Raw genomic sequence first — 112999 nt, 5'->3', positions numbered from 1 at the left:
TCACTAGCCCCCTCACCCGGAGTTAAAGGCTCTTGGTTAACCTGCATGGCCAGCTCGTCCGGTACTAACCTAATCGATAGAGTACCGAAATCGAAGTTGTGATGTAGGACTAGAGGAAGCGGCGACGTAGCTTGAATCCTCTCTTCATAGAAGGAAGAGCGAAATCAATCTTTTCCTACTCATACTCTGGCGACCGGCAGAAACATTCAACTACTTGGATCTCAACCCAACGAATATCTTCAGTATATTTAGTTCGTCACTCTTCTAGCTGACGATCCCTAATCTGCACTTTGTCGGTCAGAGTGGCAATGGTCCCTTTGGCCTCCTCCAATTCGCGCTGCATGCCGGCACTAAGCCCAGAAGTGTTTGTGATCATCCTTTGCACTGTGATGGGCCGCTTCAACACTCAGGCAAGCTCCCTCTAGTTGGGCCTACAAGGCCTCTATGTTCGCCTACATCTCCTGCTTTTCACGTCTCACAGATCAATGTTCATTGAAAATATCTCCCGTGGAGGTGGTTGTTTGTAAAACACACTCTGGGCTGTTTTGGGAATGACATCTCGTAATGAGTGTGGGTAAAATAGTAATCACACAATATTCTTTTTAGTTGAAAAGACAAAGAGGACCTGAATTAGCTAAGGTATCATGTGTAGAGGCTCCCAAAATAGCCCAAGCTGTTTTTTCCAAACAGCCAAAGTGATCTCGGGCTACATGGTATCGTGGAAATAAGTGGGATGTAGGAATGGCAATGGGGCGGGGGTCATATTCCCCATCCCTATCCCTGATTCTTGTCAAGGATAAAATTTGTCCTCTATCTCTGATCCCCAATGGGGATGGGTTCCTCGCGGGGACCCAAATCCCCAATTTTTTTTTATAATAATAATTTTTAAAAAAATAATTTTACTTAAAATAAATAAAATTTTTAAATTTTAAATAATTTTTTAAATATGTTTTGATATATATATATATAATATAAATAATATAATAATATATATTTAACATATGTATATAATTGGGGTTAGGGTAGGGCAAGGACCTCAATCCCCATCCCCAACCCTGATCAGGGATTCCTATTAATCCTCATTCCCATCCCCGCCCCACCAAAACAATCCCATCCTCGACCCCATTGGGTCAAGGAAGTCGGGTCCCTATGGGGATGGGGAAAATTGTCATCCCTAGTGGGATGTGCTTTGGGGTGCCCATGGGGCGCCCATGCCAATTCCATTAGTAGACAATGAAAATAAACAAGGCCTAAGTGCTCATGACTTCGGGTGCACTCATCGTATCAATGCTCTAGGAATGGCTAGAGGTGTAAATCGGGCCATGTTGGGCCGACACAACATGACTCGCGTGTGGCCCATGCAAAGTGTGGTCCATGCTATGCCGACCCACAAGACGAGTCAGGCTGTGCTTCTCTCCCCTATGATACTTTGGGGGGTCGGCCCGAGACAGCCCATGGCCTAAGCCCGTGTAGGCCCATGTCGTGCTGCGATACAGGCCAGCCCGAGCCATGAACCAAGCCAAGCCATGTTTTTTAAAAATTTTGAAAAAAGTAATGATAATTTTAACATAAATTAAAAAAAAGACAAAAATTAAAAAAAATCTTAAAATTTTATTTTATATGAATTCTGATGTATACAATTATTTATGTATGCAATAATAAAATGAAATAATATAATAAAATCAAAAGTAAAATTATATATATATTAATATATTATATAATTATTATATTATATAATATAATATAACATAATGTACATATTATATTATAATATAATATATAAATATATATATGAGTCGTGTTGGGTCGTGCTGGCACGTAGGTCGCAGGCGGCACGACCCAACTGGTCATGTCATGTTGTATCGGCCCATGAACCTAGAACCCCATATCCAATACAACCCATACGATCGTGTTGTGCCCGGCACAACCCGCATTTTGTTGTGCTGGGTCTTGCCAGGCCGCAGGCTCCACGACCCTGTTTACAACTCTAGGAATGGCAATGGGGTAGGGGGCTGGGTTTTGTTTGCCCCATCTTCGAACCCCAAAGTTTTGGATTCCCCGAACCCCGATCTATAGTCAAAAAACCCAATCAAGGCGGGGTGGGGCCCCATAGGACCAATCAAATTGCCATCTCTACAATGCTCCCATCAAATCTGAGACAAAAATTGGTGGGGATCTACTACCAACCAAACATTCCCTACCAATATTGACAAGGGAGATGTTCACAATGTGCAATTGCAATGGCCAGTTGGGATTCTTGGGAGCATTTGGTTGGTAATAGATCTAAACTCGGTAAAAAAACATGAGTTCAAATCTTCTCTCAACGAAATATGTTCCAACATTATCCACCACCTCACATCTCATACATGGTGGTCCCAATCTCATGGTGATGTGCGGTGTAAGATCATGTTGTAAGTGTGTTGAAATGGGTTTTATTAGAGCAGATCCAACTCCAAAAACATTCATTACGTAACCTATTCCCAACCCAAACAAAAAGAGTAGAGTTCGGGTTAAAAATGCAGTAAATAGGTCCTTGAAAGGATCACCCTCTAACGCTCCAATTCCCAAAAGTATAAATTTTTTGTTTTTTGTTTTTTGTTTTTTTTTTTAATTACGTAACCTATTCTAACTTATCCTCAACAAAACTTCAGGCTCCTCACTGCATTAAGACTAGGGTATAGTCCACGTGGATAATAAGAAGTTTCCCCTGTTGCTAATGGAAGCCTGGAAGGGCCGATGGGAGGTATAGACTCTGGATGATTAGCATTAGCAGTGTCATCTCTCTACGTGGCAGGAAAACGTAGATTGGGAGGAAAACGAAGGCCAAAACAGTAAATTTGACTGTTCAGTTGTTAATTCTAGTTGTGGGCCAGTTTTATATTTTTACTTGAAGGCTTAGAAACAAAAATAGGACTCTATTATCCTTTAATATTCACCTGAGCTCAGAATGTTGACTCCGTGGCAACTAAAAACCCGTTTCGCAGATTTACAAGAATTTGGAACCACAAAATATTTGAAACCGTGTGGAATATAGAGGAAAAATAAACAAGAAATACTCTGCTTTTATCTGAAACAGAATTGAAGCGAAAGTGAGGAGTGAGTGAGTGAGACGGTTTCGCTGTTACTACCTACCGTCTCTCTTTTCTCTTTCCCTCGTTTTTTTGTTTCAATGTGCATTTGAGATCGCGGCAGGGGTTTCGCTCACATTTCCTGTTTCCCGTTCTCTGATTTACTCTTTTTTCTTTCTCTGTTCTACTGCTCTTCGTTTTCCACTTTTTCTCTCTCTCATTTTTCTTTATTCGATCCTTCCGCATTAGTTGAGTAAAGGCCCTCCATTCTTTTGTTTTCCTCTGATTAGTTCGGATAGATTCGTTGCAGCTTTTGAAGTTTATCTATCTTTATGGTGAGATCTAACCTACAGAGATGATAGAAGATGTGTATCCGAGAAATTGTTTCTGCTTGGTGGTATTAGGGCTTTGGAGATACATACACGTTAAGAATATCTGCAACAGCTCTAGCTTTGAAGAATGGTGCGGGATCTATAATTTGAAGTTGAAATTACAGTGTCTGGGTAGAAAATCGTGACGCATTTTAATAGCGTTTCTGTTGAATGTGCGGGATCTGAGGTGTCGAAGAAGATTTTCGAGTTTTGAGGTAAATTATTTCGAATTTGGAGGGCATGATCAATAGATTAGGTCCGCGAAAATCCTGTTAGGCTTTACATGGATTGCTACACTACGGGTGCAAGTAACAGCTCAGAGTATTAATGTTGTAGTGGATTCGTGAATTCTTTTAACGGAATTATCCGTTGGACTTGGTTATTAAATAAATATACGTTAGATGCAGAATAACCGGAGTTTTAGTAAATGTCCAGAAACTCCACATTTCATGTATTTCGAATTCTTCACGGTGGAGTTTCTAATTAGTGTTGCAAATTTTTGAACTCTGCTTTGGATTTTCATGTTACAGGCGAAATCATAGGAACATCCTTGAAGCGGGCACGGCGAAATGGCAGAAAAGACGAATTCAGTCAGAAATTCTACCAGCTTTTCTGACGGTACAATTGGAACTCCAACTGAACTACATTGCTGAAAAAGTTGGCGCGGATCTTAATATCTGACGTTCCTTGAAAACGAGAACTCAAGCTGAACTTCTGACGCTTATAACTTCTCCAGGAACGTTCTATGATATAACTGGTGAAGTTTTCAGTGTCTGGGTAAAAATAAAAGGAAAAATAGTAGGAAGAAGACTGAAATTGTCTGAAATGGATGCGGGGACCATCTCCGAGAAATCCAAATCATGGGCTATTAAAATACATAAAACAGCGTGACTTCGTCTCAAAGCATAAGAGGTCGCGCTTTCGGGAAGTTATCTTTTTTGACATTCAAACCGACAATGGCGAGTTAATCAACAGGGCTTAATTAGAACTGAGTCATCATTAGGTAGCTGTTGTAGACAATTGAGGTTATAATGGGGGTTGGGTCTGATGTTGTATACGAGTACAACCTCCTTTGTAACATCTGAACCATCTTGCATTTCTGTGGAGCAGGGGAAAAGCTGTGAGTACCGTTGCTTTTATATTTTATCTCTTTTTTCATTTTTTTTTTCCTGCGTTCTTGATTTCAGTTATATGTCCGACCATATACTCCATTTCATTCTGGCTCTAGGAGACGATAGCCGGTAGGGGTGTAGATATGGGGGCAATCGGTGGGGAGGAGCTTATGCGTTGGGAGAAGGCGCAGGAGAAAGGTACCCGCGAAGAAAAGATTTTTGTTTCTGTAAGATTGAGGCCTCTGAATGCAAAGGAGATTGCGAGGAACGAGGTATCAGATTGGGAATGCATCAATGATAACACCATTATATTCAGGAACAGTCTTCCGGAGCGATCCATGTATCCAACTGCATATACATTTGGTAAGGAACTATTTATTTTCTTTAGTTTGGTGTAACTGATTCGCTTTTGGTATGTTTGTATAATACTGAATTTGGGGATGCAAATTTGCTAAAAAGCTTAGGTTATGAGAGTCACTGATCGGGTGGGGGAGGGGTGGTCGTGAGGAGGATCCATAGCGTTCCGCGAATCAGAAACTAGATATTTCTGCTCTTTTAAGCTGTTGGATATCTTTGTCTCTACCCATTTCTTCGCAAGGATGTTACCTCAGCTTTTCATTCCTTTACTTATTTTCCTTGTTTAGGATTCCTTTTACCAATTAATGTTAACGATCCTGAAGTCCGCTTTGTGCGATTAAGATATTACAATCTAACTGGTTTTCTGAATTGATCCAAATATATCATAAGGATTGAATTTGAAGTAATTTGTACAAACAAGTTATTTTTCTTCGTTTTTTTTTTTTTGTAATTCTTTATGTTGTTCTTCTGAGATATACGGAAATTTATCTGATTGCCGGCGTCTGGATCTGTATTTTTCTTGGATAGACAGGGTATTTCGGTGTGATTGCTCCACAAAGCAGGTTTACGAAGAAGGAGCCAAGGAAGTTGCTCTTTCAGTTGTTAGTGGTATTAATTGTAAGTATAATTTTCATGGTCTTCGCTTCTTGTTTGCTGAATGCCTCTTGAGTTACTCCATTTACATTTTTTTGTACAAAATATTATGTCTTCAGCAAGCATTTTTGCATATGGGCAAACGAGCAGTGGGAAGACACACACCATGAGTGGAATTACAGAATATACAGTAGCAGATATATATGACTATATACAGAGGGTAATGGAATCCTCAACCCCAAGTTAAACTAGCCTTTTGCGCTTTCCATTTCAATTTACTTCTTGGCTCTTACTTTTGTAATAAGGGTGTCTCTTTCTTCTTGTAGCATGAGGAAAGAGCATTTGTTCTGAAGTTCTCTGCAATGGAAATCTACAATGAAGCTGTCAGAGACCTCCTCAGTGTAGATAGCACTCCACTTAGGCTTCTAGATGATCCAGAGGTGAATATTATTCTTGATGTTAATTTCATCTATGAGAGAGCCTAATCATACTAACAATAATATACTCCAATAGAGAGGAACTGTTGTAGAGAAATTGACAGAGGAAATTCTGAGAGATTGGAACCATCTAAAGGAGCTTCTTTCCATTTGTGAAGGTAAGGGCATTTCTAAAGTCAGTCCTGCTTCTATTTGATGATTATGTATCTTTATATGTGATATTTAAAACTTGCAGCTCAAAGAAAGATAGGAGAGACCTCTCTGAATGAAACAAGCTCCAGATCTCATCAAATTCTCAGATTGGTTTGCCTCTCTCTTGTTAGAGAATATGTTTTAGAGAGATTTAAATGAAGTCTAGGAGATTATTGGTCTGACTTGTTTCTTTTGATCAAATGATGGATTTCTTAGACAATAGAAAGTTCTGCACGTGAGTTTCTGGGCAAGGACAATTCAAGTACTCTTGCAGCTAGCGTGGTAAGATTACTTTTTTTTTTTATTACTGATACATACAGCTATTTGCCTTCAAATATTCTCTGATGATCGCTGAATACATCCACAAATAATAAACTGCATAATCACATGAACATAGATACAGGAAGCAATGGTAAATTGAGTTGCCTTTCTTGTACAGAACTTTGTTGATCTGGCTGGGAGTGAACGTGCATCTCAGGCATTATCAGCTGGGACAAGGTTGAAAGAAGGTTGCCACATAAATCGCAGTTTACTTACCCTGGGAACTGTTATTCGCAAACTGAGGTTGGCCAATATTTTCCATTGAATGTTTATCCTTTCTAGCCATCTTTCAGTTGGCATCTCGACCACTTTAACATGGTTTTAGAAACTTGTGTCTTCTGTTTTACAATGCCATATTGAGAACTAAAAGGATTGGATTAAAGTAGCTGTTGGTACTGTCCAAAGTTGGTTACTACTTCTCAACTATGAGCAAAACTGGAGTTTAAAATTAAAACTGAGCTTCTAATACTATGATCTTTGAGTCCATAGACTAGACCAGCATTGGGTAGTGCTTTTTATTTGGATAGACTAGACCAGCATTTGGTTATAGTTCTTTTTTTTTTCTGGAGAATACTATGTTCCTCGTTCTCATTTCATCATGAGTTTCTAGATATCAGGCTTTGTATTGGAGTTAAGAGTAATTATACTGCTACTCATTTAATGCTTTTGGTGGCTCCAGCAAGGGAAGAAATGGACATATTCCCTACAGAGACTCCAAGTTAACACGCATATTGCAACCCTCCTTAGGAGGCAATGCTAGAACTGCCATTATTTGTACAATGTGCCCTGCACGAAGCCATCTTGAGCAGTCCAGAAATACCCTTCTGTTTGCAAGCTGTGCAAAAGAAGTGGCCACCAATGCACAGGTTAATATAGTCATGTCTGATAAGGCATTGGTAAAGCATTTGCAGAGAGAATTGGCCAGGCTGGAGAGTGAGTTGAGAGGTCCAGGACCAACTTCTGCAACATGTGATTTTTCAGCACTGTTGAAAGAGAAAGATCTTCAGATTGAAAAGGTAAAAGTTTCTAAATTTAGTTGTAGGATACACCTAGACACAGTGACATGCTTGCACACATGTAAAGTTAGAGCATCTCCAAAAAATTACTACTTAGTTTCTGAATAAACTCAAAACATCAAAATAATGCAGTTGAACTAGTTTAATCCAATAGTCATGCCTTTGGCAAGCAACAAATTTCTGCTTTTAGTTGGCTAAGGAGTCATATGACCTTCTTATGTAGATGGAGAGAGAGATAAAAGAGTTGACCCAGCAACGGGATCTTGCTCAGTCTCGACTTGAGGACTTGCTGCGAGTGGTTGGAGATGATCGAGCTTCAAGACTATGGGTATTTGGTGTTAATCAAATGAACGAGTACTTTTACACATTGACTAATGTGCTAAACTACTAACACAATTTTTGTCCCTTTTTCAGGAAGCACTTGATCATCAATCTAAATTCCAAGTGCAGAATGCATGGGAAGATGAATCTGACTCATCAAGTGTTGCAGATCCTCGCTGTTCTGATGTAGGTGTTGCAGGATTTGGCACATCTCAATATTCTGACAGACAAAGTAACACTAATTCCAATGTCCGCTACCGTCATCTCCCTGGGAACCCACAAGATCGTTTTCTGTCTGATTATACCTCTCCACAACTATCAAATGGTAGTTCTGAGTTTGTTGGACCTGGTCCATTTCAGAATTGGGAAGGAATTGCTCAAGAAACAGGTGAAGATAATGAAGACCTTTGCAAGGAAGTTAGATGCATTGAGATGGAAGCATCAAGCACAAACAGGAATTTGAAATCAAATGTTTTGCCCCCTGAAGAAAATGAAGAACTATTACCTTTGACAATGAATGAAAGCAGAGATGCAATGGAGCAAGAATTGGCATCATTTCCACCAAAAGGAGATGGAGAGTTGAGGCATATCAATACTGATTTTACATATGATGCACTGGAACATAAACTCCATGGCATGCAAAAAACAATTGCTTGTCTTGTCAATCCCTACACTGACGAACCATCTCCGTGGCCACCTTCAGTAGAACTGTCAAGCTCTAGAAGTTTGAGGCTAACTAGAAGCCAGAGTTGTAGGGCAACTCTAATGACTAGCTCATCTTCTCCCTGGTTTGACAACCAAAACACACCACCCAGTGGCTTTGAGAAAGACTTCCCTGGAAGGCCATGTGGTTTCCAAAAGAAGCCTTCTGCGTTAAACTTCAGTGCTAACATTCAAAGGTTATCAAGAAAAAATTCTCAGAACTCTGAGGGGAGTGTTTGCACAGATGAACTAAAAGCACAAAATATCAAGACTTCAGCTGAAGATGATATTACTAGTATCCATACTTTTGTTACAGGACTGAAGGAAATGGCTAAACTTCAGTATGAGAAGCAGATAGATGATGGCCTGGTGAGAATCTGTTATCGTTAAGAAACATTAGATTACATGATGAAAGTATCTTGATATTTGCAATGTCACTTCTTTTTCTTTCTTTTGTTGCTTTTTGTTATGTTTTTAAATACTGAGTTTGTCACAATCATTATATTGTTTAACCACCATATGATTGCAAAACAAGAAAAAGAAAATAAACTAACCCAGGATTCAGCACCTAATAGCTTTTCGAAGGAACCAGATTTGGCATTGTCAAGAAAATTTCCATCAAAAAATAAAAAATAAATTTTATTTTCAATCCTCGTCCTTGTATTTTACAACAATAATATGGACCTTATATAGACTTATTTCTCCAATCTAAAGTTTTTTATCACTCTCCAACTCATACGAATAGTTGGAAACAATTTAAAACTTACTAGAAATCCTAAAAATTGACCTTTTTGACCCATTAGAAGTTTGACACAAATTTATGATAGGAATACGACTTCTAAAACTAATACCTATATAATTAAATCCTAAAACTAGTAAAACTCTAATTCAAAACTTTAAAATAAAAAAAAAAAAACTCATTATAAACTTGTTGACTACCTGTAACTCAGTCGAAGCTTTCTCAGTACAAATCCAAATTGTGTTATCTCAGACTTGTTGAATAGATTAAAAAAAAGGTTTTTAACAAAACTTAAATTGGGTCAATCAAGCAAGCTTTTGGCACTTCAAATTTTGGCTATGAAGGACAGGTTTAAGATGTTTTCTCTCTGGATTTCCATTTGAAGCTTAAGTAATTAATTTTCAACTTTGAATTTGTGATCCTTTGTCTCCTGCATCACTTACTTTCTCCTGTTGATATGAAGGATTGGGGTGTGGTTAGCCTTATCATCATTTCTTAACAAACCAAGGGGACCAAGTCCCTTTGTTATGTTTTTACATGTCAACAAAATAAGGGGATCAAATCATGTATCACATTGTAGAAATATCCAATGCTCTTAATGTTTCATATATGTCACATGAGTGATGGTCAACCATTGCTTGGTTCTCCATTCCAGATCTGAAACTTTCTAGTACTTCTCCCTACCCCATTGCATCAATTGGTATTGGAATTGTCAGTCTTATATCAGTAATGTACCATATGCAAGAGTGCATGCACATAAACAGACTTTGTAATCATATGGTAGCCATTTTGTAGTCTTATGTGCACACTTTTATCATAGACATACTTCCTCATGTTGCATGCCAATCTTTCTGAATCAAAGTCCATATGGCTCCATCCGTTCGTCTGATATATTAGGTAATGTAGGAGCCATATATATTTTTTTTTAAATTGTATTGTAGGAGCCATATTCATTGATATTTTCCACCAAAAAAAATACATTATTGATATTGATCAGTAGCAGAATACATTTGTCAAGGGTGACCAGATACAGACTTGGAACATGTAGAAGTTTTAGTTTTAGTTAGAAACACAGGATCAAGATATGGAAACAACATCTGAAGCCATGTCTTCTTGGTTTGCACAATGTTTGGCTCCCCAGATATGCAAATCTAAGTTTCTATTAACGAATTCTGTTTAGCTTTTAGTGAAAGATTTGTTACTTTCTGGAAAATATAAGATGCACAGTTATATGGCATTCTAACATGGGTTCTTTTCATCGGATTTCAGGAGACAGAACCAAAGGCTGATAAATCTGGGACGACTGTAAAAAATGTAGGGGTGGACCCGATGCAAGATCCATCAGACTCTCCTTTAAGTTGGCCCTTAGAATTTGAGAGGCAGCAGAGAGAGATAATTGAACTTTGGCACACTTGCAATGTATCATTGATCCACAGAACCTACTTCCTCCTGCTCTTTGGAGGAGATCCAGCAGATTCCATTTATATGAAGGTAGAACTCAGGAGGCTTTCCTTTATCAGGGATACATTCTCTCAAGGAAATCTTGCTAAGCATGCTATGATAGATGACTGGGCTCTCACACCAGCTTCAAGGTACTACCTTGCTTTCTTTCATATATTTATGTTTTCATATTTTTTTATCAGTAACTGAGATTATATTAATGAGAAAAAAACAGATATAATATAATACATGGGAGAGGTAAACACTCTTAACTCTCCCCATGATAAGGGTCAATTACAACAAAGCCCAAAACAGACTTTCTCTTCCCATCCCTTGTTTTACAAGTATTTCCGCAAAGGAATTAGCAGTCCTCTTTACCCGCAGTAGATTTATCTCCATGTCCCTAGTCAACCACCTATATTTCTTTTTTTTTCATTAGCAAATTTCCATATCTCATTCTCCTCCTTTAACAGCCAGCCTATAACCAATTTAGATTTAGAATCACCCTCAGCAATCAACTTTTTGATGTTCAACTCCTTTGCTCTTTTAATCCCTTCCATTACCACCAAAACCTGGTGCTCTAAGCGAATCACCTACTCTAATGGGGCCTGAAAAGATATTTGTGTTTTCTTTTCTTAACCTGGGAACTACAAAAGAAAGAAGCTAAGCTACATGAATAATGTGTTGTCTTCCAAGGAAGCTTTGTTTCGGTGGGACTGTTAGCCTTTATGTTCAAACACTAACAGCCCAAGATTCAGGGCAAGATCTATCAAAGATGAGAGGAAAAACTTGCAGAGAAGTTTGTTGAGATTTTCCCAATACTACACACCCATCCGATGCACCACTCAAATGAAAGTTCTACATATTAAGAGATTTTCTTTGTCATAATTGGATAGGCATGTCGTTAGAAGGGATTTGGAGCATCCATCTGAATGACTGCTATTCCAGATCCACTCCATCCATCTGACAAAGGGGCACCTCCAAGTTAGCTATCTTATATTGCTTAAACTATACATGTAGGGGTATGTGTTAGTGTATCAAGACTATTTCACCATTCCCCTAGCTTGATTAGGAACCTCAACATTCATGTTAATCACTCATTACTACTGCAGTAGGTTGTCTTCATCCAAATGCCCACAACAATCTCAATTTGCAGCCTCATTTTCTCATTTATTGTATCCACTAATTTGTAGTTACATTTCTGCTACATTCATTTTATGGATATATTTCTTCTTGATTACCCAATACTATATTTTAAATAGTATTGCTGACCACATGGCATCTTATAAGATTTTTCCTTCAGGCTTATTACATTCGTCATTCCATAAAACCTTGTTCATACACCCCACTATAGATTTTCTCTTCAGGCATATCCTCTTCATTCTCTAGCTATGAATTGTTGAACCAAGATAGTGGAAATGATCACTTAGAAGAATCTATTGGCCACTCAATTGTAATTAGGTTACTTTTGCAAACTCTCATACTAAAAGGGGAGAATTTATGCTCAAGCCTTCAACCATAGTTAAATAAATTTCTAGTAGATCAAAACTAACCATTTAATTGACCCTGCATTAATGGTTTACCTGTACCAAAATCAGAATTGTTGGACCTTTAGCCACTTGATTTGCTGAAGATATTTAAAATTGCAATAGATTGTTTTTTCCTACTGTTGAAAGTTGTAATCTTCAACTTTTTTTGCTAACTAGTTGTTATCTGCATTTACTCTATTAAATTTGCTGAAGCATCTTTTCACAGTACTGACTTGGCATTTGACTCCGCTGTAGCACCTCATCAGTCAATGCCTTTTAGTCAGCAAACAACATATACTTTGTACCCTTGTACAACATATTCACTATGATTTGAAATTTTCATCTCCCTTCTCACACTAATCACCTCACCATCATTTATTTCATTAGATTAATATACTTGGTTGGGGTTCCTTTCTTTTCCAAAACCCACCGTAGGGCTCTCTTGGGCACCTACCATGTCGGATCAATAAATATTGTGCGCTTCACTAGATAAAATCACCACCCTATAAATCTTATGTATCATAATAACGCCCTAGCTTACTCAAGATAAAGAGTAAAATGCAAATAAGAAGTTCAAGTTTCAAATTGATTGTTCCCCCCAAGTTTTTCAGGGTCCGGTTATAATTATCATTAAGTTCAAGTACATTCCGAAACTCAGTATTTTTATGTCATAGAGATCTAAGCTGTAATTAGCCCCATATAGTGAATAGTATGAACCTTTGAGTCTTTGACAGAAGAAATTTTACACTGCCTGTGCCTTTAAGATGCAATGATAAAGATGACAACAACCTGCAAGTTAATAATTTTCCTCCTTTTATTATTTAAGTTCAACTTGGCAAACAAGAAAAATAAAAAACCCCTATTGTAAGATAAAAATGCCACTGTGAGACAATGGGGTGATGAAAATTGAAAATTGAAATCTTTCTCATCAACAATGGTCATGATTTTTTTTTTTAATTTCTCTTTTGGCATTTTGTATTTTGTTCTTAATCAAGAGAATGCTAATTACTCCTCTGGAGTCACACAGCATGAGGGCACTCCGTCGAGAGAGGGAGATGTTAAGCAAACGAATGCCTAAGAGATTCTCGGAAGGAGAGAGAGAACAACTATATAAGAAGTGGGGTATTGGATTGGATACAAAGCAGAGAAGGCTACAGCTGGCCCGCCGACTGTGGACAGACACCAAAGACATGGACCACGTAATGGAGAGTGCTACAATTGTCGCAAAACTAATCGGATTCCAAGAGCCAGGGCAGGCCCTCAAGGAGATGTTTGGCCTCAGCTTTACTCCTCAACGGACAAGCCGGAGATCCTACAGCTGGAGACGCAGCATGTTGGCTCTCCTTTAAGCTTGTATTCGGCACTCTGTATCGGGAAAAGTATGGTGATAATTTGAGGACTTTGGATGAGATGAGCTACATTCCACTTACATAAATGAAATTTTGACTGACACATTGCCCCTTTTCAGATTCAGAATGTAGAGGAAGGCTTGTAAATTTGCTCAGCTCAGTGGTGTATTTTGTTTGTCTGTAGTGTTCTTCCCGTTGATGATCGATGGATAGTATGGCTCTTTCTTGATTTTATTATCATCTGCAGTAGTGGAGTTCATTGTCAGATGACACATAATATCAGAGATTATTTTAACGAAAAGTTTCAAGAGCTGCTTTTTTTTTTTTTTGCACCCTGAAGGACTTGGTCACCTAGAAAACCAACCCGATGACAGTATTGGATGGAGCTCGCATCGTCTGTCCCACCCAATAGAATTTGAACACGTCCCTCCTTCCCTTGGTTGGCTTGTCGTTTGTGTTGTTGTGTATCCGGTATATTCACTGCACCTGCCTAGAGCTGCAAATTGGGCTGGATTGATGATTTGGTTAGGGTTAGAGATGACTTTTGTTAACTTGGTTGGGTTAGGGTCGTCCCATTGGCAGCCCGACCCAACCTTGAACCTGAACCCAACTCTACTATTGATAATGTACTAACAGAATCTATTTGTCTTAACTCTTATGCCCTAACCCTAATGACAAGTTGCCATTAGTGATTTTTCATTCTATAATTTTGTCTCATTATCATTGATCTCATGATTTTAGATTTTCAATAGGACATCCATCACAATTCATAATAGACTAATTATTTGTAACTTTTTTATTTTTCCACTTTTTACTAAAGGCCCTAAATGTTCTGTGCAAATACAAAATGCAAGTTTCCTGAAAATGACAGCATGTGTATTCCACCTGAAGAGCCAAAAGAATTAATAAAATTATCAAACAAGTAAATGCCAATAAAAGTATGGTCCATACATAATCATAAAAGTTAAGTTTAGGTCTCTTAATCAAATATTAAGAGGATTTGAGAGATTTTATGAGATTTTAAGAGGATGAGAAAAGGTAGAGCTTGGCCCAACCTGAGCCCTAATTGGGTCAGGTTGGGGTAGGGATTCAAAACCTCAGGTTGGGCTAGGGTTGATCTCAACCTGACATAACACGGCCTGATTTGCACCCTTCTATTTATCGGAATTCAAGTTCAACCCAGTTAAGGGTTATCCAATCTTTATTACTTGTATCGAATATGAATCAATTTATATACAATAGTCCAATTTATATTATATTCAATCTATTAGTAAGGTTGGTTAAATAGTTGTGTTTTTACTAAAGAGTCCTTGGTTCAAGTTTCATAAAATCTGTTTTCAAAAAATTTGATTCATAATATACAATATCAAACTCAGTTTTAGTTTATTTTATTAATAATAGATAATATTTTACCATTTTTAGTTTAATTTGCTAATGCTATTCAACATCTTGTTACAATCCAAATTCAATTTGAATCATCTATAAATGTGATGGATAAGATTTGATCCAAATCCAAATATAAATGAATCAAATCCTGATCTACCTCAATATCCAGTTTGATCTGATTCATTTGCATCCCTAAAACTGAATGAATCATCCTGATCCTGAGAAAATTGGATTCTTTGGCCCATTTCATCCAAAAGGAAAAGGTATTTTTTTCCTCAATTTGCAACATTGAATTGAGCATTATTTTGAAACCAATGTTTTTATAAGTTTTCAAATCGTTGTTTATCCATGCAGTTTTTTATGACAAAATCCCTAAGGCAAATCCATTCGTCAATCTCTTTCGGTTACATCATATAGTAAAGGTGGAGATAGAAACCCTGGTACAGTGGACCAGGTGTGAGTAATGGTACGTGAAAGCATGGTTTTAAAAAAACGACCTGGAAATGGAATCGTTATAGTCACTGATTTTTGGGTTGATGGTTCGACTGTTCAGTTCGAACGAACTGTTCATTTTGACAATAAAAATTAAAAATAAAAAATGGCCAAAAAGCGTTGAATGAATCAACAGTTTGACAGTCTGGGTCAACGGATCGTTGATTGATTCAACGTTTTTTTTGCCAAGAACTGAATTTAGGGTAAAACAGAACCAACTACTTAAACAGTTCCCGAGCCGAATGATCCGACCATCCAGGTCAACAGCGGTTTGAAAACCACGAAAGTGCAAATTTAGCCACTTGATGAGCAGCATGATTACAGGTCCACGTACATAAGCAACTAAAAGATTTGGGAGGCAAGAAATAATACTCTTACAAGTATGAATAAGCATGTGTATGCTCCATGATGGTTGTGAAGAATCAGACTAATCAGAATCTGAGCATCACTTCTATAATAACATCTGAAAGACTGAAATGCCCAGAGTCTTCTCGACATGAACTTTAAACTGCCAAACCCACCACCAGCCAGATGTCACTTGCCTACACACCCTGCTTCGGATTATTAAAATATTTTGTACTATAATATTTTATCATAGCCTTTGATCCATAGATCATCATAATGAAATATTGAGCATAAACACCCTTGTTCCTTTTACCGGAGAAAAAAAATTTGTTTAGAGATGATTTTGAACAACCGTATGGTTACCTATTCTTAATTATATGGGGGGCGAGATTGATGTTTCCCATCTCATTTAAAAAAGGTATAAATGTACAATGGAAAAAAGAACCACACAACCTCCATAATTAGGTGAAGTCGTGAAGACAAAAAGTTCAAAATGTTGGTAGTTTGGTACGGATTAGATTGGTAATGCCTAATACTGTGACATGCTTTGATAGACCAAAAGTGACACACTATATAGATTTTTCACAAATTACTATACATATAAATTTATTAATATGTTATTATGTATTTAAGTTAAATTACTAATTAATAGCTTGCGAAAATATATAATATTAATTTAAAAATATCGGATCATTATAATTTCTAAAATACATATTATATCAATTAATAAGTTTTAATTACTAAAATAACTATTCCATTTTACTATTTTTATTTCTGTAAATTATCAAAAAATTAAAAAAAAAAGGTTTAGATGGATTGATCATTCATAGATCCATCTTATACCATCAGAACTCAGAACCATTTAAAATATTTTTTATGATTTTTAAAGTTTCCCGATTTTTGAAAAAAAAAAACCATGGATCTGGTCATGCAAGCAAAAACGTAACAAATCCAATTACAAAATCAACATCGTATTTCGAATACAAAATTATTTAAATGTACCATTTAAGAATTAAATGAAAAAATTGCATTTCTTTTTTATTTCAATAAGTTTTCCTTTTTACTTTTTTTAATACAAGATTTTAATGGAAGTAGAGAGGATCCGGGCCCTAATGAAATATCCAAACTTCAAACGTTCACGACTGAGAAATTGCTGTTGCCATATAAACCTTGTTTTTTTTGAGATTTATGAACTTGGTTATAGATATTAGAACCGGAAAAAGGATTCAACTGAAAGATCACCAATAGAACAAAAATAATTGAATAAGATTAAGGAATGCATATATGTAGTATTTACAAAGCAGGGGTGACAGATAAGATGATAGGAGATTCTCATGGCCACCATCACTTACTTACGCTTTTAGGACAGCTCCTTCTGTAATCTTCCACCCTGACCTGGAACAGGACATCTCATACCTCGTGGTGTAGGTTGTATTGTAGGAGTCGTTGTGCTCTGGATGGACCATATCTGTCAGCCGAGCTTCCTCTTCAAGTGTTGCCTCCACTAAGGCTCGCCGCCCATCCAATGACACAGTGACACTATCAATTGTCAAGCCCAACAATGTGTACTCCCAAAACCAACCATGTTGTGCAATTTCTGCTGCACGGTCTGTCCATATCTTCAGCATCTGACCATCCAGTATCTGTCCAGTATATATCAAATTGTCAAGGACATGTTCCAGCAAGAACCTCAAAAAATCAAAAAACAAGAAAATTCCTGGCTTGAGATGGCGGCAAATGTATGGGCATCAGTCCTCCCTGTGTTATATGGTTAATAAGGCTTTGACTTGGGTGAAGGATAAATTTTCCCATTAAATCGAGATGTTTTAATTTTCCAAGCTAACAAATTAGGACATACAAAGAAAAACTGCAGGTGTCAGAGTGCAGATATCCTGATATTTTTGTTTGCTAGCATAATATTGACAGGTGATGAAACTGAAGAGCCGAATACAAAGGTAGAATGATTAAGAGATGCTTTAGAGTCAAAAGGTTACAAAATAAGTCAGACTAAAATAGAATAGACATATTACAACTTTAGTAAAACATTTTTTGATAAATGGAGAATTTATTAGAAGAAGAAATCAAGAGCAACTATTACAGAAGACACTTGGAGAGGCACGAGCTGCAACCTCTCCAATCCATCAAACACTAAAAAGGTATACAGCTGAGCCCAATACAAATGTTCCCTCGTTGCCCCTTGCTTGGCTAAGCAGTCAGCCATAGCATTGGCAGATCTCCCTACCCATTGTATTCTAAGTTCTAACATACAAGTTTCTCATCAAGCATTTGAATCTTTTAAGTTCATTTCTGAAGCACCAAACTGCAATCTTTGGATTCTGTAACCACCCACAACAAACTTAGAATCACCTTCTATTAGTAGCTGCTCCACTCCTATCTGTACAGCAAGCTGTACCCCTTGTAGTGCAGCTAATAGTTCTTCCCTTGTGGAGTCCCCCTCACCTAATGGGCCTGAAAATAGAAGAGCCACAGAACCACTTTCATTCCTTATAACCCCTCCCATCCCAGAAGGACCTGGGTTGCCCAAGCTACTCCCATCAAAATTTAATTTCAAGAAGCCTTCAGGTTGGGGTACCCAGCTCATGTGCATCTTTGTCTTCAATGAAGAACTACTTGCCACTTCTGCCCAATGCCTCCACGGGTCATTAAAGAAAACTACTGAAATAACTCTGAAGATTTCACCCACACTATAGCCTTGCACAGGATACACTCCAACTCTTGTTGGCTTCGCACCTTCTCTTGGAATATTTTGGTGTTCCTTTCTTCCCACACTGTCCAAAGCAGTGCTGCTCTTGCAACCCTCCACATTATTCTTCCTCTTCGATGGTGCCGAGCAAAGGTAGAAGGGTCCAAAAGCAAGCTTACATCTGCTGGCCTATTCCACGTTCCACCTACATCCAAAAATCAAGAAGAGCCAATCCCACAAATTTGCTGTAACAATACAGGAAATTAGTAAATGGTTGCAGTCCTCACCATGGGATCTGCAAAGGTACACCAATTGAGTGAGATGCAGAGATAGGGCCTTCTCCTTTGTAGATTATCCAAGGTGTTTTACTTTCTCATAAAACACTTCCCAACAGAAAGCCAAGACCTTGGGGGGAACAGGCTTGCACCAGACCTCCTTAAAAGAGAGGAGAAGCAGACACTAAACAACAAAGGGACTTAAAGAAAGAGGCACAAGAAAACCTACCCAAGGGCACGAGAGTCCAAAACCTTTTATTTGATTCCATGGGATCCAAACAAACTTTTTCAAGGGTACTCAAAAGGCAAGTAAGACTCACAATCTCATCCCTTAGACCTCGTCGGAACCCAAAGTCCCAAACTGGAGTCAACAGAGATTCCAAAGGAGAGCAAAAGGAAGAAACAGGCTCTTTCTTGTACCGGGAGATAGTGTATAAAGACGGAAAGAGGTCCTTCAAAGGAGCCTCTTCGACCCAAATATCTTCCCAAAGGAGAACCCAATTACCAGTACACACATCATACCTAAGAAAATTGTTGAGTTGAGGGAGGACACTATGGATTGCCTTCCATGGTGTTGCCAAAGTTGCTTGCCAAGAGATCCCAGCATCCCATCCATTCTCTGAGTGGCCATGAATACTTCCTATCACCTTAAACCACAATCTTTTGCATCAAGCTCCCTATTCCTAGACCTCCCTCTTCTTTACTTCTGCACGCCACCTCCCACTTCACCAGATGATCCTTCCTACTTTCCCCTAGTTCCCAAAGGAAGTCCCTCATCAACTTTTCTAGCTTCTTAACTTCTCTAGAGGGAATCCTGAAGACTGACAAGAAATAAGTTGGAAGGTTAGACAGGGTGGCTCTAATTAGGGTAATCCTACCCCCCAAAGAAATATAAGTCTTCTTCCAAATAAACAATCTCTTCTCAAACTTCTCTAATACTAGACACCAGAAACTGCTCTCCCTAGGGTTTGCCCCTAAAGGAAGTCCTAGGTAGGTCATGGGCCATGTAGCTACAGAACACTCTAAACACCCTGCAATCACCTCCACCTCTCTATTATCCAAATTTATCCCTACCACACTACTCTTTTCAAGGTTAACTCTCATATTGGGCATACTTTGAAACATTTTCACCAACATCTTTAGATTCCTTATCTTCTCCAAGTCCCCTCCTTCACCAAAAACTAAAATATCATCTGCAAATTGAAGATGGGAGACTGACACTCCAATCCTGCCTATTTTCCAACCATTTACTAAATTCTCCCTATCAGCCTTTGAGATCATTCTACTTAGCACATCAGCTAACAAGGTGAAAAGGAAGGGCAAGAGAGGGTCCCCTTGCCTTAGACCCCTAGAAGCTAGGAAAAAATCCTTTACCACTCCATTAATCAGGGTAGAGAAGTGACTAGAGCTCACACAGCCAAAAATCCACTAACACCACCTTTCTCCAAAACCACACTTCCTTAAAGCTTGTAAAAGGAATTACCAACCCACCAAATCATAGGCCTTTCCAGAGCAAGCTTGCAAACAAATCCCTTCTTTTTGGATCTTCTCATTTCTTCCAGGCATTCATTAGCTACTAAGATTTGGTCTATAATTTGCCTCCCTTGTACAAAAGCCCCTTGGTATTTGCTGATTAGGGAAGGAAGAACCTCTTTAATTCTCAAGGACAACACCTTAGCTAAGATTTTGTAGATACTAATAAGTCACCAAGCTTATTGGTCTAAAATCCTTAGGGAGGATAGCATCAACCTTCTTAGGGACTAAAAGCCAAGAAAGTAGCATTGACTCTTGGACTTACTATATGATTGTCTACAAACTCTCTAAACACCTCACAAAGATCTTTCAAAATCTCCCAGCAGTCTTGATAAAAGGCCATTGTAAAACCATCTGGGCCCGGCGCCTTACCTATCCATCAAAAACACTACCCTTATAATCTCATCTTCTTCAAAGCTTCTTTCCAACCAACAAGCTTTTTCGTTTTCCAAACTTGGCCAATCTAATCCTTCTAGGGGTAGCCTCTCAGCCAAAGGTCTTCCATACAATTTTTTGAAATGGTTAACAAAGGTTCTAGCTATTTCCTCTTGTTTTGCAATTACCTCCCCTTCTACTTCTAATTTGGCTATAAAGTCTCTCCTTCGATGTCCACTTGCCAAGTCATGGAAAAATCTGGTATTTCCATCTCCTTGCTTTAAACATTGATGCCTTGATTTTCTATCTCCAACAAATCTCTTCCCTTAGCAGCACATCTACTAGATCCTTCTTCAGTTGTCTTCTCTGCACTCTATCCTGTTCAATCAAGATCCCTTGGGATTCCTTCTCATCTAAAGCCTCAACCTGAGTGATAATATTCAACTTTTGTTCCTCCACTCTACCAAAATGATTTCTATTCCACTCTTTCAGTTTGAATCTTAACCTTCGCAACTTCTTGTGGAATCTCACGCCCTTCCACCTTACCCTGGTTAGCTCTTCATCCCACCATTCCTTCACTTTAGCCTTAAACTATGGATGTGTTAACCATATATTTTCAAATCTGAAAGGTATAGGGCCATTGTTAAAGGATTCTACACCTATCTTAATTGGCCAATGGTCAGAAGTGACTCTAGGTAGAGCTCTAGAGACCAAATTACCCCAATAATTCTCCCAAGAACCTATCCAATTTTGAGCTCAAAGGGTTTTCCTAGAGGTTAGACCAAGTGAACCTGTGTTGCAATAGTGGGATCTCCTTCAACTCACATTCTTCTATAAGCTCATTATCTCATAATTGTTGTGATTGATTGACGGGGGTTATTAGTTTCATCCGAAAATCTTATTACATTAAAGTCCCCTCCCACACACCATGGGACACCCCATAAACCTTTCATTGCAAACAACTCCTCCCACGTTTCATTCCTCTCTCTGTAGGAATTAGGACCATACACATTAGTTACTACCCATGTGAAGCCATCCTCCACATTCCTAATTTTGATAGAAACAGAGAATCTCCCTATCAATTCCCTCACAGGTTCCATTGTATCATCCTTCCAAACCGTCACAATTCCCCCCTAAGGCTCCACAGGACAGAGCTGATGACCAACTCACTCCCTTAGACCTCCAAAAGCTTCTGACCCATGTTGCATTTATCTCAGACAATTTTGTCTCTTGTAGCATCACGACGTCAGGATTTTTCCTCCTAAGAAGATTCCTTTTTTTTATCAATCTAAGAAGATCCTTTATTACTCTTCTCTTCCTTGTGCCTCCCAGGCCTCTCATGTTCCAACTTAATATTTTCATCAATACTTTTTTCCAGAATCCTTCTTTCGCCAACCTCCACTCCTTACCTAGATTTCTTCCTCCTATCTCCCCTTCCACTAAACTCTAGATCCCCCTCAATATCCGAAAGTATTCCACCTCGGATCTTTTTTTCCTTTTATTTTAGTAAAAACATTAGTAACAATAGAAGTGCAGTTGTGATTAATAATCAGGAAACACCCCAACCTAACCACTTCAGCACTTCTGGTATCTTGGAACAATTATCTATAATAAGAAATTGAAAAAGGATGTTGCCCATAGCATTAGATCAAAGTGGTTGAAGGCAGAGATTGTGCATCTAGCGTGTTGCATGACCAACATATACCAATGAAAAGAGGAAATTCAAGTGGCTCACCAAGGATATTGAAATCTGTTGTACATGGATAGCGAGAAGCGCTAATACACTGGCAGATGGTCAAGCTAGGCAAGGGGTGAACAGAAGCTCAATGTTTTGGGCTGTTTTGTAATTGTTTCATGAATTCGAGTTTATGGGGTATTCGGGAGTTAAGATTTTTTAGCTCCTTCTTTGTAATTCAGCTTTTCCATCTTATGAATAAAATTCACTGTTATTGATAAAAAAAAATGACTCGTATGACTAAGAAGAAAACTCTGTAAGACCATAGTTTCTATATAGAACGATTTTCATCAAAAAAAAAAATGCTATACAGGCTAGAGTTAGGTAATCAAGAAACATCTCCAAAAAAATGAGTGTAGCTGAGATAAGGATATTAAGATAGATAACTGGCAAGACTAGAAAGGAGTGCATTAAAGACTTAGGAGTAGTTCCTATAGTGACAAGATAAGGGAAAGTCAACTAATAGTTTTTGTTATGTGCATAGACACCAATGACTGAACTAGTGAGGAGTTGTGCAAGTAGAAAGCTCTAAAAGAGAGATCAAAGAAAGCTTGGTCTGAAGTCATAAGAAATGACCTAAGAGCTTACAATTTGACAGAAAACATTGCTCCTGATAGAGGATAATGGCAAGATAGGATTTACTTAGCCAACTCCAAATAGTTGGGAATAAGGCTGGGTTGAGTTAAGAGAGTTGAGAATGTGGATAACATAAACATGATCACAAAAACAAAACAGCAAGAAAGAATAAGAAAAAAGAGCAACAAAATATCCTTACTGCAAAGCTGGGCCCGGAGGCCCCCAGTGTAATTCAGACCTCCATACCTTACTCTTGCAAGTTAGTCTTTAGAAGTCAAATCCTCTAGACATTACCTTAAAGCATGTTCATTATCTTCACTTACAATGCTTATGGTCAGGTATCTTGCTGACCTGATTTTGCTTTGTAACCTCAAGTTTTCATCTTAATAAAATGTTTAAGTTACCTAACAAAAAATGTTTATTATCTCCACACGTGTAATAAATGTTTTGACTTTTCTATTTTCAGCAAGCCAACTTTTGCCAAATAGGTTTGAATATGAGAAACTGTACTCTAATTCAGCATTTCATGGGTACTGTTGTCAAACTGAAGTGAGAAAATGGGCCAACTCCAGAGGATTTACCACCTGCCCAAGGGACAGCTTACCTAGTGACCTAGTCGCTGTATGGACTAGTGAGTTACCTCATTTTTTATGTGTATGCAAAAATAACAACAAAATCCCCCTCTTCTAGTTCCTTTTAAAATCAGTCTTTCATTTTTTTTTCCATCAGTGCATGTCCATTTACGTACTGTGGATGGGAACATTGTATTTTAACTTCAAAACATGAAAGTTTACTGCTAGCAAACCCCACAAGAAGGCAGTACAGCAACTTCTATTTCCTTAATAAATAAAATCCTACAGTTATTGATCATAAAAATTCTCTAATCAGCTTCAAATGGAAAAGCACAATATCATAGGATTGAATATAGAAATATAAGTACCTCAAAAAAAAAAAAGAATATAGAAACATAAGATGGGCTTTCCTCACCTCTGGCAATTTGCTGAGACGATGATCAGGTCCAAGAGCCTGTGATTTAATATTCTGCCACTGACGAACTAGACTTTCTGCAAACCTTGCATCCATTCTGGGCATGTCCTCCACAGCTTTTTCATCTGCAGGGAGTGAAGTATCAAATAATTAGATGTAACTTTCACAGAAAACAATCAGCACAAGTAGAAGCCAAACCATATCCAACAACATAGTGGGAATCCATGAACATAAAAAAGAACAACAAACCATAACCACAACAAGAAAAAAGAAGCAAGAACCCATATTTACATGGTCTAGCATGACATTTTTTAGGTAATAAACTAATGATTTACACAGTCTAGCATGATAACCTACATCCACGGGAGACAGCAGCATAAAGACATAATCAGAAAATAGAAGAATGCAAACAGACCTGAAAACAAATTTATACCGTTGTACACCCAGTGTCTCAAAGTTCACACCTCTTCTCTCTTGCGATAACCAAAGAACAACAAATGGCTTAAATAAGCCCATACCAGATGGCTTGTTGGACAATCCATACACTGGATGGCTTGTTGGACAAGCCACATAAAATGACAGGAATTATAGCCCCAGCAAACTGGAAATTAGAATAAAACCCAGGATGGAATGAAAGAATACCTAATATCCTCCAATAGATGTGCATTAGAAGTTGAGTGGAAGTTCCCTACCAAGAAAAGATAAAAAATAGAAATGGAAAAAGGAAAAGAAAACATAAAAGAGAAAAAAAAAAAAGAAAGAAAGAATTAACTGCCTATGCCTCTATTCCCAGGAGAATCTTGTAGCCCTGCATAGTTAAGTAGTCAACAAAAAAAAAAAAAAACCTTCTCTTTTTATTAGAAACATTGAGACACATGCGAACCCCACAGAAACTCCAATTTGGTGACACCATACCTGGCTAGATTGTCTGTTGCAGAGTTGGTAGACTTTTTTGAGAAAAGGTAAAAGTATATTGTATTGAAAAGTAATTAGAAGAGTGGATAAAGATGCCACTCCATACAGTGTACTGTACAGTAAGCGAATTGTCCCCTGATGAATACTTACAAAAAGTGCTTAAATCAAGATATGATTTGGATTAAAAAAAAAGAGTAAGGGGCTGTTTGGCAAGTCTTTCTAAGTAAATCTTTCAACAGCCCAATAGACAAGAAGATGCACTGAGCTTTTGGGGTCTTGTCTTTAAAGACCAAGACAGTCTGGTTAGCGTCATGGTCTACCGCGCTGTTAAAAATAGCTGGGAAGGCCATTTTCAGTGCGGAAAGACCAAAAGCTTCATTTGAAGCTTTCCTGATTTTCAGCTTTTAAAGTCTTTCCGTGCACTCGCCTTTGGGTCTTTCAGTCTCAATACTAAATGGAAAAGACCATTTTTTGGTCTTTTGAGCTTTCTGCTACCGCGCTGTTAAAAATAGCTGGGAAGGCCATTTTCAGTGCGGAAAGACCAAAAGCTTCATTTGAAGCTTTCCTGATTTTCAGCTTTTAAAGTCTTTCCGTGCACTCGCCTTTGGGTCTTTCAGTCTCAATACTAAATGGAAAAGACCATTTTTTGGTCTTTTGAGCTTTCTGCAGACCGATAGATGCGCCAAACACCATCTAAGTTGGTATGCTGTGATATTCCTTGCAGAAAAAGCCATGAATGACACTAAACCAAAGTATTCTTCAAATTTTCATCCACCCATACCATAATGCCAACTAGTGAGGACACCAATCATAGTTTTAGGAAGTACCCATCTTAAATTGAAAATTTATGGACCAATATTTTAAAACATGGAAGCCTGACACAAGGTGTTCCACAACTTGGAGGCGCGAGGTGTAAGTCCCCTGAGCACAAGAAGGAAGAAGGAGAAAGAGGAGCTCTTGCTTTTCTTCTTTCTTTCTTTCTTTCTTTCTTTTGATAAAGTTTATTCTTCCTTCCTTCCTTCCTTCCTTGCTTGCTTTCTTTCCTTCTTTCTGTATGAAGCATGCATGCCTCATGCAAAAGGTGTTTGAGGCATACGCCTTAGATACATCAACGCCTCCAGTACACGCCTTAGGGTGTTTTGAGGGCACCTCACCCAGAGATATGCCTCCAAGCATATGCCTCCCACATCTTTTAAAACATTGCCAGGGACAACATCTTGGTGCTAATTGGGCAACATATAGAAAAGCAATTCTTCCACATAAAAATTACTGAGGGACCACAGCCTGGTGCAGGTATCTAGGAATGGTTTTTGTCTCTCCAAATCCCTCTTTCTTTAGGCCTCCAAAGAGAAGAGGGAGAGTGTTACAGAGATGCACAAGGGGCAGCCATAGTTTGGCCTATTTAGGAGGAAAGAAATGACAGGATTTTCAAGGAAAAGAAAAGATCTAGAAGTAACATCATTGACAGCATAATCATCAAGGTGATCCATTGGGTAAAAACATTAGAATTCTGATAATTTTTCAACGGAGGGCTTTGTTTGAGAGTGGTATTGGATTACTAACTCTGCAGTGCCAAGACAAGCAATAGAAGCTCATTGGAGACCACCAGAAGCACATCAAATCAAATGGAATTTTAGCAGCAGGAGAAGCAGCATAGGTAGCTTGTAACCTTTGGGTTTTGGAGTGGTCTTTAAGGACCATCATGACACAGTTTTAGTAATGTACTCAGGCCCAGGAGGCCACAGTGATTCCACCAGAACAGAGCTGAGTAGCTGACAGCTGTAGTTCAAGATCTAAGAATAGCATGATCTTTGGATCTTAAGAACCTAACTGTGGAAGGTAATTCAAGAATGGTTATAGGCTAGATAAAAGCAGAAATCAAGTTCCTTGGAAGCACCAGAACATGATGAAGGTTGAAGGAAATACAAAGCTTGGGAAGGGGCAGAATCAAGGTTCAAAATATCGCAACATATAGGTGCATATTGACCAATACGTATTGGTTTTCAGGGTCACCAATACTCTAAATAGGTAGAGTTAGGTGCTTTTAATCATTTTAGTCATTATTTTAGTTTTTTTTATCAATATTTTTTTTAATTGATATGCCCTGTCCCCTGTCAGGTTATCATGTCAAAAGAGTAAGAAGAGAATCAAAAGATAAGTGTTTCAATTGAAATAACCTCTCAATACACAAATTTTGCATATCAAGAGTATTGATACCTTGAACCTTGGGCAGAACTATAGGAATTGTATGAGTATGTAGATCAGCTAACAGCATGGCTGAAGTTTTGGCTAGAAAGGGTGTGAATAGAGATGTCTTTGGGAATTTATAATGAGGTTAGGAGGTGAAAAGTAAGCAAAAGGATGAGGTTAGGTGGCTTGGCCAGCCTAAATTGTAGAGCACTTGTCCTTGTACATTTGCTACTGATTCATTTTTCTTAATAAAAATGTAAGTTATTAATCAAAAAAATTACTATATTTTCATCATATCACCAAACATAAAGAGATCCACATAGAGAACCTTGATAAATATAGTGGGTTAAGGAAGTGGAGAAGATAAGGTTGTCAAAGGAAGTTTAAATATTGGAACATGATAGAATTTTAAGAATAGGAATGGTATGAAAGGAATTCCCCCAAAAGTTCCAGGCCATTGGAGAGGTAAATTGTAATAAAATTTCTTATGCCTCTTCAACAGCACAAAATGGAAAAGTAAAGGCTACAAATACAAATACAAAAATAGGCTAACATATCTATCAGTGATTTTTAATTAATTGTTTTCTTTTCACTTTTTTTTTCTGCTCAACAACATGGTAAAGTACAAAACCACAAGTGGTGCCTGATCAGATCAACTTCCATTATCTGTCTAAATTGGACTATTGGCCCTCCAAGCATGGTAGCTCCAGCAAGTGGGGAAGAGGAAGAAGTCACAACTATTGACAACTTTCTGGATATGGAGATTCATTTATAAAGGTCCACTAAACCTCCAACAGGCAGGGCAAGGAAGACAGCTGAGCCTTGTACCCCAAAATGCAGAGAAGGGTGGGGGAAGGGGGGCAAGAGAGAAGGGTCAACTAAATGGCACAAAAAATCAAGGAGAAAAGTAGAAAACAAAAGAAACCCCATTCCCTTATAAGGGAATAACAACTGAACATGTAACCAAAACTAACCCCCCCATAAACCCATGGTGAACCAGCAACAGGCCCCATGTTCCAAGTATGCATTTCTAAGAGGAAAGAAGAGCAACATGATGATGACTGAGGGATGGGCAAGCAGTTCAGGCCACAATAATATCATGGTTTCTTTAGAAGTTGAAAGTGTAATATCGTCAACTTTTGCAACAAGAATGAGAAATAAAAGTTTTGTCATCATACCCAAGCTGATTGCATCAGCAGCCATAACTGAAGTATCTCTTTGTAGAACCAATGACCCATTTCTAGTTGGTAAATACTTCAAACCTGCCAGAGTCACCAGTCCGACAACCACACCAGCACACATAATCTTCACACTGGCATCTTTTATTTTTTCAGTCATCCACTGTTTGTCAGTATTATAACTCATTTTCTCATACACTTCCTCTGAACTGCCAGAATTTTCTCCATTAGGTTTGTCATCAGGCTCCACACTCTCTATGGCAGAAACAAAAGCGCTGTTATCATAATCCTCCTCTTTTCTCATCCTTCCTTCCTTGTTACCCACTGGAAACACCTTCTGCAATGCAAGCATTGCACTTGCCTTCACATTATCAAGCACTGCTGTTGTGGCTTCAGCCCCTATTCTTGCTATGGCTGCTGCAGCAGCTAATGGTGAACCACCAACTCCCTCCATCCTTTCTAGATATCTCAGGACAGTTGGGTCATCATAGTAATCACCAAGTTTGAACTGTATTCTTTCAGTATCTCTAAACCTGGGAAAAACCACCTCCATCAGCCAAGTTTCCAACAGTTTGCAAAGCCCATAAAGACCACTATCGTTATCATCCTTAGAATTTTCCAGAACAAATTCAACAATGGATGGGTCTCTATAAGGTGAATTTTCATTGTTTAAGCCCAACCATGAGCGGCACTCATCAATGTCTCCCACAAGAAGTGAACAGAGGCCCCGTTCCAATGCAAAATCTACCTCACGATCTACTCTTGCCACATACTCAGAGACAGCAGTTCCTAGAGTCGTCACCTTTGTCTGCTGAAGTTGTTGGAATAGGTTGCCAGCATCTCGGATCAGATGAGGCTTTTTACCCACAAAGGCCTGGGCAACAAGGGCAAGTGCCACCCCATAAACTTCAAAACTTTCTGCTGGAATATTACTCGGTGTTGCAGCAAATAGATCCACCTTCACAGCACAAAAAGGAGAACAAGATTATCCTTGGGAGAAAAAGCACAAACAAAGAGTTGGGAAGCTTTTAAGACAAATTCTAGCAAACAATACAAGGGTGCACCACTCAACCCCAAGTAAAGGACAAAACTGATAAGCATAGGAGCCCTCAGAAAATAGGTCAACTTTGTCTTTATTCTGCCTTTTCGCAGTGCTGAAGTCAGCTCATGCAGCACGGTGCTGCTTGCTAGCATTATCCAAAAAAATAATGTAATGAACACACCTGCTCCACTGCTGTCATACGAGAAAAGGCTTCGTTCATAAAATCTTCACGAGTGAATCCCCCTGCAATAGCAGCTGCGCCCCCTCCTCCAACAGCCCATAAAATGTTGCGGACACCATGAAGACCCTCCTCTCGTCTTGTCTTGTGTTCTTCATCAAGAGGTAAAGCTAAAAGCTCCAGAACACAACGTGGTGTGATCTCTTCCAGTGTCTCATCAATTTGTGCCTGTAGATCTGGTGCAAGGCCACTTGCACCTTCTTCCTGAGATTTCACAACTGAAAGCATTTTATATACAAATAAACTGTACCATCTTAAAGGGATGATTATTAAATTAGTGCCCATCATTTCTGTTGATTCTTTACAGCTAAGAACTCGTTTCAATATCTCACACAAGACTTTTGATCCCTAGGATGCATGATCCAGTGTTTCAGGCTAGCTGCACCAGCATTTAATGTCCATTATGTCACTTCTATCACTGTTTATTATGAAACCACAGGAATAGCAAAAATGTTACCTTCAAACACTACGACAGATAATAGAAAGTGAAGTTTAACAACTCTTTCTTACATTCAACTTAGATCCAAGAAGCCATCAAACTCTCATAGAAATAAAGAGAATCAGCGAAATTGACACACAAACTTTAACACCAAACAAATAACACTGTGCATTACTAAAATAGAAAGTGTTAACAATGTCATGATTTCCAGTGATCAAAAAAGGTAACAAACCACACTCACCAACCACTCCATCATGTCCACTTGACAAATGCATAGTGGGCAACTGCAATTTGTAAGCACCAAGGAGAAAATAATGCTACCATGTTAATTACTACTAAAGCCTTGTTACATAGCAATACATCTATTCCAAAGAATGGCAGAGTCAAGGGAATGGACAAATGGCAAAGATAAGTAGCAAGAAAACTTTTCTTTTTATCATCATTCAAAGTCCAATCCTGTCAAGGATAATAAATCACTTAATTTGACCCTTCCAAAGTTTGCAATTTCAATTATTCAAAAAATGAAAACATTCTTGCAGGACTTCAGAATGATGTGTAGTTTTCAGTTTGAGGTAATAGAGTAAATAGATTTGTCTGTGTATGTGAGTGTTTGTGTGTGTGCATGGAAACTAAAAGATTGTTAATTTTTTTGAAAAGGAAAGATTGTTAATGTAGACATCATTAATGCTTAAAAACCAAAATAACAGCACTAACCATATATATCGAGTATGTCAGTATGACAAGTAAAATAAAACAAACTCCTATCGATGGCTATATTTCATTGACATTCAAAATAATATCTAGTTAAATGTGATATTGACCTAAATGCATCTCAACTTTGCTGAAAAATCAAGTTTATAATGCAATTTTTTATTTTTTGTGATGTTGCCCCAAAATATTGCCAATATCCCTTTCTAATAATGTAATTCTAGGATTTCCTTTGATATATATTTGAAAGACCCCCTTAAATGGGAAATTTTGTGGGGATACATTCCAAAATTTTAGGGAATTTTCAAACCATGGTACAGTTATCCTAATCCCCCCCCCAATATGTTAATACCTGACAGGCAAAGGCCATCAGGTATTACCAATCTGTGCCTTCTGGGAAGAATCCCTTTCTGACAGAAAGTAGACTATCAAGTTTTCCAATTGGCCTGTTAACATGATTTAGGCAAATTTTCTCTAAAGGCCCCATAGCTCTTTGTATTTTAACGTGATTTGTGATTTCAATTCAAGATCATAGAATTACAACATGGTATCATGATTTTTATGTATTTCACTTTCTGATATGATATTCATTGTCCATAACCAACTAGCTGAACCAAACTTAATGTCACTGCACATTGTTAGGGAAATCCTGGTTTTGCTCCATCAAAGGCATATCTAAGCTTTGATTTCAAGATAGGTTTCAACCTACACCAGAAGCAAAAATGTGCAATATATATATATATATGAAATTCCAAAAATTTTGCTTTTTTCTTGCCCTTTTCTTCTTATTTTCTCTCCATTATTTATCCAAACTTCCTATTTATCATCTTCTTGCGCACTTCAAACTCTCTCACACAGTCCTTCATGTTGGCCGCTTAATATCCTTTAATTCAACTTTTTAATTAGTGATTCAATCCATATTTCGTTACAGTAATTGCCAAACCCAGGCAAAACGTTGAAATTTTGAACATCTCTGATTCTCTATGAAATTTAAGAAACCCATGGTATACTACTAGTCAAGGTTGTCTATGTTATCATGCATGTCTTGATTATATGATTAACTATGCAGCTGAATGTTGGGTCTTCAAAAGTAGACAATTACAAGTTAGATGCATGGGTTTTATCCATATCATTATTACATTTGATTTTGTGAATACCATCTACCAGTGGCACCAGCAAAGATGACAACTGATAGAGCCTCCCATGCAGGCTGCACTCTATTGCTTTCGATAAGGCCAATTAGATGTTGATGGCAGTCAAAAGCAAAGGTATATGTCCATTCCTCTCGCAATGTTGAGGAATGATTTCTCGTTAGCTAATAAGAAGCAATTTTCACCGAGTATCTTCTCTATACTAGAACTAGAAGATAAAGACAAATTACACCGGGCAAAGTCAACTTCATAATGAAAATAAAATTACCTTCAATTAACACATACATTATTAATTAAGAAAATAGTAAGATAAGACAAGACAAAGTGATTATCAAAAGATTCACCTGTAACAGATTTAAAGCCCTTTCAAGCATTTCACAGCTTTTAATAAAATCTGGAGGAGACAATGCCATGGCATCCCTAGAGAGGTCTACATAGGCCAGAGCCATTGCCAGCACAACATCTTGCTTGAACGACTTTGGCAGCCTTTCTCTCAGCAAACCCTCGCCTATGCGAAGTACAACCTCAGTCTCCCCTGCTTCTTGCAACACACAAAGAGCTCCAGGGACCTACAGAGATGAAAAGGAAAATCCACAAAAGCAATCAGCTTACCTTCAGATGAAATTAAAATGGGGGCGGGGGAGTATTGTCAACAAAATGTACCTTATCCCAAGGGACTTGTGTGATAAGAGTGCCATCTTGGTCTTCAAGAAGACCTTGGTTGTAGTCTCCTCTTGTCCTAGGGTTTGCTAGGGTTTCACAAGCGGCTTGAAGAATCTGCCTTCGACTGATTAAGGCGTCTTGACTGAAGCCATATTGGGGTGGTTTGGAAATCCTAGAATCGTAAGCTCTTCTTATACCGTCTCCCAGGTAGTGAGTTTCAGCTCCTAATATCTGTAATTGATTACAAAAAGCATCTATGTATTACATGTATTTAATAAATGCTTTCAGAATATAAAATAAGAAAAATGCAAATTAAGAAGTGATAGTGCAAGTGAACTTCGTCGAAAACCTGATAGAAGTCGAGAGGGAGGGGAATGTGCCTCTCTGGAACGGCGGGTGGAGGAGGGAGGAGTGAAGTCAGAGCGACGTTTGAAGTGGAAGAAGAGGAGTAGTAGTCGGAGGGATCTGAAGTGGTGGTGCTGGTGGTTGAGGGAATGAATTGGAAGTCGCCGAGGAGACGGTCGGCCCATTTGCTCGTGTAGCAGGTGATTGGGGATGAATTAGTAGTATTCGGACCACTACCCCCAATGGTGCAGAGCTTCTTAAGTCTCCTCTTTGGAACCAACCTTGGGCTGCATAGACCCAGACCCAAATGATTCAAGGTTTCCATTGAAATGACAACTCTCGGAGTCTCTCTCTCCCTCTCTCACTCTCGGAGGCTTCACGTTGGCTTTGTTGTTCAGCTGGGTTCTGTCAGGCGTCAGCGGCGAAAAAATCCTGTTTCAATTAACAAGTTATTGATGAAAAAACGCAGTGAATCTTCATACACATGGCAACTCCGTAAGAGATCTTCTGATGCCTCTTTGGCTGCCATGGATGAGGAGGCAATGTCAGGTGGATAATTTCCCGTTCTCTTTCCGAAATCCGGGTTTCGACTTTCGAGCCGGGTTGGCGAGAAAATATCATCAAAAGAGCTGCAAATGGATACAAAAGAAAAAATTTCTGCACTCACGAATAACAAATGGCCACGTCGATTTTTATAGATAATTGCAACTTAACGGAATCCAGATTATTGACGGAAGTCCGGACTAAAAAAACTTGAATTTTCTTAAGGCTCTGTTTGGAAAAAGTATAAATATATATATTATATATTTATATTTGTACTCCTTTTAAATTAATTCTAAAGGATAAATCTAAGATTTAGAAAATTGACTAACTCTACCTTTATTTTATCGTTAATTTTTGGTCACATGTAACACCATGTAATTGATATATTTTTCAAAATTTTGTAAAATACCCTTGTACCTCTATTCAGACGATATCCGTACTCCCTCATTTTTTACCTGTACCTATACCTATACAGGTACAACAATAATCTGTTCCTCATCGAAGGCTCAGGCAAAATAACCCAACGGGCTTCTTCTTCGTTGCCTACTTCCTCCACCGTTGGTGAATGTCCTCCCTTTAATTATCAGTACGAACATGAACAGTTCCTCATCGAAGAGGACCATCAATGTAGTCCATGCACCTCCATCGTTGTGGGTGAATGCCCTTCCATTCCTCTTCACAAATCTCCACTTCCTTCGTCTTCACCTAATGTTCTTCTGCCCAATATGGTGGATATTGTCCCCATCGTCACCCCTTCAGAAGAACAAGACAATGAGAACATCAAATCTGTTGTCGTCGGTACTATTCCCTCCTACTCGTTCGAATCCAAGTTAGGAGATTGAGGTCTCTTGTTGGTTTACCTTTGGAGGGTTTCAACTACGATTTTATATATTTTGGGAGTTTGATTGAGCAAAACAAAATAACTAGATCCGTAGCAATTAGGGGTGAGCATTCAGTTTATTTAGTTAAAAACTAAATTGAATAAATTAAAATTTTTAAAAATAAAATAAAAAGATGAAAATTGAATCGAAACCGGATTACAAGAAAATCGAAACCAAAAAATTCGATTCGGTTTTTGGTTATTTCGGTTAAAAACCAAATTTAATTAATATATAAAATATTATATATTATAACATATAATATTATATATATATATATGAAATTGAATTCTATTATAATATATTAATATATAAATATATAGCATATTATATACTATATGTTATATATTGTATATTATATATTACATATTATATAATGAATTTCAGTTAATTCGATTTTTTTTGTTAACCGAATTTTTAAGTATGAAAACCGAAACCAAAAACCAAACTAGTCGAACTGAATTACCCAAAAACTAAAAAAACAAAAATTTTAATTCAATATTTTGGTTTTAACCAAATAATGCTCACCCCTCGTAAAAGCCAAAAAGGTACAGTGACTTCACGAAGAAAAATTGGCATGCAAAATTATAGAAAAGAAATGAATCAAAAATGACCCATATGGAGAGAGAAAGGGAAGGGCAATATTCTAGGCTCTCTTCCTTCTCCTCATATTAAACCACGTGTTCTCTCTTTCCGAAATGAATTCAAAATAAACATTCAGCTTCCAAGCTCCAACAACATCATCCCCAACCTTCAATCGAATCCTCAACACGTCTGCTCTTAAATTGCGGCCATACCAGATTTTGGGCGTTATTACGGGTTTTCTCTGATTGAAGCATTTTTCAGTAAGATTTTCCATCTTATCTCTTAAGATCCTGCGTTTGAATTTTCTTTTTGGGTTTCCTTGAATTTGGAATTTGGTATCTAGGTATTGACGAATGGATCAAATTGATGTTTCACCTTTTTTTTTTGCCAGAAATCATGAGAGATCTTAATGGTCTCGGCAAGGTTAACGTATGATCTGGAGTGCATAGAGAAATGGGTATTTTCCGGCAAGAATAACGTATGTATTTGGTATAATTTTTGTTTATTAAATAAATATTTGTACTTGATTTGTCTTCAAAACCAAAAAAAGTACTTGATAAATCATTTATTGACAATTAGGAGCCATTAGGCGCCACATTAACAGAACATTGAATAAATGCTCAGTCGTTGGGGGAAGCATTAAAATGAAGCTTCCCCCAACGGTTGGTGCGCACATAGATCAAGACCTACTTTTGTGGATACCTATGCGTACGAATAAGCATGACGGGATAAATGTTGATTTGGTAATGACATGGCACCATTTATCAAAATAATATTTATATTTTTTTATGTATAATAGTAAATAATTTTTATAATTCTTAACTTTTGTATGTAAAATAAAATAATTTTTATTTTTCATATGTATAATAATAAATTATTTTTATAATTCTTATTTTTTGTATGTAAAATAAAATATATTTTTATATGTATAATTTTTATTTTTTAGATAAAACTTGGCTTGTAGTCAAGCTCGAGCCAAGATGATTTCGAACTTGCGAGCTTTGAACCGAGCCGAGTTCGAAATCAAGTCTCTAGCTCGAATCGAGTTCAAGCTCAAGCCTAAGATTATTTTAGAGAGTCAAACTCGAAAGCAAAGTATTCAGCTAAGCTCGGCTCAAATCCACCCTAGATGTTGGTCCCTAAAGACAAATATTTCCCTATCCTTTGCTAACAACTTTCCATTGTGAGGGTACCTCTGAAATTGCTAAATACCCCCAAGCAATGTTTTTGAACCTTCGTTGACCCAAACGGTCAGATCGTTTGGCCCGAAAACTGTCCAAACAATCAGTTTCGTTTCACCCCTAACCCGTTCTTGACTCAAAAACCGTTGGTTTTGTTAGAAAACCGCTGACCTGGGTGGTCGAACCATTGACTCGTTTGACCCGGACAGTAGTAGTTCACAATTTAAGAAAATTGCAAAGAGGGGAGAAACTGAGAGTTTGAGACATGAGCTCAGATCTAAGATCCAGCACACACACACACACAGAAGAAGAAGAAGAAGAAGAAGAAGAAATTGTAGAGAAATTACCTCATATCTAAGATCCGAGGAAAATCGACCTCAGGTCTGAGATCCAATAACTCATATCTCAAATCTGTCATCTGTGCCTATTACTGCCGCCTCGCCATCGCCGTTGCCATTATTGTCACCAATGAGTGTTGAATCATCTTCCTCCTCTTCCTTCTTCTTCCCTCCTTCCCTCCTCCTCCTTTTTCTTCTCTCCCTCCCTTTTTCCTTCATTCCTTTCCTTTCTCTCCTTTTCCCTTTTTCTTTTCTCCTTCCTTTCTTTATTTCCTTCTTTTCTTCTTTCTCAACCAATAACAATCTATTGACTCTCTTCTCCAATTCTCCTTTCTCATATAAATATTTGCCCTAATGCAAACCGTTCGACCCAGACAGTTGAACCGTTGACCTGAAAATTGGTAGCTAGAATGATTTCATTTATAGGTTGGTTTTTAAAACCTTGCCCCCAAAAATCATACTCCTAGACAAATCTACTTGTGTTGAGAATGGCTATCCATCAGTTCCCAGCTAAAAGTCGTTGAGTCTTGTGGGTTCCGAGGTATATCTCCATTGAATAAGGGCAAGTTGTGTGATGCTCTAAAAACTATTGCTTAGTCTGATCATATATTGTCAATAAACTAAATAGAATAATAATTAGAGTGATGAAGATGAACATTATGTTTTGATCAATTGGTTGTGGTGGTTAAAAGAGAGGAAAGAAGAAGGAGATAGATAGATAGATAGAGAGAGAGAAATGATGATGATGATAGTTCTATTGTCTTGATTCAATGGGGAAATAGGTGGGGGAAGAAGAAATGGTGACGGATGAGGGAAAGAGAAGAGTTGGAGAGGCATGGGCTAAGGGAGAGGAAATGGTAAAGGGAGTCTAAAGAGCGGGTAATAAAATTAAACTTTTTAAAGTTCATACTCCCATTAAGTTAGGACTTTGTTAAGTTGGAATTCCAAAAGCTAAGTTAACGTGGCAATTTTCTATTTGTTGTTGCAAAAAGTTTTTTGCAACGTGGGTGCAGACAATGTGAGTTTGATACAAAGTGATTCATTCTTTTTCTTATATATGCATACAGGAATGAAAATCAAGAAAACCTAAGAAAATTGGGCAAATGATAAGAGCATAAGAAGTACAAGATATCATGTGAACCGAACATTTTTTCCTCCTTGCTCATTCTTTCAATAACAAGGTCCCATTTGGTTCGCACAAATAGGGGTCTAGAATTGGAATTGGAATGGGTGATTTCATATCCAACTGTTTGGTTGGGCAGAATTGGAATTTCATTCTCATTCATGGTGAAATGGCACTCCCCCATTTAAGGGAATGGTCATTCCCTCTTCTTCCCTTGGGAATGAAATCCCATTCCAATTTATTTCAATTTCCATTTTGATTCTTGTCTGAACCAAACAAGTTATGGAAATAGACCATTCTGATTCCAATTCTAAAGAATTTTGATTTCCATTCCGATATTCTGACTATAAACCAAATAAACCCTAGAAATGATTCCAAAATTGTTACTAATACTTTTATGATTGTACTCCTTCTATTTGGACTATTTTGGATAACAACAGGTTATGCGGAAGCTCTATCTCCTTTCATTTTGTTAAAAGAGAGGCAAATGCGTTGACTCATCTTTTGGCTTCTCGGGGTCTATATGGCCAAGTTTCTACCTATTGGAAACCCCCCCCCCCCTACTAATTTCCTTCAAGATGATCCGAACTTTGATATGCAAGATGGAAGTCTCCATCCCCCATAGTGTATTTTACTTGTTTAGTTCCTCCGTTGTTTGTTTATTTATGTGCTTTTTTAACTTTTCTTGGTTTGGTTGGGTTTGTTTGTTGTTTGGTGTTTATTTTTCGTAATACAAGTTCTTCTTACAAAAAATGAGTAAAATGAGAAAATGTCACTACCAACTAAATGCTTCTTTTTCAAAAAAAAAAAGATTTTTTATGACAATAATGAAAATAAATTTTGAACCCATTTGGTTACAATTTTCATTTTCGTTCATTTTTTAAGCAATTAGCACTAGACATGTTCACATGTCAGGTTTAGAGCTTGACTTTACACTATGTTGGGTTCAGATTTTGGGCTAGGACTATTCAAATTTTGACAAAATCCAAGCTCAAGCTTGACCCATGAACAAGTCTAATTAGTACCTATTTAAATCTAGTTAAAAAAAAATTATTTTGTTGAATTGAATAGGCAGCTTTGCAAATGAAGAAAAGAAGCTTGGAGCTTCAATATAGACATAGAGTCTAAAATTTGTGAAATTAAAAATAAAATTAATAACATGAAAGAAATACAAAATATCTAACTATTTCTTCAAATTGATAAGAGTATATTCAATAAGGATAATATATTAATAAAGTCAAAATATAGTAAAACATCATAAAATTGTGCCCCATATCATTTATTCTTTTTTCAAAGAAACTTTGTTCTAGTGATCATAGATTGTCAGCCTATGTCTCAAAAACCACCGGCATATATTTTTACTAACGATTAATAACTATTAACATATGCTTACACAACTGAGCCAACATTGAGTTTTTTTTATTTTAATATTGAAAATGAACAGTATGAGGCACCCTTATATTTCATGCTACAAGTTAGCCTAATTCTTATGCCATGAACCCATTTTTCGTTCTAAATTGAATGAAGCCCGTGGCAATAATTTTGTAACCAAATTATCTCACATGACTTGTTCTTGCTCTTGCCCATAATGAATAAGAATTGAAAGAATGAGACTCGCATCAATAAACCAAACATTGCTTAAGACTTTCAAGAAGATGGCAAGATGGTCACTTGTGAAACGTTTTTCTTGTACTACATAAATACCATAAACATGAAATATTATGTTACTTTTTTATTATATAGAAAAGGTTCGATTATGATACCAAAATACATCATATATAAAAAATTTGTGACAAACCAACTAGTATCATAAACTCATTAACCAATCAAATGGTATTTACCAAAATTCATGGGTGGGCTTTGATTGATTAAAGCTCTTCCAATACCATATCTTTCCGGCATCATAAATTTTCCTTGGTAAAGGAAGAGAAACCTAGCATAGTAAAGCTCTACCCCATGAGTCCATAGCATAAATAAAGTCTAAATCGCAAGGAAGCCCATAAATAAACTCGAAAAAAGAAACCCAATTGACTGAAATTTGCCATCCAATCCAACACTTGGTTGCCTTCTCTCCACATTTGCGAATAGGCCACACACAATAACGTACTTTATCCAATTCCTTTGCACCTACTTTATCAATTAGAACTCAACTTGTATAATCCCTTGCTATACATCCAAATGAATTCAGTCCATTTTCTTTCCTAGATTCTATTTGACCCATTGATTTGGCCTTCTTAGGTTCTCCCTTTGGGCGTCTAGAATTTTTTGTGATATTATTTGTCAAATGCCATAGCGGCAATTTCTACAATCTTCCCCAAATTCACATGCTTATTTTGGTAAACTTTGTTGCGCCTATTTTTTATAAGTACCAACACATGGTAGCTTAATTTTTCCTATGACCTAGGCCTAACTGTATGTATTTTCTTTTCCTATGCTCTACATCATCGTCAGTAGATAGTCTCTTCATTGTCCATCGGGATATAAGTAGTTTCCTTAATTAGGCCCCAAACTTGTATTGTGGATTGTTTATAGATAAAAGATCTATATTAACCACTAGAAAAATGTAACAAAGTCTTTTACATCTAGTATCCCTGGGGAATAATCACCAAGAGAAAAGTAGTCATGCGAAGAGCTTTTTGGCCCAATTGGCCACTAAATGTGCTATGACATTATATTGTCTATTTACAAAACAAAAAGGACATCGAGCTGAACTTTGATAATAGAAGTTTGGTCTTGGACAAAAGCTAGAGGCAAGACCAAGGTAAAGAACTTTTAGACTGGAAAGCTTGAACCACCGATAGGGATATGAAGAAATCAAGATATGTTGTTTCTGCAATTGAAGCACATAATAGATTCCTTGATTGATGGCAAACAATTCAGTTTCTTCAATAGATCCCAATAGGGGTGCAACTTGGGCAGGCCCAATCTAAGCCCGAACCGGCCCAACCTAAAATTTTGCATGAGCTAGGTTTGGATTTTTTATCTTCAAGCTGGATTTGGGCCCAAGAAGTTGGGCTTTTTCTTTTTCAAGCCAGGCTTGGGCCTACCCCAATTGTACATATGTATATGTATGTATGTATGTATGTATATATATATAGAGAGAGAGAGAGATAGAGAAAGAGAGAGAGAGGGTTCATTGACCAACCTGAGTGCATCAAATTATAGTGTGGGTTGGGGTCCGATTGGGAAGATCAGGCTTGGCCTCGGGCTCGAACCTTAAGTCCAAATTTTAAGGTCGTGCCTGGGTTGACCATAAGCCCAACCCAATCTGCCCGACTTGCATCCCCTAGATCCCAAATTTGTAGCTTTACCCCTAACAATACCTAAACAAGATAAGTTAACTAAAAGACAAATTATTTCAAAAATAAATAAAGATGATCCTAGACTACCATCATAAAAATGATAAAAATAGTAAGATTGTTCATCTCTAGGGGAAATTTCTGTCATAAAATAACAAGACTCATAGAAACATTTAAAGGTAGTGAAATTTGTGCAAAAGAGAATGTTTTCATTAATAACTAATGTGAGGAGAGAAGTTTACCCTTAAAGCATTTCTCATTTTTTGGAAAACCAAATATAATAAAGAGCAAGAGTATACCAACTTAGGACTGCCCAAGTCATATTTTTTGTGAAGCAAAGAAGAAATTAAAGCATTATAGCAATCCAACCATTAATTCTGAAAAAAAAAAAGCCTCGTCAGATTAATATTCCAAGGAGTAGCAAGCAAAATGGCTTAAGAAATAGGGCATTCAAAAAATAATGGGAAACCAGAAACAAACTCCTCACTTTGATTACATAAGCAACATTGACGATCTTGTGGGGAGGAAAAAAGATTATGTTTCATAGGAACAAAATTGTTTGCAATGCTCCATATAAAAAGTTGATATCTAGGGGTATAGGACGCTTCTAAATCCATTTAAAACATATTTTTTGGGTACCAAAAATGGGAGCTACCAAGTTCCTTTGGTGTCAGGAATAAGCTGCCTTGGTAGAGAATTTTCCTGAGGAATGCGGCAACCAGATCCAAGAGATACAAGAATCCTCATGATAGATGGGGTATTTAGGATTTAAGACACTTTCGCTAGATCCAAAGCATTATTGAGGAAGTATTGGTCCCAATTGTCATTAGAGATGATAGCCTAAATAGAAAGATCTTTGAGACTATAAGACATCGGTTGGGTTAAAAGTTTGAACCCATTATCACATTTGATCCAAAGGGACCTGGTCCATTGGATAATTAGAGTTTTTGTTAACCAAATAACCCACTTCCTTGAAAATATCATGCAATTTGGGTGCATTCAATTTCTAGAAAAAAGAACTTGAAGCACCGACAGAATAAGGCTTTGAGGTTATCTAGAATATAGTTAAGGTTATGATGTTTATTTCTAACCCAGCTAAGTGGGAATTCTAGATTTATCAAAATTGATCTTCTGTCCAAGGAGATTTTGAAACTAGGACAATGTCTTTCGAATTGTCCAACTCCTCCCTATGAGAGGAAATTTGGATTCCTTTTAATTTATTCTCTTTCTTAGCTTTATAAAGCATACATGACAGACCTTGCATATCTAAAATAAAAAGACAGGGAGACAAAGGATCTCCTGTCTCAGCCGTTTAGTGAGAGAAAAATGGCCTTTTTAAAATATCATTAATAGGGACTAAAAAGAAAACCATGGAGATACATTCATAAATGATTTGATGAAAGTCTAAAAAAACTATAGTCTAAAGAACCTTCAATAAATAGGACTACTATAGGCACATAGCCAGTTCCCCTACGGTATTGTTTAAGAAAATGGAGCATCTCATGAGTGATAATAGTATTATCCATCATTTGACGGCTAGAGACAAAAGTTGCCTGGGTTGGTCCTATACAATTATCCAAAATAGTATGGAGAGATGATTCATAATTATTTTGGCTAGGATCTTATACAACACATTCAGTAACTCTTTTGCATGAGTCATGAGATAACCACATTTCATAAAACTTAAAAGGTTTTGGATGATGAAACTTTCAAGGATTAAGACCAAGAATGATCAGATGATGATATAATCCCCAATGAGACACTAGACTAAGAGTAGCATTCAGGAAAGTGGGAATCCAATTAGGGGAAGCAAGAGCTCTATTTAAAGTTTGATTCAAACAATGCCCACTTCTTCTCTTATTTAACTAGCACAAACCCCACCTTGAATACCAATTTCTAAAAGATTAAGATCAAGAATAAGGTTCTTATATTGGCAAGAGGTTGTCCTATGAGAGGAATAAGAGGAGCTCGAGTCTAGAACTTCAACCGAGGTAGCCTCATTGAAATCACCTATTAAAACAAAAGGTAAGTTTATAGTTTCCAACCATTGTTTTCAAAGTAGATCAAAATTTACTTCTATAGACCTTAATGGATGGACCGTAAATAAAACCCAAGACCCATTGATCCAAAATAAGAGACAAAAATTTTTAGGAAAACATATCTTGTACTTACCACAAAAGAGTCACTTGGAGCTTAGTTTTCCAAATCACAATTAATCCTCTGATCCGACCTTCAGGGGGAATTAAATAAGAATTAGAATACTTGATGTCAGTGAAGCAAATCCCCAAGTCCTTGAACTGCCTTAGTACGAGCAACCCTATGGCAATTCTAACTCAATAACAACATTAGTGGTGGTGTGGCTGTTAAGGACTAGCCACCACAGCCCTTTTGAATAAAAAGTGCAGGGAAAACAAGAAAAAGGCACATATCGGCTTTGTTTGCCCAATATATTGAAAATCTATGTCATCCATATTTTGAGCAGGAATCTCTATCAGTTTAGTGGATTCAGTCTCTATACGGTTAAACAAAATAACCCTATCTATAGGAGAATGGTCCATTGAGGATTTTGGACGATCGAAAATAGGCAAGTCTGGCTTGTTAGAAAACTTCAAGTCCAAGAAGAAAATCTAAGCGAGCTCTTTTTTGTCGATAGGATAAGTAAGTACCCAGAGTGTTCTAGAAAAGGAGATGATAAAGCATACACTGGGTCTGTAATGCAAACCAATAAGTCTCATGGGAGATTTTGATAAGAGGATTCACATTACCAAACTCTAAAGTTGAATTTGGTTAGTTAGATGGCAAAAGAGCTAGACCATTATCAAAACTATCTGGAGGCTGGTTTGGTTGGTTAGTCGGTTCAAGGATAAGCAAATTAGAGGCTAGATTAGGATGGTTCTCTAGTGGAGTTGGGATATGAACAAAATCCCTGAAACTTAAGTGCTTCCAATTTCAACGCATGTTAAGCTCAACCCTTAGCTAAGTCCCTAGATTGCTCATGACTCTACGGTTGAAAAACTTATCAAACAAATGACCATTTGTGTAGGGAAGAGGTTGGGAGCACTGATGAAAAACATAGCCTACCCTTCCACACAGATAACAAACCCAAGGCAAGTCTTCATAACAAAAAATAACATGATTTTGTGTGCTAAAAAAACACCCAATTTTAAGGCGCTCCTCAATAGAAATACACACATTTACTTGAATATAATTTTGGATCACATAGAAAGGGTGGGCTGGTCCTATTCTTTCTATGATTGATCTCCCTATATCTTCTGATAGGATTTCAAATGGGAGATCATGAAGTTGGATCCAAACTTAATGCAAGTTCCAGTCATATTGAGGTACCTAGGATCCACGGTTTTAATATTATCCTTTGGCCATTCAACAACCAAGTGCCATGATGGCAAATCCTAAAAAAGTCATCTTCATATCTAAACCTAAGGCAAAAATGACTTCGTTGAAAGGGAGCTATTAAAAGTATGTTAGGGCTGAGGTTCCATAAGTTATATAGACCTTGCTTGAAATCCGCAAATTGATCAATTAGGCGAGGAAAAAGTGTGCATATAAAAGAGAACTGCCATTGTTCATGCAGATTGGGAGGAATATGGGGTTGAAGATCAACTACGTCAACAAAAGCTTGATTAACCCCTTGGAGCATGTAATAGAAAGCTTCGTTAAGAGCATTAATATCATCCATGGATAGGGGAAGAGAAAAGAGCAGGACACAAAAGAAGAAAGGAAATGAGTAGAGAGGTTTTGTATATCATTGATATCTTCATTTCTTTTTACTAGTAAACATGTACGTGCATTTGCACATGACAATATCCTTAAGACAAAACTATTTATAATTTATGGACAGTTTCTGAATAGTTATAAGTGGGCAGTTTCTAAAGTGAGAGTAAAGGACATACGTACCCTCTTTATGCCCGTTGTATGCTTAGGCAAAGGGATAGAAAGCGTCCAATGAAAATTCCATAAAAAAGGGGCATTTGCTCCTTTATAGGTAGTATAAATGGATAATCGGACCCAAGTCCAACCATAAATCATGGAGGAGGAATTTTCTCCATTTCCTAGCTCCTAACACATTCTTTTCATTTTTTGTATGTCCTTTGCGCCAAATATTCCTTTCCACACCCACGAGGCATTACTCGTGGGTCTAATATTCCAATAATTCTTATTTTTGACATATTGCTTTACTTTTTTAGGTCACTTACCAACCAATAGTTGTTTTACATATGTGGCATTTTGGAAGTCTTTCCATGTGTTGTTTTGGGCTTCGATGGAAGACTGTAAATTGGTCATTTTCTATTTAGTAGCAAAAAAAAGGGAAGACACCCAAAAAGACTTTAAAAGACTGAAATTCATGAAGGAAGCTTTAAATAAAGCTTTTGAGTTTTTTCACATGATAAATAGCCTTTAGATGTATTTTTTGGAACCCACTATATCAAACCACTTACCAAATTATCTTTATCTTTAAAATCAATACCCCACAACTCGGTAAGTCTTTGGTTGGAAGATCTTTCTAAAAAGATTTGACAAATGCTACCATGATTATTTAGGCATACCTTTTAGTTTCTATCTACTAAGGTTATCAATGGGTCAGAACTGTCCCACTAAACCGAATTAACCAAACTAATTTTTGTCAGGTTTGGATCTACGATTTTATCACAAATAATAATTCGGTTCAGACCACTTATTTTTATTTATTACCAAGTTAAGGCCTAAACTGATTATATAATTAATAGTATATACATGTGTCTTGGTCTTCTTTAATATTTGTTATACTTTATGTCTAAAATGGCAAATTTTATGAACAACATATAAGATCATTTTGGTTGAAACATTTATTTTATGGCCATATAAGATTCTTGGTATTTTAATTTTATTTTTATTAAAGCTTATCTATACCATATAAAGTTAATACTTATCTAGTTTTTGTGCATGTCAAAGTTAAATTTAACCATATAACATTAACTTAGGGTTCGCTTGGTTCATAGTCAAAATTGGAATTGGGATTAGAATTTGAATCTTTCGGAATCAGAATTTGAATGGTATATTCCCCTTACTTGTTTGGTTCATATTGGAATCAGAAAATGGGATCAGAATTAGATGGAATATGGATTCTCATTCCCATGGGAAGGGAGATGGCCCATTCCCTCAAATAGGGGAATGCCATTCCACTAGTATCCAATAATGGAAATGAGATTCCGATTCCGCCCAACGAAAAGTTGAAATCAAAATGAATCAGTCTGATTCCAATTCTAGACCCCTATTCCCTCACTAGCCAAATGGACCCTTATATCTTCATCCTTTACTTGTACACATGCATGGCATGTGACCTTACACTAGTATTATCAAAAGGAAAATTACAACAAAAAAAGAAAAAGAGAAGATACCGTGTATTTACACTTTCATAAATCAACACTCAAGTATAGTGTCACTAACCAATGTTATAATGAGTGGTAAAATTACCAAAATGCCTATTCACAATTTAGTAGGTTGATATATGTTTTTCAATGCAGAAAGGTTGATGCACATTACTTAAATGCTTAATTCAATTTTGAAAATGAAAATATGAATGTAAGGGTTGACAACTAGGGTTTTAGGCACTCAATAGTGGAGAGGGCAAAACATTCTCATAAAATATGTGAAGGCTAACTTTGGAAGTTTGAAATGCTTCAAGGCATACATGACATTACATGCTCTAGAAAAATGATGAAATGCCAATGGCTGGTCTTGAGTGTTGATTTTCGAAAGTACAGGACACCTAATTGTTGTAATCGAAATTTGAGGCCTTTAAGTGTTACTACTCCGAAGTACAAGGTAGGGGTGCAAGTCTGACGGGTTGGTTTGGGTTTTAGCTTAACCCAAGCCCAACCCCAAAAAATTGGACCTAAAGCCCAAGTTTGGCCCAAACCCAAGGTCAAGCCCGAACTATTCAGCCCCAAGCCTAGCCTGCAATAAAATTTGGTGCATTTGGGTTGGGCTCAAACATGGGCTAAGCTTGAGTTGGGCTTGGGTTGGTCAATTAACCCACACTAAATATTGATATACATTCGTGTGTATATGTATACATGCATTCATATATGTATAATTTATTAAAAAATATGCATATGTGCATAGGGGTGGCAATTTTTCAACCCAACCCAACCATTAATTGGTGGGTTGGGTTGTATCCATTTAGTCCCGGGTCTGGTGGGTTGGGCAACCCAACAAGGGAGAGGCTTAATGGTTTGGGTGGGTTGGGTCATGGTTATCCAACAGATAACCCATTAGCCTCTTCATATTTCCATGGCACTCTCTTTATCGGTCACCTCATTCGTCTTTTCTAGTAGACAAATACCAACGTTTTAAAAAACAACCCGGAAATAGAACCGTTCTGGCCACCGGTTTCCGGTTTGAACGGACAGCCCATTCTATCAAACAAATTAAAAAATAAAAAATAATTAAAAATAAAAAACGGTCAAAAAACATTGAATGGGTTGATGAGTTGATGGTTCAACCATTCGGGTCAATGGGTTGTTGACTTTTTCAACGGCTTTTGGCCAAAAACCGGGTTTGGGGTAAAACGAAACTGCTTGCTTGGACGGTTCCCAAGCCAAACGGTCCAACCGTCTGAGTCAATGACGGTTTGAAATGGGAGAAAAGAAATCATCAATGTTTTTCGAACCGCCGTTAACCTGGACAATCAGATCGTTCAGCCTGGGAACTATCCAGGCAAACGGTTTTGTTTTACCCCAAACCCAGTTTTGGCCAAAAACTATTGAAAAAGTCAACAACTTGTTGACCCGAGCGATCGAACTGCCGACCTGTTCAATGGTTTTGACCATTTTTTATTTTTTATTTTTAACTATTTATTTATTTATTTATTTATTTTTTTTTATTTATTTGTCAAAACGAACCGTCTGTTTAAACCGAATAATCGGATTGTTGACCCAAAAATCAGTGACCAAAACGATTCCATTTCCAAATTATTTTTTAAAACATTGTTTTCTCCTATTATTTATAATTATAAATGGTGATCAAATCGATTAAGGAATCAATAGCTCTCTCGAAGTGGTAGGAAACAACATCAAAAGTTCTTAGTGGATGCTCAACAAATCGAAAAATCACATTCACTTCTTAGTAAGATGCTCAACAAACCAAAAAATTAGAGGGCGCAGAGATGAATTCAAGGGGTTGGGCTGGGTGTTGTAATTGTATGCATTGGGAATGATGAGGTACATGAGCTCCCACTCCAACGTCATTGCCAATTGCGATGAAATACTCAATGTGAGCCCCTTCACCTATATAAATCTGTTTCTCCATATTCATGTTTTTGTTTTTTGTGTTCTTTTTCGTTATTTTTCTATAATTTCTCCTTTCTTAATTTTTTATGTTTTCTATAATTTTTGTTATATTATTTTATATTTTTGTTATTTTATGTAATTTCTACTTTCTTTTTTTTTGTAAATGGTTTTCTACAGTTTCTATGTTGTAATTTTCACAATAATACTGTTTTCCAAGGTTTTCGAACCGTTGTTGATCCAGACGGTCGGACCATTTGGCCCGGAAATTGTCTAAGCAAGTGGTTTCGTTTTACCCCAAACCCAATTTTTGGCCAAAAACCATTGAAAAAGTCAACAACCTATTGACTCGGGCGATCAAACCATCGACCCGTCAACCTGTTCAACGGTTTTTGATTAGTTTTTTTATTTTTCATTTTTTTAATTTGTTTGTCAGAATGGGCCGTCAACCCAGAAATCGGTGGCTAAAACGGTTCTGTTTCTAGGTCGTTTTTTAAAATGTTGGTTTTTTCACATGTATAGAAAGGACAAAATGAAAGTTGCATTTTCTATTTTTTCAACTTTTCATGTAATTTCTATTAATTTTATGCATTTTTTGTTTTGTTTAATTTCTATTTTATTTCCTATAATTTCTACCATTTTATGTAATTTTCATTATTTTATCTAAATGGGTTGGATTGGGTTGGGTTGGGTTCAGGTGTGTTTGGGTTGAACCCAACCCATTTAATTCTATCTAATTGGGTCATTAATGGATTGGCGGATTAGATGGGTTAGGTTGAAACTCAATCTAAACCGAACCAAACCCAACCCGCCCAATTGCCACCTTTGTATATGCATATGTATCCTTGCAAATGTGTCTACATATGCATGTATACATGTATATAATCAGGCTAAGCTTACGTTGGGATAAGGTCGGGCTGGTCTTAGGCCATGTTCAGGCTTCCTAAGGGCTAGGCTTGAGCCTAATTTGAAAATTTTAAAAGCTCAAACTTTTGGACCCAAGCCCAACCCGAGAAGCAACATTTTAAGCCCATCTTGTGTAAAATTGCGGGGTCTTTCCAGGCTCAAGTTGGGCCTACCCAAGTTACACCCCTACTACAAGGTGAAGTTCCAACTTCCAAGTAGAGGTGCAACTTGGGCAAGCTAAAGTTGGGGTTTCGTCAAAATTTGGATACGCCTGGCCTGAAAACCCAAACTCAATGCAGTGTAATATTAGACTTGCACCCCTACTTCCAAGTTATTTTCATTGGCAAGTATAGATGCCAAGTATAGTCAAGTCTAGTCAGGTCATACCCAACTGCCTTATTAAAAATTGATTTGGTTTGGTTATCTCCCTTCCTAATTAATAATTGGTTTGGGATTGAAACATCTGTCTTGAACCAAACTCAACTTGATAACTTCAATTATTAAGGTGGTGTTTGGCTTTATTTCCAGAAAAATGACAATGCAATGGTTTGGTGTTTTTTTCTAGAAAATGATAATTTGTAGATGTATTTGATTCTATTGTCGTTTTCCGAGAAAGTGGTGCCACGTTGGAGCATGTTAGTGATAATACATTGCAATGTTCTTGAGAAAGCAAAAAAATGTCAGAAATTATGTTTCTCAAAATGTTTTTTTTTTTGTCCAGAATGGGGTGATTTTTTTTTCTTTTTCTTGAAAAAATTGATGAACCAATCAGCATATTACAAATTTACAATGCACTTTCTGCCATTCTTGAAAATATCTAATGCGGCTCCAATGTGATACCACTTTTCTTGTAAAACAACAATGAAACCAAATAAAATCGGATTTGCTCCTCACACATTTGGTCTTCACAACCCTTGCATCTGCTGTGCACTGGGAACGTTTTTTCATGAATAAAACATATAAGTACGGAGATGTTAAAGATGCGTGTGGCAGCAAAAGTTGTGAGGACTGATTTTGTTAAGAGAAATTCAGAACTCCCAAACAGCTACATCGTCTGCTACTGTTGGAGCTGCAATAAAACCTGCATCAGACCCTGCAACCCATGGCGTGGTGGCATTGATGGACTGCTACCAGTAAGCTGGGATTTCGGAAACTCCTTGATCTATACTGGAGGCCAATGCAAGATTGGAGCTGCAAAGATGGACTGTTGCCGGAGGTAAGGTGGGATTTGGCCGGAATTCCTGCAGAGTTAAAAGCTACGGCAACGGATCTGGTAGCAGCAGCCATGAAAGTTCTAGCAAATGTCCCAACGACAACGACAACTGTTATTGGGTTTATCACTTGGAACATCTTCTTCCCCTTCCAACCTTGTCAAAGCTTCCATGGGCTCATTTTCCCTCTTCTAAGAAAAGTAGCGACGTCTCTCTTAGCATCAGCGACTGTGCTCACCTTGAACGTTGAAATCTTCCCCGTAGCCCTTAGTATTCTTGACTGCACACCCCCTGTGTTCCGACCAGGTGACTCCCGTCTTTGAGGCCGCCCCTATTCCTTCCTCTTCATCCTCCACTACCATCCATCGAAGCTTTCTAGCCAGTCTAGCAAACAATGAATCTGATCCTTATGACTTTTGCAGCCAGGGCCTCGAGGATCTCGTGTGCTGCCTCAACGTCCCCCCATTTCAAGTTTTCTTCTACAACTTCGGTGAAACCCCACTGTTTCAGAGGTTCCGATGACTTTTACAGTCAGATTTTCTTCTATAACTCCATTATTTCGACAGTTACAGCGGTTCCAATGGTAACAACGAAGGAAATAAGGAGAGGTGGAGAACCAGTGGAGGTTAACACACATCTGTTAAAAGACTTTAACGATTAAGAAGGATTAGTTAATTATCAAAAACAATAGGGATAGCACCAGTCAATTTTTAAACAATATTAGTACATTTAGTCAATTAGTCAATTTTCAAACGGTAGGGTATACTAGTCAATTATCTAAATCATAAGGACAGTTTAAGAAATTTACCCTTTTATATATCGGAGTTTGGCTCGGGCCTGAATGTATTTTTTGTTAATAAAGAGGTCTCGTTGGTGGGTTGTAAGTTTTCCGGTATCATGTCCTTCCGGTTAACCGTTGATATCAAAAGGAGGTAAACGAGCTTCTTCTATTCAAAAGCCGATCACTTTTACGAGCGACCCTCACTGCAAAACGGTTCCATCCAGCACTACAACTGCAACCAAGAAACTCCACCCATAAGAGATTAGTAGGAGGGTGGCGGTGCAGGAATTCGAAATTTCTTCCATGAAACCAGCTCCCAACGAGGTTGCGAAGCTAATAGGCAAAGCACTAATATCAGCTTCGAATCGTTTAAGACCAATCCGGTCATGGAACCCTTCACTTGAGCAGACACTCCACCAACTTAGTTGTCGAGACTCGCTCACCCCATCACTCGTTGCCCGAGTAATTGACCCATATCTCCTCGATCACCATTCACTTGCTGTTGGCTTCTTCAATTGGGCTTCTCAGCAACCTAGATTTTCACATACGTCTGTTACCTATCAATCTCTCCTCAAATCACTCTCAATCTCGCGCCAATCCAATTTGGTTGAAAAATTTCTTAGACAAATCAAGGCCCAGAAAATTGTTCTTGATTCTTCAGTCTACGGCTCTCTAATTGCTTCACAGATTATTGGTAAGAAATCTCGGAGTGCTTTTGCAATATTCAATGAAGCGAATGAATTGGGTCATGAAATTGGACACAACATTTGTAACTCGCTCCTTGCCGCTCTTGCCTCCGATGGGCACATTGGTTCAGCCAAACGGATGTTTGACGAAATGTGTAACAGGGATATCCGTGTGAGTACTTTTGGGTTTGGAGTTTTTATTGGAGGGTTTTGCAAAGTCGTAGATCTAAATGAGACATTGAGTTTATTAGATAGGATTAAGTGTGGTAGATCGGAACTTAATAGGTCAACTATTGCACTTTTGATTGTTGATGGGCTTTGCCGAGTGTCTAGGATTTCGGAGGCTTTTTCAGTATTGGAGGAACTTAGGAGCAGAGAATACAAGCCTGATTTTATGGCGTATAGGGTTGTAGCCGAAGCTTTTAAGTTGGCTGGTCAACCAATAGAAGCTGAGAATGTCTTGAAGAAGAAGAGGAAGTTAGGAGTGGCGCCAAGGGCGAAGGAATATAGGGAATTCATTTTTGCTTTGATTTCTGGAAGACAGATTCAGCAAGCAAAAGATTTAGGTGAGGTGATTATAAATGGGAACTTCCCAATAGAGGATGATGTTCTTAATGCTTTGATAGGATCAGTTTCAGCCAGTGATCCTGATTCAGCAATTCTGTTTTGCAAGTTTCTCATTGAGAAAGAGAGGTTCCCTACCATTCTTACATTGAGCAATTTAAGTAGAAATCTATGTAAGAATGGCAAGATCAATGAAATGTTGGAGGTTTTTCAGATTCTGACTTCGAAGGATTACTTCTCAGATGTGGATAGTTACAATTTGATGATTTCATTTTTGTGCACAGCAGGAAGGGTGAAAGAAGCTTACAAAGTCCTTCAGGAAATGAGGAAGAAGGGATTCAGCCCCAATGTCTCTTCTTTTAATTCTCTAATGGAAGCTTGTTGTAAAGAAGACCTTCTACGCCCTGCAAAAAGGCTGTGGGATGAGATGTTTGCGAGTGGGTGTCATGGAAACCTAAAGACTTACAACACTCTTATCAGGAAGTTCTCGGAGACAGGTGAAGTTGAAGATGCTCAGCGGCTCTTTCATCACATGTTAGAGAAAGGGGTAGCTCCAGATATTATAACCTATACGTCTCTCCTCGAAGGGCTTTGCCGAGAAGCAAAAATTGAAGCTGCTTGTGAGATCTTTAACAGGTCTACTGAACGGGACATTGCACTTTCGCAAATGATATTAAGTACATTAGTCCGTTCTCTATGCAGGGAAGGTACATTCTTCATAAATGGAAACCATTTATTATGAAACATACCTTCGTATAGCTTACATTTATAGACTTTTTTGTACTTGCATTTTTTTCCAAATTATTTTTAATTTTTCTCATGAACGTTCTAGTGTTTTATAGAGCTAGATGTTCACTATCAGTTCTTATTATTTTTAAAATGTTATATCCTCCATACAGGTTATTTTTATGTGGCTTCAAAGGTAATCCATGGTCTGACGCCTGATATAGAAAATCATGACTCCCATGTGATTTTTCTAAAGTCTTTAGTGAATGCTGGAGAAATTGGGATGGCCGTTGAACATGTACAACAGATCAAGGACAATGCATCTACTTTGCAAGCAATATGCAATGAACTTGTTGCATCTCTTTCTTCTTCCTTAAGGCCAGAACCAATCCTACAGTTGCTTAGTCTAATGCAGGAAAAGGGTCTTGTTGACAAAGATGATGCTTGGATTGGTGTGCACAATAGAATGTTGGAGGATTTTAGACGAGGGCCTGTTAAATAAAATTCCACATGATCCAGTGCTCTTGTCTCAAATCTAGATGTTAGATCCTCATAAGAAGAATGATGATCAGCAAGAGGAAAAATTATTGGTTGTGACCAATTCCAGGTAACCATTTATTAATTACTAATCACATAGCTTTGTAGTGACACATAACCATACATCTTTACATGCAAGTGTTCCACCAACAGCAACAAGGCTTCTATATGATATTTTTGCAATAAAATTTGCTCCTACTTTTTTCAATGTTGATGTAAATCTTGCAACATTCCACCAGATGTAAATCTAAGAGCATGCACATTCACATATTAAGATTTTCAGTATTCTTGGAACACTGATTTTGTTCTTTGTTTTAAGCATGATAGATAATTAGTGTATATTGACATCATGGGAAGTAGCAAGAAAGATGAAAAGTTTAGGCAAATGGCCTCATATGAAGAGAATTTTGATGCATTGTATTAAATGGATAAGGAAGCAACAATCACAGGAAGAGAGAGGAATCTATGCAACCTTGACCATACCTGACAAAAAAGACAAATCAGACACCATCAGTGACTAAAGTCTAACTAGAATTTGCTCTGTTTGATTGTAGACAAGGGGAGACATGGATTTTAGTCAGGAATTTGTAGTGCTTGATGCCAATAAAACCACCAAGGCTACAAGAGCAACCAGCTTAATGGAGATTTCCCACTTTCGGGATCTAATGGAAGCTATTGGTTTTCCTTCCTGATATAATATAGTTGAATCATACCTTTAAGTTTATTGGGCATTTGGGGTTTTGGTTGTTGAATGATATGAAATATATTGGATTTATGTTCTGTTGATTTTCTAAAAAAGAAAAAAAAAAAAGAGGAACATGGATTCAATTAATCCATCTCATATTGTAATATGATTAAGGGCATGTTTGGTTTTTGGATTTTGAGAGGGGGGAAAGTTGGTCAATGGGATTTTGCAGGTATAGAAGAATGCAGTAGCTCAGAAGATCGAGAAGAGGCCTTAAAATTTGAAGTTCCAGTCAGAAGACTTGGGGTTGATTTAGGCCAAAGAAGAACTTCTGATATCAAGGTTAGGGGTGATGGTGATCCTGAGACTTTGAGGAAAGGAAAAGAAACAAGCAGGTTCCATCTTGTCCATGTGTCAAAAGTTTTCTCTCGTTTGAAAGATGGGCTTGTTGGTGCGGGTCCCACGAAAAAATTTAAGAAAGTATATAAGAAGAGAGGTTCAATAGCTAAAGGTTCAAAGACGAAGATAACTGAGCTCTGAGTTGTTAAAAGTCAAGATCTAGGAGGGAAGGTTCAGAAGACACTGGCGTCTGAGGAAGGTATGGTTCCAAGGTCAGAGACTGAGGATAAAAAGGAGGGGTGGTTAAGGCAATGTGGAAAACTCATCTATGTCTTCTTTAGCCATTGTAATTGAGAGGGGGGGGGGAGTGGGGATTAAATGTTTTGTTGACAGGGAGGTTAAGGTGGGCAAGAGTTTAGGTCTGTTCTTTTGGGGTGGAGAGGAATTCGCTAGAAGGGCTTTCGAAGTATTTGAAAAAAACAAGAGGGAGGAGAGCTTAAGGAAGATCACTGTTGGGAAAGGAGGAGAGGGATGGAATGAAGGAGATGGACAAGACAATTTTCTTGAAGAAGACATTTAAATTGCTGTGTAACGATTGGGTTTCTCCATTGTGACTTGGGTGACCAGGGCTCAAATCTTGGAAACAGCCTCTCTGTATGTGCAGGGGTAAGGCTGTCTACATCTGTCCCTTCCTAGACCCTGTATTGGCAAGAGCCTCATGCACTGTGTTGCCCTTTTGTTTTAGATATGGGATTTGTAATTTAGGCTCCGTTTGGAAGGAGTACAAATACAAATACGTAGAGTGCAAAACCTTGTATTTTGTATGTATTTGCACTGTGCATATTTGCATTTGTACTCCTTCAAAACAGAGCCTCAGGAAATCTGGATTGAAGCCTCTCTATCCTAAAAGCTATAAATATTTTGATTAGTTTTATCTTTCCTGGTAGTTAGTCCATATATTTTCTCATATCCAGGTTTATTTTCCAACGATACTACATTACAAAAGTGCCTAGGGTGCATACATTAATTTTATGTCTATGCTAACAGGTATTTTATCCTCTTTAATCCATTTGCTTCTTTCTTTATCAGCTTTAGTCACAATAGCACTAACCTTGCCAAATTCAGGTTAGAATCCTGATACAGGTTATTAAAAACCCCCATGTTTCTTGTGCATTTATTTATTTAAATGTGTTTCGATTGTCTTAGTGATTGGATAAGTAAATGTGTTTCTCTAAAAGAAAGAAAGTCCGAGCTTCTAATTACCACTGATGTGCTTCTTTAGACTATATGGAAATCAAGAAATTTTATTTTATTCGAAGAAGCTAACTCCCCTCCCCTTTTGATATGAGCTATGTTTCTAGGCAAGTGAAGATATTGATAGAGTTTGAAGCGATACTCGCCAGATTCAATATCCAGAGACAATGGCAGTTCAGTTTTCCTTTTTGCGTCCCCTCCTGTAGCAGGGGTTGGTAAAACTTAATACAGATGGAGGTTTTTTTATTCCAAGTTTGGTGTGTTTTTTGTGTCATAGCCAGATATCAAAGTGGGGAATTTTTGTGACAGCCTGCTTTGGCCCATGTTGGGCCTTAATTGTTCCACAAGCAGAAGCTATAGTGATTTTGGAAGCCTTGAATTTAGCAAGAAGACTGGGTTTTGACAGGGTGATTGTGGAATCTGATAGCAAGGTTCTGGTTACAAGCCTAGAGCTAAAAGTTTCAATTTATCCTCAGAAGTGTTCTTTCTCGTGAAGGTGAAGTGCTCTCAGTCTCCTGTTTTGTTAGCAGGAAGCTAAACATGGTGGTGCACTCTCCGGCTAGGAAAGATCTGATTGATCAAGGTTCTTTTGTCCATCCTTGCCCGGACTGGGTTGGGGCTCTAGCTAGAGCAGATTTGATTAATTTATTGTGGTTTCTCTAGTTTTTGTCTATGCTTTTTTTAGGTTGCTTTGTAAGTCTGGACCTCTGTTTCTTTGAAATGAATATTCAGGTGTTTTTAGTACCCCAAAAAAAAGGATTCGTAGGGAAGTATGGACTACTTCAAGACAGGAGGACATGATTCATTGTTTATTTTCCAAATATGTAAAAGTAAAACCAAGAGGAAATCTTCAAGATACGCTTCTATGGTTGAGATTGCTAGTCCCAAGGTACTTTTGCCATTGTAGTAGAGGTCATGTCAAATATGTATCCCAGATTTACAAGTTTATACATTTGAAGAATTTACACGTTGTAATTTACAAGTTTATAGAGGCCATGTTACAAGTTTATACATTTGAATAATTTACTCTTCACTGGGCCTGAGAGCATTCAAATTTTGACGAATGTTCAACTTCAACTCAAGTCTACCCAAGTTGCATAAGATGATTTTATATAGAACATTTACAATAAATTCAAAATGCATAATAACCCACTATCACAAATTAATATGCATAATGCATCCAAACTTAAAGAATATGTTATACATGAATGGCAAACCAATAGGTGATGGATGAGTGGTAAAACTAAGTCGTATGAAGGAACTTGGGAGTAGTTCCAATAGGTGATAAAATGAGAGAAGGTAGATTGAGATGGTTTGGTTATATGCATAGAAGAACATCTACATTAGAAACATCCATCTGTTACAAGTTGAAGGGGCTAAAAGAGATAGGGACAGACGGAAAAGGACTAGATTGGAAATGATAATAAATGATTCAAGTGCCTATAGATAATGCAAGAATGGATGTCATATGGCACTGAAGAGAAAGAAATGGAAAAATAGGATTAATGTACTCCCGCCCTCTGATAAGTGGCATATAAGGGCTAAATTTCGAAAAATACAACTAAGATCCAGTGAACAAACCCTGTGTTCCATTTGCAGAGGGGAAATCTTCACTAGTGAATACAGCTCAAGAGATCCACTAGGAGGTCAGTTCCACAGGCACGACCGCATGAGGCACCACATTTCGATTTGTTTCAAACAAGGTTTTTAAAACCGAACTAGACAACTAGCCATTCAGGGGTCTGGTTTCCGGGTCAACTGGTCTGACTGTTCAAACTGAACAGACTGCCCGTTCTGACAAAAAATAAAAAACAGCCAAAAACCACTGGACAGTTCGAACGGTTCGAATGCCTGGGTCAGTGATTTGCTGACCAAATCAACAGTTTTTTGCCAAAATGATGGTTCTGGGGCAAAATGGACAGGTTCCCGGTTTTTCGGTCCAGTTTTGAAAACCATGGCCTCATGTGATCGTTTCCAACAGTATGTTAGTTACAAACTTGTCTTGAGACCTCACTAAAAAGGAAATTACCCAATGTTGGTCCCCACCATCTGTCTAGGTCTCGAGACTTCATTCATGGACAGAAATATAGGTTTTATTTATGCTCTAAAATCGGACTTGAGGGAGACTTGAAGGTGGTTATTGATTGAGGATTGCCGGGGAATTGCAAATGACTCTGAACTGGAGATCAAATATTCTCATGTTATAGCAAAGCCAATCAACATGCCGATACAGAACTAATGTGGACCATTGGAGAAGCATTACTGAGATTTCTTCTATTTTGTAATTTTATTTTCATGTTATTGCTTTAGCCGACTCTTGGGGCTGATCTGTCCCAAAATATGTTTATTTTCCTTCTGTTACCAAAAAAATAGATGCCTTGCTAGACCATACATGCTTCCAACAGACTTTGGTGGCTGTTTTATGTATTTGGATCTTGTTTTTTTGAAAAAAAAGTAAGGTAGTATTATTTCTGAAGAAACATACAAATGGAGGAGCATACACAACATCAGATGTCCATAAACTAACTGAATTTAGAATCGGAAACATGTTCTGATTGCTAAACTCAGGAACAACTGATAACCAAGAAGCAAGTTTAGCCACAATACAATTGATCAACTCATCAGAACTTTTACAAAGATCATTAAAAATTCTATTGTTCCTCTCAGACCAAATAGTGCTGACCACTGCGGCTGGAATGGTCCTCCTAATGATTTTTCCTCTTTTTTGATAGACCCGAAATATACCAGCTGTGAAGAAGTTCCTGAATCGATCCTGGCATCACCCAGTTAATGCCCACCACATGCAAGAAGTGAGACCAAATCCTCCAACCAAAAGAGCAATGAATACATAAGTGATCCATGGACTCTTCCATTTGACCACAGATCCCACATTTTAGGTCATCCAAGGTGATTCTTCTTCTCATCAGACTGCTTTTTGTTAGACATTTCTTTAGAGTTGCAGCCCAAGCTAGGAAATTGACTTTGGAAGGGGTAAAATAAGATGCAAATGTAGGATGGAACTTCCTGTAAGTTGGGTAATGGCCTTTTTTTTTGTAAAAAATAAAAATAATTTTATGTTTTGATTTGATTCAACATTCTGTACGACTTGGGATACGATTATAAGCTTTAAAACATTTAAAGGCATGTTTGCTTTTGTGTCTAACAAACAGTTAGGCTCAGTTTGAAAAGAGTACAAATAAATACAGTATAAACACATACAAAATACAATATTTTATACTCCAAACTGAGCCTTAATAATGTTGGTTGTCCAACTAATTGGATGTGTACCAACTCATTCAAAAGTTTGGGTCATCAGAGAATCTAGCCAGGTGGTGATTTGCCATGACATGCACTTGCAAACATGTAATTTCTTGTCTCGTCTGTGCATAATTTGGATCTTGAGCAAGCAATGCCTGTTCATGCATCATAGGCTCCAACAATAACACAATCTTGTTATATATGCACGTTATTGCCCAAACACAATCTAGTTATCTCCTGTTAAGCTGTTTCTGAGTTCAATACTTAGAGAAGAAAACTACGATCGATCTCTTTTTTTTTTTTTTTGTATAAGTAAGGATGAATGGTGAAAAATGTACGAGTGCTGTGAGTGTAGTCATATAAATTTGTGTATTGTAAATTGCAAAGAGTTTGGTTAAGAGAGTATTGTAATTGTAAATTGTAAATTTGCTCAATTCAGGACATTGGTGTAGGGTACTGTTGAACTTGAGATGGTTCTAGTTGCTCGCGCTCTCAACACTCAACAGTGTGCAGTATGCTTCGTGGTAATTGCTTAAATTAACCACTGTCGTAGCGGAATTTGGTGAAACAGAGGATGGTAGCAGGAAGGGGGGGGAACTTTTACCAGGAACATCCGGAGTCGCAAGTACAAAGCTAGAACTCGAAACCCACATTAAATAGAAATTTTGCCACACTTAATTCATCTGCATTCTTCGATTACGAACTCATGAAAGTATTCATTCACGAACCAATAAGAAAATATACAGCAGCTTCTACTCAGAAGGCCATAGAGGACGAAACCCTAACCCTAGAATCATAAGTGAGAGAAGAAACTCTGTGCGTCGAGCTTTTTTCTTTGAAAAATTATTAATGAAAAATCAGATCAGATAAGCTTGAAGGGGAGAGGCCACGGAGTGGATCTGGGGACCTCGACCTTGTCCTTGATCCTCTCGATCTTCTTCTCCTTCTTCGGTCTTGCGTTGCCGTAAGATCCCTTGAACCGCTTCCCTTTCTTCGTCTTCTTGTCCCCTCGACCACACAGTACTGGAAATGGCGCTGCAGCTCGCTCCGTCATCATCATTCTCCTGGCTATCGCGCTGCACCACTGCATCGCCATCTTCCGTTCCTCCCAACAAACCCTCAACCGCAGTCTGCAGCTATACACACTCACCAACTTAAGACCTGCTGTAACGTGCAAAATTGTAAATTAATAAATTTGGTTACTCGATGTAATTAATATACGAATTACGAAAGGGCACCTCCGTAGGATTATGGGTTCTTTCTTCCCACTCTCATCATCCGCCGTCCAACTTTGTTACATCCTGCTCCACTATTACTGTAGAAAACTTTGGAGCGAAGGCTGAACGAAGCGAACATCTATGAGATCCCGTCGTTATCTGTTAAGGTCCGTTTGGCTTTTAGGAATAGGGGTTTGGAATCGGAATGGGAATAACCGAATAAGGGTTTCCAGGAACAACTATTATATCCTGTTATTCAGATTCCTATCGTTTGTTTGATAGGAATGAGATTCCGATTCTCATTCTTAAGAGAACGGGATTCTCCCATATATATGGGGAATGTGATACTCGTTCCATGGTATGTCAAGCAGTAAAGAAATCGTCATAAAAAGCCCCCAAACCCTAATATTATTATTTTAAAATAATAAAATATTATTAAGGCCATGTTTGAAAGTGCTTAAAAAAGTGATTATTTTAAAAATAAGGGTATATTTTTAAGCCCAAATTTTCAATTTTATTTAAGTGCTTATATAATAAGCACTTATTCAAAAATTTTCTTTCAATATTATCCCTAATTGAATTTTAAAATACCACTTATAAAATTATCCCTATTTGAATTTTATAAAAATATTTTCATAAAAGTACTTCCGTAAAAGAGTACTTTTATAAAAAGTACTTTCATAAAAGTTCTTTTATAAAAGTACTTTCACAAGGTTCTTTTATTAAAGTGCTTTCATAAAATTACTTTTATAAAAGTGTTATAAAAGTACTTCCATAACAGTGTTTTTATAAAAGTGCTTTCATAAAAGTGTTTTTATATAAGTGCTTCATAAAAGTGTTTTTATAAAAGTAATTTAACAAAAGCACTTTTATAAGGGTATATTTTAAAATTTTGAAAGAAAATGAAGGAAAAAATAGTTTATTTAAATGCTTATTGGAGAAAAAGACTACCCAACGCCCAATATGAAATAAGTGCTTATTTTTTAAAATAAGCACTTGAAAAAGTTAAGTGCCAAACGCAAACAAATGCTAAGTCAAATAACCACTTATTTTTAACATAAGCACTCCCAAACATGGCCTAAAATAATAATAATAATAATAATTAATGTAGCGCGATCTAGCTACTCCCTGGAGGTGATGTGGCTTCCAATCAGACGACAAACTAGGTTGATCTGCAAGAGGAGGATAAGAGAACTCGGGGTGGCTAACCGGTCGCTCCGATGCTTAAGTTAGCAAACTTGTTGTGAGCTAGAGAGCAGAGAAATCATGTGTACCTTGTGCCCTCGAGGCTGGAGCCTTTATATAGTTGAGTCCTCGCGGGTTTCGCGGAGCGGTTCTGGGATTCTCGTCAGGATGCGATCTGTTTCCGCGTTAATTGAGGGATAACGTTGCCAACTGATAAGGCTTATCAATTCCACCCAAACCGGGCGGGGGGAAGATAAGGCTTACCATTACGAGGCGTGATTCTGTGAGGCCTGGAATCCGATGGAGAGATTCCCAGGGTCGTTACATAGGAGTTTGAGTCAATATCCCCGAACTGATGCTCTTTAGTTCCGAACTGGAGTGAACGCTGAAGTGCCTTGGGACCGAGGTGGTCCTAATGCGACCTTGTACCAAGGTGACTTCGTCCCGAGGTGACCCGTGCCGAGGTGGTTTGATTATCCGAGCTTGATCTGTTGCGGACTTGGTATGTCGGGTTGAGCTGTCATCTATTAATTGGGTCGTGTCCACGTGTCCCCCTATTACTAGGTCGGGCCAAATCACCCTTCATCAATAATAATAATAATAATAATAATAATAATTGATGAAGGGTGATTTGACCCCACCTATGAAACGGTGACGCATGGACACCGAATCAGCACGAGCGACAGCTCAGCGTTGTAACCTGGTACGACCAAGTGACGGGCCTGCAAAGCAGCTCGCTACGTTGTAGCTCGCGAAAGGATTTCGCCGTGACGCGAACCCCAAGCTCCCCGAGCTACCTTTGAAGAAATACTCCGAGGCAACTTTAGCTCGCGAGCTAAAGCTTTTAGCTCGTCCGAGCTCCCAAGCAAACAAGTCATTCCGAGGACCAATTCCACTAAGGGTAATCCTGGAGTGTTCCAAGCTCGCTACAAAATAGCTTGCGAATGAGCCGCACGAGCGCTCTCTAGGAAGCTTCTGACTGACTGACCGTACCGGTCAGACTGCGCCATATCCCTTACTGACGGCGCAGTCCCAGTCCTTTTGGCAGTCTGCGTCCACGTCTCTCAGCAGGCAAAGGCGTGCTTGCCACACTGGAAACGTGTCACTCACCCGGGCGAGACGTACACCACAATGGCCACCTACGCAGCCCTGGCAGGAGCCCAGTGGCGGTTATGCCCGACCTGATCTATAAAAGCCCCCAGGGCATAAGAGAAACTTCTTCTTGAGACCTCTAATCTCTGAAGTATAGTGAGAACGCGTTATCTGCACTCTTAGCCTTCGTCTCCTTCTTGCTTCTCCTTCATAGTACTAACTTAAGCATCGGAGTGTCCCCACTGGGTAAACTCCCCGGGGATTCTCCTTCTTCCTCATCTCAGGTACCTTCCAGGAGCCACGTGAGTGCCAGCTAGGAGTGACCGGATCGCGCTACATGGAAGAAACAGTCGCAGTCCCGACCTCAGCGGCAGACTCAGCTCGGACGCTTCTGATCGGTGCTTCCGTCTAGGAACCTCTACGATCCGAACTGGTAAGTTTCTTACTTCAAAATTTGGATAGTTTTGCGTGATCCGCAGCAGAGATGCCCGGTATAGACCCCGACCTTATAACTCACAAGTTGAATACTGATCTTGTAGTTAGGCCCGTTAGATAGAAGAAACGCAACCTAGCCCCAGAGCGGTGGAAAGCGGTCGACGAGGAGGTCGAAAAGCTCCTCGCAGCTAACTTCATAAGAGAAGTCCATTACCCGAGCTGGGTAGCCAACCCCGTCCTAGTAAAGAAGGCCAATGGCAAGTGGCGCATGTGCGTCGACTACACCGACCTAAACCGGGCTTGCCCAAAAGACTGCTTCCCGCTCCCCAGAATTGACCGCTTGGTGGACGTGACCTCAGGGCATGAGTTGCTAAGTTTCTTGGACGCCTATTCGAGCTATAACCAAATCAAGATGGACCAGGCGGACGAAGAAAATACTGCCTTCATCACAGAGTTCGGTCTATACTGTTACAATGTTATGCCCTTCGGGTTGAAAAACGCAGGGGCAACCTTTCAAAGGCTTGTAAATAAGTTGTTTGCACCACTAATTGGGAGAAAAGTAGAGTGCTATGTAGACGACATGGTCGTCAAAACTCAATTCTCACATGAATTAATACAAGACATGCATTCTGTTTTTGAAATTTTGCGTAAGTTTAATATGAGGTTGAACCCAAGTAAGTGTGTATTCGGTGTGACCTCAGGCAAGTTCCTAGGATACATCGTTAACTGGCGCGGCATTGAGGCCAACCCGGACAAAATTAAGGCCATCTTAGATATGAAACCACCCCGAAAGTTGAAGGAGGTTCAGAGGTTGAATGGCCGCATAGCCGCCCTGAGCCGCTTCATGTCCAAATCGGCGGACCGCTGTCTGCCATTCTTTAAGGCAATCAAGAGCAAAGGGTTCGAATGGACCCAAGACTGTCAGCTCGCGTTTAACAAGCTCAAGACATACCTCGCTAGTGTGTTGATCTTTACCCAGCCCAAAGAGGGCGATATTTTAGAATTGTACCTCTCGGCGAGCGACGAAATGGTCAGTTCGGTACTAATAAAAGAAGTAGATTGGGTTCAACGACCCATCTATTATGTTAGTAAAGTATTGCAGGGAGCAGAGACGAGATACCCAGAGATAGAAAAGCTGGCATACGCACTGGTAATTGCAGCTCGGAAGCTCCGCCCGTACTTCCAGGCTCACGCTGTTATTGTTCTCACCAGCAAGCCTTTGAGGCAAGTCTTACTTAAGCCCGAGGTCTCTGGTCGGTTGACGAAGTGGGCCATCGAGCTCAGCGAGTATGACCTCCAGTACAAGCCGCAAACTGCCATTAAGGCCCAAGCCTTCGCAGATTTCATAGCCAAATGCACATTCAGCCCCGAAGTTCCCAGGCCAGTTGAGCACGAGGCTCCCAGCTCGGGTGAGCCCGGAGCTCCCAGGCTGGTCGAGTCTAAACCCCGTGAGGTAGTAGCCAGTGTGGCATCTCTCCTAGTTTGGCCGGGTGCGAGCTGAGATGAGGACCCTGGATCCTTCACGTAGATGGCTCCTCGAACCAACAGGGCAGCGGAGCCAGAATAGTTATGCACGGCCCAAGTGGCACGAAACTGGAGTATGCGCTTCGCTTCGAGTTCGCGGTGTCTAACAATGAAGTGGAGTACGAGGCGTTGATAGCTGGACTGGCCCTAGCCAGAGAAGTAAAAGCAAAGCACATTGTTATTTGCAGCGACTCCCAACTCGTGGTCAACCAGGTCATTGGAGAGTACGAAGCTCGCGAGCCAACCATAATAGCTTACTTAGCCAAAGTCAGAGAGGCCCTGCTCAACTTCTAGTCACACTTTGTCAGAAAAGTCCCAAGGTCGGAGAACACTGAGGCCGATGCCCTGTCCAGATTAGCCAGCGCCAGCGACATCACCATGAGAACCGTGTACATAGAGGACTTGCCTCGGCCTAGCATTCTCGGGGGGGGGGGGGGGGGGGGGCAGAGGAGGTTGCTCCCGTCGTTCAAGCAGAGCCGAGTTGGATTGACCCGCTTGTGAGCTTCTTGCTACACGGGACCCTCCTTGTAGATCGCAATGCAGCCAGAAGGGTGTAGTGCCAAGCAGCTAAATATGTCATGATAGACGAACGGCTATACCGAAGATCTTACACGCTCCCCTATCTGCGTTGTTTGCGACCTACCAAAGCCGAGCTCGTACTCCACGAAACTCATGAGGGATTGTGCGGCGGACACTTGGGGGGCAGGGCCCTCGCCCAGAAGGCACTTCAATAGGGGTATTATTGGCCAACAATGAAGGTAGACACTATTGAGCTTGTTAAAAAATGCGACAAATGCCAGAAGCACACCAATATTCACCACCAGCCTGCCGCAGATCTCAAGTACCTCACCAGCCCGTGGCCCTACGCGTAATGGGGCATCGATCTACTCGGGCCATTCCCGCCGGCAACGGGTGGGAGGAAGTTTTTAGTAGTTGCAGTGGACTACTTTACCAAGTGGGTAGAAGCCGAACCCCTCGTAACGATCACAGCCCGAAATGTTCAAAACTTATTTTGAAAGAACATCGTGTGCCGCTTCGGATTACCTCAGGTATTGATTTCTAACAACGGCAAGCAGTTCGAGGACATCAAATTTCAAGACTGGTGCCAAGACATGGGAATCTGATAGAATTTTACTTCAGTCACGCACCCTCAAGCAAACGGTCAGGCAGAAGTCACGAACAGAGCCATCCTCTACGGACTGAAAGCACGGTTGGACCGGGCTAAAGGGTTGTGGGCAGATGAGTTACCTAGCGTCCTATGGGCTTATCGGACCACGGAGAAGACCACCACAGGAGAAACACCCTTCAATCTCACCTACGGCACCGAAGCAATGATCCCTGTAGAGATCGAGGTGCCTACGCTGCGACTAGAAGCATACAGTGATCAGACGAATGAAGACGAGCTCCGTACCAACCTAGACCTAGTCCCCAGGGAGGCGAAAGTAGCGGATTAGAGACCTGAGTCTCTCCGTTGTCATGGAGGAAGGGTTGAAAGTGTCGGGCTCCCTCCCCCTAGAAGTAGATGCTACATCGCCGAAGGCCTCCGGGATCTGCTCCCAGACTCCCCCCGAGCTTGAGGGAGCAGCGTCGTCCTGGCTATCGCCCCAGTGGTAGGTGTGGTGTGGGTACCCAGACATGGCTGACAACGATTAGGACTCACTAGAAGAGACGAAACGAAGCAAACTGAGGAATTCGGGTAGACTTGATGAAGTGTGCGACCTCAGAATCCGAAGACAGCAAGATGGCGTGGGAGAAAATGAGGCCCGGGAGGCCCCCCTATTTATAGTTTCCACCCTTTCAAATTGACGGCCCGGATCAAAGCATATCCAATGGCCCGCGGGCGCCCTGACCACACGCCTTCTGAAAACCGAAGGTGATTGGCGGCACGTCTTCCATAATTAAGGTAATCGCAGCCGCACGACGTTCGGAGATAAAAGCCACTTCAGCACGTTTTCGGAATCCGAGAAGTCAGGAAAGTTAGAAAATCTATTGATTCCCGCAAATGCATTAATGTGGGCAGTCAATCAAGTTTGAATTTCGGTTAAATCAGTCCATCACGCTTCACAAACTACCTGCGCTAAGGCAGTGCTCTTAGCCCAAGGAGTAGGGGGAAATTGATGGAGGGTGATTTGACCCCACCTATGAAATGGTGACACATGGACACTGAATCAACATGAGCGACAACTCAGCGCTGTAACCTGGTACGACCAAGTAACGGGCCTGCAAAGTAGCTCGCTACGTTGTAGCCCGCGAAAGGATTTCACCGCGACGCGAACCCTAGGCTCCCCGAGCTACCTTTGAAGAGATACTCCGAGGCAACTTTAGCTCGTCTGAGCTCCCAAGCAGACAAGTCATTCCGAGGACCAATTCCACTAAGGGTAATCCTGGAGTGTTCCAAGCTCGCTACAAAATAGCTTGCAAATGAGCCACACGAACGCTCTCTAGGAAGCTTATGACTGACAGACCGTACCGGTCAGACTACGCCATATCCCTTACTGATGGCACAGTCACAGTCCTTTTGGCAGTCTGCGTCCACGTCTCTCGGTAGGCAAAGGCGTGTCTGCCACACTGGAAACGTGTCACTCACCCGGGCGAGACATACGCCACAATGGCCACCTGCGCAGCCCTGGCAGGTAACGACTGTGGCAGGAGCCCAGTGGCGGTTATGGCCGACCTAATGTGAGTGTCCCTATAAAAGCCCTCAGGGCAGAAGAGAAACTTCTTCTTGAGACCTCTAATCTCTGAAGTATAGTGAGAACGCGTTATTTGCACTCTTAGCCTTTGTCTCCTTCATGCTTCTCCTTCATAGTACTAACTTAAGCATCAAAGTGTCCCCACCGGGTAAACTCCTTGGGAATTCTCCTTCTTCCTCATCTCAGGTACCTTCCAGGAGCCACGTGAGTGCCAGTTAGGAGTGACCGAATCGCGCTACATCAATAATAACAATAATAATAATAATAAACTATTAATGAAATATTAGTAAAATAATAAAAAATAATAATACTATAATAAAATATTAATAAATTAATAATAAAAAGCAAATATATTATTTGTTAAATAATAATCTTAATAATAATTAAGTACAAATAAAATATTAATACAATATAATTAAAGAAATAATAAAATATAGTAATAACAATATTATTAATGTAATAACAAAAAAAATAATATATTAATAAAATATTCATAAATTAATGATAAATAATAAGATATTAATTGCCAAATACTAATAAAATAATAATAACAAAGTACTAATAAATAATAATTATATTTTCATAAAATATTAATAAAGTAATAATAAAATAATAAATAGATTAATTTTTTAGTTGATTCCAATTTCAACTCCCAATGAACCAAACAACAATAATTAGAATCTGGTTCCAATTCCTAATTGAACCATATAGGCATTATGAATAAATGATTCTTATTCCAAGGGATTTTGTTTCTGGTTCTAACTATGGTCCTACCCATGAACCAAATAGACCCTTAATCTCTAACAATCTAATAGTCTAAACCAATGTTTTAAAAAACGACCCAGAACCGAAACCATTTTGGCCATTGGTTTCCTGATTGATGGTTCGACTGTCCAATTCAAATGGATGGCCTGTTCTGACAAAAAATAAATAAAATAAAAAATGACCAAAAATCATTAAATGAGTCGATGGTTCAACCACTCAAGTCAAACGATCCAACCATTTGGGTCAACGGCAGTTCGAAAATATTGGTTTAAACTACTAACCGTTGGATGCAGGGATCGTCCAAATCAGTGGCCTATGAAGTTGCGATTGAGAGATTTGAACTTGTTGGTCCAACAAGAAACACGATGAGCTCCTCTCCGGTCTTCTCCTATAGTCCTATGTGCGATTTTCAATTTATTGATAGAGCTCTACAGAGCTCCACCGCTTCAAATTCCAGGACCTGCATTACAAGTATCTAATGTTCTGCTATTACTATAACTTCTGTTAAGTTTATATTTCTCGATAAGTTTGTATTGTGTGGTGTTACCAACTTACTACTTCATCTTTCATGGGCGATAAAGAGGTCTAGGGTCTTCTATGTCAACAACACCAACTACAAGAGTGGATGTAATCAAGGGCAGGACTCATAAGGCATGTTATATGTTTTTTTTTATGTTAGGGTCCGTTTGGGTTCCTAGAACAGGTGCCCGGAATTGGAATCGGAATCCGAATGACCCATTCCAATTTTAATTGTTTATTTGGTAGTAGTGAAATTCCCATTCCAGAGTCTAGTAAGAATTAAAGAATTCGTGACAAAACCCCCCAAATTCTAATATAAATAAAATAATAAAAATATTAATAGATTATTAACAATAATATAAAATAGTAATAAAATAATAGTACTATTATTATAGACAAAAACGAAAACGAAATTTTCCCTGTCACTCAATTGTAATATGATTGTTTCTTGTGCTAGAACTACTTAGTGCTATTAGCTAGTTTGTGCCTAATGGGATGATTTTTGCCTGACTTCACCCCATTATTAAAACTGTGCCAGAAGTAGAGAAGGTGAATAAGCGAGCAAGATTTGGAACTCAAATTTGAACAAAATAAAATTAAACACAACGTAATGCATGAACAAAAGTCTTCAACTAAGCTTTGTCCAAGTTCCTAACGAGCTAGGATTGTCAATGTTTACTTGACCTCGGTTGGTGGAGTTCCAACCTCTACAGTCTGCCCCAAAATTAGATTAGAGTTAAAGGTATGTTGAAATTGATTGAGGGAAAGTATTGAATCACAAATTTGATTATCCTGACATCGTGAATATGGTTATGTATGTTTACGTTAATTTTCCTACATATAAAAGAATATCTAGCACCCTTATCATTTGAATTTCAATCTTTAGTTTCCTCCACTAAGACATTGCAAGTCACTCTCATATCCAAGCAAGGCTGTGTAACGGTTGGGTTGCTCCATTATGACTTTGTGACCAAGATTCGGGAATAGTCTCTTTGTGTGTGCAGGGGTAAGGCTGTGTAGCCCATATATTTACACATGCAATATCCAGGTTTATTTTCCAACCGTATTGCATTAATCATTACAAAAGTGCTTATGGTCCATTTGGTTTCCGAGAAATAGTGGGATGAGAAGGGATGAGATGAGAAAGGAAGAATTTATTTTCTAATTTTTTGGTCATGTGTTTGTTTGTTGAGACCTACTATCCTATAGAATACGCTTCTAGCATTTGGTTGATGAGACAAATGGATGAAGAAATATTGTAGAACTGGAACAAATCCATGGGGCTAGGAAACAAAACTACCAGAAACGTTACCTTCGTCAGAGAAGAAGAAGACAATAACATGTCCTCGTTGTCTGAGATTTGAAGACAATAACTGTCGGAAACAAAGACATAACTTGTCCTTCATGTCTTTGCTGTCTTCGTCGGAGAAGACGAAGACAATAACCGCCGGAAATATTTCCTTCGCCAGAGAAGATAAAGATAATAACCTGTCCTTGCTGTCTCCGCCGGAGAAGACGAAGACAATAACCGCCGGAAACGTTACCTTCGTTGGAGATGAAGGATACAGGTGATTGGAGTTCGGACCACTGCAGAGGTGGGAGATGAAAACAGTCCACCCCTCGATAAAATTTCCTCACTACCATCGCACAACTTTCATTTCTTAGTGGGGTCGCACCTATTTGGTGAGACCCCACATCCCATATTTTGAGAATGATATTATCATCCCATCGCAGCATCTCTCCCAAAACAAATATGAGAAAATAGGAATATTCGCATAGGTCGCGCGAACCAAACATACCATTAGGTTACATACATTAATTTTATGTCTACGCTAATGGTTATTTTATCCTCCTTAATCCATATGCTTCTTTCTTTATAAGCTTTAAGCTTAGTTTGGAAGGAGTATAAATACAAATATGTACAATGCAAAACCTTGTATTTTGTATTATTTTGTATATATTTGTATTTGTACTCCTTCCAAATTGAGCCTAGCCACAATATCATTAACCTTGCCAATAATTCAAGTTAGGATCCTGATATTTTAGGTTATTAAAAAAGCACATGTTTCCTGTGCATTTATTTATTTAAATTGGCTTAGTGATTGGATAAGTAAATGTGTTTCTCTAGGCCATGTTTGGTTTGAAAGTATGTGAAAATAATGCAAGAAATTGGAAAGGAAACCAATGAAAATTGTATTTAGAATAGTAACATTATAGAATTATAGAGCAAACCAAGCCACTTATCACAGGCTTGCCCCTCTCATTTGGTGCATGAAGAGTTTTAATGAGTAACTTGCCCGATAAGAAGGTAAATTGATCAACACCAAGAGTTTTGGTGAATAAATCTATTGGCTGGAACTTGCTAGATATGTGAAAGGTTTGGATATATTCACATTGAATATGTTCACGAATGAACATATTCAATCTATGTCGATATACTTTTTGTTCATATGTGAAATACGGGATTTGTTGTTATATGGAGTGTTGCTTGGCTATTACAATGGAACTGTAAACGGGATTTCTAGGTCTCGGAAAAGATGTTTCAACCATAATAATTATGTGGTTGCTACAGCCATGACACGATATTCAGCCTCAACCAAGGACCTATAAGTCGTGTCTTGTTTCTTCATCTTCCATGAAATGAGAAGATTTCCAAGCATGATGATATATCTCGTAGTAGATTGGCGAGTGAGTGGGCAATTGGCTTAGTCAATATCACAATAAGCCTTCAATGTGAAATCATTATCAGATGGGAGGGAAAATACCATGAAGTGGTGAGGACTTGAGGTATCGAAGGATGTGTAGAGCAACATCAAGGTTCTCTTAACGTGGGGCACTCAAAAACTAAGAAAGTGCATGGACAACATAGCTGATTTATGGGCGAGTAATGGTGAGATAAGCCGATCGTCCAACAAGACGATGATAAGACAAAGGATTTGTAAGAATAGGACTTGAATCATCAACAAGATGTCGTTGTCATTCCATTGGTGATGAACACGACTTGCAATGTAGCATGTTGGTTTCTTGTAAGAGGTCCATGAGGTATTTGTGTTGGAAAAGAAAAATGCCCTTGGTAGACCGTTGGACTTCAATTCCAAGAAAACAGATCAGGGTGCCCAAATATTTGAGAGAAAAGCAATTGTTGAGATATTGTTTGAATGAGGCGATTAGCTCAAGAGCATCTCCAGTGATGATAAGATCATCTACATATACCAGCACAGCTAGGTAATGACCATCATGTCGTAAGAAAAATAACGAGTGGTCAACAACTGATTGGAAGAACATAGTCCCGAATAGCGTGGGTGAATTTCTTAAACCACATAAGAGAAGCTTGTCGAAGACTATATAGTGATTTATGAAGCCTACAAACTTGACGATCATTGAGAGAGCAGAAACTAGGTGGAATCACCATGTAAACTTCCTCATGAAGGTCCCCATGAAAAAAGGCATTGTTCACATCAAGTTGATGAAGTTCTCGTCCTTTAATAATAGCAAATGAGAGTAAACAACGAACACTCACAAGTTTGGCGACCGGTGCATAAAGTCTCATGAAAATCCAAGCCTTCCACTTGGGTATAACCTTTGGCAATCAATCGTGCTTTATAGCGCTCAATAGTTCCATTAGAATAGAATTTTATCTTATAAACCCAACATACACCAATGGGTTTCTTCCAGGTGGTAAGTCCACCAAAGCCCATCTATTATTTCTCTTTAACATTGTTATTTCTTCGACCATAGAATGTTGTCAATTGGGTCATTGACTACTTTTGAGAAGAATTGGGGCTCTATATGAAAAGAAACATGGTTGAGGAATGCGACATGAGATGGAGAATGTTCATCATAATGTAAGAATTGAGAAATATGGTGGGATTCTAATTTTGTGGTTTGGGAGTTATTACATATGTAATCATGGAGCCGGATGGGTGGCTTATGAGTGCGTTAGGGTCTAGTGGATGGTTCTAGTAGGTGGAGTTCTAGTGAGTGTATTGGCTCAGTGGACCCAATGGGCTTAGTGGGTACAATGGTATGATGATTGTCAATGTGGCATGATGGTTCAAGAAGAAGGATGTCATCAACAAGGGGAGGTACAAGAATTGTAGGAGTGTTAGAAACAATTGGTTGTTGGTTCTCAAAAGGGAATTTTGTCTCATAATAAACCACCTCCCATGAGACAAATATGCACTTAGAAGAGAGATCATATAGATTGTATCCCTTTTGACCTAAAGGATAGCCTAGAAATATGCATTTAGATGCATGGTCAACAAACTTGTCTCATGGTTTGGAGTGTTCATGGGCATAGAACAAGCACCCAAACACTCATAAATGATCATTAGATGACACCCAATCAAAGAGTACTTTGTATGGTGATTTCCCTTGAAATATTGATGTGGGAGTGAAATTGATAAGATATGTTGTTGTCAATACACATTCCCCCTATAATTGAATAGGAAGAGATACTTGAGAACTCAAGACTTGAGATACTTCCAAGAGATGATGATGCTTACGTTTAACAACACCATTTTGTTGTGGTGTGTCAACACAAGAGTGTTGATGCAAAATACCATGTTGAGCCAAATAATCTTGAAATGGGCCAAATACAAATTCAAGTCCATTATCATAATAGATCACATGAACAAAACAATTAAATTGGTTTTTCACCATATTACAAAAATAAATGAGAAATGAAATGGCATCATGCTTATATTTGAGAAGGTATAATCAGGTACATCTGGTAAAATCGTCGACAATGGCAGGGAAAAAAATTAGCACCCTACAATGGAGTCTGATATCCGCCCCAAATGTACATAAATCAGATGAAACGATGTTGGTGCTGTTGTGGAACTAGAAGAAAATGGTGCCCTTGTTTGTTTGCCTTTATGACAGATGTCATAATAGAACTCTGGAGCATAACTGGAAGGTAAACCGGGAACCAACGACATTCAATGTCGAGAGGCATGTTCTAAACGCATATGCCATGTGCTGAAAGAAATAGCACCTATTGTTGAAGAAGCAACACGATTCAAAAGTTGTAAGGTGTAGATTCCACAATTAATTTCAGCATTTCTAATTAATTTATTCGATACTAAGTATTGAATGAGACAAGACGTGGAGAAGAACGTAATAACACAATTGTGTTGTTTGGTCAATTTACTAACTGGCAATAAATTGTAGTGGAAACCAGGCACAAACATGACATCATTAACTATGGAATCATTGAACAATAAAACAGAGCCCTAATGTGTGGCATATAGAATTGAACCATTCGATAACTGAACAAATTTAGGACAATCTAATTGAATAGATTCAATAAACAAGTTTGGATCTAAAAATCATGTGATCAGAAGCTCTGTTATCCAAAATCCAAGAATGAACTAGTACATTCTTACAAGAGACATCAGCAATGAAGATGACTTATTTGTCATTTCATAAAAGATTCTTGAGTTGTATGTATTCATCCATGGTGAAACCAGCTAACAACAAAGATTGAGCAATCTAATTTCCTGTGTAGTTAGCCTGAGCATATTATCCTCACGAGAAGATTTGTTATGATCTTAGTTTGGCAAATAGCCAATTAGTTTGTAACATCTGTCTTTGGTGTGCGCAGTTTTATTATAATGATCACATCGTAGCTTAGGTTTTCCATTGGAATTTTGAGAATTGGACTTAGCGGTTGTTTCATATAAAGTTGTGAGCTCAATATTTGGATTACTATGATTGCACGGAGTGAGGGAAAGATGCTTTTTTTCTTGAATTACTAGTGCATATGCACGATTAATATTAGGAAAAGGTTTAGAGGTTGTTGCATGTAAAGCTGTAAGATCAAGATCCGAATTACTATGGTTGTCTAGAGTGAGGGAAAGATGCTTTTCTTATTGAATTACCAGTGCATATGCATGGATAATATTAGGAAGAGGCTCTATGCTCAAAATGTTTGATCTAATTGTATTAAAGGCTTCATAGAGGCACATGAGAAATTGGTGCAATTTCTCACATTCCCAATCAACAAAAATCTCCTTCATTGCTCCACAAGAACACTCAAGAACAGGATTGAGCACATTTAGATGATCCCATAACGTCTTTAGCTTGGCAAAATAGGTAGCGACTAAGAAATTACCTCACCGAATGAGTGTTAAGTAACATTTCAACTGATGAATCCAAAGTGTTTTATTATTATTATTATTATTATTTGAGAGTATCATTATTCAAGATCCTTCCAAATCTCATATGCCCTTTTAGTATAGACAATGCTCTCATGCAATTCTCTGGCCAAGGAATTAAACAACCAAAATATGACAATGGAGTTGCATTTCTTCCATGCCAGCTCTTGTGGTGAACCTCGATTTGGATGAGTGAGTGAACCGTCTACAAAACTATACCTCTTACCAATTCTAACTCGATCTATTTGCAAGCTAATAATAATCCACTACCACAAATTAATATGCACAATACATCCAAACTTAAATAATATGTTATACATGTGAATGACAAACCAATTGCAAATTAATGCATACAAATATCTTATAGTATGGTTTATATACAGAGACAAAAAAGCCAGTTCTTTGGATCAATTATCCATGATTAATAAGGAAATTAAATAGGATGTTGTGTATATTAGAGTAATCTGCATAGCAAGGTTTTAAAAACCAACCCAAAACCATAACTATTATAGGCACCGGTTTTTGGATCAACGGTTTGACTATTTCGTTCAAAGGAAGGGCCCATTCAAACGAAAAAAAATAAAAATTAATTAAAATAAAATGGCCAAATCCACTGAATGGGTCAACAATTTGACTACCTGGGTCAACAGGTCATTGACCAATTCAACATTTTTTGGCTAGGGGCCAGTTTTAGGGTAAAACAGAATCGGTTACTTGGACAATTCCCAGGCCAAACGGTCTAGCCATCCGGGTCAATGACGGTTTGAAAACATTGTTGCATAGTGGTCGGACATGCTAGCCAATGATATTAAAATATTATAAAATGGTTATGAGACCTACATTATTATGAGATGCTACATGCTAAATCTGCATGCAACTGGTTAATGGATTAGGATAATGACATGCCTCCACATGCAACATCTTTTATGCTAAACCAATAGATAGTAGCCATGGGTTAGTGGGGTTAGGTGCAAAGTGTCAATTGATTAATTGGTAAGGTCTCTTGCTAGTTGTAGTAAATGATTTGAGTTGGCTTGCACCCAGGTTTGAGAGGGGTCATGGGCATGGTTTTTAAAACAGACTCGGTGATCGAACTGGTTAGGGGTCTAGTTATCAGGTTGAACGGTTTGACACCTGAATGGCCGGTCCGTTATGACAAAAAAAATTAGAAGAAAATTGAAAAAATTGAAAAACAGTCAAAACTGTTTGAAGGGTACGAACGGTTAACCGGCCGGTTCAATGGTTTGCTGACCAAAATCAACGGTTTTGGGGAAAAACGGAACCGGTCCTGATGGGCAATCCCTATTGTATAGCCTCATCTCATGGAATCAAAAAGGGAAAAAGGGCTAAGAAGAATAGGGGAGAGGGTTAAGTTGATAGAGATGCAAGTAAGAACTGGTGGCTTACACAATGCAAGATTATTCTTTTCCAGTGGAAGCCCCGTAGAGAAGATGCATGCAAACGGATTGAATCTACTATACTTTTTCTTTTTCTATGCTTGTTACATGATGGGTGATTCATAACTTGTTATAAAGACCGTGCATATGATGAGTTTTAAACCAAGTCTTAGAAATCTATCACGCATCGATTGCGTAGTGTAGAATTCAAACTTTGAATAAATGGGATTGAGACTTAAGTGGCGTTTGATAACACTTTTCAAACCTATGAAGTCTAAAAATGTTGCTTTTTAGACATCAGTGGTGTTTGGAAGTGTATATGAACTTGGGTCTGAAAATTATTTTTAGATATGAAATAATAAGACATGGGGCAGGCATTGAACGCGTTCAGATGCATTTCAGACCTGGCTGAAAGTCCAAAATACCCTTGAAGATGTTGCTTGCGTCTCTCTCTCTCTCTTCTTCTTCTTCGGCAAACTAGTGGTGTCAAGTTCCAGCCCCCCTCTCTCTCTCTCTCTCCTTTCTTCTTCTTCTTCTTCTTCTTCTTCTTCTTCTTCCCTTGCCATTGCAACCGAATAGTCTAATTTATAATAAAATTAATGAATTTCAAATGCTAAAGGTTTAATCCAACACAAACAACCTTCTTTACTCAGAGCCTCTAAAAAGTCAAAAAACAACTGTCTCTTTTTAGATTTTAGACACTTTTAATATCTTTTTAACTTTTCAGATTTATCAAACACCACCTTCGTGTCATTTCTTGTCCTTTTATAAATGATTTTTCTTTTTATGGTTTAAGGTATCCACATTACTCACTTCCTTGTCATTGGTTAGTCTTGTATTTTGATGCTGAGTTGCTGACTCTTAGGTAGGTACCATGGGATGAGTTTTCACATGGACTATTTGGGTCTAGATGTATACCCAGAACCAATTTTATTTCTATGTGAGGTAGTTGGGGCATTTGGAGCTTTTACATAACCTAATTTTTATAATAGGAAAAATTTATAATTATTATCCTGTACTTTGGGCCTAGTGCCACTTTGGCTCCCAAACTTTAAACAAATCAATACCCAAAATTTCAAAACGTGCCAATTTGGTACCTACCGTTAACCAGCCCGTTAAGTAGCATTTCAAAAGATGCAAATGTTCTTCAAGTGTCATCTAAATTTCTTTATCAACCATCCAAACATTGATAAAAAATGAACAGTCCCAAATCATTGCCTCTTCTATTCAATAAAATTAGAGTTACCAAAATGCCCACTGAGATTTGATCCCAACTTTCTTGAATAGAAGAGGGAAGGATTTGGGATTGTTCATTTTTTGTCAATATTGACAAAGAAAATTAGATGACACTTGAATGGCTGGTTAACAACAAGTACTAGATTGGCACGTTTTAAAAGTTCGGGTACTAAATTGTCATGTTTTAAAGCTTGGGGACAAAAGTGGCATTAGGCCCAAAGTACATGGTACTAATCGGGAATTTTCCCTTTACAACATGTTGCCACACTTTCCATCATATGCAAAATTGATTCGTTATTTTTTCTTTCCCTCTCATTTTGCTCCTCCCCTCTTTCAATTCTTTATTATTAAGTCTTATATTTAAGGTATCAATTCCCATGATCTCTTATTAAATCGTATGCTTAATTTTTTTTCTCACCAATAAATTCCACTATGGCATCATAGATGAACTCTAAGATATATGACATACAATGGATACTTTTGAAAAACAAACCAAGAATGAAGCCAATATTTTGTATCATATGGCCAAAATGGGTCATATAATGTCATATTTAAACAATAAAACTTTAAAATATAAATAAATGCAATAAAATAAAAATATTTATAGAAAAAATTGGGCATATCTCTAGTATTTTATTTTACACCAATAATCACATCATATGATAAACAAGAATTATTTTTATGTATGATAGAAATAAAATACAAAATTTAAAATCGGCCCAAGAATGAACTTGTTTTCTTGTTTGGTGGCGTGTTAATAGTTCAACAATAAAATGACAAAAATGCTGAAAATTCATATAAAACACTTGGATACATCTATGATATTATATATTTATTGCATTAAACAAAAATAAGTGTATTAAATAAAATTTATTAAACACATAGAATTATAAAAGTATATATAAAAAAGTATAGAAGAATTTATATATTATTATTATTGTTGTTGTTTTGTTGTTATTTTCATTTGAAATTGACATGTACAAATTTAATATTATATATGTGTATATATTTGCGAAGAGGATTTGATCCTTCCATCCAATTGCAGGAATAATATGATCCTTAGTAGCCGGAAAACAGGGCAAGGTCCTTAGGTTATGTTTGGTTTGACTGAATGTTGAGGGATAGTTAAATAAACTGTACCCATCTGATGTCCCTCAAAGGGATTGCAACTGCAGATGGGAAGGCGATGTGAATGAGGTGTCCAGTGTCCACCTAACGAACGTCGCAGATCCCTTGTGCGTTAATCCGATGCTGACGATATAAAATTCGCACTTCGAACTTACGACTTCCTAACTCGTCTCAGAGAGAGAGAGAGAGAGGGAGAGAGAGAGAAGGGGGCAGGCATGAGTGCTTCATACCTAGCGAGGAGGGCTGCTCAGAAGGAGCGGGTGAGGATCCTCTACAGAAGGGCTCTTAAAGACACTCTCAACTGGGCCGTCCATCGCCATCTCTTCTATCAAGATGTAAGAGCATTTCTTCCCCTCTCGCCATCCATGATGATTATTACCACACCTTTGCTCCATCTCTTTACCTACACTGCGATCTTTATCACGTTCTCTCACAAGAGATCCATCCCTCTCATTTTTTAATTTCAGAATTTGTTTATCTACGTTATGCGGTTTGGATTTTGTTCAAATTTCCCACAAATTATTTTAACTCTTTCTACAATTTTCAATTTCAGGCATCCGGCCTCAGAGAAAAGTTCGAGGCCAACAAACATGTGGTTTGTTCTCTTGAATCCCGGAAATCAAGCTCTTTTATATTTCTAATGCTCTTTCTTATTTGTGTTTCACCGGTTTCTTGCACTCGACGCGCAAATAATGCATATTTGTGTTCTTTGTGCCGGTCTGGAATTTACTTGTAATGTGCTAAATCAGTGTTTTGTCAAAGACTGTTAGATAATTTTCACTTTGGTTTCATGGTCCGAACAAAATTACGGTTTCCAATGGAATGGATGTAAATTCAGGTGCAACTGATACGAAATAAGTGTCAGAACTTGGATAAATGATAAAATTCTAAGTTGAACATATACTAGCGATAGCGGAACCGCCATCTTTATATAGATTCCATTAAACTCTTATGTAGCCTTTTGGTTTAAAATGTTGAATTCGAAATATGAATCAAATGTCATATCTACGTTGCCTAGTCGACTTGGGAACACTGCTTTCTTGTTTCTTTGCAACTAGTCCTGTTTGCCTCTATGTATATTGCTGCTTCCTCACTTGACTTCGTATCTCCTACTTCTGTGACCAAAATCGCTTTCTTCCTGAGGTGCTTAATGCACGTTACTGGACTTCAAAATTATGATACTGATTTTCCACAGAAGAAAGGAGATGTAAAATGATTACAATTTCTAAATTCTAGAAGGTATTCTAAGATAATTTCAATTGATTTATTATCATTTTTATAAAATGTCTGGGATAATGTAGGTATTGTATATATCTACGATAAGTATATACTTATGATGTTGAGATCTCATAAAATCCATTTGTCAAATGAACTGATTTTGAAGATTGTATTAGGATGGTCCTGACATTCGCCTGTGCTTCCAGGCATATGGGCTGATTTCCATATACAAAATTTAAATACATGACCACTAACTCACTATATCTCATGTAAAAGATGACTATAATATCATGTTAGTTGTTACAAAAATAAGTGAATTCAAGTTCACAATTATTATTTAAAAAAAGACACTCCACTGTGCGAGAGACGGAGAGATCAGCTTTGGAATGTTGTCAAAGATATGCTTGTCGCCTTTTATCAACAATTCAAAAAAGGGAGCTAGGTTCCAAAGTATTTATGCCCCTGCCCCTGTGATAAAGCCTTTAATAGGCCAAGCACCAATAAGTGAAACTAGATCTCTTAGAATGACACATTGTCTTCCAAACAGCCACAAAATTAAAAGATGTGAAAAAGCCTGAAGTAAATAACCACAATGGAAGGGTAGGTGTGTCATGTATTCCTTCTCATACTGACATGAGAATCATAAGTTGTTCATATCTCTTCCTACCATCTCAACTCAACTCAACTCAACTAAGCCTTGTCCCAACTATATAGAGTTGGCTACATGAATCATGTTCTACCATTCCATTTTGTTCAGTTGAGCACGAAATGGCATTCAGGAGGTATTTGTTGGGAAGTGTTCATGGAAAGAATACTTGCGGTTTGCTCCAAAGGAAAAGACCAAGTTACCTCATTGGTGTATTCTTTGTAAGGCCAATGGAGAATCTTGCTATCACTTATTAATCTCTTAATCTCCTGCCCATTTATCTCTCCCATTTGGGACTGGTTTTTTTTCTTTGTTAGGGTGTAGGTGGAGCCCTCTACCAAATTTGCAAAGTTTGTTTGCCTCTACATTCTTCAGTTGGCATAAGAAGAGGGGAAGGTTGTTATGGAGATGTGTAAGAGCTGCCTTAGTGTGGACCATCTGGGAAGAAAGGAATGCAAGAATATTTTCAGGCAATGAAGAAGCGGAGAAGCCATTGTCAAGTCTATCACTGTCAGGGCTGTTCAATGGGCAAAATCCTTGAAGCTCTTGGTTGATTTTTCAGCAAGTGACGTCTTGAGAAATTGGAAGGAAGTTGCTAGTCCAGATCGTCATAAGCCTGTAACTAGTCCTAGTTGGTCTACTCTGCTTCATGGTTTCATAAAGCTGAACTTTGATGGGAGTAGTACAGGGAACCCAGGTCTCCCTCAGTTATTGGTGGTGTTTTCAGGAATGAAGAGGGCAGTATTGTTGGTCTATTTTCTGGGCCAATAGGTGAAAGGGATTCATTAAGGGCTGAGATGTTGGCTATGGTGGAAGGAGTGCAAAGAGCAAAGCACATGAACATCAGTGAATTGGTTATAGAAGGAGATTCAAAGCTAATGGTTGGATGGGTGCAGAAGGAAGAAGTTGGGCTGTGGACTTATAGCAATAAAAGGAAGAAATTTAAATGGTTGACATGAGTCATGGATGTGATAGTTAGCTGTGTTAAAAGAACAGTTAATGGTTTTGCTGATGCCTTGGCAAAACAAGTGATGGGAAGAAATCAATTGTAGTTTTGCTTTATATTTTTTTTTTTTTGAGGAGAGTTAAGAGTTTTTACCTATCCTCCTTTGTAATTTGCTCTTTCTGTTTTAATGAATTTGAAGTTATTGATAAAAAAAAGAGCTTGGCAAAAAATTTAATGCCAGATGCTAGCCTAGCACAAGTTATACAACCCTCTTCTACCTGGTCTTGGGACAGTCAGTTTAAGACAATCTCAACACTGTTCATATCTCTTCCTCTAAGGGTTAAATGATCAATGGCAAGGATCTTGTCAAGATAGACTGTTTACATGAAGTTGGGGAAAAACACAAACTTTTCTCCACTGTTGCTTCATCTGTGACAGATGTCTAACATCAGAAAATTTGATGAAAAGAGAGATTGCACTAGACAACTTGAATTGCATGTTCTGTGACAGTTGTAAGGAATCGGCAAATCATTTTTTTGTCCACTTTTGCTTCCCGTCCAAATTTTGGATGAGGGTTCTGGGAATTTTTGGAGTACAAATATGCTTTCCAGAAACAGTACAACAATTTTTTGAAGCCTGACAGACTAGAGCTTGAGCAAAGGTCGTAAGGAAGCATGGGGAATGATACCTGCAGAAGTATTCAGGGCCATCTAGGGGAAAGGAATGATTGCATTTTTTGACAACAAAGCAAGCAAGGAGACAATGGTAGCTATGAAGATTAAAGTAATGTTATTGTCATAGGTAATTATAAAAAAAATGTTATTGTCATAGGTGGCCTCACATTACTTGTTTAGAGGAAGATCTTACAATTCCTTTTTGATTCAGATTTTCTGTTTTATAATTACTTTCCCGAATACAACTATACTTTTTGTTAATTCTCCAATGTTATGGCCCCTTTGTTGTACATGGCTGCTATTTTCTCCAATACTCTACCAACTAAAAAAAAGTGAACTTTGGGTGGTGTATTTGAAGATCATATCCATTGCAAAGTTGCAAGGGTGGGCCTTGGCACAATGGTTGGGTTACTCCATCGCAACCTGGGTGACCAATAGGGGTGGTGATCATGGGCCGGGCTTATGGGCTTTCCGGGCCTATGACATCCAATGATAAAAAATTAATTATTTAAATTTTTAATTTTAAATTAAATTAAATGTAATATATGCAAAAAAAAATGGCACAAGCCCAAGGTAAATTGGTCTTGGCTAAGCTTTGGGCCTATGCACAAAAAAAGGCATGGGCCTCATTTAATTCTTAGAATTGGTTTGGTTTGGCTTACCTATCCTTTTATAGATGAAGGCAAAGCCTCCATTCCCATTCTTGAGCAATGTGGGATTTGGAACAACACTAAATAATGACTGCTACCATTGAGTGTTTTTCCAAGTCCCACATTGCTTAGGCAATGAGAAGGCCTTGCCTAGGAGGACAATTTACATACTTGGGTCGGCTCAAGTGTTCACACATGTATTGACATGTGTCAACTAATTAATATTTATTTATATTTTAAAACTTGAAATTTTTATATCTTATATAAAATAATAAACATTTAGTATAAAATAAAAGATACTTGTATATATATATAACATATATAATATAATGTTATATATTATATTATATTATATTATATTATATTATATTATATTATATTATATTATATTATATTATAATATCATATTGTATTGCAGGCCGGGCCGGGATTGAAGTGTTGGGCCCAAGCCCGGTCCAAAATATTATGGGCTTGATGCGGGCCTGGGCCGACCGGGCTTGCACACAAAAACCTGGGCCCAGGCCCTGAAATTTGTGGGTTGGGCTGGGCCAAGAATGATAAACCCTAGTGACCAGGAGCCTTGTGTGTAGGTGTAAGACTGAGTACATCTGTCCCTCCCCAGACCCTGCATAGGCAGGAGCCTTGTGCACTAGTCTGCCCTTTTTTATCCATTGCAAAATTGCAAAGCTTAGATGGATGAGTGGTAAAACTAGAAAGGATAGTTAGAAATGAAGCCATATGAAGGAACCTGGTAGTAGCTCCAACAGGTGATAAAATGAGACAAGGTAGATTGAGATGGTTTGGTCATGTGCATAGAAGAACATCTACAGCATCTGTTAGAAAAAGTCATCTGTTACACGTTGAAGGGGCTAAAAGAGCTAGGGGCAGACAGAAAAGGACTTGATTGGAAGTGATAGTAAATGATTTAAGTGCCTATAATATAAGAATGGATATTGCACTGAACACAAAGGAATGGCAAAATAGGATTAACGTAGCCAGCCCCGTCTAATTGGGACAAGGCTTAGATGATGACCCTCCTGTCCTCTAAAGGGTTAAATTTGGAAAAATACATCTAAGATCCAGTGAACAAACCATGTGTTCCACTTGCAGAGGGGAAATCTTCACTGGTTGAATGCAGCCCAAGCGATTCACTAGGAGGTCAGTTCCACAGGCATGAGGCACCACATTTTGATCTGTTTCATGTGATCATTTCCAACGGTATCTTAGTTACGAACTTGTCTTGAGACCTCACTAAAAAGGCCGTTACCCAGTGTCTGTCCCCACTATCTGTCTAGGTCTCAAGACTTCATTCATGGACAGAAATATAGGTTGTATTTATGCTCTAAAATCGGACTTGAAGGAGATTAGAAGTTGGTTATTGACTGTCTGAACAGGAAATCTAAGATCCCATGGAGCATCAAGGACCGGATTGAGGATTGCCAGGGAACTGCAAATGACTCTGAACTGGAGATCAAATATTCTCATGTTATAGTGAAGCTAATCAACTTGCTGATTACCTAGCTGATGCGGGCCATTGGAGAAGCATTACTGAGATTCATGTTATTGCTTTAGCTGACTCTTAAGGGCTGATCTGTCCCAAAATCTGTGTAATTTCCTTCTGTTACCAAAAAAAGATGTCTTGCTAGACCATACATGCTTCCAACAGACTTTGGTGGCTGTAAAGGGAACTTTCTGCAAGTTGGGGGCCTTTTTCTGTAAAAAATAAAAATATTTTTATATTTTGCAATATGATTCATGATTTGATTTGGTTCAACATTCTGTACGACTTGTGATACACGATTATGAGCTTTAAAGCATTTAAAGGCATGTTTCCTTTTGTGTGTCTAACAAAATCAGTAAATAATTTATGTTGATGGTCCAACTAATTGGATGTGTACCAACTCATCAAAGGTTTGGGCTATCAGAGCATCTAGCCGAGTGGTGATTTTCCATGACATGCACTTGCAGACATGTAATTTCTTGTCTTGTCTGTGCATGATTTAGATCTTGAGCAACCAATGCCTGTTCATGCATCATAGGCTCCAACAACAACTCAATCTTGTTATATATGCATGTTATTGCCCAAACACAAAGTGTAAGTTTCTATCTAAGTGAATAATTCAGGATTGCATTCTGATATGTTTCTTGTATAAAAGGCACTAATATGGTCATGTGAGCAGACAGGGTGAAATACTTCATAGTTTCTACTAGTGTTTTGTTGCTTTTTTACAGCATTTGGGCAATGTTTGTGTAAGGATTTGTTCTGAGTGAATATATATATATATATATATATATATATATATATATATATATATATATATCGCTTTACATTTACATGGAATGCTTTGTTAGAAGTTGGATTAGATGATGTTTCAATACTTTGCCAATTAATTACTTACCTGCCTTCAGCTAAAGCTAACCATTTTAGTGAAGTAAATAAAAAAGAAATATTTGCCTGGTTCTGATTTTTTCTGGGATTATTTTTTTGGTAAATTCATAGGAGGATCTTGATACCATTGATAGAATGATTGCTGATGCTGAAGCAACCTATAACAAGTGGCGGCACCCTGATCCTTACATTGGTATGCATAATGCTGGAAACCCACTTGATCTCATACTGATCTCCAATTGACATGGTTGAACCCATCATTTTTCATATCCTGGTGCTGCCTGCAGTTCTTTTAATTCTCAGATGCAAAATATATTTTTGATGGTGGTTGTATTCCTTTTTGTCTGTAACTAGTGCAAATTGTCTTTCGTGTTTAATATGTAGATATGCTTGTTCTTAGATATTTGCATTGAAATTCTAATAGCTTATATACTTGCATGCTTACTCTTTCTTAAACTGACATGGATCAAATAATCGTCAGACATGGCTCAGAACTATATGGACATTGCCTAAGTAACTTGAAAAGTCTCCCATGCTTTAAATCTTCAGGCGTGGTGGAAGACACCTTCAGGCTCAGCTTATAGATCATGTCTCAAAATTTGAAACATATACGATAAGCATCACTGACGGAGCTTATTGCATTGGTGGTCAGAATGCTTAGATGATGAAAAATAAACACACATGCTCATCAGTAAATTTTGTTTTACTAATTAATACAAATATACCTTACCTTAAAAAATATTGCGAACTTTTAAATTATTTTGAGCCCAATGTCAGATTGGATTTTCTCTGGTAAATCAATGTTGAACGTTTTTATGTATTCTATGACAGGGTTTTATGAGAAAAAATTCCTAAATTTTTTCTCTTCTGAAATACTTGTCATAAGATCCGGATGCACCCATCTCCAATCCTACAACTACTTTGTAGAATTTTCCTTTTAGCCAAAGTGGTATTTGCTTATCACATAAGATCCGGATGCACCCATCCTGCTCTAATTCCATTAACGACATTCTCCACAATCTCTCCTTTGTTATGGATTATAAGGCCAAGGTGATGCGAGACACATTGAGTTATCCATTCATCTCCAATCTTCCTCTTCTGAAATACTCCTCCAGATTATTTTTTACCTCCTTTAGAAGGTGGAGACAAGAAACAGGACTCCAAGAAAGTCCAGTGAAAAGTTGGTAGGTCGTGCAGTTGCAGACTTGATGGCTTAAGCTTGCTGGGGTTGTGGGAAAGAGAAACTTCGTTGTGTTGCACCTACAATGCCAGGAAATTCTTAATGATTTTGTATTCTTACTTTGTTAGCCAGTTTTGAGGCCATGTATCCCTGTTTCCCTTTACAGATGTTTTTCCTCTCCTCTTTGTTCCCTCTTGATAGAGCACAATGGCAGGACAGGACTTGTGTAGCTGACACCAAATAGTTGGGATTAAGGCTGAGTTAAGTTGAAATGAGTTCTCTTTGTTCTCTGAAATAATATTTTCCTGTTACTGATTAACATGCTTCCTCTATGAATTCTACTGAGCCATAAAATTCACTACTTTTGATATGACATGCTGATTGAACAGCTTATGTTAATCCGTTTTTAAGCAACATTATGTACCATATATATATGCATATTTCTGTAATCTAAAATCTCCTAAATGCTGTTAAACTCTTGTGTATAAATTTAAAGGCTTCAAAGCTGCCTAAACCTCTTTACAATCCTTGGAAAGGTAGATATTTAGACCCATTACAAGGTTGACAACAATTTTCTAAAAGAAAACATCTAAAACTAATACCTAACAAAGTAAATCTTAAAAGCTAAAACTAACAACAGTTAAAATTTAAAAAAATAAATCCAATGATCCACAAATAGGCCATTGGTTGATTGCAAATTAAGATTTTTCCTATTGTTAGAAACGGCATTTAATCACCAGAAATATATGTAGCACCTTTTTCAAAATGGAACTTAATAAGAATGCTTCATATATGTCCTTCTCGAAGGATTTATAACCTCTATTACCACAGTTGTTCAGCAACAGTTTTATTTTAGTTGTGGTAGATGTTTGGATTGCTGCAAGATCATGTTGTGAGCTTAAACAGTCCATCATTGTACATTGATACTTGATTCGCAATACTTGTATTTGTCATCCTCATAGCTTAATGGTTAATTCATCTAAAGTTGCATTTTCTCCTTTATTTTTGTTGTTATGACTGGAGTTTAAATCCTTTTATCTCTTCAATTATAACCATGGAACTTGACAGTTCTATTTTCTTTTGAACAGTTCCTTGGGCTCCTGGTGGTACCAAGTTTACGCGAAACCCAACACCACCTTCTGGGGTAAGTTGGCTATTTTCTTAGACCAAAAGAAGGGGAAGGTTATGCGTTATGTTTTTTGTTTTTCTATCAGTTTTTCTGCGTGCATTATTAATTTTTTTACTTCAACTGATAAGTTATTTGTAATCCTGCGCACAGCATTGCTACATTAGTTTATACTGTTTTTCGTTAATGATTACAACCTATTGTTTTCAGTACTTGTGCATTAAATGCCTTATGATGAATGCCCTTGAATATGCATCTACTTTAATGTACTTTATTAATTTATTTAGATTACATTTCTAGACAGATAAGGAATCAAGGCATCATTTTTTTTGTATAGTCTACTGGTTGTTAACTTAGAAGATTCCTTTTCTTCTGATTTTTTATTTTTTAGAGGAATAGTGAAGAGTATTTACCAGGAGGCATCCTCCCTGTCTTTACATGTGACACTTCTCAAGATATTGAGTCCACAATCTGGCGACATTAGACCAGTTGGATGATTATAATCCTGTTTAATGCTCAGAGAATATGGAAGATGGTCCCATATAAAAGGTCTGCAGAGTGCTGATCAAATGGTTTTACCATCATTCGAGTGGAAAACTTTTGGCCCTGGAGATTGCCAGAGACCATCAAATAGTTGGTCCTGGTTCTACTGTATGTGGAAACCATGTGTTTGTTGTCTCAAGTAGAAGTTGCTGGTCTAATTTCTATTGCTTCCTGGTCTAAAACAGGGCAAAATTTTTCGCTTACTAACTAGGGCTGCTCATAAGAAGGCCCAACCCGAACCAACCCAACCCGAGTCGGCCGGGTTTTCATCAGCACCGGTCGGTTTCGGGTTGGGCAAAATCATAAACCGATATATCGGGTCGGTTTCAGTTTTCTTATGTGAAAACCGAAACCGAAACCGACCCGAACCAAACCGAACCAATTAGTTTTCTAGTTCGGTAGTTCCTAGTTTCCTACTTAACTAGTCTTCTACTAGAACTAGAACAGCCCTATCTTCTAGTTCTTACTTAACTAAATTGTATCTATCCTAATTTCTATAGTCTTTTACACCAAATAGGCAACCCATTAGGCAATTACAATTAGAATTAGGTGTCCTTCTAGTTCTAGGCTTCTCTATCATTTTTGTACAGGAGCAAAACCGAAACCGACCCAAACCGACTCAAACCGACCAGGTCGGTTTTGCCTATCAGTGGGTCGGTTTCGGTTTCCACCTCATGTAACCCAACCAGGTCGGGTCGGTTGGGAAAAACCCTGTAAACCGACCCAGCCCGACCCGTGAACAGCCCTATTACTAACCAAAAAAATCAACCTTTCATGCTACCTTCTAAGATTGTTTCTATCCATTTTGCTGGAGAATCTATCTTTTCTAGTATATTTTTACACTATTATTCACCATTTAGTTGTGGATATCAATTGTCCAACTTATTGTAATATATCTTGGGTAATATTTCTTGTACAAGGTTGCAACATAGGTGAAAATTGATGTCTTGTAAGTTAATTTCTTGAGTGACTTCAAATTGTCCTTTCAGAGGTTTTCTAAGAAAATAAAATCTCTTCCTCATTTTCTTATTTATTTATTAATTTTATTTTATTTTTGGTGGTGGCTGTGGATGGATGGGGGTTCATTAATTGTAGGAAATGCACAATTATAAAATATTTTTCAAGGTGGGCAGTAATGACTGAAAATGATGGTTTAGTTTGAGTGGTAGCTAGCAATTGAAGAATATGGGATAACCTGAAACCTTTAGCTTCTGCACTAGCTTTCAAATGGATTCAACAGAAATTTAGTCAATGCCATGGATTAAATCTATAATTTATTGTTTATTCATATTTTCAAGCTCCTCGTAACCTTTGCCTTTTACTTAGATGTTGGCATGTAGGAATATAGGATCCTGCAAATTTTGTCAAATCTTGTTTCATAGGGAGTGCTTGCAGGAATGTGTCAAATATTTTATTAAGATACAAAATGATCTCATAAAAGAGATGCTTATTCAGTATAATCAGCCAATTATTTAAGTTCAAATATTTACAACTCAGGTTATCTGTATTAGTGTAGCTTAAAGGAACTGTACGATAGAATTGGTCTAGAAGATTGGCCTTGAGAACATTGTTACAAAAATATTATTTTTATCAGTCGGTGGTTTTATGTGATCAAGAATAAACAATCTGGTAAAGAAAGTTGATTGTTCATGGGTAGCATTGATTTGGGGAAGAGGGAAGTTGATCATTCGTTGCAACAGTACAGAAATATTTAGGGGTACCCGCTATGGTTCTTTTTCTTTTGACGAGGGTACACTCTTTTGTTACTAACAGGCAACATATTGATGTAGGCTGTTTATGCATACTTGACAGAACTTCTTGCTGTGATGAGCTGAGATGCATTCTGTTCTGTTCTGTTCTGTTTTGTTTCAATACAGTACCTAAAGAAAAAAGTTAATTGATCACAGGATTTGGGGATATCCACAAGTTAAATTTCTGTTGACATCTTATATAGGCATTTATAGGTGTTTCATGTGATTGGTACTATTGTTTCAATAATGTTATTACTTTTATGAAAAAATGCCAACTCTATAAATTCCCTATGCAATTTCTCATTTGAAGTCCATTGAATCACTTTCTTGACAATGTCTAGCAAATCTTGACAGCAATGGATAGTGGAGACTAGGATCATTCCTTTTGCTTTTCTGATATTATGGTGTGCATAATTGACGTGGCCTGCTGATGGTAGAATCAATTTCCTGTTAACGGAATTAGGTGGACCTTCAAGGAAGGATATAAGGAGATTCCTTTTTTTTCTTATTTGAAAACATTTTTGTGCTGAAAAAAAAATGAGGAATGTAGGTTAAACAAGTCTTATATTTTAACTCTCTTTGTAGGGGAACTGATGTACTAGAGGTTGGGAGGGTCATGCATTTCCACATTATTGTGTTTTGTCCATAGAAATCTTTCATTTTTTTTTAATTATAGAAGGAAAAGTTCATTTATTTTGGACAACATCTTTGTTCTTATAATTGTATCTATGCCTTTTCCCTGGCCTATTGTGTTCTGTTGTTTTTTCTGAAAACATTAAGGGGAGCTTAGAAGGGAAAGATATTTCTTTATAGTTTATAAGTTAATCTAATATGGATGAAGTTATTCAATTTGAATCCATTAGCTCATGAAGTTGAGATTTGATACAAAATTTGTGTTTTCTGTTTGGCTTTTAATAATCTTCAAAAATTCGCTTTTGATGCAGATCGAGATAATCTATGGTTATGGTCGTGAAGATAATGACTGAAACCGGCATGGTATTCTGTGGTAATTGGGATCCAAGCTTCGATGACTTTGATTTTCTCACTTGCATGTGCCATCTAGGGCTTCATGTTTTGTTGATGGACTAAGTTTATTCCATATTTTCCCATTTTATTTTAGCATCAACTGTTAAAGATGAGAGCCATAATCGTGCAGGACCTGTTACAATTCTGCAGTGTAAATGCTTGTGCATGATCCTTGGGAAATGTAGTCTGTCTGAAACCAGGCCTACAAAACAATTCCGTTAACCAAACAGCGTCGTTATCCATCTCTTGGTTCATTATCTATTATTCATTTTTTTCCCTGTAGAAGAGCAACATATGTGGACAGTTTTTTACTTATTTGACCGTCTAGGGAACAAAGCTAAAAAACAAAGGGAGAATGAGTATCCCCCATCAATGAGTCACTCTTGGTCCGTGGCCACTGACCAAAAGGTCTTGCCACGTAAAGATTGGAAACATCCACCAAAATGATCAGGCCGCAAATATCCCTCCTTTCATTTTTCAATATTCAGAAGAATACGTTTCTTTGTTGTCTCTGTCGCTCAACAATTTTTTTTTTCATGGAAAATTAATAGAAATAAATTTACAAATGTTCAAGTTCAATTCAAGTTGAATTGAGTTGAAGCCCACCCAAGTTGCATAAGATGGATTGAATTGAAGCCCACCTGGGCGTGCATTCAAGTTTTGACAAATGTTCACCTTCACTTCAAGTCCACACAAATTGCATAAGATGACTTTATATAGAACATTTACAATAAATTTAAAATGCATAATAACCCACTATCACATATTAATATGCATAATACATCCAATTTAAATAATATGGTATACATGTGAATGACAAACCAATTGCAAATTAATGCATACAAATATCATGTAATACATTATGAATTTCTGATTTATACACAGCAAAAAAAAAAAAAGTCGGTTCCTTGGATCAATTATCCACGATGAAAAAGGAAATTAAAGAGGATGTTGTGCATATTAGAGCAGTCTGCATAGTGGTTAGTGGAGAATGTGACATGCCAATGGAGTTCACATCTCCACCCCACAAGGGGCCACCCCACAACATCCCACAGTACATACCCGCGGGATGTTGTGGGGCGGAGATTTGAACTCATGCCAATGATATTAAAATATTATAATATGGTTATAAGGCCTGCATTATTATGAGATGTTACATGCTGAATTTGTATGCAGCTGGTTCGTGGATTGGGATAACCACGATGCCTCCATATGCAAGTATGCTAAACCTATAGATAGTAGCCACATGTTAGTGGGATTAGGTGCAAAGTTCCAACTGGATCCCACCTGCAACCTGATTGGGAGGGGTCATCAGTTTGGGTGATCCGGTGATGGGCAATCCCAATTGAATAGCCTCATGGAACCAAAAAGGAAGCGAAGATTGTTCTTTTCCACTATACATCTTCAATGGTGCGATGGAAGGGAAGCTCCGTGAAGAAGATGCACACAAACAGACTACATCTATTAAACTTTTTTGCTGTGCTTGTTACATGATCGATGCTTCATAATTTGATATAAAAACCATGAATATCATAATATATGAGTTTTAAACCAAGTCTTAGAAACCTGTCGCACATTGACTATTTAGTGTAGAATCCGGACTTTGAATAAATGGGATATTGAGACGGGGCGAGTTTTCGCATGGTTGAAGAGCTTTTTGAGCTATTTAGGTCTAGATATATACTTGGAAGTTGGAACCGATTCAATTTCTATGCGGGGCAGGCTAGGGCATTTTTACAATATAATGCCACACTTGCCACCATATGCGAAATTAATTCATTTATTTTCTTTCCCTCTCAACTTGCTCCCCCCTCTCTCAATTCCTTCTTATTAAGTCTTAAATTTAAGGTATCAATTCTCAACATCTCTCATTAAATCATATGTTTAAATTATTTTTTCTTTTCAATAAATTCTATTATGGCATCATAGATGAACCCTTAGATCTATGACATAAAAACTTATGCTTTTTAAAAATGAATCAAGAATGAAACCATTATTTTGTCTAGGTGGTGGATAAGCAATTCAACCATATGAGCCAAAATGGGCCATATAATGTCATAGGTAAACAATAAAATTTTAAAATATAAATAAATGCAATAAGATAAAAATATTTTGTAGAAACATTTGGGTATATCTATAGTCTTTTTCATTAATAATCATATAATATGATAAACAATAATTATTTTTATTTATGACAGAAATAAAATGCAAAATTTAAAATTGGCCCAAGAATGAACTTGTTTTCTTGTTTGGTGGCAGGTTATTAATTCAACATTTTGGGTTAAATGTGCCAACCTTGATATCATAATTAAACAATAAAAATTATAACAACAAAATCACAAAAAATGCTGAAATTTCATAGAAAACATTTGTACACATCTATGATATTATATATTCATTGTATTAAACAAAAAAATGTGTGATAAATAAAATTTATAAAGGTATAGAAAAAATCAGATAGATTATCATCATCATCATCTTCATATATATATATATGCATTTTTGTTATAATTTATTGATTTATATTTGTTAGAGATTAAATTATTATTGGATATTACACTATTTATTGACTAATTTAATATAGTTTTAGTATTTATTGTGTTTTCATAATTATTGTATTATTTGTATATTTATTAGTTATTTCTTGTATTTTCATTATAAATTTATTTTTGCTATAAATTCTCAATAATTATTGGAGATTAAACTATTGGTACTTATTAGAGATTAAACTATTAATTTAACTAAAATTAGGAGTGCTTGTGGGCCATTTCAGTTCGGTTGAAGGTTGTTTGGCCAACTAAACCAAGTTGGTTGGGTTGGGGAGTTGGTCACCCAAAACTAGATTTCATGGGCTGGATAACCCAACGGGTTGGCCTGGCTCAACCCATTCTAAATTGGGTTTGGTCAACATTTTAAGCCCACAGGCTTAGGCTTAGGCTTTAAACATCAGGTCTAACTATTTTATGGGTTGGGCTCGGGCTTTCCTAAATAAGCCCGACCCAAGCCCAACCCGGTAATATGATATATAGTAAAAAATATAATATGTATATTAATAATACATAAACTATATATATTATATAATAAAAAAATAGTAATGAAAAAATGTATTATATATTATAATATAGAATATTATAAAATATATAATATATTATTAATAATGTATAATTAATACAATATATAATATTTGTCTAGATTGGGCTTAGGCTTATGCCTGGTCACTTTCTGTTTATAAAGAGGAAAAGCCCGACCTGAGCCTACTTGTATATAAAGAATAGTAGGCGTGTTCTTTGAAGGTGTGAACACTGGCGGGGCGGTCAATGGTCTAGAGCTTGACGATGTCGTCCCAGGATGAGGTCAAGAAAGAGTCGGCAGAGTGGACTTCGCGGGAGTGTTCATGGAGGAAGAGAATAGGGTTGGTGGTGGGTGGAAGAGCAAGGTCCCTTCTTGTTTGCAGACGAAGTGGACTTTGTGGGAGTGTTCATGTAGGTTATACACAAATCGCCTAAGATGGCGTAGGGAGGCAAGTGTACTATTATATAACAGAGCAGCTAAATGTAGTGCCCCAATATCAGACAATGACAGCCACAAGTGTCAATCTCAGACGAGTAGCTACTGCCGCCGTTGCTGGGGTGTCGAGTCAAGAAGGTAAATTGGTTGTGAAGCCTTCCCAAGGTTCTCTATGATAGTGTGAATATGATCTTCAAAGGGTTGACTTTGATTTTGGTAGATGGTTGATAAAGAAAATTAGATGATACTTGAAGAGCATTTGTGTCTTTTTACATGCCACTTAGCGACTAATTAACGATAAGTACTGGATTGTCACGTATGAAAGTTTGGTTATTGGATTGTCGCTTTTTAAAGTTTGGGGACCAAATTGTCACCCGAGCCAAAGTACATGGTATTGATTGGGAATTTCCCCTTGTTTTTAAAATCCGTATTTCCAAAAAAATATATTATTTATCCTAAATTATCTCTAATTCCTATTTATCATTTTCTCTACTTTCTCATCTATCTATCTATCTATCTATCTATCTATCTATCTATCTATATATATATATATATATATTCTAGTCTAATCTAATCTATTCTTTATGTATACTAAAACAAGGGGATGTCTGCCTTTTTTTCTCCATATTTTATTTCATATATTTTTAATCCACATAATTTTATAAATGTCCAATGAGAGAGATGTTCTGTATTCTAAATGTCCACACATATATACAACTTTTAAGTTTTAAAGAGGAGTGAACAATAAGGTGAACATTCTTTTAAAGAGGAGACACATAGAACCGTTGGCCTTGGACCTTGGTGGGTCAATATGGGTGCGAAAAGCTGGAACACAAGCCTGCAGGTTTCTGGAAAACAAACATCTAAATGCCCCTCTTAAATATTTGGCTAACGGCCTTTTTTGTATTAGGGTCTGCTAAGTGTCTTAGTATTTAGTTTTGTATTGGATATTATTATATCTTCTAGGAGGGGTGGCGTTGTTAATTGAGATGTTGTCCTTCTATCAATTCATTTTTCATTAAATTTTCTTTCTTTTGATCTCTTTTGTTTTGCTACAATTAGATTGCGTCGGGTTGGGGCTTATAAATAGGCTAAAAAACAAAAAAAAAATATTTAAATATAACTTAGAATAAAGATTAACAAACATTAATAGAAATTTATCTAACAATAAAACCCAAAAGTAATGTCAAGGTTGGAATGGGTTCGACATTGCCCAATTGAAAAAAAACATAATCTTTAGTAGCCACAAAAAAGGGCAAGGTCCATGGGCCATGTTTGGTTTGACAGAATGTTGAGGGAAAGTTAAAGAACTTGTACCCATCTGATATTGGAGATGTGCGGTGTCAGATATAGTTGGTAGGGTGTTAGAATGTGTTTCGTTGGCAGGAAATCCCAACTCCCATCAAAGGGTTTCAAACTGTATATGGGAAGGTGATGTGAATGAGGTGTCCACCTAATGAACGTTGCAGATCCCTTATGTTACGAGTTCCTAACTCGTAGCAGAGAGAGAGAGAGAGAAGGGGGCAGGCATGAGTGCTTCATACCTAGCGAGGAGGGCTGCTCAGAAGGAGCGGGTGAGGATCCTCTACAGAAGGGCTCTCAAAGACACTCTCAACTGGGCTGTCCATCGCCATCTCTTCTATCAAGATGTAAGAGCATTTCTTCCCCTCTCGCCATCCATGATGATTATTACCACACCTTTGCTCCATCTCTTTACCTACACTGCGATCTTCATCACGTTCTCCCACAAGAGATCCATCTCTCTCTCTCTCTCTCTTACTTTCAGAGTTTGTTTATCTGCGTTATGCATTTTGGATTTCGTTCAAATTTCGCACAGATTATTTGAATTCTTTCTGCAATTTTCAATTTCAGGCATCCGACCTCAGAGAAAAGTTCGAGGCCAACAAACACGTGGTTTGTTCTCTTGAATCCCGGGAATCAAGCTTTTATACTTTTAAGTTCTCTTTCTTATTTGTGTTTCATCAGTTTTGTACTCGGCGCACAAATAATAATGCATATTTGTGTTCTTTGTGCCGATCTGGGATTTACTCATGCTGTGCTAAATCAGTGTTTAGCCAAAGACTTTTTTTTTTTGGTTACGACGAGTAGACTTGGTACCTAGGAGGCTAGTGTTTTGTCAAAGACTCTAAAATGCAGAATGTGTCCTGAGCATTTCACTTCATTAGTTTAAATAGATGCAGACGAAGGTTCGAGAATCAAGAAAAAGCAAGAAAGAAGCACGTGGAAAATCACAAGAAATAGGCCACGTGGTGAATACATGGACAAGTGTTCCACCGACCTTGATAACTGATTAACAAACTCAAGCCTAGACTGTTACAGTACAGACTTACAAATATTGCCCCAACCTGGATCGTACTGCAATGAATTGATCTTTGCCAAGGGCCTTAGTAAATATGCCGGCTGGTTGATTCTTTGTAGGGAGGTGGGAAGTAACAATGAGTCCCGATTGGAGATGGTGTCTGATGAAGTGGCAATCGATTTCAATGTGCTTAGTACGCTCATGGAATACTGGATTTGTGGCCATATGGAGTGCTTTTTTATTATCACAGTAGAATTCCATGGGTTGAGAATGTTGTAGGCCTAAATCTCCGAATAGACGATGAAGACATCTGGCTCAAGACGATGTTGTTGCTCCATTGGAAAGGGGCACTGCTTGCAGGCTAACATACCAGCACCTTTGAGTATATCAAGTGTATATTTCTTCTGGCGCAAGAAGAATCCATCATTTGTTCTTGAGACATCAATGCCCAAAAAATATTTTAGTGGGCCAAGATCTTTAATTGGGAATCAGTTTTGAAGATATTGTTTGAGGGCTGCAATTTGAGTAGGATCATTACCCACAATAAGTCATCAATATAGACCAAAATGGCAAGAGATGAGTTGTGATTGAAGGATGTAAAGAGAGTGGTATCAGCTGTGGACTAGGTGAATCATTATTGTTTGAGGGCCCGGGCTAAAGTATAGAACCAATTTTGGGAGGCTTGTTTGAGACCATAGATGGACTTATGGAGGTGACATACACGAGGGTCAGTAGAAGTGAGAAAGCCCAGAGGTGGTAACATGTAAATCTCTTTATGAAGTTCATCATATAAAAAGGCATTGTTCACGTTCATTTGATGGGCTTCCCATTTACGAATCACAACTAAGGCAAGTAAACAACGGATTGTTACTAGCTACGCAATTGGAGCATAGGTTTCATTGTAGTCAATTCCCTTAGCTTGAGTGTACCCTTTGGCCACTAGACAGGCTTTGAATTGCACAATTGAACCATTGGGTTTCAATTTAGTTTTGTAAATCCATTTGCACCCAATAGCCTACTTATTGGGGGGTAATGTTGTAAGGTTCCAAGTGTTGGTAGCTTGAAGGGCATTGGGTTCAGCTTTCATGGCTTGTCTCCAACAAGAATGCTTTTGGGCTTGAGAGTAACTGGTAGTCTCATTGTATTTGTAATAGGCAACGGTATGACTAGGCCCAAGTCCGGTCCATTTTCATCTTACATTGATTTTGTATTGTAGGGAAACTGATCTTCAAAAAATACAACATCACATGACACAAAGAGTTGATGTGTCTCAAGATTGTAGAGTCTGTAGCCTTTTTGATCATGTGGATATCCAATGAACATGCATTTAATAGATCTTGAGTTAAATTTGTCCCGTCCTCGACAAAGAGTCTGAGCATAACATAGGAACCTGAAAACCTTCAAATGATCATAGTTGGGTGGCTGTTGGAAGAGTATTTCATAGGGTGTTTTGCCCAAGAGCATAGGTGTGGGCAAATAGTTAATGATGTGGGCTGTAGTGAGTATACATTCTTCCGAAAATGTAATTGGAAAATGGGCTTGAAATCTGAGAGCCCTTGCTATCTCCAATAAGTGCCTGTGTTTTCTCAATGACCCAATTCTGCTGTGGGGTTTCAACGCAAGATCTTTGATGATCCATTCCATGTTCATGTAAGTAAGAAATCATCGGTCCAGATAAGAATTCTGAACCGTTATCTAAACATACACATTTAATGGTAGTGTGAATTTGGTTTTGCACAAGAGCTGAAAACATGACAAAGTAAGATTTAAGCAAGTACACCAAGGTGGCTCGAGAAAAACCATCGACTATAGTGAGGAAGTAATGAGCACCACTAAGATAGGGGGTATGATAACCACCCCAAATATCACAATGGATTATTTCAAACAAGGAAGAGGTGCTACTGCTACTAATAGGAAAACTGAGTGTTGTTTGTTTGGCTCTAAAGCAAGTATCACAACATTTATTAAATAGTGGTACAATTCTCAAACTAGGTATCTTTAACAGCCGTGAATAGGAAGCGTGTCCCAATCTTAAATGGAAAGCCACATTTGTTAGAGTAATTGGGGGTGCAGTATGAAAGTAATAGAGAATTCATAGTAGTGGAAGAATGGAAAGCCACAATTGTTAGAGTAATTGGGGGTGCAGTATGAAAGTAATAGAGGCCATCATGCATAGTACCCACCCCAATTAGTTTCTTGGTTGCTAGGTCCTGTAAAACGCAAAAGGTGGGAAAGAAAACAATGACATAGTTTAACTGTGATGTAAGTTTACTGACCGAGATTAATTTACACTTGAAATCTGGTATGTGTAACACACCTCTTAAGGTCAGATGAAAATTTAAGGGCACTTGGAGTTTAGAGACAACAAGTAAAAGAGCACCATAAGGCAATGGAGCCGGATTGTGATGATTAGCTGAAACGATGGTGTCAATGAGCCAAGATCTTGAATTAATGAGAGCTATTGAACTAGAAATCTTACCTGCAAAGTGTAGATGTCATGGTGGTGGGCTGATTTTCACCATTAAGAAAGTTAACTGGTTGGCGATATTAAACCAGAGACTGGAGACTTGGGATTGAATCCCGCCTGCACCTGGGTTGGGGGATGGGCTACCCCCCGTTGTGTAGCCCTTCAAAAGAAAAAAAAAACTAGGGATTGGAGACTCCAATGGAGTACTTGTTGTTGCCTGATTGGAGGTAGACAACTGTTTCTTGGAAGCGTTTTTGTTGCCGGTTTTGTTCTTAATCTTCCAGTCTGGTGGATAGCCAACAAGTTCATGGCATTTTGCTTTTGTGTGCTCGATCTTTTTACAATGATCACATCGAGGGTGAGGCTGGTCTTTTTGCTATTGTGGATTCTTGGATCCAGATCCACTCACATAGAAGGCTGCACTCTCTATAGTTGGTTGTCTGCTACCACTTAAAGAGAGGTAATTTTCTTCCTATGATATAAGAGTATATACTTTATTGACATTTGGTAGTGGTTCCATGGTGAGAATACTTGATTTGATGGTGTTAAATCGGTCACAGAGTCCTTGGAGGAATTGGTAATTTGGTATACTTGTTCCTTTTCTCTTTCAGCCAGGATATCTTTGGTGGCACCATCACAAGAACCATTTGGAGTAGATGAGTATGTAGAGATTGCCTTCCACAGGCTTTTGAGTTTCGTGTGTAATACACAACAATTGGTAAATTTTCTTGATGAAGTAGAGACAGGTCTCGCTCTAGTTCAAAGACTCATGGAGCATTTCCTTGTGAATATCGATCCTCCAAATCCTTCCAAATGTCTCTGGCCATCTCTGCATAAGCAATGCTCTCATGCAGATCTTTGGCCATTGCATTGAAGATCCAAGAGATCACCATGGAATTGGATTTCGACCAGGCAAGAAATTCAATATGATTTGTTGGTTTAGGTTTTGGAATTGAACCATCAACAAATCCAAACTTGTGTTGGGTGTTGAGAGCATTCAACATTGCTCGTCTCTATGTTGCATAATTGTCTCTGGTCAGGGGACAAGAGACCTGAACAACTCCCGGGTTGTTTGAAGGATGAAGGTAATATGCAAATGCCGGATCTGGAAATGTGGTGATCATTCCTCCGGTGGCGGTGTTGGATGCCATTGAAGAAGTGAATAGAAGAAGGAAATTTCAGACGAGTTGAATGAGGATCGCAAAAACAGAGCACCGCGGCTCTGATACCATCTAAAATGCAGAATGTGTCCTGAGAATTTCATTTCACTAGTTTAAATAGATACAAATGAAGGTTCAAGAATCAAGAAAGAAGCATGTAGAAAATCACAAGAAATAGGCCATGTGGTGAATAAATGGACAAGTGTTCCATTGACCCTGATAACTGATTAACAAACTCAAGCCTAGACTGTTACAGTGCAGACTGTAATAAAGACTGTTAGTTAAGTTTCACTTTGGTATCACGCTCCAAATGAAATTACAGTTTCCAACGGAATGGATGTAAATCCAGGTGCAGCTGATACGAAATAAGTGTCAGAACTTGGATAAATGGTGAAATTCTAAGTTGAACATACACTAGCGAGAGTGAAACCACCATCTTTGTATAGATTCCATTACACTCTTATGGGGCCTTTTGATTATAAATGTTGATTTCAAAATATGAATGAAATGTCATATCTATGTTGCCTAGTTGACTTGGAAACACTGCTTTCTTGTTTCTTTGCAACTAGTCCTGTTTGCCTCTATGTATATTGCTGCTTCCTCACTTGACTTTGTATCTCCTACTTCTTTGGCTAAAATCACTTTCTTCCTGAGGTGCTTAATGCACACTACTAGACTTCAAAATTATGGTCTTGATTTTCCACAGAAGAAAGAATTGCAAAATGACTACAATTTTCAAAATTGTAGAATGTATTCTAAGACAATTTCAACTGACTTGTTATTATTATTATTATTATTTGATGATTACTGACTTATTATTTTTATAAAATGTCTGGGATACTGTAGGTGTTGTATATGTCTATGATAACTATATGCTAATGTTGAGATCTCATAAAATCCATTTGTCAAATTAAGTGATTTTGAAGATTGTATTAAGATATTCCTGACATACGTTTATTCTTTCAGGCATAATGGCTGACTCCCATATACAAAATTTAAAGATATGATCACTAACTCACTATATCATGTAAAAGATTGTCTATCTGAACATCATCAGGAGATGGGAACATAATGTCATGCTAGTTACAAAAATAAGTATATTCAAGTTCACAATTATTGCTAAAAAAAACTCCACTGTGCGAGTTACAGGGGGTCATTGGAATGTTGTCAAAGATATGCTTGTTGCTTTTTTCAACAATTCACAAAAGGGATCTAGGTTCCAAAGGATTTATGCCCCTCCTCTGTTCTAAAGCCTTTAATAGGCCTAGCATCAATAAGTGAAACTAGATCTCAGAATGATCCATTGGCCATTATCTTCAAAACAGCCATAAAAATAAAAGATGTGAAAATAAACACAATGGATGAGTTGGTGTGTCATGTATTCCTTCTCATACTGACAGAGAATCATAAGTTGTTCATATCTCTTCGTTCTCAACTCAACCAAACCTTCTCCCAACTATATGGAGTCGGCTACATGAAACCTGTTCTACCATTTTACTCTGTTCAGTTGAGCATGAAATGACATTCCGGATCCATGTTGTAAGAGTTTGGCAAAAAAATTAATGCCAGCTGCTAGCCTAACATAACTGTCTTCTATTTGGGCTTGGGACAGTCAGCTTAAGACAAGCTCAATACTGTTCATATCTCTTCCTCTAAGGGTTAAATGATCAATGGCAAGGATCTTGTCAAGATAGACTGTTTACATGAAGTTGTGAAAAAACACAAACTTTTCTCCACTGTAGCTTCTTCTGTGACAGATGTCTAGCATCAGAAAATTTGATGAAAGCAGGGATGGCACTAGACAACTTGAATTGCATCTTCTGTGACAGTGTAAGGAATCAGATAATCATCTTTTTCTCCACTGTAGCTTCACCTCCAAATTTTGGATGAGGGTTCTGGGAATATTTGGAGTACAAATATGCTTTCCAGAAACAGTACAACAATTTTTGGAAGCCTGACAGATTAGAGGCTTGAGCAAAGGTAGTAAGGTAGTATGTGGAATGATACCTGTGGTAGTATTCTGGTCCATCTAGGGGAAAGGAATGCTTGCATTTTTTGACAACAAAGCAAGCAAGGAGACAATGGTAGCTATGAAGATTAAAGGAATGTTATTGTCATGGCTGGCCTCACATTGCTTGTTCAGAGGAATAATTTACAATTCCTTTTTTATTCAGATTTTCTGTTTTATAATTACTTGTCTGAATGCAACTATACTTTTTGTAAATTCTCCAATGTGCAGCCTCTTGTTGTGCACAGCTGCTTTTTTCCCTTTAATACAATACTTTACCAGATAAAAAAAGCAACCTTTGGGTGGTGTATTTAAAGATCATATCCATTTCCGAATTGCAAATGCTTAGATGGTTAGAAATGAAGTCGTATGAAGGAACCTGGGAGCTCCAATAGGTGATAAAATGAGAGAAGGGTAGACAGATGGTTTGGTCATGTGCATAGAAGACCTTCTACAGCACCTGTTAGAAAAAGTGATTTGTTACAAGTTGAAGGGGTTAGAAGAGCTAAGGGAAGACAGAAAAGGACTTGATTGGAAGTGCTAAGAAATGATTTAAGTGCCTATAATCTAAGAATGGATATGGCACTGAACAGAATGGAATGGCAAAATAGGATTCATGTAGCTGACCTCCATATAATTGGGACAAGGCTTAGATGATAATTATCCATTTTCAAGGAAGTCAACTCTCCTCCCCTCTAATAAGTGGCATGGGTAGGGGTAAATCTGGAAAGATACATATAAGATCCAGTGAGCAAACCCTTTGTTCCACTTGCCGGGGGTTGGGGGATCTTCGCTAGTTAAATGCAGCCCAAGAGATCCACTTGGAGCTCAGTTTCACAGGGCACCACATCGTGATCTGTTTCATGTAATCGTTTCCAACAGTATGTTAGTTACAAATTTGTCTTGAGACCTCGCTAAACTAAAAAGGCCTTTACCCAATGTTAGTCCCTGCTATCTGGGTCTTGAGACTTCATTCATGGACAGAAATATAGGTTTTATTTATGCTCTAAGATCAGACTTGGAAGGAGATCCGAAGCTGGTTATTGTCTCTGAACAGGAAATCGAAGACCCCATGGAACATAAGGACACCATTGAGGGTTGCTGGGAAATCTCAAATGACTCTGAACTGGAGATCACATATTCTTATGCTTATAGGGAAGCCAATCGACTTGCTGATTACTTAACTAATGTGGGCCATTTGAGAAGCATTCTGGGATTTCTTTTATTTTGGAATTTCATTTTCATGTTATTGCTTTATCTAACTCTTGGGGCAGATCTGTCCCAAAATCTGTGTAATTTCTTTCCGTTACCAAAAAAGGATGTCTTGTTAGACCATATATACTTCCAGCAGACTCTAGTGGCTGTTTTATGCATTTGGATTGTGAAATAAGATGCAATTGTAGAAAAGGGAACTCTCTGTAAGTTGGGTAATGGCCTTTTTTTGTAAGAAATAAAAATAATTTTATGATTTGCAATATGTTTCGCAATTTGATTTGATTCAAGTTTCCTTATGACTTACAATACGATTATGATTTTTAAAACATTTAAAGGCACGTTTGCTTGTGTGTGTCTAACAATATCAGTTAATAATTTATGTCGGTTGTCCAACTAATTGGATGTGTGTCAACTCTTCAAAGGTTTGGGTTATCGGAGCATCTAGCTGTGAGGTGATTTGCCATGACATGCACTTGGAGACATGTAATTTCTTGTCTTGTCTGTGCATAATTTAGATCTTGAGCAGGAAATGCCTGTTCATGCATCATAGGCTCCAACAATAACTCAATGTTGTTATATATGCATGTTCTTGCCCAAACACAAAGTGTAAGTTTCTGTCAAAGTGAATAATTCAGGATTGCATTCCGATATGTTTCTACTTGTATAAAAGGCACTAGTATGGTCATCTGAGCAGACAGGGCGAAATACTTTCTACTATTGTTTTGTTGCTTTTACAGTATTTGAGCAATGTTAGTGTCAGGATTTGTTCTGAGTGAACAATTTTTTTCTTTACATTTACATGGAATGCTCTGTTAGAACTTAGAAGTTGGGTAAATGATGTTTCAATACATTTGCCAATCAATTACTTATCTAATTTCAGATAAAGCTAACCATTTTAGTGAAGTAAATCAAACAATATTTGCCTGGCTCTGATTTTTTCTGGGATGATTTCTTTTGGTAAATTCATAGGAGGATCTTGACACCATTGATAGAATGATTGCTGATGCTGAAGCAACCTATAACAAGTGGCAACACCCTGATCCTTACATTGGTATGGTTAATGGCAGAAAACCACTTGATCTCATACTGGTCTCCAATTGACATAGTCAAACTCATCATTTTTCATATCCTTATGCTGCTTGCAGTTTGTTTAATTCTCAGATGTAAAATATATTTTTGATGGTGGCTCTATTCCTTTTTCTGTAATTAGTGCAAATTAGCTTTTATATTTAATATGCAGATAATATGCTTGTTCTTAGATATTTGCATTGAAATTCTAGTAGTTTATATCCCTGCATGTTTACTCTTCTTAAATTGACATGGACTAATTAATCTTCAGACACGACTGAGAACTATTTGGACATTTCCTAAGGAACTTGAAAGGTCTCCCATGTTCTAAATCTTCAGACACTGTGGAAGACACCTTAATGCTCAGTCTATGGGTCATGCCTCAAAATATGAAACATATATGAGAAGCACCACTGGCACTGACAGAGTTTATTGCAGTGGTGGTCATAATGCTAAGATGATGAAAAGTACACACACACACACACACACACACACTTCATTGTTATATTTTGTTTTACTAATTAATTCAAGTATACCTTACCTTTAAAAAAACATATAGATGACTTTTTAATTATTCTGAGCCCAATATCAGATTGGAATTTCTCTGGTAAATCAATGCTGATGGGTTTTGGACCCTCTGTTTTGTTATGTACTTTATCTGTAACAGTTTTATTAGAAAAAAAATCCTAAAATTTCGCTCTTCTGGAATACTCGTCATCATCATTTAAGCCTGGTCCCAACCATATAGAATTGGCTACATGAATCATGTTTTGCCATTCTGTTCTTCTCAGTACCACATCCTTTGTTAAATTATGAGTGCTTAAGTAAATTCTTACTACTTCCATCCAAATCCTTTTCAGTTTGCCCCTAGCTTTTCTAGCCCCTTCAGCTTGTAACAGATCACTTCTTCTAATGAGTACTGTAGATGGTCTTTTCTGCACATGACCAAACCATCTCAGTCTACTTTCTCTTATTTTATCACCTACTGGGGACCCATGCGATGCATGGGATTTGTCAAGGAAACTGATAACTATTTAATAGGAAGGAATGCAATGTTGTTTAAAATAATCAATCTTTATTTTAGTAATTTGTTACAAAAATAATTTAGTAATTTGGACTAATTATATTAATAATTTTTAACAAAAACAATAAATTACTGCCAATTACTTAATAAAATAATTATTTCTTTTTCATATTACTGCTTGTGTTCTATTTTATTTATTTTACTTTATTAATGATGAAATGTTATAGTTTTTTGTAAATGTTACTTAAATATTAGTAAATTTATAATTTTTTTGATAATTATTAGTAAATATCTAAAGTTAGGGTGTAGTCATAATTAAATTAGTCTATAGATTACATAATTAAATAATCTAAGCCCGAGCTTGAGGTTTAAGACTTTGGTTGATCCTCAACCTGACCCAACCCCCTAAGTTGCACCCCTAAGAGCAATTTGACATTCATAATTAGATTGAACCAAACTGAGAACAACCTTTGCATGCATTTTTTTTTTGGGTTTTTAACTATTTTTATAAAGAAACTATTAATATTGAATCCAAATAAGCTATGGGGGATGGGCTACCTCCATTGTGTAGCCTAATGAACCAAAAAACATAAAAGATCTCGGGCCAGATTTTGATAGTGTATTAACAATTGCCCAGCCCGGCCCACACCCCAAGCGTAATAATATTTGTCTATGCTTGGGATGGGGACACACTTGCTCGTGTTAATTATAAAACTATGATTTTTTATAAATTAATTTTAGTTTATTATAAAAATATGGAAAAAATTCTTTCTATATATTAGTATAAAATTTGTTATCTAAATATATATGTATATAGCTTCCAAGTTGAGCTTAGGCGTTTAGCTTGGGCCCTGCATGCTAGGGCTGTTAATGGACTTCAAAAATCCAAAAGCTGATTTGACTCCAAATCTTCTTATTTGGATATTCGAACTTGCATCCAATTAACCTTTGTAGAATTTGAAGCAATGCCAAAACATTGTCCAAATCTGATTCTTTGATTCCATTCTTGAAGCCCAAATCCCATTCAACCTCAGGACCCAAATTGGAAGAAGGTAAAAAGTGGATAAAGGCTCATTTTTGTAGTTGGAAATGGAGAACAAAGAGTGTAATTGGTCTTTTAATGGTGAACTCCCCACCCAGATATGTTCCCAAAACTTTACTAGATTCCCAGAATGGCATGTATAGATTTCCAAGGGGCAATAAAAGTAACTTGAGCATGTACTTTCTACTTTTACCATACTCATTTTTGGGCATGTTGTTTCTTAACTGCCTACCTTTTAGCCAAGGTAGTATTTTCTTATCACATAAGATCTGAATGCACCCTCCATTTTGCCCATCCTGCTCTAATTCCATGAACAACATTCTCCTCAATCTCTCCTTTGTTGTGGATAGTGTTTTAAAAACCGACCCGACGGCCAAACTGTTTTTGCCTTCGGGTCATGGGTTCAACTGGTTGGGTCAAATAGTTCAAACCATGCCATGTCAGTGTCTATATATTTTAAGTAAATACATACATATATATATATATATGTGTGTGTGTGTGTGTGTGTGTGTGTGTGTGTATAGATACATATTTATCAATAAATAATGTATAATTATCTTTTAGATATGATATATATTATTTTATATTTAATTTATGTTTTTTAATTTGGTTTTAATTTTTTATTTATTAAAATATTAAAAATTGAGATTTGAGGCCAAAAAAGTTTTTTTCCCCGCAAAAATAGCAGGGAAAGGCACCTATGTCACCTTGGAACGCATAGATCTCGAAAAGTTACTCAAAATAAAATAAAAAATCACCTCAATCGGACATTGGAATGCGAAGTTATGGCCTCCTGAAGTTCGCATGCATAGTTAGTATGCAACCCGTGACCCGGTCACCAGGTTGACTGGGTCAATGGTCCAACCTTCTGGGTCAGACGGTTTTTGACGAAGTCAACGGGTTTTACTCAAACTGGACCCGGAATCTTAGAATCTTGACTGGGTGACACTTCAAATGGTTCAACTGGCCGAGTCAATGACAGGTTTAAAACACTGGTTGTGGATTGTTAAGCCAAGGTAATGGAAGAGGTCACATTGAGTTATCTCTTCATCTCCAATCCACCTCTTCTGAAATACTCCAGATTATTTTTTACCTCCCTTAGAAGGCGGAGACAAGAAACAGGACTCCAACAAAGACCTGTGAAAAGTTGGTAGATTGTGATGTTTCAGACTTAATGGCTTAAGCTTGCTGGGGTTGGGACAGAGAAACTTAATTGTATAATGCCCACCATGCCAGGAAATTCTCAATGATTTTGTATTGTTTCTTTGTTAGCTTGTTTTGAGGCAATGTATCCCTGTTTCTCTTTACAGATATTTTTTTCCTCCTCTTTGTTCTCTCTTGATAGAGCACAATGGCAGGACAGGACTTGTGTAGCTGATAGCCTGACACCAAATAGTTGGGATTAAGACTGAGTTAAGTTGAATTGAGTTCTCTTCCTCTTATGAATTTTACTGACCCATAAAATCCACTACTTTTGATATGACATGCTGATTGAACAGCTTATATTAATCCTTTTTTTAAAGCAATTTTATGTACCTTACATATGCATATTTCTGTAACCTAAAAGCTCCCAACTGTTGTTAAAGTCTTGCATATAAATGTAAAGGCTTTAAAACTGCCTAAACCCCTTTAAAATCCTTGGAAAAAGGTAGATATATTGACCCATTACAAGGTTGACTACGATTTTCTAAAAGAACACATCTAAAACTAATACCTAACAAAGTAAATCTTGAAAGTTAAAACTAATAACAACATCTAAAGTAAAAAACTTTCAATGATCCAGAAATAGGCCATTGGTTGATTGCAAATTAAGATTTATCCTATTATTCAAACAACATTTAGTCACCAGAAACACATGTAGCATCTTTTTCAAGATGGAACTCAATAAGAATGCTTCATATATGTCGTTTTGCAAGGCTTTATAACCTCTATCACCATAGTTGTTTGTTCAGCAACATTTTTAATTTAGTTTTACTTAATTTTTGGGTTGTTGCAACATTGTGTTGTGAGCTTAAACAGTCCATTATTGTACATTGTACTTGATACACAAATACTTGTATTTGTCAACCTCATAATTTAATGGTTAATTCATCTAAAGTTGCATTTTCTCCATTATTTTTGTTGTCATGACTAGAGTTTAGCCTTTATGGAATTTGACATTTCTATTTTCTTTTGAACAGTTCCATGGGCTCCCGGTGGTACCAAGTTTACGCGAAACCCAACACCACCTCCTGGGGTAAGTTAGCTATCTTCTTAGCCCAAAAGAAAAGAAAATTTATGCCTTCTGTTTTGTCTATTTCTATCAGTTTTTCTGCATGATTATTATTATTATTATTATTATTACTTAAACCGATTAGTTGCTTGGAATCTTGGTCACAGCATTGCTGAATTAGTTTATACCGTCTTTCGTTAATACATATATCCTATTGTTATCAGTACTTGTTCATTAAATGTCTTATTATGAATGTCCTTGAATATGATTATTTTATTTGTTTATTTAGTTTACATTTCTGGATAGACGAGGAATGAACACATCCTTTTTTGTATACTCTACTGGTTGTTAACTTAGAAGATTCTTTCTTGTCTTCTGATCTTTTTTTTGATAAATAACAAAGACTTTTATTAAGCTTCTGATCCTTATTTTATTAGAGGAATAGTGAAGACTTTTTACCAGGAGGCATCCTCCCTATCTTTACATGTGACACTCCTCAAGATATTGAGTCCACAATCTGGCAATGCTAGACCAGTTGGATGATCTTAACTATCTGATATAGGGAGGAGCAACTTTGGCCAAAGGAGCAATATTGGCTGGAAGATGATGGCAGAATTAGGGAGTGTGAGCACCCAATTGATTTGGGACTCACTCCATGGAGTAATTTGAATGGAGCCGCCACCCATCTATTAAAAAGCATGGAAGTGATGGGTCTCCCATATTTGAAAACATAAAAAAACAACGACTCTCATAACTCAATTAGCAACTCTAGGCATCCCAGTGTTTTAAAGATGCAAGGGGCAATTTGCACCTGAGGCGCAAGGTGAGGTGCATGCCTTTTTGAAGCAAGGCGAAAAAATAAAAACAAAAGATAAAAATATAAATGTCAGAAAATTCAAAAAATGCCAAAAAAATATTAAACATAATTTTAATTAAAAATATAAACTTAAATTTTAAAACAAATGTTTTAAAAAACCTATTATCTAAAATTAAAATACATAAACATAATATGTAAAACATATTCAAATGAAAATTTAAATTTAAAATCAAACATATATAGCATTTTCAAGCATGTAAAACCCATAATCTCCTTTTTTTTCCTCAATTGCATTACTTCAAGTAGCTAATGTGATGTAAAACATATTGCATTTCTGATTCCATGAGCTGCCTTTGTACCACACCCCTCAAGGCAAGCCCAAACAAGCCCATGTTAGGGTCTTTAATTCTTAATTCTCATATAAAAAATAATAATTTTATAACTTTAATTGCCTTTTAAGAAGATATTTTATTAGAATGAGTGAATGAATAACCCTACATAAGTGAACCTTGGATATAAGAATTTTATAACCCTACTTTAATTGCCTTCAAGTAGCTAATGAATAAATGAATGAATGAATGAATACGCCCTACCGGCGTAGTGGCCTGTGTCGATATTTAGAACCTTGGATATAAGAAGATTTTTTTATTTGAAAACATTTAGGTGCTGAAAAAATTGAAGAATGTAGGTTAAATAAGTTATATTTTGAACCATCTTTGTAGGGGAGCTTATGTGCCAGAGGATGAGAGGATCATGCATTTCCACATTATTGTGTTTTGTCCTTAGAAATCTTTCATTGGGTTTCTTTAAATTATAGAAGGCAAAGTTCAGAGGATAGCATCTATTATTCTTCTTATAATCGTGTATCTATGTTTTTTCCTGGCCTATTGTGTTCTGTTGTTTTTTCTGAAAACATTAAGGGGAGCTTAGAAGGGAAAGATATTTCTTTATAGTTATAAGTTATCTAATATGGATGAAGTTATTCAATTTGAATCCATTAGCTAATGAAGTTGAGATTTGATACAAAATTTGTGTTTTCTGTTTGGCTTTTAATCATATTCAAAAATTCGCTTTTGATGCAGATGGAGATAATCTATGATTATGGTCGTGAAGATAATGACTGAAACTGGCATGGTATTCTATGGCAATTAGAATCCAAGCTTTGATGACTTTGATTTTCTCATTTGCATGTGCCATCTTAGGGCTTCATGTTTTGTTGAGATGGATTAAGTTTATTCCGTATTCCTCCATTTATTTTAGCATCAACTGCTAAAAGAAGAGAGCCATAATCGTGCATGACCTGTTACAATTCTCCAGTGTAAATGCATGTGCATGATCCTTGAGAAACATGTAATCTGTCTGAAACCAGGTCTATAAAACAATTCCGTTTTCCAAACAATGTCGTTATCTATCTCTTGGTTCTTTCTCCTTACTGCCTTCTTGGTTCATTATCTATTGTCCTCTCTCTCTCTCTCTCTCTCTCTCTCTATATATATATATATATATATTCAGAATTGGTTCTGTCATCAACAATTTCTTTGCATGGAAATTTTATAGAAATTGGCTTCAGACTTTTGGCTGACGCGCCAACCTCTGATAAGACCCTAATTTTTACAGATGGCTTAAATACCTAATTATGGAAGAGCTTCAATGTAGGTGATTCTGATGTCATGTAGTTATGAATTTGGTCACATTGCCACATTTAGGTTGGGGTTTCAACAAAGTGATCAAGGATATGTTCATTTTTGGATTTTGAGAGGGGGAAAGTTGGTCAATGGGATTGTCAATATTTGGTTGGGACAAAGATTGTCTCTTTTTTTAATAATGAATTTTTATCTTAAACGGTTATTGTCTTATTTATCTGAGATAAAAGAACACGGGTAAATGTATGTACCTGGCTAAGAAAAGTGAACAGGCTCAAGTAACAAATCAAAAACCTTTATATGCAAGAGTAAGTAGATCAAACTTATGAAAGAAATAAAGCATTTGAATTTCAATAAGAAAAAAAGAAACAAATTATTTTAAAAAGTATATTAACTTTTAATTAATTTAATTTAGGCTGTAGGCTTGTACGTCTAAATCCTACATGAGCTAAATCTTATAAATTCTGAGCATCCAATTCAATGTCAATTCAGCGAACCTCACAAAACAAATCTCCCTTGTGAACTTAGGTAGGCTTCTTTTTAGAATACCGCATGGATGACCTACTTCTGCTGTTGGACGCGGAAGCCAGGCTTAAAAAACACCGATAAGAAGAAACATGTCGGTTTTCCCGTAGAGTTGGGGTCTGCTGTAGTCTAATAGCAATAGACTATGCCGTAGACCACCACCTGCATGCTTGTGGTCTCCTCTTGTGTGATAACCAATGGACACTATAAGCATCATGTGTTAACCTTTTCATATTTTTTTAACCATCATGGGCCTGTCTCCCTTCTCCTTCTCATCAGACTTACCCTCCTCTCCTTTCCTAGTTCACCGAACCGCAACCCACCTGTCACTAGGTTTTTCAAACAAAGCAGGCACATTTGCATCGATAATCAGATCAAAAGGGAGTGGGCAAAATGAGATTTACCCAGCAAATAGATTGATAACAATGCAATAAGATCTAGGCATCTAGCTGTGAAATGGAAACCAATCCATTGGGATGCAAATGTCAATAAATCCAATGTCGTTTTGGAGTGTTTAAAATTCCTACAATCCAAAACATTAGGAATGCAGGTGTTGAAGGGGACTGTATGCTATGTTCTGTTTCCGAGTTGATTGATCGTGTAGTTTCTCTGTGTCCGTTGTTCTCTTTATATGCTGTTGTTTCGGGTTGGTTGAATGGAAACGTTTTTCTACCAAACAACAAGTGCTAAAATTTCAGCACGCTGTGGAGAAACTGCAGAACTCAGCCCATGCTTGACTCCCATAAACAAACCTTCATGATCTCTCATTTTCACCCCAAAAGATGCAAGCACTCTTCTTTTGTGGTGTGGGTTAGTTATCACACGAGAGAAGGCCACCAAACGTGCGAAGAACAGATAGTGCCTTTTCTATCGGGTCTACACTACAGCAAAATCTACAGCAGCTGTTAGACTACAGCAGATCCGGACTCTTGGCGAAAAGTGTAAACACGAAACGTTTGTCCGCTTAAGACATGTAAAAGAATTAAGATGAGACTATTAAAATGCCAACACTTTGGTGTACCGTGCACGGTACTTTTGAACTTGAGAATTGAGATGGTTCAACGTTGGTCACGCTCTCAACGCTAACAGTTTGCAGTATGCTTCGTGTTCGTGGTAATTGCTTAAATTAATCACCCACCGTCGTAGCGGAGTTTGGTGAGACAGAGGATGACGGTCAAGGTTCCAACAAAAGCATCAGAAGTTCAGAACCAGAGGCCTCTTGAGATGACGTTACCGCTGGAAATGGCGCTGCAGCTCGCTCCGTCATCATCATTCTCCTGGCTATCGCGCTGCACCACTGCATCGCCATCTTCCGTTCCTCCCAACAACACTTCAACCGCAGTCTGCAGCTATACACACTCACCAACTCAAAACCTACTGTAACGGAACGTGCAGAATTGTAAATTAATAAAACTACCAAAGGGCACCGCCGTAGGATCATGGGCTCTTTCTCCCCACTCTCATCAAGTCATCATCCGCCACAATCTG

General features: G+C 37.7%; 6 protein-coding genes and 1 long non-coding RNA gene across 10 annotated transcripts; 5 read left to right on the top strand and 2 right to left on the bottom strand.

The window, feature by feature from the left end:
- Positions 1 to 3004: 3004 nt before the first annotated feature.
- LOC104607510 (kinesin-like protein KIN-7E) lies at positions 3005 to 13849 on the top strand. 3 transcript variants are annotated; one of them, XM_010273166.3, is made up of 15 exons: positions 3005 to 3654; positions 3970 to 4559; positions 4668 to 4914; positions 5437 to 5526; positions 5622 to 5722; positions 5829 to 5942; positions 6016 to 6097; positions 6175 to 6242; positions 6348 to 6413; positions 6571 to 6695; positions 7132 to 7468; positions 7692 to 7796; positions 7883 to 8860; positions 10500 to 10822; positions 13227 to 13849. In XM_010273166.3, the coding sequence occupies exons 3-15, from the start codon at positions 4695 to 4697 to the stop codon at positions 13546 to 13548; spliced, it is 2931 nt and encodes a 976-aa protein (XP_010271468.1). In that variant the 5' UTR covers positions 3005 to 3654; positions 3970 to 4559; positions 4668 to 4694; the 3' UTR covers positions 13549 to 13849. The 3 variants fall into 3 exon arrangements, with proteins under 3 accessions (XP_010271468.1, XP_088744045.1, XP_088744044.1); XM_088887919.1 differs by having other exon boundaries at positions 13195 to 13849; XM_088887918.1 differs by having other exon boundaries at positions 3169 to 3654; positions 3970 to 4057; positions 4627 to 4914.
- Positions 13850 to 17016: 3167 nt separating this feature from the next.
- ARC6 (Chaperone DnaJ-domain superfamily protein) lies at positions 17017 to 33485 on the bottom strand. Its single transcript, XM_010273165.3, has 7 exons — positions 32830 to 33485; positions 32481 to 32711; positions 32162 to 32386; positions 29463 to 29723; positions 28240 to 29197; positions 23957 to 24081; positions 17017 to 17414 (listed from the first exon to the last, which is right to left on the bottom strand). Exons 1-7 carry the CDS (start codon positions 33148 to 33150, stop codon positions 17124 to 17126), a joined length of 2412 nt encoding a protein of 803 aa, XP_010271467.1. The 5' UTR covers positions 33151 to 33485; the 3' UTR covers positions 17017 to 17123.
- Positions 33486 to 34809: 1324 nt separating this feature from the next.
- Positions 34810 to 38223, top strand: LOC148791329 (uncharacterized). Its single transcript, XR_016076119.1, has 3 exons — positions 34810 to 35091; positions 35223 to 35309; positions 37914 to 38223. It is a non-coding gene; the product is annotated as an uncharacterized LOC148791329 (long non-coding RNA).
- Positions 38224 to 49762: 11539 nt separating this feature from the next.
- LOC104607508 (Tetratricopeptide repeat (TPR)-like superfamily protein) lies at positions 49763 to 59512 on the top strand. 2 transcript variants are annotated; one of them, XM_088889075.1, is made up of 4 exons: positions 49764 to 50481; positions 50598 to 52913; positions 53106 to 53539; positions 55855 to 56766. In XM_088889075.1, exons 2-3 carry the CDS (start codon positions 51260 to 51262, stop codon positions 53432 to 53434), a joined length of 1983 nt encoding a protein of 660 aa, XP_088745201.1. In that variant the 5' UTR covers positions 49764 to 50481; positions 50598 to 51259; the 3' UTR covers positions 53435 to 53539; positions 55855 to 56766. The 2 variants fall into 2 exon arrangements, with proteins under 2 accessions (XP_088745202.1, XP_088745201.1); XM_088889076.1 differs by lacking the exon at positions 55855 to 56766 and adding an exon at positions 58480 to 59512 and having other exon boundaries at positions 49763 to 52913.
- Positions 59513 to 59657: 145 nt separating this feature from the next.
- LOC148791328 (30S ribosomal protein S31) lies at positions 59658 to 60194 on the bottom strand. Its single transcript, XM_088889077.1, has one exon. It carries the CDS (start codon positions 60099 to 60101, stop codon positions 59868 to 59870), a length of 234 nt encoding a protein of 77 aa, XP_088745203.1. The 5' UTR covers positions 60102 to 60194; the 3' UTR covers positions 59658 to 59867.
- Positions 60195 to 78261: 18067 nt separating this feature from the next.
- Positions 78262 to 90745, top strand: LOC104607506 (NADH dehydrogenase [ubiquinone] 1 beta subcomplex subunit 9-like). The gene is made up of 5 exons (XM_010273161.3): positions 78262 to 78689; positions 78908 to 78949; positions 84989 to 85070; positions 87146 to 87201; positions 90422 to 90745. The coding sequence occupies exons 1-5, from the start codon at positions 78570 to 78572 to the stop codon at positions 90461 to 90463; spliced, it is 342 nt and encodes a 113-aa protein (XP_010271463.1). The 5' UTR covers positions 78262 to 78569; the 3' UTR covers positions 90464 to 90745.
- Positions 90746 to 95459: 4714 nt separating this feature from the next.
- Positions 95460 to 110742, top strand: LOC104607505 (NADH dehydrogenase [ubiquinone] 1 beta subcomplex subunit 9-like). Its single transcript, XM_010273160.2, has 5 exons — positions 95460 to 95659; positions 95883 to 95924; positions 104150 to 104231; positions 108495 to 108550; positions 110426 to 110742. Exons 1-5 carry the CDS (start codon positions 95540 to 95542, stop codon positions 110465 to 110467), a joined length of 342 nt encoding a protein of 113 aa, XP_010271462.1. The 5' UTR covers positions 95460 to 95539; the 3' UTR covers positions 110468 to 110742.
- The last annotated feature ends 2257 nt before the right edge of the window (positions 110743 to 112999 follow it).

This window comes from Nelumbo nucifera, chromosome 5, assembly GCF_055504915.1.
Source record: "Nelumbo nucifera cultivar China Antique chromosome 5, China Antique-T2T, whole genome shotgun sequence".
Classification (NCBI taxonomy): Eukaryota; Viridiplantae; Streptophyta; class Magnoliopsida; order Proteales; family Nelumbonaceae; genus Nelumbo; species Nelumbo nucifera.
The sequence above is the reverse complement of the archived record's forward strand: the minus strand, read 5'-3'. Positions and strand labels throughout refer to the sequence as shown.

Coding starts and splice junctions, on each gene's coding strand:
- LOC104607510 (XM_010273166.3), top strand. CDS start 4,695: ATGGGGGCAATCGGTGGGGAGGAGCTTATGCGTTGGGAGAAGGCGCAG. Junction 5,527..5,621: donor AGTTGTTAGTGGTATTAATT/GTAAGTATAATT, acceptor TTATGTCTTCAG/CAAGCATTTTTGCATATGGG. Junction 8,861..10,499: donor AGCAGATAGATGATGGCCTG/GTGAGAATCTGT, acceptor ATCGGATTTCAG/GAGACAGAACCAAAGGCTGA.
- ARC6 (XM_010273165.3), bottom strand. CDS start 33,150: ATGGAAACCTTGAATCATTTGGGTCTGGGTCTATGCAGCCCAAGGTTG. Junction 24,082..28,239: donor TGCTGATGCAATCAGCTTGG/GTATGATGACAA, acceptor CACTCCCTGCAG/ATGAAAAAGCTGTGGAGGAC. Junction 17,415..23,956: donor GTCTCAGCAAATTGCCAGAG/GTGAGGAAAGCC, acceptor TATACTGGACAG/ATACTGGATGGTCAGATGCT.
- LOC104607508 (XM_088889076.1), top strand. CDS start 51,260: ATGAAACCAGCTCCCAACGAGGTTGCGAAGCTAATAGGCAAAGCACTA. Junction 52,914..53,105: donor CCGTTCTCTATGCAGGGAAG/GTACATTCTTCA, acceptor TCCTCCATACAG/GTTATTTTTATGTGGCTTCA.
- LOC148791328 (XM_088889077.1), bottom strand. CDS start 60,101: ATGGCGATGCAGTGGTGCAGCGCGATAGCCAGGAGAATGATGATGACG.
- LOC104607506 (XM_010273161.3), top strand. CDS start 78,570: ATGAGTGCTTCATACCTAGCGAGGAGGGCTGCTCAGAAGGAGCGGGTG. Junction 78,690..78,907: donor GCCATCTCTTCTATCAAGAT/GTAAGAGCATTT, acceptor TTTCAATTTCAG/GCATCCGGCCTCAGAGAAAA. Junction 87,202..90,421: donor ACCCAACACCACCTTCTGGG/GTAAGTTGGCTA, acceptor CTTTTGATGCAG/ATCGAGATAATCTATGGTTA.
- LOC104607505 (XM_010273160.2), top strand. CDS start 95,540: ATGAGTGCTTCATACCTAGCGAGGAGGGCTGCTCAGAAGGAGCGGGTG. Junction 95,660..95,882: donor GCCATCTCTTCTATCAAGAT/GTAAGAGCATTT, acceptor TTTCAATTTCAG/GCATCCGACCTCAGAGAAAA. Junction 108,551..110,425: donor ACCCAACACCACCTCCTGGG/GTAAGTTAGCTA, acceptor CTTTTGATGCAG/ATGGAGATAATCTATGATTA.